A 143116-nucleotide genomic window follows, 5' to 3' on the forward strand; every position below is an offset into this window, starting at 1 on the left:
CAAACAGCCCAGAGTTTATTCCAGGACAACCTTATAAGCAAAGGCAGAAAATTGCACAGCACAGTCAGTCAGTACCTAAGCACAAGGCCATTCTTGTCCTTGAGTGAGCAGCCCCCTCTCTAGCAGGCGCTTGCGTCTCAGAAGCAGCCTTACCTTATATCCTGATGTTCCTGAGGTTTGGTGTCAGCCGTATTCTTTGTAGTAGATAGGATATTCTTTTCTCATGGGCAAAATGTTCCTTACCATGGCTAAATCAGAAGACTCTCACAGCCCTCAAGAATATTGGAAAAAGCAGAGCAGGCAAGCTTGAACTCAAATGCCTCATAAGTCAGAATCGACTGCAGATGGAAACTGAGTCATATGTGAACTACCACAAACACCTAGTGCTGCTTCTCTGTCTCCAACAGCTGTTTCCTGATGTTATCTCCCAGCATTCCTGTTCTGTGCTTTGCCACTTTCTGCCTGAACCCACTGTAGCATAATTGACAACCTGGGGCCTTCCTCATTCCTGCTGATGGTGTTTTATTTCTTCATGACTTTGAAACAAATTCCTGTACTATTGTTTTGTTTTCCTGGCTTATCACAGTATCTGAATTAATCTGCTTTATTATCTTTCTTAGTGACTGCTCATGAACAAACACTTGAGTCTGCAGAAGTCATTTCCCAGTGTTGAGTTCAACCGTGTGGATGCCAAAAGTCAATTTCTTCTGTTCTTTCTCCTATTTTACAGGTCCAGCTTAATTTTGAACTATAGTTTGAAAGGACATAATCTTAGGCTTTGGATTTGCCATGCACCCCCATGATAATTATATATTCAGATCTCTTTTTCCAGTATTAATGTTCCTTACTTAGACACTGGCCCTGCATGATTTGATGGAAAGTCCTTACCTTGATTATTTCCAGTCAGGATGGGGAAGACTCTGGAAGCTCCACGTGCCGCATTCCTGAGCATAGATAGATTACACAATAGGGGAAAGCCGAAATGTGTCAAGATAAATCTTTGTGTCCTGAAACTTAAGTTATGGCCAAGTAGGATTATGCAAGATCAAAAAGGGGATTTCTCCACTAGCTAAGTGACAGTATATATAGATAGCCCCAGTCACATCTCCTCAACGAGTAACACAAGCCGCTCACCCAAGGTCTCAGCAGGAACTGAGCCCCAGGTGAGTTGTCAGAACTTTCCAGCATTTGCTCTTTGCAGACTCTGTTCTTCTGTTTCCCGCCAGTATTCACTGGCTGTGTTTTCTTGCTCTGTTTCTCTCCTGAATGTACTAGATGCATTAGCATTCACAGGAGGCAGGACTGTTGGCATGGGGATTTGTTGTCTGCTTCTGTGTGAATTCAGGCAAGGGCAGAATCAGCCTTCTCTAGATAGAGTGCAGAGACTGTGATGGCAATAAAGCCACCACACGCCTCTCCAGAAGCTTCCTATACAGTTGGGTTTTGGTTGGCAAGATCAGACTGCAAAGTGCTTTATACTAGTGGTCCATTTGCAAGCTCTCAGGCACGGGGAGTTGAATGAAACACGTGGAAATGGGAAGCTAGAAGGTCCCTGGAATCCACTTCCATCATCTCTCTACATGTGTGTGGATTTCTGTATAAAATCCAGTGGGATTTGGTGCTGGCATACAAGGACAGCTCATAGAAGCATCCTCCACCCCATGAAATGGAGTGTTCATCCTGTGTTTCCCTGACCCTACAGCAGGATGAAGCCTTCCATTGCCATCATTTTGTGTCTCTTGGTCCTGGGAGTTGACAGCCAAAGGTGGATCGAGTTCATCAAAGAAGCTGGTCTAGGTAAGAACAAAGGATGGGGGCAGGAGGTTGTATTTCTGGATTCCAAGTATTTACCAGAGCAGGGACCACACAACTCAGGGCAAACGTTTTTGTGAAGTATGCTGGATAGGGGAACATTGTCGCTCTTGCTATGTCGTTCTGAACTTTTATGGTCAGTGTTGACCTCTTCTGTGAGGATCCCAAGCCTGAGAGCACACAATGTGAGTAGAGCAGCTTTTTCACAGGAATAGAGGAGCAATCTGTACTTGAAAGATGCAGACTCGCCAACAGGTTAGGGGATCTGCTGCCCCCTTGTGGAAGGTGATGAACAGCTCACTTCTGTGTCTGGGGCCTGTGAAATCAAGGACATTCCAGAGAGTGTGTTCCACAGTGAAATTCACAGACAGTAAATTTAACCAGTCTTCGAGAGTAAGGGAGCACTCAGTATGTCTCTAGAGACACATGAGCTTAGTCAATGTGCACATGGTTGCAGATAGTACCTTCCACACAATTCTCATCCTATCTTAGACATAGAGCCAAGAGCAAGGATGTAGAACTCCTGGAAATTCAACATTGCATGTTCTCATGTATTTCGACATCATGGCTTACTTATTTATTCTAGATCTTCCCACCACCATGTATGTAGTCCTTCAACATACAGGCGAAAATACAGCCGAATTTTCTAAGTTCCCTGTAAGAAATTTTGACACCGCCATGAGAAATGTAGTTAGTATACATGCTTTGATGTGTTTTCTTCAGTGACCATGGTAAAAATGCATTCTCTGTCTCCTCTTACTGTCCTGGGAGCTTCCACCTGGAATATTGGCTTCACTAGTTAGCTCTCTCAAGTGACAGTGCCGCCTCTCTTTGTGCAGAGTATACACAGTTCATAGAAGACACCGCCTAGGATTCCACAACTTTCTTTAATCCAACTTGGTCTAATCCAAGGAAAAGGTCTCCCCCTTAGGGTCTCTAGGGAAGCCCTCTTTTGGGACATGAACTCACCCCCATGGACCATTTCAAAGTATTATGCTTTCAGGGTGAAAATGTGAAAATCCACAGAAAGTTTGCATTCCTCCAACACTGCAGTGAAACCCCAGGTTTGCTTTTAAAGTTTCCTGCCTCTGTAGGACTTCGGTCTTGTTGAGAGCATATTGGGACAATCTAAAAGCCAACTTACAAAACCAGACAAATACTTCTCTGCTCAGAGAACTTCAAGGCCCAATGAAAAGGAGCTGCAGACACCCAGGTTTCTAAAACTATCAGAAAATGCCCATTCTGCTTCATGGCACTTACCATTCCTGCCTGTGACCGCTCCTTCCTGCTGTCTGTACTGCTGGGTCTGGTTGCTCTAGAAATCCAGAAGTGGAGGGAAAGGATAGAGAGTTGTGATAAATAAAACCCACAACAAAAAAGTGAAGAGCAAGATGAGGTCTCAATCCATCTTGTTGCAGGTTGTGGAAAGGAGAAACAGGCTGAGGACCTTGCACAGGAGAGTGATATTAGTTTCCCTGTGCCTACATTTTAACTCTTCCAGTATTTACTGGGTCATTCCTTGGTAGGAGTGGAGGATGGCCCTTGTTGGTGGGGCTCTCTGTTCCTCCAATTTACCTCTTGTCTCTGTTCCTTGGATTTCAGCATAGCCAAGAAATACTTTCAGGGCCTCCTAAACTGCTATTATTTTGGAATGGAGAACTATGGATTGGAAAGCCTGGAGTCCACCCAGAAAGCCAAGGAATGGGGCCAAAGTTGCAAAACCCATAATCACTTCAGACCTCAGGCTTTGCCTGAGAAGTTCTCTACCGGTTACTCAGGCTGTACTGAGGGGACTAGGCTGTGAGCCACATCCCTCTCCACTTGCTTGGATGTTATGGACTCGGTGTCCACAGGACAGCTTCTAGGGTGGGCCAGCCCAAAGCCCAGCATGTGGGTCTGGATGGAAGCCGAGCTGGTCAGTCTGGGCCACTGAGAACACTCTCTCAGGAGAGGGGCAGAGCCAGCTCTTCTAAGCCCATACCATCTGGACCAGTTCTCCCATACCTGTAGTAAGAGGTGAGACCGTCTCTCCAGAGTGCCAGGACCAGCTCTCCCAAGTAGGGGGAGAGTTGCAGCACCAGCTCTCACAGGAACATCTTCTAACAACTCTCAGGAGTAACCTGGAGAGACCAGCTACGTTTGGACAGTGTTCTTCTCTGCCATGGTCTCAGGCTGCTCTGACCACAGGCACAAGCCATGAGTTCTTTTCATCCCTTTCATCCTCTCTAAGACATAGGCAGAGTCTTTAGTTCATGTTCCTGTTGTCTTTCCCACCCAGGCGCTAAGGACATGTACCAAGCCTACACTGACATGAAGGAGGCCAACTGGATAGGTGCAGACAAATACTTCCATGCTAGAGGGAACTATGATGCTGCCCGAAGGGGTCCCGGGGGAGTCTGGGCTGCTGAAGTCCTCAGGTAAACACAGACTGTTGGGATGCTGGGTCTGAGTAGGAGGGATTGACTATGCTGGGAGACCAGGGGCAGATGAGTCCCGGAGAGGGTCATGCCAATCTGTGTCCTTGCCCACTTGTTCATGCAGTTACTTCCTCCATTCATGCTCAGTGTAGATCCTGGGCTGTGGACAGAGCCAGCGCTCTTCTCGAGATGGGTAGGTCTGCTTCCAAATGCAGACAGGGAGTGATTCTCAGTCCTGTCTATCTGGTGATGGTCATTCAGTACAGACTGGACCTGGCAGGGTTTGTGTTTCAGGCCATCCTTCCCTGCCCCTCCTGGATTCCCTAAGGCCATTCCATGCTAATGGGAGAACTGGGAAGGTGTACTGTGGCTCTGGTGATTGATGATGAATTTCTTCCATGTCTGTTTCTCCTAGTGATCTAAGAGAGAACATTCAGAGTCTCATAGGCCGTGGACATGAGGATTCCATGGCTGACCAGGAAGCCAACAGATGGGGCCGCAGTGGCAATGATCCCAATCGCTACAGACCCAAAGGCCTGCCAGAAAAATACTGAGCATCCTCCCTTCAGCCTCAGGGGGCTGTGCTATGGGCTCTGGGGACAGGACGTGGAGTTCTTTGCTTTTGTGCACACTGTGGGCATGGAGAACATACAGTGCATGTGCAATAAATTCATAAGATGAAATTTCCTGTCATTGTGTTTTCAGCGGTAGATCTGTTTGATTTAGAGGGTCAATGATAAACACAGTCTGGAATAGAGTATGGCTTAGGTCTTGTCTTCTCACAGGTCACATAGATAGATAGATAGCTCTGATGACTTCCCCACTCCCCATTCGGGATCACGTGATGCTTCAAGTCCTGAAGGTACAGAGATAGTGTTTTCAGACCTTTTCATATCCTGACCCCACCTCTGTAACTACTGTGTTCCAGCACTTTCTCTTCCCTCACTGCATTTCTCTGATATTTCTCTGCCCCTGTAGACAGGGATACACCCCTGTTAAGGTTGCAGGGGTGAATTCTGCCCCAGCCACTGCTACCTTGATCCTTTGTCCTCACAAGAAAACTTTAGAATCCAATTATTGACCAACTTCTATCCACTATATTAGAATAATAGCTCACTGTCTCTAATATGCAGATTTTCTGTCTCTGTCTGTCTGTGTGTATGTGTGTGTGTGTGTGTGTATGTGAGTGTGAGTGTGTGTATTCCTGCCTGTGCAGAAGCATGCGTTTGTGTGTTTTGTGTTTGTTTTAGAGGTCAGAGAATAGCCTCTTCATTTGCTCTTTCAGGGGCTGTCTGCCTTGTTTATTATTCATGGTTTCATTTTTATTGAGCTACACATTTTTCTGTCTTCCCCTTCCTTCCTCTCCCCTCACCTTCAATCTTCTCCCATGGTCCTCATGCTCCCAATTTACTTAGAAGTTTTGTTTTTTTTTTTTTACTTCCCATGTATATTAGATCCATGTATGTCTCTCTTAGTGTCCTCATTATTGTCAGGTTCTCTGAGATTGTGAATTGTAGACTGATTTTCTTTGCTTTATGTCTAAAAGCCACTTATGAGTGAGTACATATTATATTTGTTTTTCTTGGTCTGGGTTACCTCACTCAATAAGATGTTTTCTAGATCCATCCAACTGCCTGCCAATTTCAAGATGTCATTATTTTTTTCTGCTGCGTAGTACTCTGTTGTTTAAATGTACCACAATTTTTATTCATTTTTCAGTTGAGGGGCATTTAGGTTGTTTCCAGGTTCTGTCTATAAGAAACAGTGCTGACATGAACATAGTTGAGCACATGTCCTTGTCGCATGATAGAGCATCCTTTGAGTATATACCCAAAAGTTGTATTATTGGAAGCAAACACTATACCCCTGACCATGTCTGTGGCAGAATACCCACATTTGCATGCTGGATGTCATCTTTGAAAAAAAATTCTTACTTGTAAACACTTATTATAAGGGATAATTCAAATAATATGTGAAATCCAAATCTATCTCTGCTAGCCAACATTTCCCTTTTTTCATACCTTGACACCTCCACACTTCCTCCAAATGACTTCGAAGAGCAGACTGAGCCCTGTTTGTGAAAACCAACAAGGCATCCCCATGCTTTCAACTTACAGTCTATTGCATCTTTGGGAGAGAATGTCATTCTGACTTCTGGGTATCAACCATCCCATGGAGCCCCCAAATGATGAAGAAGGGAGTTTGTGACCTCAGTCCAGAGTTCTAAATATTTATTTCTTTAGCCCCTCACTTGGATTGGCTTTCAGTGCACAGCCTTCTAATGGTGACCAGAATCAGCCTCTCGGGATCCTCTCCTTGGTAACATCATCTTACTAGTCCCTCCTTCCCCTTCTATCCCTGTCAGCATCACTGACAATCCTTGGTGTGCTGCTTCCCCAGTGCTATGTGCAGAGCACAGTTCAGGACTCCTTCCAAAGCTCTCTGTGTTGGCCCAACAACACTGGCTACTGCTGTGGACTGGTTCCCTGAAAAGATTTCACCGTAGTTCTGAATCCAGCACGTTTACCCATGCCTAAGTACTCTTAGGCATCTTGACATCTTCCAAAATAATTCCTTTTATATCAAATACAACTGTCCTGTGTGTCATTCATTTTCTCCACTTTTCTGTCTTAGTGGGTGTCTGCTTCCAAGACAAATGCAGGGAAAGTTTCCTAGAATGAGCTTAGCTTCTGCACTGCAAATTGAAAGCAAAAATCCCAGAGTTAGCACATCCTGTCTTGTCTATATGCACCTTCTGATCACTCCTAATGCACCATCTCCGCACCTTTCCAAGTTGGCCTTTATTCCACCAATTTCAGAGCATTTTCCACAGTATGTACAAATCATTGAGTCCTCACCCATCCCTTCAGAACACTTCTTTTTGTTTATTATTTCCACCAATAATGACAGACTTTACTTTAAACAAATACTTTAAACAAATTGATGATGGAGGAGGAGGAGGAGGATGAAGGGAAAGAAAGAAAATGAAGTGTGATTCTAATTAGTCTTAACCAATAAAAACCTCAAGTCAGATATTAGTGTGGAAGCTGAAAGACCAGAGAAGCAGAGCAGCAGCCACCAGAAACGTCTTTCTGCTACTAAATCTCAGACCAAATGGGGGTCCTGTCTCCATAAATCCTCAGACTGAATGGGTAGGGGTCCTGTCTCTATGAATCCTCAGACTGAATGGGTGGGGGTCCTGTCTCTATGAATCCTCAGACTGAATGGGTGGGGGTCCTGTCTCTATGAATCTTCAGACTGAATGGGCTTTAGATCATGTTTCCACATTCCTAGTTCTGGGATTACAGATGTGTGCCTCCCAAGTACTAGGATCAAAGGCATGAGATCCCACGTGCTGGGATCAATGGTGTGCAGCACCACCACCCAGCTGTTTCTCTTTAAGACCGGTTCAAATTAATATGCCCCAGAGTGGCCTTGAACTCTTGATTCTTGTACTTCCTCCTCCCAAGTGCTGGGTTTAAAAGTATATAGCACCACTGCTTAGCCTCTATGGTTAACTAGCGCCTAGCTCTGCCCTCTGATCTCCAGGCAAGCTTTAATTGTCACAGCCAAAAAAAAATATAAGGAAGAGAGAAGGAAGGAAGGAAGGAAGGAAGGAAGGAAGAAGGGGGGAAGGAAGGAAGAAGGGGAGGGAGGGAGATAGAGAGGGAAGAAATAAAGAAGGCAGGAAGGACTACAGAAATGACTGCAGCAGCATTCTGAACAAATGTACACCCATAAATCATAAATCCGGTCATCAAACATCCAAAACTTCAAGGCCTCCCCAAGTCTCCAGAATGTACTTTGATTGAACTAAGTTTCAGGGTGTTTCAATGTGAGGGAACCGGTGTCCACAAATGGATCATATTCTGAAGGTGTGTGTGTGTAGATTGAGCGCAGTTTGTGTGTGGGAATGTTTGTGAGTGGGATTAGCCTTTCAATTCATGGACTCAGCAAATTAGATTGCCCTCTTCTGTGACTCGTCATCAACTAAGCCAATGAGAACCTGAGCCCATCAGCTACCAACATCTCCATCAGGGAGAGAGAGAGGGAAAGAGAGGGAGAGAGAGAGAGAGAGAATTTGCAGCTAATTTCTTGGCTTCAATTTATGTGCCTCATGATTTAGACAAATATAGAAACTTGCCTGTTTTGTGTTGAGAAAGAGTTTCTCTGTGTAGCCCTGGATATCCTGCTACTCACTCACTGTACTGACCAGACCGGCCTTGCAATCTGTGATGCACCTGCCTCAGCCTCAGGAATGTTGGAATTAAAGCATATACCATCATGCCCGCCTGCTTGTTGCCTTTTTACTATTGTTTTGAGACTGGTTCTCATTATATTGCCAAGGCTGACTCAGAACTCATGTACCTCCAATCTCAGCCTCCTAAATGTTGGGTTAGCACTCTGACTTGGTTGCTACTTGTCATTTTAATCATACATTGCATGAGGAAATATGTAGAGCCTTCAGTTAGGTCCTTCCATGTGTGCAGCTGGTAATGTGTACAGCTGTGCTAAAGCCGTGTGGGCTGGGACTTTTTGTTTTTTACAGTAAAAATAGCGTGGTTTTTCATAATTAATCATTTCATGTATTAGAAGCGAAAAACCAAGTATCCCCAAACCAATATCCATTCATACTCAAACAGCTTGTCAGACTCAAACAGCTTGTCAGAGATTAACCTTGTAGGCAAGCAAGGTATTCTTCTCAGTCAGGTCTTTATTGACAGGCTGTATTTTACAAAGAAAGGACCAATCACTTTGTTGCTTATTTTGAAAGGTAATGTTTTAAAGACTCTTAAAGAAATCACAGATCTAAACTTTTTGTAAAAAAAAATTTTTTAAGCTATCCTTTTCATTTTACGTATGAGATCCATCCCCCACTCCCTCCCCTTCTCCTGCTCCTTCCACCCCCTACCTTCCATCCCAGCCACCAACCACTCCTCAGTGAGAGTAAGACTTCCCATTGGGAGTCAACAAAGTCTAGCACATTGCATTGAGACAGAAACAAGGCCCTCCCCCTATGTCTAGGCTGAGCAAGGTATCTCTCCGGAGAGAATTGTTTCTAAAAAGACAGAACAAATGGTAGAAATAAATCCTGGTCTCACTGTCAGTGTCCCCACAGTCTTCCCTGGGCTGGTGAGTTTTATATTTCAAATTTACATGATCTAGAATTACCTGAGATGGGAGTCTCAATTGAAGATTGCTATATCGGATTGGTTTGTGGGCTTGTCTGTTTGTGGGGGGTTGTCTTGATTGCTGAGTGAGGTGGGAACACTGGCCATTTCATGTGCTGGGTCCTAACTGTGTAAGAATGAAGAAAGCTAACCGAAAGCCACAGCAAGCAGACAGCACGGGTGCATTCATTTCTCTCTGCCCTTGACCAGACATGGTGTGGTGAGCTGTCTGCCTGCTATTGCTGCAACTCCCTGCAGTCATGGACTGCAACCTAGGTTGTGAGCCAGATAAACCCGCTCCTCCTCTGCGTCTCTCTGCATCAGGGTGTTTGTCACAGTCACAGAAATGAAACTAGAGGCTGAGTGGGCATTGTATCAAGTAACGGATTCCTTGTAAGCAACTACAGTGACCAAGACCTTGACCTTTAGGAGTCTGGCCTTTCAGAACTGTGCCCATGTCTTAGTAGGGTTTCTATTGGTGTGAGAAAACATGACCCAAAACAAATTGGGGAAGAAAGGGTTCGTTTCAGTGTGTCATCCAGGGTAGTTGGAGCAAGGAGGTAGGAATTACGAAAACGAAGTCAAAAGAAAAACATTTTGGGGTAATTCAGAATAACGCTATTTTGAACACAGCAGCGCTTGACTCAATACGCTAGCTTTTCTTCCTTTGTGCTGCTGGATACTGAGTTCAGGGCCTCATACAAGCTAGACTAGCACTCTACCACTGAACTGTTGTCCCAGCCTGGGGCTGTTTATTTACAGGAGTGATTGAGCTAGAAGAATTCTGCCAAGCTTGATGTAACAGGGCTCTTCTCATCAATATTAGAGCCAGGAGAAAGAGCAGCTGCTCCATCGCCGCTTAGTCCTAGCAGCCCTACGTCCTCTGGATCTTCAGCTGGAGAAGGGACATAGCTGGCACTCTTTCCAGGGAATGTTGTTCTTGTTGTGCTCCTGAGAACAACTTCATATAAAGCTGGTAAGTTCTAATTGGGAACAATTATGTTTCTAGCAGTTTTCCCCTGGAAATAGGGTCCAACAAAGCCCATGCTGACTTGGAACCAGTTTCATAGCTGTGGATGGACTTAGGCATCTGAGCCTTCTGCCTCCACCTCCCAAGTGCTGGGAATAAAGGCCTTTGCTGCTGGAATTGCTTTGTGTGGTGAGGCTGGGGATGAAAGCCTGGGCCTCAGACATCCTAGGAACACAGGCTATGGACTGACATCTGTGTGGACTGCATTTCTGTATCACTGAGGTCTAAGTGGAAGAGGAACTCTGGAAAGGCTTGTTGATCAGCTTCAGTCAGTGTCACTAAGTTCAAGAGGACTGCTAGCCAACAATTCCCTGAAAATCTTGTTTATTCAATCAATGATCTGGAAGAGAGTTCTAAAGCCCATTATTCTCATCCTTGCAGCAAACGATTCAGAGACGAAAGATAAAAATGCAGGTTAAATTGTCTTACTGCTAAAAGTGCCGATCTGTCTTTCTTTGTTTGAGACAAGGTCTCACTGTGTAGCTCCAGCTGCCCTAGAACTTGCCTTGAGGACCAGGCTGGCCTTAGAGTCAGAGATTAACCTGCCTCTGCCTTGAGAGTTCTAGGACTACAGGTGTGTGCCACCATCAGCCTGTGCGACTGTTCTCATAGCTCTGCAGCACCATGAGGCTTGCCCCAATCCTTGTCTTCTGCTCTTTGTTCATGGGAGTCAGTGGTGATGGCTGGTATTCGTTCTTCAAGGAGGCCGTACAAGGTGAGAAGGGAGAGGTGATGGGCACAGCTAACTGTTCCAGGACGCACGCTGAGCAGAGGCCACATTGCTGTCCAGAGCAGGTACGCATTTAAAACCTAGAGCGGAGTCAGGAAGGACTGTGGCTTTATGTGGCTTCTTGACTCTACACTGGTCACTTGGCACCTCCTGAGGGATCCTCAGACAGGGCCACAAGGTCCATTCTGTATTGCTGATACTGATCCAGAGGAGTCGGAACTTCCAGAGAGTGTCTTCCACAGAGCAAATTTACAGTCCACAAATTTGCCAGTCTTGGAGTGTAAGTGAGCACTCAGTATTTCCTAGAGACACATGAACTAAGTGAATGTGCACATACCTGCAGATAGTTATTTCTACACAATTCCCCTCCTATTCTAGACAACAACCAAGAACAAGGATGTCGGAGTCCTGGAAACTCAGCATTGCAAGTCTATGTGTATTTCAATACCACTGTTTACTTATGTATTTACACTGGTCACCGCACCGTGTGTTCTCCTCAAACTGTGAGACAAAATACAGCCCACTTCCCTAAGTTGTTTGTCAGGGATTTCATCACCACCATGAGAAAAGTAGTTAATACACACTATTGGTTGTGTTTTTCTTAGTGGCCATGGTTAAAATGCGTTCCCCATCACTTCTCATGCACAATTTTGTTCCTGGATCGTATGCCTGGGATGTCAATGCCACCTCTCAGTTCTCTTACGTGACAGCTCCACCCCTACATTGTGTAGTGTGCACACAGATCTATATGACACCCAGCCAGGACTCATCATCTCTCAATCAGTCCAACCCAAAATCATCCTTGGAGAAGTGCCCTGCTTATGAACACCACGGAAGACATCCCAAGAGACATACACTCACCTCCATGGATATTTCAAAGGATTAAACTGTCAAGGGCTAAAATGTGGAAATCCACAGAAAGTTTGCATTCCTTCACTTCTCCAATGACCCCAGGCTGACCTTTGTAACTTTTCTTCCTTCATAGGTACTTGGGACTTGTGGAGAGCCTATCGGGACAATCTAGAAGCCAATTACCCAAACTCAGATAGATACTTTTCTGCTCGGGGAAATTTTGAGGCTCAACAGAGGGGAGCTGGAGGCATCTGGGCTGCTAAAATAGTCAGGTAATGGTCCTGCTGCTTCAGGCCTCTCACTGCTCCTACCTGTGGCCTCTCCCACTGTCTGTGCTTGCAGGGTCTGGGTGGTCTGGAGAGCAAGAAAAGGAGGGAAAGGCTGGGGAGTGAGGGTGGATAACACCCACAACGAAACAGTGAACACCAAGATGCGGTCTCAAATCCATCTTGTCACGGGGTGTGAAAAGGACAAGCAAGCTGAGGCCCTTCCCGAAGGGACTGATATTTCCTCTTTCCTGTGGCTAAGTTTTTGCTCCTCCAGTGTTTTCTGGGTCATTCCTTGATAGGTGAGGAGGAGGGGCCTTTGAGGTGGGGCTGTCTCACTCTGGCATTCATATCCTGTCTCCCTTCCTTGGATTTCAGCACCAGCAAGAAATACTTTCAAGGCCTCCTAAACCGTTATTATTTTGGAATGAGAAACTTTGGACTGGAAAGCCTGGAGTCTACCAAAAAAGCTGAGGAATGGGGCCGAAGTGGCAAGAACCCTAATTACTTCAGACCCAATGGTCTCCCTGAGAAGTTCTGAGCCTCCTACACAGGCTGCTCTGAGGGGAGTAGGCCATAAGACGTATTCCCCTCCCCATGACAGTATGTCCTTGTTCTCAGTGCCCACAGGAACCGCAGAGAATCTAGAAATAGCCAACAAATACTTTGTGGATGGAATTTGTTGGTGGAAATTGGGAACTCTCAGAAATATTTTCTGCGAAGAATTGCTGTGTATCCTCACATAGAGGATGAGTAGAGGAAGAGCTGTGACCACTGGGCACCAACCTAAAGCCAGGCAGGCCCCTCACACAACCCCACCCAATCTGCTCCAGCCAGTAACACCATTAGCTTCCCCTGTCAAGCAGATTTTTGCTAGCAAAGCATTGACAACCTTGTCAGGCTCCTCGGCAAGCAGAGTTTGCTCTTGGTGTGCTCAAGTCTGCTGACCATCAGTTTCCTCCTTGATATAGATCTGATGTGTGTCCCAACCCCCAACATCTTCTGGTCATACCCGGGCCTCTCTGTTTTTGTCATCGTTGTTCCCAGGTTCTTCTGTGTAGTGATGCCACTCTGCCTCACCAGTCACGTCCTATGCACGGTCTGACTCCAGACCTTGTCATCTGTGGCCTCTTCTCATATAGAGAACACTGCTTCGAGAAAGCCTCATCCTACCCTAGGAATCCTATCCTAGACACTGCACTGGGGACCACAGGTAGATCCCAGTTCAGGAGTGCCTGCATAGCACTCATGAATCCCTAGAGGTTTCTCTAGAGCTGTATAAACCTGGTGATGGTGCACACTTAGATTCCTGGCACTGGGGTGGGTAGAGGCTGACAGACCAGACGCTCAAGGCCAGCCCTGGTTGTGTTGTAAATTGAGGCTAGCCTGTGTCACAGGGAAGGTTATCAGAAACATGTAGAGGTGGCACACTGTATTTCTTTAAAGTGTAAAAAATCAAAGCCTGAAAGATGCACACTTATGTGCACTGCCAAGAAAACATGGTTCCAGTTAAACTAAGATAATGGGCTCTTATCATTCAGATCCTTTATATTATACTCAATAAATATATCTTATTAATATAATGGCTCTGTCTTAGTTGTTTTTTAGTATGTTCAAGAAGAAAGTGTGTGTGCGTGCGTGTGTGCGTCTATGTGTGTGTGTGTGTGTGTGTGAGTGTGTAAAAGCATGTCTGACAAAGCTAGAGGAGCAGACCAAAATGTATTCTCTTTTTCCTCACTGTTTATTATTTCCTTGAAAATTTCCAATAATTTACTTTATCCAATCATTCCATCCTAACTGACCTTTTCTCAATTGACACAAGCTAGAATTACCTGGGAAGTGGGGCCTCAATTGAGAATTGAGTTTCTCTCTCTCTTTTACTTTTTCTTTCTTTCAAAGCAAATTCTCACTATGTAACCCTGGTTGGCTTAGGACTGACTGTATCGATTAGGTTGTCTCCAAACTCACAAATATTTTCCTAAATGCTGAGATTAAAGTGTAGGTCACTTTGCCTTGCGTTGTAGGGCATTCTCTTGATTAATGGTTGGTGTCAGAGGTCATAGGCCCCTGGGACAGTGTTGTCCTTTGGCAGGCAATACTGGGTTAAATAAGAAAGTGGGGCTGAGCAGGGCAGTGGTGCTGCATGCATTTAATTCCAGCCCCCAGGAGGCAGCAGCAGGTGGATCTCTGTGTTCAAGGCCAGAATGGTCTACAGAGTGAGTTCTAGGACAGCCAGGTATCCACGGAGAAACCCTATCTTGAAAACAAAAGCAAAAAACAAAGACAGACAGAGAGAAAGTGGGCTGAACAAACCATGGAGAATAATCTGGTAAGCAGCATTCCTCCGTGCCTCTGATGCCAAGTTACCACTTCGAGTTCTTGCCTTAGTTTCCCCCGGAGGAAAAACTGTATGTAACCTACAAGCCATGTAAACTCTCTCCACCACAAGCTTCTTTTGGTCATTGTCTTAGTTACTTTTCTATTGCTGTGATGAAACACCATGACCAAGACAAATTATAGAAGAAAGCATTTAATTGAGAGCTCACTTACAGTTCAGAGTGTGAGTCTGTCACAGTGTGGAACATGGCACAGGCTGACCATCCCGGTGCTGGAGAAGTAGCCTAGAGCTTACATATTGAGAGAGAGAGAGAGAGAGAGAGAGAGAGAGAGAGAGAGAGCGAGAGCACAGAATGCACTCGCTGGGAATGGTGTGTGGGCTTTTGAATCTCAAAACCCATCCAACAGTGACACACCTCCTAACACGTTCCAAACAATTCTACCAACTGTGGAGCAAGCATGCAAATGTGTGACCTTATGGAACCAATTTTGTTCAGGCCACGCCAGTCATGGTGTTTATTACAGGGACAGCAAACACAATAATTCTCTTCCCCCAACTCCTCCCAGGTCCACCCTGCCTTCTCTATCAACCCACCTTTGTGTTCTCTTGGATTATTTTAATCCACCAAGCCTAATTTGTTCTGCTCATATACCCTTGGTTGTGTGGCCTTTCACCACAGCATGGCTGACTTAGTAGGGCCTGAACCCTTAAAGAAAAGCCACTCTTCCTCTCCCAGCGGCTATCAATTGCCATTAACTCCTCCACTATGGGTGACTTTGTGTCTGTCTCCCCTCTCCACGTAGAGATTTTGTCTGGTCTGAGCGCGTGCCAATACTGTGCCAATAATGCTGTCATTATTGCTACTCTGTGAGGCCATACATGCAAGCAGGGGCTGTGTCTGGAAAAGAGCTTCCTTTCAGTCAGGCACCATGTCTGGATCTTGCAGTCTTTATGTCTCCTCTTTTGCAATGGTCTCTGAGCCTTGGGAGAAGAGGGTGTGATACAGATGTACTAAGTGCAGAGGAACGTAGTCTGAAAAGCGTCATGTGCTACCGAAACAGAGCCAGTTTAGAATGCTGGCTCAGGAGGCTTCACCACCACGTGCCTTTGTTTTACCAAAACTAGTTTGACTGTGAAGGTAAAATTCTCTTCTCTGTTCCTAACACTGGGTCACAGTGGCTATGGAAAGTCCCTGCAGTCCTGTTTAAGCTCCAGTGTCAGGTCTGCTGTAAGGTGCCCCTCCCACCATAGGAGCTAGTTGGCTGTTGGGACACTTGGGGAAGTGAGGGCTCTGGGCTTCCCATGCAAAGGACTTGGAGGTATCTTGCCACCAGGCCTCCCAGTCTTAACTAAGGGACAGGAGTGTCATAGGAAGGGAGTTTTGCCAGGGCCTCAGTGGAGTCTGGGGCACTCCTATTCAGGCTGACCTGGGAGTCTCTGCAGAAATGGTGTGCATGGCTGCTCTTGGCAGGAATTTCACCTTCCCACCGGTGCCCTCAGCGATGGAGGTTATTCCTGGAAAGAGGAGCAGCTGCATCTGCTCCCGGGGTAAGGTGTTGATCATCACCTCACCAATATCTTCACTCGAAACTTAGTGGTCTTTCCAACCAGGGTGAACAAGTGGCAGAGGTGAACAGAATATCACCCTATCTGCCTGGCACACTGCCGATACTCTTCAAATTCTGATGATATGGACGGTTCCATCCTTCCTAAATACCAAGATGAGGAGCAAGCACCAGGGTGTCAGGGACTGTCCACAGAACCCCTTCACCACACTCCTGTGTGTCAGGCAGGGCATGGAGTCTGCTAGCAGGCTGCTATGCGACCTCTATGCAACCTCCTGAGGGCTGAGGAGGTCTGTTTGTCCTTCTTTTCTGGGCACTTGAATGCACACGAAGAGATCTAGCTCCACAACTACCTTTTTCCTCACAGAAGGACAACTCTGCTCCTGTCAGCTACTGAAAGTCCCTGCAGTCCCTGTTAACTCAAATGGCAGGTCGGCTCTAAGGCGCCCCTCAAGCATTGTGTTCTAGCCGTCCCCTCCACTCCCTCGGTCCTTTCCATATGCACGAAGCAGGAGTGAGAGGTAAGGAGAGGTCGGGACTGAGAGCCTGTGCTCCTGCCTCCTCACAGACCTTGGGGCTCTGGGGCTGGCTCAACTTCTTTTTTTAATTCTCCAGGATTCAAAGCAAGCAGAGCCTCTTTGTCCTCTCAGCTGTAGGAAACAAGGAAAAAGGGCTCGTCAGCAGAAATACAAACTTGGCTGCTAAAGAAAACATTGCATAATTCTTAAATTTCCCAGGTTCACATTTTGAAATTTCTAGCTAGGAAGAATTCAGGCTCACACTCAGAGGACATTTTGTGCACATCTAGACACAAGTTCATTATCTGTGGAGTCCTTCCAAACTTGCAGGCAATAACTCAATGCTGTGGAGTACTCTACGGGAAATTCAGGTTGGGCCCATTTACAGTAAGTTGGTGCTGGGTCTGATGTGGGCTGTTCCTGCATGTGCTGGAGTGATGCAATGCACTGTGCCTCAGTCTGTGTTTATTCCAAAACGGCATGCTTCTCTCAAACATTTGCAGTCCTTTAAAATTCCCTCCAGTTTCACCTTTAAGTAAATAAGCTTGCAGAATGCACTCATCTCTCTCTTTATTTATTCACCACCTGCTAAAGGAACTGAGAGAGGTGTCTGGATGATAGCAATACAAGGCAGACAGCGGCCTTCTCCTGAGATTCCATCCCATGGAGACACATCATAAACGAACAAAGGGCAACATTGTGTGATAATAAAATGAACAATAAAGAAAAACATCCCTGGACATACCTATCACACCCCATCCCACAACACTCAGGCATCTCTTGGAATAGAAACCGAAAGAAAGGGGGAAGTGAAGGTGGTGGGTGACTTGTAGGACGGAGTGATTTCCACACATGACAGGGCAGATGCACAGGAGAACCCACGGCCATCGTGACAGCGTGAACAAGACCTGTGCAAGCTCAAAGCAGACAAAATCCCAGCACGGAGGGGGCTAGGTGGGCACGAAATCCATCCCTAGCTCAGAACCCATTGGCATTTGATTGCTGCTAGGAGAGGAAGGGTCAGTTTTTTAATGTTATGACCCCTGTTGACCAAGCTCTAGGGAGACCCCATCCCCAAGAGTAGTTGTCTCATAAGAACTGGACTTGATGAAGAGGAAAAGGAAGAGATCTTTAAGTCAGGTGGGTAGGGAGGTGAGAGTGGAGTTGTGGATGGAGAGTGAATGCGATAAGAACACACTGGATAAAATTCTCAGAGAGTTAGTTAAACTGTTAATAAAGAACAAGTTCATGTGAAGAGCTCTTCTTACTGTCTGGGAAAGAACTCACTTGTCTTCTAATCTATCAGGAAGAGGCTGGGAACTAGAGAGATGGTTCAGCAGTTAAGAGCAATGGCTGCTTTTCCAAAGGACCTGGGTTCAGTTCCCAGCTCTCACATGTTGGCTCTCAACCATCCATAACTGCAGTTCCAGGGAACTGATACCCTCTTCTGACCTCCATGGGCACAAGACATGCACGTGGTGCATGAACATACATCCAGCCAAAAAAAAAAAATTAACAGATACAATAAGACCAAATTAAAAGAGGAGGAGGAGGAGGAGGAAGAGGAGGGTGGATTAGAAGGGTGGACATGTGGGAAGTTTGAGTCTAGAATGGCTGAGGAGGTCAGCATATAATCACTGGGAACAAATGTCTACCCAAAAGGCAGCAGAACAGAAAAGGGATTGGTTTTCCTTGAAGTCCTCTGTGGTGCACTTTCCCAAGCAGGGCCACCACCAGGGATTGTGGGAGATTGCAAGTGCTGGTTACTGCCTACTGCTAGAGCAATGTGAGTCAAGCCAGCCTCACCCAGGCCACCAAAGAATCCCTTTCCCAAGGTCATAAGCCATGTAAGGAGTAGCCAAATGTGACTTGGCAGTGCCTTGGCTAAAGACCAAGAGGTGAAATCATTTGCCAGCTTTCCCCCTTATAGCTCTCATGTCATGGTGTCCAAAATAACTAACACAAAAAAAACAAACCTTTGAGAGGCATCCTAATTAGATCCTCTAATCTAGGATAAAGATTCTCAAACATGGTGCCCAGCGTTGACTGATCCTGTACCACTTTACCAAAGTCCTCCTCACCCGCCATGCTGCCCTGTGGTTTGCAGTCCAACAAAAAGCTCTCACTTCCATTCTCCACGCCTGTTATTCCTCTTCCTGGCCAGGATTCACCATGGTTTGCCTACATCATCTTGAAATATTCACATCTCTCTTCTTGTAACAAACAATACCAGGCCAAAAAAAAAACAAACAAACAAACAAAAACAAACACCCAACCCTGAACTATTTCTTTCTGGGTGAACACTGTCCCCAGGCTTCTAGTCCAGAGTCCCTGAGAACAGAGAAACAAATGTGATGCCCTCATCATATCGACTGTGTTGTAGCTGTATCCTTCATTCTCCAAGGAAGCGAACACATTTAACTTTTTTTCTTTTGAATAAAGGGTAGTGGATACAAAATGAACTGTGGCCCCCAATGGACTTTTTTCATAAGATAAATTCACAAAGAAAAACCTGTAGGAGCCCTCTGCTATAAAGTCAGCTAGGGTCCTGGATTGGGGGGACGCTAAGGCTAAGGAAATATTGATGAAAGGAACTGAGACAGAAACACAGGATAGAATTGGGAGGTCTGTTAAGTCATGCCAAAACAGCCAAACAGCCCAGAGTTTATTTCAGAACTAACTTACATGCAAAGGCAGAAACTTATTGCGCAGCACAGACAGTCAGTCAGTATCTAAGCATGAGACCATTCTTGTCCTTGAGTGAGCAGCCTCCTCTCTAGCATGCACTTGCTGTTCAGAAGCAGCCTTACTTTCTATACTGATGGTCCTGAGGTTTGGCATCAGCCATATTCTTTCCAGTAGATAGAATGTTCTTTTCTCATGGACAAAATGCTCTTTCCCATGGGCTAAATCAGAAGTCTCTCATAACCTTCAAGATTATTGGAAAAAGCAGAGCAGGCAAGCTTGAACTCAAATGCCTCATAAGTCAGAATCGACTGCAGATGGAAACTGAGTCATATGTGAACTACCACAAACACCTAGTGCTGCTTCTCTGTCTCCAACAGCTGTTTCCTGATGTTATCTCCCAGCATTCCTCTTCTGTGCTTGGCCACTTTCTGCCTGAACCCACTGTAGCATAATTAACAACTGTGGGCCTTGCTCATGCCTGCTGATGGTGTCTTACTTCTTCATGACTTTGAAGCAAATTCCTGAACTATTGTTCTGTGTTCCTGGCTTATCACAGTATTGTAGAAGGAGCAACGGTGGGCTGTGCTCCCGCCGCCCGGCTAGCTTTACCTGAAATAATTACATGGAAACTGTATTCATTTAAACACTGCCTGGCCCATTAGTTATAACCTCTTATTGGCTAGCTCTTACATATTGATTCAGTCCATTTCTATTAATGCATATTGCCACTTGACTGTGGCTTACCGGGACGAGTCTAAACGGAGTCCATCTCTATGAGGAGAGCTATGGCGTCTGCCTCATAGCCTTCTTCCGAGCATTCTGTTCTGTCTACTCCACCCACCTATGTTCTGACTTATCAGGCCAAGCAGTTTCGTTATTAATTAACCAATGAAAGCAACACATAGAAGCAAGACCCACCTACATCACAGTATCTGAATTTTATCTGCTTTATTTTCTATCTTAGCAATTGCTCATGAATAAACACGAGTCTGGAGAAGTCCTTTCCCAGTGTTGAGTTCACCCATGTGGATGCCAAAAGTCAATTTCTGCTGTCCTCTCTCCTATATCCTCAGCCCAGTTTAATTCTGGAAAACGCTTTGAAAGGACATAATCTCAGACTTTGGATTTGCCATGTACCCCCATGATTATTACATATTCAGATTTCTTTTTCTAGTATTATTGTTCCTTCCTTAGACATTGGCCCTGCATGATTTAATGGAAAGTCCTTACCTTGATTATTTCCAGTAAGGATGGGGAAGACTCTGGAAGCTCCACATGCCACATTCCTAAGCATAGGTAGATTGAACAATCTGGGGAAATCACAACTGAGTCAAAAGAAATCATTTTATTCTGAAGGATAAGTTATGGCCAAGTGGGATTATGCAAGACCAAACAGGATGTCCTCACTAGTCAGGGGACAATATATATAGATAGCCCCAGCCACATCCCCAGCCGTTCACCTGAGGTCTGAGCAGGAACTGACAGCCTCAGGTGAGTTGTCCGAACTTTCCAGCATTTGCTCTTTGCGGACTCTGTTCCTCTGTTCCCCGCCAGCATTCACTGGCTGTGTTTTCTTGCTCTGTCTCTCTCCTGAATGTACTAGATGCATTAGCATTCACAGGAGGCAGGACTGTTGGCATGGGGATTTGTTGTCTGTTTCTGTGTGAATTCAGATGAGGGCAGAGTCAGCCTTCTCTAGATAGAATGCAGAGACTGTGATGGCAATAAAGCCACCACACGCCTTTCCAGAAACTTCCTATACAGTTGGGTTTTGGTTGGCAAGATCAGAATGCCAAATGCTTTATACTAGTGGTCCATTTGAAAACTGTCAGACATGGGGAGTCGAATAAAACACATGGAAATTGGAAGCTAGAAAATCCCTGGAATCCACCTCCATCGTCTCTCTACATGTGTGTGGATTTCTGTATAAAATCCAGTGGGATTTGGTGCTGGCATACAAGGACAGCTCATAGAAGCATCCTCCACCCCATGAAAGGAGTGTTCATCCTGTGTTTCCCTGACCCTACAGCAGGATGAAGCCTTCCATTGCCATCATTTTGTGTCTCTTGGTCCTGGGAGTTGACAGCCAAAGGTGGATCGAGTTCATCAAAGAAGCTGGTCTAGGTAAGAACAAAGGATGGGGGCAGGAGGTTGTATTTGTGGATTCCAAGTATTTACCAGAGTAGGGACCACACACTTCAGGGCAAACGCTTTTGTGAAATATCCTGGATAGGGGAACATTGTCGCTCTTGCTATGTAGTTCTGAACTTTTATGGTCAGTGTTGACCTCTTCTGTGAGGATCCCAAGCCTGAGAGCACACAATGTGAGTAGAGCAGCTTTTTCACAGGAATAGAGGAGCAATCTGTAATTGAAAGATGCAGATTCGCCAACAGGAGAGGGGATCTGCTGCCCCCTTGTGGAAGGTGATGAACGGCTCACTTCTGTGTCTGGTGTCCTTGAAATGTAGAGAGTCCCAGGTGCACAGTGTTCCAGGGGAGGAAGAGGAGAACCAGTGCAGTCCTCAAACACAGTGACAGCAGCGAAGGCTAACTGAGCTCTTCACACCATGAAAAGGCGTTGTCCAAGAAGCATTATTTGTATAAATAGAGTAATTTTTTAAATTAACCTGGTGGTGTAAGAGCCCCATCTATCTGAGACCAAAAGCAGACATAAACTATCTAACAAAAACCCAAAGAAGAACAGATGTTATCCCAGGTTGGCCAGCTTCTCAGAGTCCACTACACAGCTGCCAGAACAGAGCGAGGACTTCATGAGCACACACTCACTCTACCTGAGAGCGGCAGGTCATGGCTTGGGGAAGGCAGCTGTCTTTAAGTAAGCTTCAGATCCTCTGCCACCGGCAGAAGACCATGACTTACTTACCTGGAATACAGGTCTGTTGGGGATGAGACACGGGCAGGGAACTATCACCAAGGGAAAGACATCCCACCAGCCGCAACAGAATAAAAGTTAAATCAGCCTAGATATTGGCCTTGCCCTCTTTCCTTAACTCGTTACTTCTGAAGGTATTTCCCATTTGATGTCAGCTGGGTCTGATTCCTTCACTGCACAGCTCACCACTGCTGTCCTTTCTTTAGACCTTTTGCTCTTTGTGGCACCTCCCTGGGGGACAGAGAAGTGAGATGAAGATAACAAATGGAGAATCTTCCACGAACATCCCACGTGCATTTTCTCGGTTTCCTGCATAGCCATCAAGGTGGCGAACACTCTTCCCTGTTCTTGTAGAGGATACAGAAGATTTAAACCTGGGTTCCTTTGCCACCTAGAGTTTCTGGTCATCCAGCTTGTTTCAGTCTGTCAGAGAACACCCTGCTGCCTCCTGCTGATGGGGTGCTGGGAACTGCCCAGGCTGCAGTAGACCCTGGACATCCGTGGACTCACGGCAGAGCTGCACTCACTCTGCCTGGAGAGCAGGTTCTCCCGTTGCCTGTGCTGGGAGAGAGCTGCGGCTGCAGTGGTGACTGTAGCATTTGGGAGGCTGAGGCAGAAGAATTGTGGGTTTCAGGTCATCCAGGGTTATATAGAGATGCATGCTGTCTCTTAAGGAAGAGAGCATAAAGAAAGGAAAGGAATGGAGAAAGGAGAGAGGGGAGATAAGGAAGGAAAGAGGCCTCAGGAGCTCACAAAATATATAGAAGTTTCCGGGGATCATTTTGGAGAGGGCTTCACTATTGTCTGATGAAACACCTCCTACAGATCAGCTCTCCCTTGAGCAGCCAAAGACCAATAACAGCAGAGCTAAGACAGGAATCCCTCAAACTAAAACTCGCTCCAAATATGCTTCTTCACAGACATGGGGAAGTAAGAACTATTCATGCCAAGCCATAGTTCTCTGGGCTTGTGAAAGGCTGAAGTCATTGGGATGAGTTGGACAGAAGTTTTCACCCTGCTTTGCCTAAAGGTAATCTTCCTTGCCATTCTCTTCCCTCTCCAGGAACTAGAGACATGTGGTGTGCTTACTCTGACATGAGAGAGGCCAACTGGAAAGACACGGACAAATACTTCCATGCTAGAAGGAACTATGATGCTGTCCATAGGGGACTAGGAGGAGCCTGGGCTGCTAAAGTGGCCAGGTAACAGAGGTCTCCATGAGTGTAGCTTGACGGCTTTGGACATTCAGGAGGGGCTCTCCTCTGCATCCTGTGCATACTGCCTGCTAGCCTTCCTCTTTTCTCTGTATAGTACTGGGAACGGTTGGCAGTGATACATGAACCCCACCCTCTCTCCCTTGGTGCTGCTCATCCAGCATGAGGGTGGAATCCTGGGCTGAGTAGGTGCTTACTCAGGCAGGATCAGTACCAGCCTTTTCTTCCCTGGTGTTCCTGGGCTCCGAGCACAGCCATCTCTTGAAGGGAGTCCAGAGTGTGGAGCTGTTGTCCTCAGCTTGGTTATGGATCTTCTTCTTGTCTGTCTTGACTGCAGTGATGCCAGAGAGGGTGTTCAGAGGTTCATGGGACAGGGCAGCAGAGTCAAGAACTGACCAGTTTGCCAAGAGATGGGGCTGGAGTGGTAGAGACCCCCCCCCCCCACTACTTCCGACCTGCTAGTCTGCCTAGTAAATACTGAGTTTTCTCTTGATGTTCCCAGCCGTGCAGCCCCCAAGGAAAGAGGCACTTACTGAATTGAATTAGTTCCTAAAGTCTGGATCTCTAAGCACCCTCAAATTGTTAAATAAATACTTGTGAAATGCAACTTGTCACTGTCATTTTGAAATCGTACAAGATTGTGGGACATGGGAATGACCAAGAAACACCACAGCAGCCCCGCTCTCCCGTCCTCGGGAGCATCCACCCTCTGAAGTTGTAGCAGTCGCCGGCCAGGCTGCTCCATGGGCGGTCGGTGGGCGTGCGGGGGAGATCGAGTGCTACAATGCAAGGATCAGGGCGCGAGTGGCCGCTCTGGCCATGATGGGTCGGCGTTGGCAGGAGAGGCGAGGCGAGCTCTCGACCTAGGCTCGCGAGGCCCCGCGATGGGAGCGCCCTAGGAGGAGGATCCCAACTCTGAGGATAGCAGGGCAGCGACCAAGGTGGCGACTCCGGGGCTCTGTGCTCAGGGGACGCGAGGCGTGCTCAGGGGACCACAGCCGCACTCGCTCGCCCCAGCCTTCCAAACATCGGGCTCGTCTCCGACTGACCGACCACCCTAGCGGCCCCAGCCTCCCCTCTGCCAGCCCCGGGAGGCGGGGGACGCAGCTGTGAGATGCCGTGGGGGCGAGCAGCTCGCGAAGCGCGGGGTCGGCGCGACCGGGGCACGAAGCGCGGGGGTGCAAGCTCGCCGCGCCGGTCCCTCGCCGACATCCCTGGCCAACCGTGGCGGGTGACGCCGGGGTTGTAGAGATGTCGCTGCGGTCGCCACCTCGGCCTCGGAGAAACTGAATGACTTCTCCTGGGGACTTGGTGCGCTCAAGCGCAAGGCGCAGAGGCAGAAGCGCTAGCAGGGCTCCTCGCAGTTCCCAGTTAGGGTAGCCAGGCGGAGCCGCGCCCCTGCCCCATCTCAAAGATGCCACCCCAAAAGAACAAGAGATTTTCTGTCAGAAGCTACAGCTGTGCGGTGCCGTGTACTGTTTGTTTTCAGTGACTGTTTCAGACTTGAAGAGCAAAGAAATTAAAAGAGCAACACTGAATCGACTGGCTAAGTGTGTTTCAACTAATAGTGGTGTGATTGTTGAATCAGCGTATTCTGCTATAGTAAAGATGATCAATGCTAACATCTTCCCTACGCTTCCATCAAGTGATAATCCAGATGTGGATTCAGAAGACAACGAGTCCATACTTGAGGCCTCTGGGCCTCACATACAGTTGGTGCATGACTTCTTCTTGAGATTCTCGGAGAGTCCTGATTTCCAGCCCAGCATTGCAAATCGATACATTCACCAGAAGTTTGTACAACAGCTCCTGAAGCTTTTTGATAGTGAAGACCCGAGAGAACACGACTTCCTGAAGACGGTTCTATATCAGATTTATGGGAAGTTTCTTGGGCTGAGAGTGTTCTTCAGAAAGCAGATTAACAACATTTTTCTCAGGTTAATATATGGAACAGAACGTTTCAACGGTGTGGCTGAACTCCTTGAGATCTTAGGAAGTATCATCAGTGTCTGGGCATCGCCACTGAAAGCAGAACGTAAGCAATTTCTAATGAAGGTCCTTATTCCTATGCACACTGCTTTGTTTCGTGCTCAGCTGGCACACTATGTCCTACAGTTCCTGGAGAAAGACACAGCGTGACAGAGCCTGTTCCCAAAGGACTGCTGAGATTTTGGCCAAAACATGCAGTCAGAAAGAGGTGATGTTTTTAGAAGAAATTGAAGAAATCTTAGACGTCATTGAGCCAACACAATTCAAAAAACTTGAAGAGCCCTTTTAAAGTAGATGTCCAAGTGTGTCTCCGGTTCTCATTTTCAGGTTGCAGAAAGAGCACTGTACTTCTGGGATAATGAATGTATTCTTCTGATTGAAGAGAATACTGATAAAATTCTGCAGATGATGTTTGCCAGTTTGTATAAAATTTCCAAAGAACACTGGAATCAGACCGTTGTAGCCCTGTGTACAACGTGCTGAAACCCTGATGGGGACGAACGACAAGCTTTTTGATGATCTTACTGTTCCTACAAAGCTGCGAGACAGAGAGAAAAAATGAAAGAATTGGAACGTGAAGAATTATGGGAAAAATCAGAAGAGCTGAAGCTAAAGATAACTCTCGAGAAACAGGACAGCGCATACCACCTTCACGGCATTCTTGGCTGCAATATGGGTGCCAAGTAAGATCAGCTCCACCTCTGCTGAGTGGGCAGTTTTGTACACTCTTTCGGGATGTATAAAAACTTCAAAGCAAACCTCATCAGTATAATATAATTAGGAGGCCAGTTTTTCCTGGGAAGCATAAGCGAAAGAAGTATGGGCTAAACATAGCCCTGGCTGACCACGGCCACAGTGTGTGGTCACCTTTGTCTGACCATCGACTGCATCACTTTATCATCCATGTTACATGTGAGGTGACCGTGGGAGTGGCAAGGATCATGACTGCGTCACTCTATCATCCGTGTTACATGTGAGGTGACTGTGGGAGTGGCAAGGATCACGACTGTGTCACTTTATCATGCGTGTTACATGTGAGGTGACCGTGGCAGGGGCAAGGATCACGACTTGAACTCTTGATCATGCTGCACACAGACCAAGTCGTCTTCTGTGCTTTCACATGGCTGCAGACCTTGGTTACATCTGAGGAAAAAACTTTTGTAAGATAAACTGAGGTGCTGTCCTCCCTTCCTTCTCCTAGAGAGATGGTGGGATAAAAGCCCAAGCTCCTTAAAGATACTACCAAGTTCTGGGGTTTGCAACACCTACGTTTCCAGGATTTTGAAGAACAAAGTATTAAAGCTGGGGGAAAGTAAACAAAAATTCTGCCCCCAAATAACCCTGTCAGTAGCAGCACTCCAGAGTGTAGCATCGTGGGTGGGCCCTAGGCTCACCTCTCCTTCATTCCTCTCCTCTCCAAGGCTGGGGGCAGTGCTGTGGACAATGGTCTTGTACCCTGTAAAGATTCGTCAATTGTATTGGTTTAATAAGATGCTGATTGGCCAACAGCCAGGCAGAAGGTAGAGGTGGGGTGACCAGAACAGTAGAATTCTGGGAAAAGGAAAGACTCAGTCTGCAGTCATCACCCAGACACAGAGAAAGCAAGATGAAAATGCGTTGCTGATAAAAGGTACCAAGCCACGTGGCTAACACAGACAAGAATAATGGGCTAATATATGGTGTAAGAGTAAGTTAATAAGAAACCTCGAGCCAATAGGCCAACCACTTTATAAATAATGTAGACTTCTGTGTGTTTCTTTGCAACTGAACAGCTGAGGGACTGGGTAGGACAGAAACCTCTGTCAACAAGGCAGGGCCTTCCCAGTCCTCGACTGCCTGACCCCAGGCCTGCCTGTAGGTGGAGGCTCTGAGTCCCACGATGTGATGCAGACAGTCAGCTGTCACTGCCCGACTTGATTCAGAGGAAATGCATTGACTATGTAGAGGCCCTGTTCGTTCTTACCTGGTCAGGTATTTCTCACTTGTCATCAGTTCCATTCCAACATCTTGCCTCGCTGTTGTACGGAAAACTGTTTTATAATGAAAGACCTTCACTGGGGACTGAGCAGCACGTAATAAAGTCTGTATTTGTAAGAAAAAAATAAAAAAGAAGCACCACACCATTATTTTTTAAAGAAGAGACATGAAAAGATAGGCATTGGAATATTACTGTCTATGCCTATACATGGACCAGAACATGTATATGTGTCCCATCAAACACCCATTTTCTCTGGGATAGGAAAGCTTTGACACCTTCCTCCCTACAACTGAAAGAAATGTCCAAAAAGCAGAAGTACAGGGATCTGTGATGAACTGACTCCAGCAGTGACCAGTTCCAGGCTCGAAGCATAGTCTGGGCTTCTCCCTTTACACAATCCCTGAAGATTCTTGGATTTTGGAAATTGGGGTTCAGATATCATAGGTCATTTCTTTACCAAACCATGCCCTTCCTGGGTCATGCTGGCTCAGGCAGTCCCTTTGTGACTGGGCAGCTATGTCCTCTGTCATTAGCTGCCTCTTCAACTTCGAGTCTCTTGTTGGTCCCTTCCTTGCTTCAGCAGCCTTGCCCCAGGAGTTCTTACAAAACTTACCTTCTCCTTCCTTGAGGTATAAACTATTTTTATTATACATGCATACATATATAATACATAAATACATACATACGTACCTAGACAAACATACAGACACACACACATACAAACAGACACACACACGCACACACGCACACGCACACACATACACACAGGCTGAAGCTGTTCTTTTGTTCCCACCTGTTCCAACCCAAAAAAATCACACAGAAACTATATTATTATAAACAGTATTCTATTTAACCAGTAGCTTAAGCATATTTCTGGCTTACACTTATACCTTAAAATAAGGTATTTCTATTAATCTGTGTATTGCCAAGTGGCTGTACTTTACTTACCTGGTGAAGTTCTGTCCAGCATCTGTCTCTGGTGGGGCTACATGGCTTCTCACTGACTCTGCCTTCTTTCTCCCAGCATTCAGTTTAGTTTTCCCGCTTAGCTCTATTCTGCTAAGCCACTGGCCAAATAGACAGAAGAACTTCCCCCGCAACCCCTCTCCGCAAACACTTGTTTTCTGAGGCCAGGCCACAGGAATTAACATAGCCAGAAAAAGACAGAGAGGCCCCAGCAGAAGGAACCAGTTTCACCTTGTCCAGCAGTCATTTGAAGGCGGCAGAAGAGACAGTTTCCTGATCTGCCATGGTCTGCAGTGCCCGTGTGCAGATAGATGCAGGAGGCATCCACAGCTTTGATGAGCACCTCATGCAAAGCACGGATGGTGGCCCCACCAGGAGAGCAGTCCTGATCCTTGAGCTGCCAATGATGTTGAGTCAAGTAGCATCTTTGCTGCAGCCAGGAGGGCCTGGGCCCCCTCCAGATTGCCAGACACATTGAAAGCCCCACAGATTCGCTACCTCTGAGCCCTGTGAGAACTGAGCCCCGTGACAACATGGATCCCATCTTCTTCCACTTCTGCAGGAAACGAGCCACTCTGTGAGCCTGACACCCCCCACCTGAGCATGAGTGCATGTACCATATACAGTAACCCCGTCTCGCACCATGGCTGGGGGGCTGGTCATACAGTGGATGACCTTGGAAGCTGTCAGCTTCTTTTCAATGGAGTAGATGATGGCCCTGCCACAGAGGACACCGCAGTGTGCCTGACCTCAGTGTTAGGACCAGGATGAAGAGATGGTGTGTGGCTTCACTGCCAAGAAGAGCACATTACTGTGCAGCACTGTCTCTTTGTTGTGGGAGTCAAGTTAACCCCCATCCTCCAAAGGGCAGAGACTGTGACTTGGTCCACACCTGGGGAGCTGGCTATTATCTTGTGAGCAGCCAGAACTCCTGCTGCTGTGAAGCCCTCTGCGTTGTTCTTTTTCTATTTCTATTTTCTAGCTTTGTTAGGTAGTCCAGGTTAGGTCTGAACTCATTATTATTATTATTATTATTGTTGTTATTACTATTACTGAGCTCTACGCTTTTCTCTGCTTCCCTCCCTACTTCTTCCCTCCCCTTCAACCTCCCAAAGACCCCATGCTGTCAATTTACTCAGGAGATCTTGTCTTTTTCTACTTCCCATGTAGATTACATCCATGTCTGTCTCTCTTGGGGTCCTCGTTGCTGTCTAGGTTCTCTGGGATTGTGATTTGTGGGCTGGTTTTCTTTGAACTCTTTACCTTCCACTCCAGCTTCTCAAGTGCTGGGATTACGGGTGAATCCCAACATGCCAGATTCCATTTTTTAAGATAGTGACGATATGTTGCCCGGACAGACTTTAACTTTCAGGCTCCCCTCCATCCCTTGTCACCCCCCTCATGAACACGTCACCAGGCTTAGTGCTTGAGGTTTCTACCCTGGAACTTTCTATCTCAAAACACACCGAATATCCCCGTAGAAGGCCCTTGCCCACAGCCAGGTCAGCCTAAGTGTTAGCCTGGAAGGGGAGCATCACTTACAGCTGGGGACCTTTATGCATCCTCAGGCACCCGGCCCAAAACAGGTGGATTCTCAGACCTCCACACTCCGGCTTCCTCTGGAGCTGAGGCTTGTGTTGCCTTCACTCTCTCTGGTTCCAAGGTCAGCTGGCTTAGCAATGGCCCCTTTCCTGTGTCCTTTCTGTGAGGATCAGTTAGTCCCAGACATCCTGTGCCTCCTTCCAGTCACTTAGTCCTCTCCCAATGATCCCACTGGGCAGTTGGGGAAAGGACTTCTCAGGTATCTGACTGGACTCCAGCCTGTTCCTGACCTGGCTCACCAAACACTGGTGCTACTTGTCCTTGCCTTTCAGTTGAGTAAAATAACTTCCCCGCCCCCAAAATATTCCAAAGCTATTTCTCCTTGCTCTTTCCTCTCCCCCTGCTCTAGGTCAGGAGAGAATCCCATCTGCAGCAAATCTTCTGTCCCCATAGCACTCTGTCCAGGCCGTCTTCAAATCTGTTTTCCTCTGTCAGAGTTTGTGCTGAGTGTGTCTGACCTCCTGCTCTAACACTAGGTGGCAGCTGAATGACGTGACTGGCTGCTCCTGTTCCCGTCTAGGTGAGCACTGTTCTCAGTTCTTTATTTTCCTATTCCATAGGATTCTTACACTTTAATTACCCCCCCCCATCGGCAACTTTGGGCGTAAACAGCTTAAATCAAATCCAAGCCCACAGCTAGTTTGAAGCTGGACACAGCATTCTTAATGATTTGCTAGAACTAGCAATTGCATTGAAGTTGACATTTTAGAAACCACTTTCACAGGCTGGGAGTGTATCTCAGCAGTTGGAACATTGCCAACCATGTCCTAGGTTCAATTTCTAGCACCTTGGATAAAAATAACAAGTAATGCACACAGGCAAACACAGATGCACACACACACACACACACACACACGCACACTTGCATATAATTAGTTGAGTTAATCATTCCTCTAATAGGTGTACTCCATCTATCATCCCAACTAGTCTTCTGAGGGAACTTGATAAAGTCCATGACAAAATTCTGTGGTGTTTGTGGATGAGAACAACACAGGGCCGAAGAAGAGGCCAGAGCCAAGCTGGAGCAGATCACATCACTGTGTCAGGGGAGTGTAGAAATAGCAGGGAAAGAGGGCGGTTGTTGGCATATGAAAAATTCATGCACATGTACACTCATTTTTACATGTGCGTGCGCGCGCGCACACACACACACACACACACACACACACACACACACAAACACATGAAGTAGGGGAGGGTATCAGTTAAAATAACTGTTAGGCCCAGAGAACACAGAACCATCTTATGAAATTTTCATAGGTACAGCTTTTTCTCCCTTTCCCCCATCTCACTTCTGCCCCTTCTCCTTCCAGGATGGGTCAGAAAGTGCAGCTGGCTGTCTGTGTGAGGAAGAACTAGAAATGGAAACAAATCACTGTCCCCACCTACAGAGCCAATCCAAAATGAACTAAATTAGGAATGGGGAGAGAAAATGCAGTGTAAGTGAACAGGAAATCCCAATCACATGATCCTGTGGAACAGCCATCATGGTTAATTAAACTAAGTCTTCAGGGTTATGGTTTAAACTCATGCGAGATAGTTGACTTCCTATGAGTAACTGGAGAAGCAAGAATTGACCTACATTTTCATCCAAGGTCAACAGAAAAGGGTATTGGGGAAAAGAAAAGAGATAAAATAGCTACTTTCTGGTTATAGAAAGTAATTCTGTGAGAGAAAGACAAGAAAGTTTGGTTGGATGATGACAAAACAGAAGACACCATAAATAAGAGTCACATTAATCCCATTTCCTGCCACTGAGATTCTAAGAGAAAAGAAAATTCACAAAGCATGTATTGAAACATCAGTGTAGTAGTATGACCCACAGAGAAAAGAATTAAAAAAAAATGAAACCTACCTTGAATTTTCTGGCATGGTGGCACTGCCTATAGTTCTAGCTGCTGGAGGTGGTGGCGAGGATGGTGAGCACCAGGCTAGTCTAGACTATAGAACTTGGCCCTATTCAAAGCAAGAAGCAAACAAAAGTAAAAACCCACAAGTGGATGCTAAAATTTAAGATGATGTAATGTATAAACTACTAATGAATGGTTGATATACCTCAGCATGGTGGTTGTTAAATAGATCCCTCCTCCTATCTGGTTTTTGTGTGTGTGTACAGTTGTGTATAATATGTGTGTTTGCTCTGTGTGTGTGTGTGGTTTGATGTGTGTACAGTGTATGTGTGTGTGGTGTATGTGTGGTATGTGTGCTGTATGTGTGTGTGTAGTGTATGTGTGTTTATGTTGCATGTGTGCTATATGTGTGTGTGTGTAGTTATGTGTGTGGCACATGTGTGTTTGTGGTGTATATGTGTGTGGGATGTATGTGTATGTGTGATGTATGTTGTGTGATGTGTGTGTAGTGTGATGTGTGTGTAGTGTGATGTGTGTATGGTGGTGTATGTGTGTGTGTGGTGTATGTGTGTGTGATGTATTGTGATATGTGTATGTGTGTGTGATGTATGTGTGGTGTGCATGTGGTGTATGAGTGTGTGTGATGTATGTATGTAGTGTGTGATGTGTGTGTGTGTGATGTATGTGTGAGGTGTGTATGTAGCAAGACAGAAGCTCTAAGAAACACCAGCATTCTGTGTGCCACAGAAATGGAAGTTTCATGAAATGATGCTAAGATTTGGTCTGTAGAATGGCCTCTGGTGTATTTCATTTTGGCCTAGTCTTGTCTGCATCTTTAACAATGTGCAAGCAGGACGCACTTCACACCTTCCAAACAGGTTGCCAGTCTTGAAATGAAGTAGCTTTGGTCATCCTGTCCTGCAAGGTAATTGTGCGCAGGTGAAGTCTCTCTTCAGTGTGGAATTCTCCCTTCTCCACTGTCCTCTTCATACCCGGAGTGGTCAGACTTCAACCGTGTGGATTCATAGCAGTAACTTATACTAATAAATTTACATTTCCATGGGATTTTCTTATCTTTGTAAATAGTGACTGAACCTAGGGCCTCGGGCATTGTTGGCAGACATGTGTTCCTCCACTGAGCTCCATCCTCAGACCTCCATGCATGTTAAATAAATCAGACTTGGAGATCCTATTAATAGTCCCTTCAGCTTTGCTTCCTGTTTTGTGAACAGCTATTTCTATGTTCTGTTTTCTTAATGAGTTGTCTCTTTCTTATTGGTTTATTTGTTATTTATAAGATTTATTATTTTTGATAGAGAGCCTACATTTTTATAGATTAATTTTTTTCACAATTTGAAGACATAAAGATCATCATTAGACAGGGTCTTGTTGTGAAGCATAGACTGCCTTAAATTTCCTTAGCCTTGCAGGTGCTAAGGTCACGGGTGTGAACTACCATGCCCAGCTGAGGCTTTTACATCTCATCTGTCTTATGTAGAACAATAGTGAGAAGTGTAGCAATGAATTTTTATGTATTTTACCGGTATGTGTGTCTGTGCATGTCTGGTGCCCAAAGAGGGCAGAAGAAGATGTTGGATCCCCTGGAACTAGAGTTACAGAGGGTTGTGAGCTGTCATGTGTGTGCTGGGAAATAGAACCAGATCCTCTGTGAGACCAGGGAGTGCTGTTAACCACTGAGTCATCTCTGCAGTCTGAGAAATGTGGCTGTTTCTCACACTAGGCGTTGTGCGTTTTAAGAAAACCCTCCCTTCTCTGAGGTCATAAAATGTCCTTTACACTCTCTTCCATGTCTAAAACCTTTAAATGTTTATATATATATATATATATACATATATATGTGTGTGTGTATATATATATAGCATGTTTTAAGTCCCACATCTAAGCATCTCCATCCTCCTCCTCCTCTTCCTCTCCAGCTGAGAATATTCTCTCTCTTTATCTCTCTCTCTCTCTCTCTCTCTCTCTCTCTCTCTCTCCAAATATCAAATATAAATTTCAAGCCTACAGTGTAAACGGGCTTCTGAAGGTGGTAGAATGCCAAGCTTGGCATCTCCAGGCACTAATGGCATCAGAAAGGATTACCTCAAGCTTAGTGTGTTCCAAAAATGCTTTTATTTCTTAAATGAAGTGTGTCTTTGTGAGAAGATGAGCTTCCCATCTCTCCATCCTCCATTTGATCAAAGCAGAAAAAAGAACCTGTCTCAGTGATTCTCATGCACAGCAAGGTGAGTAGAACAAGGCTGTGACTTCTCAGACCTGGTGATGTCACAGGAGCAGCGGAGTCTAATGCTCACCAGGGAGTTGCTGTGAGCCTTTTATTTATTTTTATTTATTTTTTAAAAAGAAAACAAGCTATCTTTTTTCATTATACATACCAATCCAAGTTCAAACTCCCTCCCCTTCTCCCATTCCCTCCACATACCCTCCCAATGTACTCCTATCCAATACTTAGAGAGGGGAAGGCACATTGCTTTGGGAAAGGTTCAAGGCCCTTCCTACTATATCTAGGCTGAACAAGATATCAGTCAAAGAGAATAGGTTTCCAAAAAGCCAACACATGCAGTAGAGATAAATTCTGGTGCCACCGCCAGTGGCTTCTCCAAGTCTGCCCCAGCCATGCAACTGTCAACCACATTCAGAGGGACCAGTTTGGTCCTATGCCTGTTTCATCCCAGTCTGTCTGGAGTTGGTGAGCTCCCATTAGCTCAGGTAGACTGTTTCAGTGGGTGTACCCATCATGGTCTTGAGCTCTTAGCTCATATTCTCACTCCTCCCACTCTTCAATTCGGCTTTGAGAACTCAGTCCAGTGTTCCAATGTCGGTCTCTGCCTCTGTTTCCATCAGTTGCTGGATGGAGGTTCTATGGTGATATTTAAGATATTCATCAGTCTGACTACAGGACAAGTCAAGATCGGGCCCTCTCTCTTCTAATGCTTAGGTGGGTCATCCTTGTGGATTCCTGGGAATTTTTCTAGAGCCATGTTTTTTGCTAACCCCATAATGGTTCCCTCAATCAAGGTATTTCTTTTCTTGCTCTCATATCTGTCCTAGCTCTATCTCAACTATCCCATTCCCTCAAGTTCTACCCAACCCTCCACTTCTCTCCTCCTCTTCCCCTTCTCCCCTTCCTTCTATTCCCCCACCCCAAGCTCCCGAATTTTGTCAGGCGATCTTGTCTGTTTCCAATTTCCAGGTGGGTCTATACATGTTTTTCTTTGGGTTCACCTTATTACTTAGCTTCTCTAGGATCATGAACTATAGGGTCAATGTCTTTTGTTTATGGCTAGTATCCACTTATGAGTGAGTACATACCATATTCATTCTTTGTGTCTGGGTTACCTCACTCAGGATACTGTTTTCTAATTCCATCCATTTGCATACAAAATTCAAGATGTCATTTTTTCTTACCTCTGATTAGCACTCTAATGTGTAAATGTGCCACACTTTCTTTATCCATTCTTCTGTTGAGGGGCATCTAGGTTGTTTCCAGGTTCTGGCTATTACAAATAATGCTGCTATAAACACAGTTGAACAAACGCCTTTGTAGTATGATTGAGCATCTTTTGGGTATAACCCCAAGAATGGTATTGCTAGATCCTGAGGTAGTTTGATTCCCAATTTTCTGAGAAACTGCCATACTGATTTCCAAAGTGGTTGTACAAGTTTGCATTCCCACCACATCCTCTCCAGCATAGGCTATCATTGGTGCTTTTGATCTTAGCCATTCTGACAGGTGTAAGATGGTATCTCAGTTTTTTGACTTGCATTTTCCTGATGGCTAAGAATGTTGAACATTTCCTTAAGTATTTTTTGGCCATTTGAGATTGTTCTGCCGAAAATTCTGTTTAGTTCTGTACCCCATTTTTCAATTGGATTATTTAAAATTTTAATGTCTAATTTCTTGAGTTCTTTATATATTTTGGAGATCAGTGTTTTGTCTGATGCGGAGTTGAAGATCTTTTTCCATTCAATAGGCTGCATTTTTGTCTTATTGGCTGTGTCCTTTGCTTTACAGAAACTTCTGAGTTTCAGAAGGTCCCATTTATTTATTGTTGCTCTCAGTGTCTGTGCTACTGGGGTTATATTTAGGAAGGGGTCTCCTGTGCCCACGCATTGAAGACCACTTCCCACTTTCTCTTCTATCAGGTTCAGTGTGGTCAGATTTATATCGAGGTCTTTAATCCATCTGGACTTTTGTGCTTGGGGATAGATATGAATCTGTTTTCATTCTTCTATATGTTGACATCCAGTTATGCCAGCACCATTTGTATAAGATACTTCCTTTTTCCCATTGTATAATTTTAGTTTCTTTGTCAAAAATCAGGTGTTCATAGGTGTGTGGATTAAATTCCAGGTCTTTGACTTGATTCCATTGGTCAACCTCTCTGTTTTTATGCCAATACTAAGCTGTTATCATTGCTGTAGCTCTGTAATAGAGCTTGATGTCAGGGATTGTGATGCCTCCAGAAGTTCCTTTATTGTACAGGATTACTTCGGCTCTCCTGGGTTTTTTGTTTTTCCTTATGAAGTTGAGTATTGTTCTTTCGAGGTCTGTGAAGAATTTTGCTGCAATTTTGATGGGGATTGCATTGAATCTATAGATTGCTTTTGGTACAATTGCAATTTCACTATGTTGATCCTACCTATCCAAGAGCATTTACTGGTGTCTTCTCCAGTTTTTTTCTTGAAAGACTTAAAGTTTTTGTGGAATAGAACTTTCACTTCTTTGGTTGGTGTTTCCCCAAGATATTTTATGTTATTTGTGGCTATTGTGAAAGGTGATGTTTCTCTGATTTTCCTCTCAGCTTCTTTATCATTTGTATATAGGAGGGCTACTGATTTTTTTGACTTGATCTTGTATTTTGCCACATCACTGAAGGTATTTATCAGCTGTAGGAATTCTCCGGTAGAGTTTTTGGGGTCACTTACATGTACTATATAATCGTCGGCAAATAACAAAAATTTGACTTCTTCCTTTCCAATTTGAATCCCCTTTATCTCCTTTTGTTGTCTTATTTCTATAGCCAAAACTTCAAGCACTATGTTGAAGAGATATGGACAAAGTGGAAAGAATTGTCTTGTTCCTGATTTTAGTGGAATCACTTTGAGTTTCTCTCCATTTAATTTGATGTTAGCTGTCGGCTTGCTGTATATTGTTTTTATTATATTTAGGTATGTTCCTTGTATCCCTGATTTCTCTTTATCATGAAGGAGTCTTGGATTTTGTCGAATGCTTTTTTTGCATCTAATGAAATGATCATATGGTTAATTTATTTCAGTTTATTATATGATGAATTACATTGATAGATGTTCATATGTTGAAGTAGCCCTGTATCTCTGGGATGAAGCCGACTTGATCATAGTGGATGATTTTTTTTATGTGTTTTTGGATTTGGTTTGCTAGTATATTGTTGAATATTTTTGCATCCATGTTCATGAGTGAGATTGGTCTGTAATTCTCTTTCTTGTTTTAATCTTTGTGTGGTTTTTGTATCAGGGTAACTGTAGCTTCATAAAAAGAGTTTGGCAATGTTCCTTCTGTTTCTATTATGTGGAACACTTTGAGGATTATAGGTATTAGCTCTTCTTGGAAGTTCTGGTATTATTCTGCACGAAAATCATATGGCCCTGGGTTTTTTTGTTGTTGTTGTTGTTCAGAGGTTTTTATGACAGTTTCTATTTCCTTGAAGTTTATAGGTTTATTTAAATTTCTCATCTGGTCTTGATTTAATCTTGGTATATGATATCTATCTAGAAAATTATCCTTTTCCTTTACATTTTCCAATATTATAGAGTACAGGTTTTTGTAGTATGATGTAATGATTCTCTGAATTTCCTCATTGCCTGTTGTTATGTCTCCCTTGTTGATTTGGAAGTTCTCTTTCTCTGCCTTTTAATTAGTTTGGATAAGGGTTTGTCTATCTCGTTGATTTTCTCAAAGAACCAGTTCTTTGTTTCATTGATTTTTTTTGTATTGTTTTCTTTGTTTCTATTTTGTTGATTTCAGTCCTCAGTTTGACTATTTCCTCTCTTCTACTCCTCCTGTGTGAGTATGTTTCTTTCTTTTTTTTTTTTTTAGAGTTTTCAGGTGTGCTTTTATGTAACTAGTATGTGTGAGATTTTCCATTTTCTTTATGTGGGCACTTGGTGCTATGAACTTTCCTCTTAGCACTGCTTTCATAGAGTCCCAGAGGTTTGGATACATTGTACCTTCATTTTTGTTGAATTTTAGGAATCTTTAATTTCTTTATTTCTTCCTTGACCCAGGGGTGATTCAGTAGTTCACTGTTCAACTTCCATGAGTTTGTAGGCTTTCTGAGAGTAGTATTGTTGTTAAATTCTAACTTTACTCTATGGTGATCCAATAAGAAACAGGGGGTTACCCCAATTTTTTGTGTATCTGTGGAGGTTTGCTTTGTTACTGAGTATGTGATCAATTTTAGAGAAGGTTCCATGAGGTGCTGAGAAGAAGGTATATTCTTTTGTGTTTGGGTAGAATGTTCTATAGATGTCTGTTAAGTCCATTTGATTCATGACATCTGTTAGTTCTCTTATCTGTTAAGTTTCTGTCTGGTTGACCTACCCATTGGTGAGAGTGGAGTGTTGAAGTCTCCTACTATTAGTGTGTGGGGCTTGATGTGCAATTTAAGTTTTAGTAATGTTTCTTTTACATATGTGGGTGCTCTTGTATTAGGGGCATAGATGTTCAGGATTGAGAATACATCTTGATGGATTTTTTCTGTGATGAGTATGAGGTGTCCTTCTCCATCTCTTCTGACTGATTTTAGTTTGAAATCTATTTTGTTAGATATTAGGATAGCTATGCCTACTTGTTTCTTAGGTCCATTTGATTGGAAAACCTTTTTCCAACCCTTTACTCTGAGGTCGTGTCTGTCTTTGAAGTTGAGGTTTTTTTTTTAAACAACAGAATTCTGGATCCTGTTTTCCTATCCATTCTCTTAGCCTGTGTCTTTTTATAGGTGAATTGAGTCCATTGATAGTAAGAAATATTAGTGAGCAGTGGTTGTTAATTCCTGTTATTTTTTGGTAGTAGTTTTTGTGTGCTAGTGGGGGTTATCAGATGTCTGTGTTTTCGTGAGTATAGTTACCTTCCTTGGGTTGAAGTTTTCCTTCTAGCACTTTCTAAAAGGCTGGGTTTGTGGGTACATATTGTTTAAATCTGGTTTTGTCATAGAATACCTTGTTTTCTTCATCTATGTTGATTGAAGCTTTGCTGGGTATATTAGTCTGGGCTTGCATCTGTGGTCTCTTAGTGTCTGCAGCACATCTGCCCAGGACCTTCTGGCTTTCATGTTTTGGAAAACAGGAGTCAGGTGTAATTCTGATAGTTCTACCTTTATATGTTATTTGACTTTTTTCCTTTGCAGCTCTTAATATTCTTTCTTTATTCTGTATGTTTTGCGTTTTGATTACTATATGGTGGGGGGACAGGTTTGTTGTTTTTTTGTTTTTTTTTTTGATCCAGTCTATTTGGTGTTCTGTAAGCTTCTTGTACCTTCATAGGGATATCCTTTAAGTTGGGAAAGTCTTCTTCTATGATTTTGTTTCATATATTTTCTTGCCTGTGAGATGGAGTTCTTCTCCTTCTTCTACCCCTATTATTCTTGGGTTTGTTCTTTCATGGTGTCCCAGATTTCCTGAATGTTTTGTGTTAAAAATTTGTTGGATTTAATGTTTTCTTTAACCAATGAGTCTATATCCTCAATAGTATTTTCAGAGACTGAGATTCTTTATTCTATCTCTTGTATCCTGTCGTATACTTGTCTCTATAGTTCCTGTTTGTTTACCCAGATTTTCTATATCCAGAATTCCTTCAGTTTGTGTTTTTTTATTGCCTTATTTCAGTCTTCAAGTCTTAAACTGTTTGCTTCACCTCTTTGATTGTTTTTTCTTGGGTTTCTTTGAGGGATTTATTAATTTCTTCCAATTTTTGTTTGTCTTTTCCTCCATTTCTTTAAGGGAGTTTTTCACTTATTTAAAGGTCTCCATCATTTTCACCAAGTTTTGTTTAAAGTTGTTTTCTTCTGCGTCTTCTGGGTATGGATGATCAAGTCTTCCTGTTGTGTGACCACTGGATTCTGGTGTCACCATGTTGCTTTTTAGGTGGTTGGATGAATTCTTTGCATTGGTGCCTATTCATCTTTTCCTTCAAATGAGGCTAGCAGTGTCTTTCTGCCTTGGTCCAATCCTTGCAGTGGTTGTCTGAGTGTTTGGGAGATTTTTGTTGTTGTTGTTCTGCTCTGCACTGTTAATGTCTGAGTCTCAAGAAGCCTTTGGGGTCTCTCTAAGCTGCTCTTTTGTTCTTCTCACCTGGCTGGCTCCCTTGGTCCTCTCTAGGGCCCCTCAGTACTGTAGCAAGCTGTTGGTCCTCCTCAGTACTGTAGCAAGTTGTTGGTCCCCCTCAGTACTGTAGCAAGCTCTTAAGTTCCCTCAGTAGTATAGCAAGCTACGTTTCAGAGTTCCACTAGTTCCACCAGAATCATAGTCAAGTTTGTGGGCAGGATGGGGCTAGTAGCTCGAAGGGTCAGGTGGATGGGTTTGGGTTTTGGGGAAGCCTGCCTGAAGGAAGGTCTCCTGCGGGCTGGCTAGAAAAGCTAAGGGAGTTGGGGGAGGGAACCAGGGTTTTGTTCCACTGAGGGGGTCCTAGAGAATGGGGTGTCCTGCCATGTGGCTGTTCACTCACCTCTTAAGTCCCCTCAGTATTGGAGCAAGCTGTGTTTCAGAGTTCCACTGAGGATGTAGGAGGATCGGTGAGAGCCTTTTAAACTACTGATCTCACTGCTTGCTTAGTGTGCTGGGACCAGTCTACCTCAGACTACAGATGTCAGCCACACATTCCTCCAGCCTTCCCCTCTCTCCCTCCCTTCCTTCTCCATATGCTTCCTTGCTTTTTTCTCTTTCTTTCTTCCTTCCTTCCTTCCTTCCTTCCTTCCTTCCTTCCTTCCTTTCTTTCTTTCTTTCTTTCTTTCTTTCTTTCTTTCTATCTTTCTGAGTTAAGGTCTTAAGTGGGTGTGACCTCAAATACCTGATCCTTCTACCTCTGAACCTCACAATTTTAGAGATTACAGATGTGCACAAACACTGCACACTTTTCTGTATTCTTTCTTTAGGGAGGGAATTCACAAGAGACTTATTTGGCTTATTTTTCTTAACAGAATGAAAGAAAGTTAAGGTAGCATTAAGCACGTGCTTTCCCAAATGTTTGCTAGTGCAAGGCCTTGTGCATTTCTTGCTATTCACATCATCATGTTTACAAGTACTAGTGAGGGCCCATGGCTGTATACGATAGAAGGAGAAAACTGGCAGGTTTTTCTGGCTTATGAGAGCTAGTTACTTAGCTGAATTAGTCCTGAAGACACTCTTGGGAGAAGGGAGGACTATCAAAAGTTTCAGTTAATACCACTCACAGTACAGGGAACCTCAAATGTGTTGCTCAATGTGTTGGTACAAATTTTTCATAGCAGACAGTTTTGTTTGGCAGCAAGCCCAGCCTACTACTTGGATGTTTTATTCACATTTATACAGGAATGCCATTAGTCTGATTTTCTGGTCCCTTCGCCTGATGCTGCACTTCAGCTTGTCCCAGAGTGATCACAGGTGCTGCCAACTCCAAGCCTCCAGAATATAATCCAGCATTTTCAGGTATCACTATTTTTTTGTTCACTGGAGACATAGCTCAGTAGTAGAATGCCTGACAAAGTTTAAATTCTAGGACAGCAAAAAAATTGTTGTGGTGGTTCATATTGTCAGGAGGTAAAATCAGGAGGATCAGAAGCTCAAGATCATTCTCAGCTACATAATGAATCTAAGGCCAGGCCAAGCTAGGTGAGACCCCACCCCAGCACAAACCAAAATCCCACACAAATGCAAGATTGAAAGAGATCATTTTTATACAGATCCAAGACTATGAGTGCTATTTGTGGGTGTAGAATATTAATCACAAAATGGCTAGGAAGCCTGGCTCATTCCAGTACTGCTGCAGATGGCAGTGAGTAGAGACTGCTCTCCTGCTGTCCTGCCTTTGCTCTGGAACTGCCAGTGCAGGGTTCAGTTTTTCAATTTGTAAATAAAGTCAGAATGATCAGATACGTGTCATGCAGCAAACCAAGAGGAATGGACTCTAGACACTGGTATCTCCACCCCATGAATTCTCTCTCATTTTTCCCACTAAGCACTAAGTCAAAGCCGACGCTTGTGTTTTTTTGGGAAGTGTCATCAGAGTAAGCATTAGGGAGAAATAAAGAGCTTTGGTAATCAGAGGACAGAAGCATCCTCTTGGGCGTTGTATTCCAGCCTGAAGGTTATGTTCCTTACTTCACAGCAGCTCTTGGACTTCACGTGATGGCATCATAGACATCTTCAGCCTGGGCTCTGGTTTGTATTTGCTTCCACTTTAAGCCAATTAAACATCCAATCTTCAGACTTTCTATTCTTTGCAGTAATTATCAAGTTTTATAATGCCTGTGTTGTTCAAGATATTTCCTGAAGTGATCCAGTACAGATATGGAAAACTGAAATCGCCTGAATCAACTGCCAAATGAGACTAAAGAAAATTGTGCAATCATCAAAAAACATATTAAATTATTGATTGTAACTATTCAAGCTGTGCAAATAAACTAAGTGCTAAACCTATTGCTAATGGGAGCCAAATTATGGCCCTGCCAAAGGTTTGAAGATGGAGATTTTCAGCTGTTGTCCAAAGGAGCACAGCGGTGAGAATTTATGGTGCGTGTGACATGAGATTTGAGACAGTCATCCTAAGCTATTGGAACTGTCATAACCTGGGACTTTGCCCCCAAACTCAATTCCAGCACCAGTGAGTGTTTATAGCTGAATATGAGACAACAATAACAAGATTCTCATGATGGCTTGTGCCTTTTTGACAACATCTGTGGTGATGTTTTTGAAGTTGTGGGCAGCAATGGGACTTTTGATGTTTAGTGAATATAATGAATCTAGGTGGCAGTCACCTCCCAGAGCTGCAGTGAAAAACTGTCTGCTTGACATTCTAAATTAGGTTGCCTCCTGAAATAAGTTAAAACAGGGTGCTAGTATCCTGCTGTTGAAAAAGACTATCACATATTTATTTTATCCCTTAATTATATGTATGTATCTGTTCGTGTGTATGGGCATTAGCATGCGAGTGCAGGTGTCCAGAGAAGCCAGAGGAGGCAGAAGATCTCCTGCAGCTACAATCACAAGCAGCTGTGAGCCTACCGAGGTGGGTGCTGGCAACCAAACTTGGGTCATCTGAAGAGCAGCATTTGCTCTTAAACACTGAACCATCTTTCCAGAATCTTTTAACCTTCTTGGATAAATTTTCCAGTGTGTGAAACGGTTCTCTACTGATTCCACTGTGGTAGTTTGAATGAGAATGGCCACATAGGCTCATAGAAACTGACAATATTTTGCAGGGACTGACCTCATTGGAGTAACTCCAGCTTTTGTGGCCAGGTTGAGAGGTCTCAGAAGCTCAAGCCAGACCTAACGTACTGCTGCCTGTGGATCCAGAGGTAGAGCTCTCAGCCACCTCTCCAGCACCATGGCCACGTGCCTGCCGCCGTGCTTCCTACCACGAAGATCATGGACTAAACCTCTAAACTGTAAGGCAACCCCAATTAAATGTTTTCCTTTGTAGGAGTTTCCAGGGTCATGGTATCTCTCACAGCAATAAAACCCTAACCAAAAATCACATACAGAAACTCGGTGTCAGGAAAAGCAAAATTTTCCTTGTGACCCTTTTCTCTTGCATATCCCCTCCCCAAAGAGGAAGTGTTGGGCTCCAAGTGGGAGATGTTGTTTACTAGATATAAACTGAGTTTTGACATTCTCTGAGTTCATCAGCAAGACTGGTTCGCCCATCGTGTTTGCCATAGAGCTAACACCAGGGAAGCCTCCAGAGAAAAGTACTTTTCCCAGGACTCTTCCCTGGTTTGTCAGGGCCTGGTACCCTAGACAGGTAAGTCGCTTCCTTTTTAGCCACAAAATCTATGTGCCTTATTGCAGCAGTCTCATTGATTGACATTGGATATGACATCACACCTGCCAGGGACGATGTGTGATATTTATATACACAAAAGTAATGTTTCCTTTCTGAAAATTGAAATTCTTTATATTTGTTTGTTTGTTCAGTGTGTAATGCAGCAGAGATTTCCAGATTTAACTGTTAGTGGCCTAGTGTTTTGGTGCCAAGGACGAGAAAGTGAATATAATTCTATCCTTTCCTTGTGTCTCTGAATCCAAAAGGCTATATATGAGGGTGTATGTCTAGTCTTATTGCATCCGATTATACCCTGTTTAGTTGATATCACTGGTAGGCCTGTGCTTTTCTGAAGGGAAAAGGAAGGACAATGGAAGTGTGGGATGGGGCGGGGTGGCTGGGGAGAGGAAGGTAGAGGAGCCTGTGGTCAGTATGTATTGAATTAGAGAAGAATAAAGAAAAAGAAAAAAGAGGCATCCTAAAGCCAATTGTCTGTAAGGAATGACCATCCTTTTCCTTCACTGTACCCCCTACCTTTTGTAAGCAACAACACTGCCCATCTGTTCTCTCCCTGTTATCACATGAACTGCCCTGACTCCTGCAAGCACGCCTCTGCCCTCTCCACAATCACTGTGCTATATACGTCCTTAAACTCAAACACATCAGTGTGTGTGTGTAGGAAAATTAATTTAATTTATGTATTTATTTTTCAGTTAGTATAATAAAAGTAATTTCAACTCACTAGCCACTCATGTTGGGCTATGTACAACTAAAACCCAAATAACATCAGCAGCAATGAAAGAGCTGACCAATATCCAACTCAGATGGACAAGTTACCAGAGCTCAGCTTCGCCGCTAAACTCAGTTTGCCCGGAACTGTCTCAGGTTTGCAGTAGCATTTGAAGTTCTAAAACGGTTTTACATCTGAGCACCCCCACTCCTGGGACCAGCTGGGACAGCTCATTGTCCTTTATGAGTAATTTGAAAATCTGTAATGAGTGAATTAGCCTTTGACCCCAAGAACTCAGGGGAATATGAACAAGGAGATGTAGAAAGCTTCCAGCAGACATATTCATTAAAAATTAAGTAAGTATTTGAGAAAATAAAATAAATTTTAAAAATTAAGCAAAGAGGAACTGGAGAGATGGTTCATCTTTTAAGAGAACTCACTGCTTCATCAGAGGTCCAGAGTTCAGATCTTTGCCCCTACTTTGGTCAGTTCACCAACACCTGTAATTCCAGCTTCAAGGGAGCTGAGACCCCTTTTATAAAATAAATTTTTAAAAATTAAGAAATAACTTCAGGAAGAAATGAAGCTGGAGTTTACAGGGACACATGATTATAATAGAAGATGTCAAGGAGAAGAGAATGAAAATTGATATAGTTTGAAAGGTAGACTACATTTACATATACATATACATCAATAACAGATATATTTGCCATCTCTGGTGTTGCATGTTTATAATCCCTGCACTCAAGAGGCTGAGACATGAAGATCAGAAGTCCAAGATCACGTTGGACAACATGAGATCCTGTCTCCAAAATAGTAATAATAATAATAACAACAACAACAACAAAAAGACAAGTTCATTCTGCATTAACTGGGAAATATAGGGATTATATAATGTATCTGACTTTATAAAACAGCTTGCTTTACGGTTTGACACATTATAAATAACTCATCACAGTTCTCTGGGTGGCAAGCACCTCAGTGGAGACAACACATGCACAGCGGGCTGTGCCATGCACCTCAGTGGAGACAACACATGCACAGCTGGATGTGCCATGCACCGCAGTGGAGACAACACATGCACAGCGGGCTGTGCCATGCACCTCAGTGGACACAACACATGCACAGCTGGATGTGCCATGCACCTCAGTGGAGACAACACATGCACAGCTGGATGTGCCGTGCACCTCAAGGGTTGAAGGCCCTGATCTTTCTGACTCAGCCCTTTCCTTATTTGTAGAGGGTGTGGGGCCTTGTGCTCTCGGATTAGCACCAGGGAAAACAGGAAAGTTAAAAACACAGGGTTGTCTCCTCAACGGAGGACATATATACCTGTTTTCCACCCAGAAAGCTGGGGATGTATTACTCAATAGCCTGGTGTCCTGTGCTATCTGTAGGACAGGCCACCGCCAAGTCCCCCAAACTATTACATTTAGCCTAGATTCTCTCTTCCTAGGCCTTTATCCTGAGCATCGCATCTTAGTCAATAAAATCTATCCTTATGGGAGCACTGTGCTTTACAACAACCTAGGTAGCCCCTGTGCTGTCTGTAGGGCCAGGCCACTCCTGATTCCCACAGGCCATTGTGTTTCTTTCCGTCATTCTCCCTAGACCCTGACCTTGAACACTGGTTCCGTGTCAACAAGACCCAAGTTTATGGAAGAGGCCGTATGTGCTGTGAAAAGAGTTTCAGTGGAAACATGTCTTAAGCTTTGTTGTCTACACCAGGTTGAGTTGATTGTCATAAGAAAGTTTTTTCCCAAAATTGTGCTGTGTTTAAATATGCCGAAAGTAAACTGCCAGCGTCAGACTCTGGAAGTTTGAACCCAAACCAGCTACTGAGTCATGCTGAACTGGATTTCTTTCTTTCCTGATGCAGATCTTTACTCTCCCAGCCCTGATATTCATGGAGATGCCCATAATTCTTAAGCTCTGTTCTTGAATTCAAAGATAATTCCAGGGGCTGGAGTGATGGCTCAGCAGTTAAGAGCACTGACTGCTCTTCCAGAGGAGCTGGGTTCAATTTCCAGCATCCACATGGCAGTTCACAACTGTCTGAAAATGCAGTTCCATGAGATCTGACACCTTCACACCAATGCACATAAAATAAAAGTTAAATAAATAAGTGAATAAAAAACAAAGATAATTCCAGATCCCGTCTCAGTGCTTGAAGAACATACACTGCATGCATGCATTTGTTAATTTGGCATGGATATTGCAGCACATTTTTTTAATGTGTGTGTATGTGGTATGTTTGTGTAGTGTGTATATTCATGAATGTATATATGATATGTGTGTGTGAAGTATGTATGTGTAGTGTGATGCTGGGTGTGTGTGGTATGATGTGTGTATATACTCACGGATGAGCGCTCATGTGTGTGAGCTCAGGTACACACATTTCCAAGTGTGAATATGGAATCAGAGGACAACCTTGGATTTTTTTCTCACCTTCTACCTTGCTTAAGACAGGGTCTTTTGTTCACCACTGTGTAAGCCAGGCTAACTGGTCTGATGGCCTCTGAGAATTCTCTCTCCACATCTCCCACCTCACCATAGAAACTCTGGGACTACGTAGGTGTGCCGAGGCCCAGAGCTCAGGTCCTCACACTAGCACGGTAAATGCCTTACTGACTGAGCTCGATTTTTAATCAGTATGCCTGTGTGTGAGTACGTGCAGTGACTACAGTGCCTTCAGAGGAGTTGGGTTCCCTGCAGCTGGAGTCACAGGCTGTTGTGAGTCCCCTGATTTGAATCCTGGAATCCAAGTCTGGTCCCCTGGAAGAGCAGTTTGCTCTTAACTCCAGAGCCATCTGTCCAACCCCAGTGCACTAAAACTGTGTTTATCAATGCTTTGTCTAAAGCTTTTACAAGCTGGGCTGTGGTGGCACCTGGGAGGCAGAGGCTTTCTGTGAGTTCTAGGCCAGCCTGGTCCTCAGAGGCTCCAGGACAGCCAGGGCAGTTACACAGAGAAACCCTGTCTTGAAAACTAAAAAATAAACAATCAGGCTTATTCCTCTTTCGGCCATGCTTGCCGGCAGACTCGCCGCCATGGGCCGTGTGATCCCAGGACAGAGGAAAGGCGCCGGTTCTGTGTTCCGCACACACGTGAAACACCGTAAGGGCGCCGCGCGCCTGTGAGCTGTGGACTTCCCCGAGAGGCACGGTTATATTAAGGGCATTGTAAAAGATATCATTCATGACCCCGGTCGCGGTGCTCCCCTCGCCAAAGTGGTTTTTCGTGATCCCTACCGGTTTACGAAGCAGACGGAGCTGTTCGTCGCCGCAGAGAGAATCCACACCGGGCAGTTTGTGTACTGCGGCAAGAAGGCCCAGCTGAATATCGGCAATGTTTTGCCCGTGGGCACCATGCCTGAAGGTACTATCGTATGTTGTCTGGAGGAGAAGCCTGGGGACAGGGGCAAGCTGGCACGAGCCTCCGGAACTACGCCACACTCATCTCCCACAATCCGGAGACCAAGAAAATGCGAGTGAAGCTGCCTTCAGGGTCCAAGAAGGTCATTTCCTCGGCCAACAGACCTGTCGCTGGTGTTGTGGCTGGTGGGGGCAGAATTGACAAGCCTATCTTAAAGGCTGGCCGTGCCTACCACAAGTACAAGGCCAAGAGGAACTGCTGGCCACGTGTGCGTGGTGTGGTCATGAATCCTGTAGAGCATCCCTTTGGAGGTGGTAACCATCAGCACATTGGCAAACCGTCCACCATCCGAAGTGATGCCCCCGCCGGACGCAAAGTGGGTCTCATTGCTGCCGGCCGGACTGGGCAACTACGTGGAATCAAAACGGTACAGGAGAAAGAGAACTAGATCTCAGGAGCTAATAAAGTACATCCTTTGGCTAAAATAAAATAAATTAAAATAAACAAAAAAAATAAACAATCAACAACAACAAAAACTTTTTATGTACTTGATATTCTTTCTTTCAGATAGGATACGATGAATGCAAAGTTTATGAACATTTTTTAAAGCCTGAATTTTCTTCCGGGTAAGAGATGTAAACTTTCATAACCAATAAAGAAATGCAATGCGGTGGCTGTGTTTGGAGGGAGGTCACTACCTTTGGTGAAAAACAAGGATCAGGATGCTATTCAGCCAGAGTTAACAATGTTCCCTTCTGGATGAGAGACAAAGCCTCTCACATGAACGCAACCTGAAAAATATATCTAGGATAACAAGGTCGAGACATGCTACAGTCAGGCTCATACGTGTGCTTATCTGCAATGCTCTGTCTTCTGACTCATCTCAGGGAAAAAGTCTGTGCTCTGGGTCGCAGTCTCGTCTCTGTCTCAACAATGCACCATCACCTTACACAGCGTTGCAATACAGCAATCAGATGACATTGCCTGTAGCCTGCATGTTCGTCTCCTGGCAGCCCAGACACAAATAATCACACAAAACTATGTTTATTACAACACTACTTTGGCCAATGGCTCAGGCATATTTTTACCTACATCTTGTATCTTCAATTAACCCATTTCTATTAACTTGTGTATCATGTGGCTGTGGCCTACGGGTAAGATTCTGAAATCCTTATCCTTTAAGAGCTACATGGTGTCTCTCTGACTCCATTTATTCTCTCTCATCCTCTCCCTTCTGATTTCCCACCTAGCTTGACTCTGCTAAGCCATTGGCCCAAACAACTTTATTCATCAGCCAATAAAAGCAACACATATGCAGGAGGACATCCCACATCAATTATTTTGTGTTTTGGTTTGGTTTGATTTGAGGCAGCTTCTCACTGCATAACCCTGGCTGGTTTGGAATTTTCTGTGTGGACCACGATGTTCTCAAACTCAGAGATTTGCCTACTTTTGCCTCCCAAGTTCTGGGTTTTAAAACATGTGCCACTCACATCCTGCTTGGTGATTTTGTTTTGTTCTGAGACAGTCAGTCTTATGTAGCACAGGATATCTATCTGAGACTGACTTAGAACTCTTGATTCTCCTGCTTCTCACTATGAAGTGCTATGACTGTTTCTGCCCTGCCTGCCTCATATTCTAAGAGCTATAGAACCTCAGGGAATGATAAGTGTTCCTGATTGAAATTTTAATTTCAGAAGTTTCATATATCTAATTAAAAAAATTTATGTATGTATCATATTAGACTCTTAACATTTCTCATGCAGTTCGCATGATAACCCATGTAGTAGATACTAGTACCGCTCATGTACAGGTGAGTCTACCGAAGTGTAGCAGAACTACAGTGAGGAGGAGCACAGACAAGGAGGAACTACAGTGAGGAGCACAGACAAGGCGGAACAACAATGAGGAGGATCACAGACAAGGTGGAACTCCAGTGAGGAGGAGCACAAACAAGGCGGAATTACAGTGAGGAGAAGCACAGACAAGGTGGAACTACAGTGAGGAGGAGCACAGACAAGGCAGAACTACAGTGAGGAGGAGCACAGACAAGGCAGAACTACAGTGAGGAGCACAGACGAGGTTGAACTACAGTGAGGAGGAGCACAGACAAGGCAGAACTACAGTGAGGAGGAGCACAAACAAGGCAGAACTACAGTGAGGAGGAGCACAGACAAGGCGGAACTACAGTGAGGAGGAGCACAGACAAGGCAGAACTACAGTGAGGAGGAGCACAGACAAGGTGGAACTACAGTGAGGAGGAGCACAGACAAGGCAGAACTACAGTGAGGAGGAGCACAGACAAGGCAGAACTACAGTGAGGAGGAGCACAGACAAGGTGGAACTACAGTGAGGAGGAGCACAGACAAGGCGGAACTACAGTGAGGAGGAGCACAGACAAGGCAGAACTACAGTGAGGAGCACAGACAAGGCGGAACTACAGTGAGGAGGAGCACAGACAAGGTGGAACTACAGTGAGGAGCACAGACAAGGCGGAACTACAGTGAGGAGGAGCACAGACAAGGCAGAACTACAGTGAGGAGCACAGACAAGGCGGAACTACAGTGAGGAGGAGCACAGACAAGGCAGAACTACAGTGAGGAGCACAGACAAGGCGGAACTACAGTGAGGAGGAGCACAGACAAGGTGGAACTACAGTGAGGAGCACAGACAAGGTGGAACTACAGTGAGGAGGAGCACAGACAAGGCAGAACTACAGTGAGGAGGAGCACAAACAAGGCAGAACTACAGTGAGGAGGAGCACAGACAAGGCAGAACTACAGTGAGGAGCACAGACGAGGTTGAACTACAGTGAGGAGGAGCACAGACAAGGCAGAACTACAGTGAGGAGGAGCACAAACAAGGCAGAACTACAGTGAGGAGGAGCACAGACAAGGCGGAACTACAGTGAGGAGGAGCACAGACAAGGCAGAACTACAGTGAGGAGGAGCACAGACAAGGCAGAACTACAGTGAGGAGGAGCACAAACAAGGCAGAACTACAGTGAGGAGGAGCACAGACAAGGCAGAACTACAGTGAGGAGGAGCACAGACAAGGCAGAACTACAGTGAGGAGGAGCACAGACAAGGTGGAACTACAGTGAGGAGGAGCACAGACAAGGCGGAACTACAGTGAGGAGGAGCACAGACAAGGCAGAACTACAGTGAGGAGCACAGACAAGGCGGAACTACAGTGAGGAGGAGCACAGACAAGGTGGAACTACAGTGAGGAGCACAGACAAGGTGGAACTACAGTGAGGAGGAGCACAGACAAGGCAGAACTACAGTGAGGAGGAGCACAAACAAGGCAGAACTACAGTGAGGAGGAGCACAGACAAGGCAGAACTACAGTGAGGAGCACAGACAAGGTTGAACTACAGTGAGGAGGAGCACAGACAAGGCAGAACTACAGTGAGGAGGAGCACAGACAAGGCAGAACTACAGTGAGGAGGAGCACAAACAAGGCAGAACTACAGTGAGGAGGAGCACAGACAAGGCAGAACTACAGTGAGGAGGAGCACAGACAAGGCAGAACTACAGTGAGGAGGAGCACAGACAAGGTGGAACTACAGTGAGGAGGAGCACAGACAAGGCGGAACTACAGTGAGGAGGAGCACAGACAAGGCAGAACTACAGTGAGGAGCACAGACAAGGCGGAACTACAGTGAGGAGGAGCACAGACAAGGTGGAACTACAGTGAGGAGCACAGACAAGGCGGAACTACAGTGAGGAGGAGCACAGACAAGGCAGAACTACAGTGAGGAGCACAGACAAGGCGGAACTACAGTGAGGAGGAGCACAGACAAGGCAGAACTACAGTGAGGAGCACAGACAAGGCGGAACTACAGTGAGGAGGAGCACAGACAAGGTGGAACTACAGTGAGGAGCACAGACAAGGTGGAACTACAGTGAGGAGGAGCACAGACAAGGCGGAACTACAGTGAGAAGAACAGACAAGGCGGAACTACAGTGAGAAGCACAGACAAGGCGGAACTACAGTGAGAAGCACGCACAGGGTGTGAGGAAGGAGAAGTCTGCCCCATCATAAATTGAGCAGGGAGACACAGAGAAGCTGCATCATGGATGAAGATTAAGGGGATGATGCCGCCATGCTGTCTCCTAAGGAACCTTTTGAAGTGACTAAGGCCTTTTTACATTGTAGAGAGCTTCTTTTCTAAAATCATACGCTGTCAGAATATTGACTTGCGATTGAATCAAAGGAAACATGTGTGTATTGTGGTGGTGCCCACAGTCACTCAAGGTCATTCTCGCTTAGATTCTGAGCCTGAGACAAACCTGGGCTTTATGAGATACTGTCTCAAAACAGACAGTCAGACAAACAAGTTAGTCAGTCAACCAGCCAACCACAACCAACCAGCCAAACAAACAAACAGAGGAAGCAGCCTGCTTCCCAGGAAGCCCTGCATCGCTGCCTGGGTTTCAGTTCCAGAGTTCCAGATCATTTCTGGACATGGTGCCCTATGTTCACCTCATGTTTGCAGTATCTGAGGAACTTATTCTCTCAGTCTGCTGCTCACCCCAGCCTCCTTTAGGGTATGTACGTTGTAGACAGAAGTCTCTGTCCAGCCCCACCCCACAGCCATTCAGTTCCAAATAAACACACAGAGGCTTATGTTAATTATAAACTGTTTGGCCTGTTAGCTCGGGCTTCTTATTAGCTAGCTTTTACAACTAAAATTTACCTGTGGCTCGGTACTTTTTCTCAGTAAGGCATTCTCATGTTTCCTCTGCATCTGGCTGACAACTGATTCTCTGCCTTTCCTCTTCCCAGAATTCTACTTGTCTGGTTGTCCCAACTATTTTTCCTGCCTGACTACTGGACAATCAGTGTTTTATTGTGACAATATGAGTGACAAGCTTTACAGTGTACAACTGTGTACAAGAGCGTTGCCCCGCAGCACTAAGTAGCCCTCTTTTATTTTGACTCCTTCAGAAAGATGCTTCCCTCAGTGACACCGAATTCTACCACTCCCCCAAATGCTTCACTCCAGGACTCCTGATTTGCCAAGTTTCCCTCATTGTGAGATGCCAGTTATCCTAACTTTGTCACCTCTAAACTTGTCCCTGGTGCCCTGAGGTGGGCTGGGTAGGAGAGATTTGGATGCAGTTTTGGCACAGCAGAAGCTGGTGTTTAAATTCCAGGGTGAGCCGCCCATGGCTTCATATGTGGCACGTATTGTCAACGCTCCTCAGCCAGAGGCCACTGACTGTATCCCCAGCAAGAGGACATACACGACAGGGTAGCTCAGAAACAATTCTTTCTGGTGGTTGTTGTTGTTGTTTTTGTCTGTCTGTCTGTCTGTTTGTTTATGACACAGTGTCTTGTTGCCCAGCCTGGCTTGAGCTCAGCCTAGAGCTGAGGATGACTTGGCCAGGCCCAAAGGGCCAGGCCCATTTCTACAAATCCCAACAGGTGAAAAGAACAAATGGCTACCTCTGGTACCTATTAGGTTACCAAAATGCATGCTGGCCTCCAGGCTTCCTCAGTATGGCAAGTACCTGTCACACATCTCAAAGTCCGTGCTGTTGGAGAGCAGAAGTGTAGTCAACTACCAACAGTTAGGATTTATGCTGATTTAGTAAATGTGTGGCTGTAGATTATTGTCTAGGTTCAATGAATTTACTAACAGGTTCTAAAATAAATATCTATCTTAAAATGCACAGTGAGATGTAATTTTCATCCCTCATCAGGGAAGATTTTCTTTGCAGCAGATGAAGACCACTACAGAAAACTATAGCTTATCAAAATACAGATAATGAGAGATCATGGGTTCCCACTTGCAACTGATTCATCCACAACAGAACTCTTGTACCTAAAGCTCTTAGATCCCTGTGGAAGATGGGGTGGGAAGAATGTTAGAACCAGAGTAATAGGAAGTGTGCTGTGAGATTGTGCTGCTGTGGCATGCTCATCAGAAAAACAGCTTAGACATGGGTTTAGCCAATGGAAAGTCTTTATTAGACCTCTGAAGATCTCAGTAGGAGCCCCAGAAACTGTTGTGGGATGTCTACCAGAAAGCACAGCTTGGACATGGAGTTAAGCCAGCGAAAGATCTTTATTAGCTGCTCAGTGAGTGCACTGGATGCTTGGGATCTCACTGTAGCCCTGAGCTTTTTCAGGGTGAGGTTTCTTTGGAGTTGAGACTTCTGCTTGCTTGGTTTAGAAAAACAAGTTATGGGACCAGCTGGGCAGGCAGTGTACACCTGTAATTCCAGAACTTGGGGGCCAGAGCGTGCATGGTTTGTGCAACCTGGAGAGCAATCCCAGGGCTTTGTGTACACTAGGAAATAGTCCACCAATTGTACCACTCTTCAGTCCCCGGATTTTATCATAGTGAGAGTGATAGGTGTTCTCTGAGGAGACAGCTCACTACATATACCATTTATTCCTAACTATAGTTTTTAACTTTATGGATGCAGATTCAGGGGTTATGATCAAGGCATGTGTAGCTGATCATTGTAATTTCTCCCTTCGGTATCTTCTTGGCATAAAACAAAAATTATGACTGCAACACACAAAATCTATTAAATAACATATCCTTTTTGGATGAAATATATTTTAATAACTACAATCAAATGGACCTAAAAAATAAGCTGGTGTAGCTATCCTAATATCTAACAAAAATAGACTTCAAACTAAAATCAAAAGAGACAAAGTAACATTTTATATTAGTCACAGGAAAAATCCATCAAGAAGAAATCTCAGTACTGAACATCTATGCCCCAAACAGAAGGGCATCCCCATATGTTAAAAAAAAATTGTTAAAGCTTAAATCACACATTAAACCACACACACTAATAGTGGGAGACTTCAACACCCACTGTCACCACTGGGCAGGTCCATCAGACAGAAAATTAACAGAGAAATAAAAGAACCTACAAATGTTATGAATCAAATGGATTTAACAGACATCTATAGAACATTCCATCCAAACATACAAGAATAGCATTTGTTATTGCATGACTGGAATTTATTCTAAACTGCTGTAGTCCGTGTAATCTGTAGAATACGTATGTGGTTTGAATGTGAAATGCTCTGCCGCAGACATGCTCATATGTTTGGACACTTGATCCCCAGCTGGTGGCGCTGGTTCAGTCGATTGAGGAAATGTTAGAGGGCAGAGCCTGATTGGAGAAGGTGGGTCACTGGGGATGGGCCTTGAGGTTTTACAGCCTCGCCACTCTCCCTGGCGGTGGATGCCATGTGACCATCCACCACCTGCTCCTGTCAGCCACCTTAAGCTCCGGCTGCCATGCCTCCTTCACCATGATGGGTTGGATCCCTTCTAAAACTGAGAATCTTCCCCCAATCCACTCCTCCTCCCTTCCTGTTTAGGAAAGGGCAGGTCTTCCATGAGTATCAACAAAACATGGCAGATCTAGTTGCAGTAAGACTTAGCACCTCTCCATGTATTAAGGCTGGACAAGGTGACCCAGCTGAGGAGTAGGGTCTCAAAAGCCAGGGAAAGAGTGGATACAGCCCCTGCTCCTGCTGAGGAGTCCCACAAGATGACAAAGCTACACAACTGCAATGTGTTTATGCAGGTTTCTAAGGTCAGTGTCTTGCAGGCTCCCTGGTTGTCTGTCCAGTCTCTGTGAGCCCCCTTGTCCCCTCTGGTTCCTATAGTCCGTTCTCCTCCTCTTCTTCAGGATTCTCAGAATTCTGCCTAATGTTTGGCTGTAGGCCTCTATCTGTTTCCATCAATTACTGATGATGCTGCTCTGATGACAATTGTGCTAGGCACCAATCTGATCAGAGGAGATGGCCAGTTCAGGCTATGTGTCTGCTATTGCTAGGAGTCTAAGATGGGGTCTTCCTTGTTGATTCCTGGGAGGTTCCCTTGGGCCAGGTTTTTGCCTAACCCCAAAATGCCTCCCTTTCCAGGAGTCTTTTTCAGTACTTCCCTTTATTCCCCCACCCCAACATGATTGCTCATGTTCCCATCCCACCCTCAGTCCGCTCATGAAATCTCTTCTATTTCCCTTACCCAGGGAGAACTGGGGGTGTCTCTGGGCCTGCGGATTGTAGCATAGTTCTCCTTTATTTCACAGCTACTATCCACTCATGAGTAAGTACATACCATGTTCATCTTTCTCTATCTGGGTTATGTCCTCCAGGATTTTCTTTAGTTCTGTCCATTTGCCTTTAAATGGTGTCCCCTTTTTAACTACTGAATAATATTCCATTGTGTAAATATACCACATTTTCTTTATCCATTCCTCAGTTGAGGGACATCTAGGTTGTTTCCAGGTTCTGGTTATTATGAATGAAGCTTCTGTGAACAAAGTTGAGCAAGTGTCCTTGTGGTATGATTGAGCATCCTTTGGGTATATGCCTAAGAGTGATAGAGCTGGGTCTTGTGTATATTGATTTCCATTTTTTCGGGAAACTGCCATACTGACTACCAAAGTGACTGTGCATGCATACATTCCCACCAGCAATGGAGGAGTGTTTGGTCCCCTTGCTCCACATCCTCTCCAGTATGAGCTCTCACTTGTGTTTTTGACCTGAGTCTATTTGACAGATGTAAGATGGAATCTCAGAGTCATTTTGATTTGCATTTCTCTGATGGCTAAGGATATTGATCATCCCCTTAAGTGCTTCTCAGCTATTTAATAGTCTTCTACTGAGGATTCTCTGTTTAGATCTGAACCCCATTTTTAATCCGATTATTTGGTTTGTTGACATCTGGTTTCTCATGTTCTTTATATATATATATAATTTTGGAAATCAGCCCTTTGTCGGGTGTGGAGTTGGTGAAGATCTTTTCCCATTCTGTAGGCTGCTCTTTTGTCCTAGTGATGGCGTCCTTTGCCTTACAGGAACTTTTCAGTTTAATGTGGTTCCATTGATTGCCAGCTTTACTGCCTGTGCTGTTGGTGTCCTGTTTAGGGAGTTTTCTCCTGTGCCAAGGCACTTGAGATTCTCTCCCTCCCTCTCTCCCATCAGCCCCAGTGTATCTGGATTCATGGTGAGGTCTTTGATCCACCTGGACTTGAGTTTTGTGCAGGGTGATAGATACCGATCGACTTGAATTTTTCTACATGTGGACATCCAGTTGGAGCAGTGCCATTTGTTGAAGATGCTTTCCTTTTTTTCCAATGTATACTTCAGCCTTCTTTGTAAAAATCAAGTGTCCAGGGGTGTGTGGATTTACATCTGAGGCTTTAATTTAATTCCATTGATCCACGTCTCTTATTTTATGCCAATACCATGTGGTTTTTATTGCTATAGCTCTGTAGCAGACCTTGAAATCTGGAGTGGCGATTCCTCTTGGAGTTCTTTTATGGTACAGGATTGTTGTAGCCATCCTGAGATTTTAAACACCAGCTTTAAGTGCAGTTTCTGCTGCACTGCTTCCAACCAAAGCTGTCAAACCTCAGAGGCAACACTGCTTATCTTCACATGAGTCTGATCACTGCAGCTGAGACGCTGCTCTCCAGCTGCCGCTGCCAGGGAGTCCATCAGTCCGGCCTAGGGACAGATGACAAGGCTTTCCAGCACATATTGTTATTGTCAGTTTTTGCCTTTTGGGGAGAGCAGGTTTGGTAAGATTGCTAATAGGGAGTAGGACCACTGTTCTTAGGATGTTAAGAACCCTTTTCCAGTGGGTAGAATGATTTTTAAAGTGAGGGCCTCTTGAAATTATGTCCACTGTAAATAGAGCTAGACATTATTTATTGCTATGACTATTTATCTCATACATACCTATATAAGAGCAAAAGTGGGAGAGTTAAAAGTTCCATTTTCTTTCTAAAAGAGGAAAAAGCAGATCTGAAATTCATTTTTTCAAAACACTATGAAAAGAAAAAACAGCACCTGATAAATTTTTTGATTCATCCATATATTCAACAAATATCTATTGATTTGGATCTGTGTGATAAAGCAAATATGGTCTATACCCTCATGAACCTTGTGTGCTACTGAGAGAGAGAAAATAAATTAAGAATCGGGCATGGTAGCAAATACCTTGAATCCCAGCACCCAGGAGTTAGAGGCATGTGGATTTCTGTAAATCTGATGCCAGACTGGCCTACACAGCCAGGTCCAGGACAGCGAGGTAGTCATGAGTGAATATGTGGTCAAGGAGGCAGGGAAATTGGGTTGGGTGGCTGGCAGGAGCTTTCTGAGGTAAGCACATTTGAACTATCTGGTCACTCTTCTGAAATGGGTCCAGCTGGGCAAAGGTAGAAAGTTTTCTAAGAACAGGTAAACCAACACGACTAAAGTGTAGTGACTCAGAGAGGGTAGAAAGAAGTTGGACACAACAAAAGTTACATGCAGGGCTTTGACAGACACCGTGATCTAGATGAGAAGTTCCTATTTTCAAGGGGTGAGTACTGTCTCTTTTTTATTTTATCTTTGTACTCATTCATTTAATAAACATGGGGTCAGGAGCAGGAGGACACCTGAAGCGAACATCCTTGGTAACATGTCTAGAGGTTCAACTTTGATTCAACCAAACCCCAAGAGAGTTCAGGGGGAACGCCAACCCTCACTCACACCTGGGCTCCATTTCAGCACCATCTCAGACTGTGTGACCAAGTGGGAAGAGCACAGGTCTTGGAGACAAGGCTCCCTCCTCATCTCTACAGCTGTGATACCTTGGCTTGTCTCTCCCCCACATGAAGAATCTTCCAATTTTGCCAGTGGCTGGGTGGCTTGGCCTCAGGTCTCAAGCTGTTTGGAGTGGGATTCCAGGTGAGTGACTGACCCGTGAGGTGATTCCTAAACTCCACCAGAGGTGGGAAGAGCAACACAGGAACTAGGGGATGGCCCAGAGGAGGAGCCTGTCCACGGTGTTCACAGTTGGTAAGTGGGATTGAGTTAAGTCTGTAGTAACAGTGCTGAATTCTGATGCTATTTTTTGTTTTATTTTGTCTGTTTTTGAGACAGAGTCTCACTATGTAGCTCTGACTGTCCTGGAACTTGCTCTGTAGACCGGGCTGGCCTTGAACTCACAGAGATCTGCCTGCCTCTGCTTTGAATGCTGTGATTAAAGGTGTGCACCACCAGTGCCTGGTGACTATTAAAAATGTATAGTTTTAAAAAGAAAAACTATACATTTACCAGGAAGCCTTTTCATTTGATTAGTGAGTTAAATAACACAGTTTTAAATCATATACCTAACAACCATCTGAACACTAAGTGTGCACAGACATATACCACGAGGTAGTTTAAATCACCACTGAAAGCTAGTACTTCCTCTGCCTCACCGAGTAGTTGTCACTGGTGCGTGATGACAGTTTAAAGTTGGTATCTGAATAAAAACAACTCAGGAAATTTCTCAGCAGAACTGAACCATTATGGGCAATGGTATGAAAACTAGGCTATGGCTGCTTTAAATGAGCAGCTCCAGTTTTGTGTCCTGAAATGCTAGAGGGCTTGTCTAGACAACTCCCTAAGTCATCTCAATAGGTGTTTCTTTATTTTTATTTTCTTGGATTTTCACAATTCACTCTGTAGACCAGGCCGGCCTCGAACTCAAGAGATCTGTCTTCCAAGTGCTGAGTTTAGAGGCGTGCACCACCATGCCCAGCAGCTCTGCTGTCTGATTTACTTTACACTGGACTTCTGTGGTAGAACAATTAGAATCTATGTACACATTTGAAACATCAGTCCTTACTAAGGTCTCCATCGTTCATCTGTGGGAAGTGCCTGACCTCATAGGACCTGCACTTCACATCCCACAGAGCAAGAAAGCGCAGCCAGTTCACACGACACGGGAAAAGCAACATCTATTGTTCTTAGAGTCTGACTCTTCTCGCGGCAAAGAAAGTCTCTTCATAGTGCTGCTCTGCTGACGGGAATGGCTGTTAGGCCAGGGCCGGGAAGTCCTCAGGGTCATCCGGGTTGGGAGCGACATCTTGGGTCACCACTTCTGCTCTGGGGCCATAGTTCTCTGTTCTTCTGATCCTTCCTCGGCCTCCTCGGGCACTGCCTCTGGCTCCCCGTCCAGGGCGAGGGAGGTTACCAAAGTTAATCTCCAGCTGGGATGTGATATCATTGGCAGCTTTCCGAAAGACATGGGACTCATCCTCATAGTTGTCCTTCACCATCTCGTCTCTGTATCTGGACTTGTGAATCACCACTGCCTTGGAAGGAACTGTGGACTCTGGCTTCCGGATATTGAACTCAGGCTTCGGTCTGGTTTGCTCTTGAAGGTTTTTCCACTCATCTAAGGTCATCTCTTGGACTTGATTTTCCTCTTCTATCTCCAACTCAGGAACTTTGGCTGGAGACTCCTCATCCAGGGTGCCTTGGGACTCCTCCATCATTAAGATCTCTTCCATGGGTGCAGGTGGCTCAGTGTCACTAGTGTCTTTACCTGATCCCCAGGAGCGCACACCGCAGACACCCATGCTGTCCTCCATTCTGTTTGCTGCTTTATCATTGCTGCTGTATCTCTCAAAGTCTCATTTCCCTCTTTGGTCAAAGGAGTCAAAAGCTCTGTTCCCGGGTCCACCTCGGCCTCTGCTCCTCAGGCCTCCTCTGGGGCCTCCACGTCCTCTCAGTGGCCTGTCTCGATCAAACCTGTCAACTGGTTTTTCATCTGTAAACTTCTCCGATGCCAAGTCTGCCTTTCTCTCAGTGTCATAGAGTCGATATTCCCTGTAGGACCTTCGCTCTGCTCTATCAAGCGCGTCTGTCCCCCGGTTGTCATTCCATCCTTGCTGCTCCCCTCTTCTGGGAGTCCGCTTCTGGCCTGGCGGCTGTGGTCCCCCAGGGTTGTCCGGCTGCTGTGCGCTCGATGCCACGAGGCTCTTGCGCTCCTTCTGCGACTCCCTGCGGCCGGCCGCGCCGGGTCTGTGTCCTGAGGCCACAGCCGGGCTCCGGCCGCCGCGGTGCCCGACCCCGCTGGCCGCCTCCGCCGCCTCGTCGCGCCGCTTGCGCTGCAGCTGCTGCTGGCGCCGGTGCTTGGCCTCGCGTAGGATGTCGAACGGGTCCGACTCGTCGTCCAGCAGAAGCCGTTGGCCACGACGCAGCCGAACGTCTCCTGCATCGTGGCGCCCGCAGCGGCCACCGGGCTCCCCAGGGCCCCCTTCATGCCGCCACCGCTGCGGGCGCCGCGGGCAGCCTAGGCCAGCGAGGCTCAGGGAAGCCGCGGACGAGGACCCATGCTGCCGCCGCCGCGCTCCCGGCCCGCGGTCGGCTCCCAGTACTGTCTCTTAAAAGACTGGAGAAGGGATTTAGTGGAACCGTGCAGGGGACAGGAGACAGAGACAAATGCTCAGAGGGACAGAGACAAATGCACAGAGAGACAGAGACAAATACATAGAGAGACAGAGACAAATGCTCAGAGAGACAGAGAAAAATACATAGAGAGACAGAGACAGAAAGACAGAGAGACAGAGGGAGCTGGAGACAGAGGGATTGACTCTGGAGGTAGAAGTTTCAGAAGCTGCTGATAGATTAGATTTGTGGGATGACAGAGGAGCAGCGCTGGCTGGCAGGGTTTCCATTGAGCAATTGAGTGCATACTATCTACTGAGATAAGAACAGAGGGATGCAGAGAAAACTGCTGGAAAGTAGATGCTGAATCAGAGTTAGGGGTATAGAGATCTGCCAGATTGCAATTTTTGGAATAAGGAAATAGAAGAAGTCGAATTCTGAGTCAGAAGTTGGCAGGCAGGGAAATAAAACCTGTCCCGTCTCCGCCAGCTGTCAGAGAGTCCTGGCAGATGGGATGCTCCAGCTCCCGGCTTGTCACTACTCACTGTCTTGATAATATAACCACAGCTCCTAAAGACTGCGATTCTGACCCTCAGGCTGAGGTGCATTGTGAAGCCAATAATGGCAGAAGGCTGTGAACTAAGCACATGTCTCCCAGCTGGGCTCCTGAAGCACACTTCCCCAGTCCCTAAGAGAAACTTTTCCGTGGCTTGTATATTAGACTCGTGCCATTGGGACCCAAGTGTCAGGGAGGCTGATTTTGGCTCCTGGCTCAGTTTCAGGGACCTCAGTTCCCCATGGTTGCAGGACACGACAGAGCTGAACAGCCCATATCATGGTGTCCCGGAAACAGGAAAAGGAAATCAAAGGAGACAGAAAGAACATCCAATCAAAAGTGACTTTATGAAGAAGAGTCTCAGAGACTTGGAGTTGAAAGAAAAACTGACATAAAATGAGAGTCAAGGTCAGGCAGTGGTGGTACACGCCTTTAATCCCAACAGTCAGCAGGCAGAGGCAAGCAGATCTCTGTGAGTTCAAGGTCAGCCTGGTCTACAAGAGCTAGTTCCAGGATATCTGGGGCTGTTATACAGAGAAAGCCTGTATCAAAAAAAAGTGAGAGTAAAAGAGGGGTGTGTGCACAGAGAAAGGAAACTGACCTAGAGCAACAATGACAGGTTCCTGAGGAGGAGAATCAGGACGAGGTAGATAATAAAGAAGTCAGGAAAATTTGGAACCATAAGGTCTTACACAAGCTCATGGTTCAGGGAAGTTTGGGCAGTCGGGAAGAGAGGCCTTGCTTGCCCTGCTGTGGCTGTGGGCATGTGAGCTGTGGATGGGCAGGGCTGGGGAGGGCCTCAGAGCTGCAGCCCCAGGCATTGGGTGTTTTCCACCACCTCTCCACAGTAGCTCAAGGCCTCTGATCCTTTCCACCGCTGGTCCTGCTGCAGCCCAATGCACTGGGTCATTTCCACCACCCCTCCCACATCGGGGCACCTGTATTTTCTTTGGGATCAATAGCACCAGCAGGTGCAGGACCAAGATCCATATGAGATCCATGGGTGAGGGGGATGCCCACTGGCAAGGACCCATCTGGACCCATCAATTCCAGGCTGATGCTCAGCATCTCCGGTGCCTCAGAGAAAAACGTAGGCCCGGACCACAGCTCTTCCCCAGCATATGTAAAACCAGCATCGCCTGCCCCTGAGGAGAAGAAGTTCATGCCAGCCATAGTACCGTTTGCCCCAAAGTGACAAGTTAGGCACAAGAGGAGTACTTTAGGGGTTAGGGAAAGAAAATGATGTTCCTTTCTGGTTGCTTGATGCGTAGGACAGGCTGGACTTGAACACACAGAGACCCACAAGCCTCTGCCTCCCATGTGCTGTGATTAATGTCGTGTGCCACCACCTCCTGGCTTTGTATAGTCTTTCATATACTTTTTTGTTTGCTTGTTTGCTTGCTTGCTTGTTTGTTTAAGAAAGGACAGACTCAGACCTCATGTGTATTCCAGGCTGGCCTGGATCTTACCTCAGTCCTTCTGTCTCAGCCTTCTGCGTGCTGGGATTACAGATGTGTACCATTTAGCCTGGCTATTTGCCAAGTTGGCTGTGTTCGGACTAAATACAAAGTGAAATGAAATCACCAGAAGGCAATTAGGAGACTTTTCAAATTAGTGGTTATTAATATTGGGCATTGATCCCAGTGCCTTTGTTTTAGGTAGGTTTTGTGTGTCTTTGCAGGCAGGTGAGAGAACAGTATACATTAAAATTATTGTCTACCTTCTAAGGACCCTGTAGTGGATGGTGTCTCCAGAATATTCCTTTTGAGTATTTGGAAGCTGGAAGGATCAAATATCAGTTTTTAAAAAGGTATTGAAGGGCCAAGTTTTAAAGGTACTTGCTGCCAATCCCGATGACCTGAGTTCAGTCCAGGACCCACGTCAAGGTGAAAGAGGACTAACTGCCCTGAGCTGTTCTCTGTCTTCTGCTCAAATGGTGTAGAGCTCATGCTCATTCACATGACGTAAGTAAGTAAAACTAAGAAACAAAGTCTTAAGATAACAATATGTGGGCAGCTCAGCGGCTCAGCAGTTGGAAACGCTTGCTGCTTTCCTGAGCACTGTGTCCCCAGCTCACAGTTGTTACTCAGTTCCACGAGATCTGGCACCCTCGTCAGATCTCTCCACATAAGTGCCATACACACAAACTCTCATAGACGTATAAACAAAAATACAAATTTATTAGATGTGTTAAAAATAATGTACTTACTTAATTTTTTTGAGAGTTTTACATAGCCCAGGCTGTCCTGGAACTCACTATGTAGTGTAGGTTGGGCGTAAAGTTCAGGCAATCCCGTTGATTCACCCTTCTGAATTCTGGGATTACAGGTAGGAGCCACCATGTCCATCTTAAGTCAGTTTTATAGTTAGGAAAATCAAGACTCAAAATATCAGGTCGTGAACTAAGGATGTGATGTAGTAGTTGACTCTCGCTTAGCATACATTCAGTTCCCAGCACAAAAAAAAAAAAATGAAGAAAAGGAACAGAACTTGTTACTCTTGCAGAGGACTTGGGTTCAGTTCCCAGAATCCATATCAGGCTGTTCTCAACTTTCTGTAACTTCCATTCCAGAGGCTCTGACACCCTGATCTGGCTCCCACAGTCACCTTCATGCGTACTGCACACATGCAGAGAAGTAGGCACATAAACATACAAGAATAACACATCTGTGAGAAACTGGGGTCAAGTTAATTACAAATATTCTTAGGTGTGTGGAGGTCCAAGAACAGCTTCCAGAGTTACTTCTCTCCTTCTACCCTGATTGGCATCACCTTTGTCCACTAAACCATCTCACCATCTCTAAGTTATTTGTGTTAAGGTAATAGTAAGTATGAAGAAAAATTTAAGTTAAGAATTATGTATGTATGTATGAATGTATGTATTATGTATTATATATATATTTTGAGGAGACAGTCTCATTTTGGCCAGGATGACTTCAGACATGCTATATAGCCAAAGATGGCCTTGACCCTTCTGCTCCCTCCTCTCAGGCTGGATCACAGGTCTGCACTGCCACACCTGGCTCCCAGCTAAGAATTTAACAGAACAATTACTGTTGGGGCTGGAGAGTTGGCTCAGAGGTTGAGTACTCTTTGTTCTCATAGGGAACCTGGTTTGGTTTGCAATACCTTCATGGTGGCTCACACATACCTATAACTCCAGTTATGACCTCCAGAGGCACCAGACATGCAGGTGGCGGTGCACATGCATAATTACACAAGACACTTTCGAATACACGTAAAAGTAAGTAAAGGGGAAGAGAGGGGAGAAGAGGAGGGGTGGGGAGAGCTTGGGGGAGTGGGATGGTTGAAATGGAGGAAGAATAGCTATGGGACCAGGGAAGGAGATATCTTAATTGAAGGAGCCATTTTGGGGTTGGCAAGAAGTTTGGCTCTGGAGGGGTTCCTGGGAGTCCACGGGGATGACCCCAGCTAGGACCCTGGGCAGTGGAGGAGAGGGTGCCTGAACTGGCCTTGTCCAGTAGCCAGACTGATGACTATCTTGAATATCATCATAGAACCTTCGTCCAGCGATGGATGGAGATAGAGACAGAGACTCACATCGGAGTACTGGACTGAGCTCCCAAGGTTCAGTTGAAGAGCAGAAGGAGGGAGAATATGAGCAAGGAAGTCAGGACTGCGAGGGGTTGGTCCACCCACTAAGACAGTGTGCCTGATCTAATGGGAGCTCACCAACTCCAGCTGGACTGGGATTGAACGAGCATGGAATCAAACTGGTCCCTCTGAATGTGGCTGACAGTTGGGGCAGACTGAGGGGCCAATGATAATGTCACTGGGATTTGTCTCTACTGCATGTACTGGCTTTTTGAGATCCTATTCTCTTTGGATGCATGTCTTCCTAAGCCTGGATGTCTTGGACTTTCCACAGGGCAAGGTACCTTGCTCACTCTTAGGACTGGAGGAGGGTTGGGGGAGGGGGTGAGGAGAGCGGGTGGGAAGTGAGAGGAGGGAATGAAGTGAAAATTTTGATTGATATTATTTATAAAGTAATAAAAAATTAAAAAAATGTTGCCCGCTCTAGTGGTGCACACCTTTAATCCCAGCACTCGGGAGGCAGAGGCAGGTGGATCTCTGTGAGTTCAAGGCAAGCCTGGTCTACAAAGCAAGGACTGCCCCAGCTGTTACACAGAGAAACTGTCTCAAATAACAAACAAACAAAGGGGGCAGCAGGGTTGCAGGGGAGAAGAAGTTACCTTGTGTCTTAAAGTATCTTTGCCCAGAGAAACAAATGCTTTCCCTGAGTCCTGCCCAGCACAGTGTATCTTGGGCATTGTGAGCAGAAGCTGTTTGCTTTGGCTTTGACTGTTTGTTTATTTCACAGTATCCTGGCAAATTATGAATCTGATACTTTTTGTTCACACTGACTTTATATTATGTATATAAACACACACCTTTTTGTGCATTGTTCCCACTAAATAGTTATAAATTATAATTTATAATTCATTGTTATACTTAATCTTTCTCTCTCTCTCTCTCTCTCTCTCTCTCTCTCTCTCTCTCTCTCTCTCCCCATTTATAGCCCAAGAATGAGTTTTTCAAGGAAAAAATTGGGCCAGGAGCCAAGACCTGTTCTTCACAAATTTAATATTGTGTAGGTCATTCTGTCTCTTGGGATCTCAGTGGCCTTGTCTGTAGAAAAAAAGAGAGAGAGATAAAACCCTCAGCTGTCTGTAGTGCTCAGTGAAGAATCGTCTGTTGTGACAAACAAAAGCTGTCACCACCCACAGTAACAAAGCACAGGGGCGAAAGTAGACCATAAAGCAGACACTAGAGCGACTTAAATGCTCAAAATTTGTTTTCTCATTTCAAATAATACTCTTTCCAGCAGGGGTGTGCAAAGACAGTTTCCTTCTGCAGCCCAGGCTGGTCTAATACCTCACTTCTGGGTCCAGGCTGGCCTCGAGTATTGTTGCATTTTTTTTTCCGTTGCTCTTTACTCTTTGGGGGCCCCCACCAGCTCCCACATAAATACACAGAGATTTAGTCTTTCTTATGAATGTCTGGCCTTAGCTTGGCTTGTTTCTAGTCAGCTTTTTTTTAAAAAACTTAAATCATCCTGTCTACATTTTGCCTCTGGGCTTTTACCTTTCTTTCTTTCTATATATCTTTTTTTTTCCTTCTTATTCCATGACTGGCTGGGTGGCTGGGAGGCTGGGTGGCTGGTCACTGGCATCTCCTCTCCTCCTTTTCTTGCTGTTTCTTTCTCTCTCTCTCTCTCTCTCTCTCTCTCTCTCTCTCTGTCTCTGTCTTCTCCTGTTTATTCTCTCTGCCTATCAACCCTGCCTATCCCTCTCCTGCCTAGCTATTGGCCATTCAAACTCCTTATTAGACCAACCAGGTGTTTTAGACAGGAAAAGTAACACAGCCTCACAGAATTAAATAAATGCAACATAAAGGAATGCAACACATCTTCACATCATTAAATAAATGTTCCACAGCATAAATGACTATAGCCTATCTTCAACTGATATTCCACAACACTTGACCTGACAGCAATTTTCCTGCCAACACCTCATGTGTGATGAGATTATAACCATGCATCATCATACCTAGCTTAAAGTCATTCTTTTAAAGAAAAAATATTCATTTTTATTTTTAGTTGGTGTGTGTGTATGTGTGAACTTGGATGTCCACAGAGGCCAGAGGAATCTGATCCCCATGTGAACCACCCAACATCGATGTTGGGAATGGAACTTGGGTCAAGAACGGTTGTGTGCTCTTAAGCACCGAGCCATCTTTCCAGGCCTTAAATAATTCTGTTCCTTAGATTTAAATTTTGTTTTATCTTACGTGTGTGGGTGTTTCGCCTGCATTCATGTCTGTGTACCGTGTGTGTGTGAGGCCAGAAGAGAGCATCTGTTCCTCTGGAACTGAGCAGTTATGAGTTCCATGTGGGACTGAACTTGGGCTCCCTGAAAGAGCAGTGTTCTTAGGGGAACAACTCTCTGGCACCTAAATAATTCTTAAAGTCACAGTTTAGAATGGACAGAGTGACTCTGTAAAGTTGCCTGAGGCCCCACCACTGGTTCTTGGTCTGTTGCCCATACAGTATGACTCTAGTTCTAAAAATCCAAGATTGCTGGCAGCTCCCCACTGTCACAGCAAGGCTCCAGACTGCGAAGCCAAGATAGAAAAGAATTTGTTCTGTCTCTCTGGAGACTCCCTGAACCAGTCTGCAAGGAAGCAGGCCACCCTGGCTAAAATGGTTTGTGCTACTGAGAAGGAAGCAGAAATCGCACAGTGGAGCTTCCCCCTCTCATGTCTGAGCTTGGGTCCTGACAGTGATTTAAACGGCCTCAGGGACGGGAGAAGACCCCCCATCTGACTGCCTGGAGAAAGACCTAGTTTGTCTGCTTGTTGTGGGCTGTTCACCAGAGAAGACTGCTCACACATGAGCTTAAGGCAATGGGAAGTGTTATTATCTGGCCAGCGACTACAGGATCCCACCATAGACCCCTGCCTTTCTCGGGATGAGCTTTTAAATACAAAAATGCATGTTCTGAGTTGACATACTTCAGTTAACAAGAATAGTTATCCCGAAACGGAACTACAGAAGTCAAAAAGCAAGGTTAGTACATTTAGAGACTTCCACAGAGTTATGGATTTGATGGATTGGGTCTTTGTTTTAGTTTTGGCAGGTGGTGCTGTCTACATGGTAAGTTTTACAGTTTTACATGCCACTTCCATCATGGAGTCAATTGTGCTAAGGTCTTGTGGCCTAGGTCTGTACCCTGTTACATGCTTAGTTCCATTTCTGATATTTTCTTGATTTTTTTTCCTCTTCTTCTAATTCCTTGTTTTTGTTTTGGGGACAGGATATTGCTATGCAGTCTGAATTTCAGGCTGATCTGGAACTCGCAACACAGCCCAGGTTGCTGAACTAAGAGAGCCTCCCGCCTGTGAAGTCGTGACCCCAGGCCTGTGCTCTAGTGCTTGTCTTGGTACAGAGCCCCTCTCTCTTGTTTAGATGTTTGTTTGGCTTTTTAAATACAACCTCCCGTAAAAGTTCAGTGGATACTTGCTGTGCAACTGACAGTTGCATAGAGGTGAGTGGACATTTGTCAGGCTTCAAGCAGGTATATAAGTAATACTCTAGGGTGGGAGAGACATTTTCTGAAGGGTGTCACCTAACTAGTCATCAAAGGTAGCTGTGTTGACAAGGATGACCCCTCTTGTTGTCTCATTGGATTCAGGATGGTCACACAAGATCACAAGATATCTGTTTGCCTGTTCTGCTAGTTGGAAGAAGTGGTGTGTTTGTTTCAAGTCACTTGGCGTATCTTGACTGTCATAACGTTTTCTCTTACTACTGGCCCTTGCATAACTTATTCAAGCATTCCATTTCAGAGGTGGTGTTGGGAGTGGAAACCAGGGTCCCACACCTGCTCCTCAACTGAATTCCCTGTTCAGAGCTGCATATACCCCAGCCTCTTTCCAGATTTTCCTCATCCATGTTTACAAACACACCGCATTTTGTCATTCAGATGACAGGTATGACAGGACACAGCTGTAACCCTAGCACTTGGGAGGTGGGTAGAAGCTGGAGGACCAGGAGTTAGAGGCCAGCCTGGGATACAAGGTTCTGTTGTCGTCATTTGGCTCAGAAAAGGGAACTGAAGTTATCAGCTTTAAGAAAGAAAACAACAATACAGGAAATGAAATGTCGAGTGGGGAGGAATCTGGAGCCACTCGGTTTAGTGTTTATAGAGAGGGACAGAGAGGTTAAAAGTTTATTTCTGTAAAGTGTGCTTGCATTTCCACACGCTCTTGTACTTTTCTCCTTAATACCCGGCCATGGCCAGGCATGGTGGCTCAGCTTCTTTCCTTCTCTTGTTTGTGTGTGGGAAAGTGGGGGTACATGGGAGGTTGTTTTTATGAAGATCAGATAGGCCTTGAACTTGTGTAGCTGAAGATGACCTTGAACTTCTGATCCTTCAACTGCTGGGATTACAGACGGGAACCACCCTGCTCATTTTTGTGCAGTCCTGGGCCCCTAGCAGGTTAAGTAAGTGTGCTTCCAACTGCGCCATCTTCCTGGCCTCCCAGTCAGTTTTAAAAGACCAGAGCCCTTGGCTGCTCTTCGATTGGATGTGGATTCGAGTCCTGCCACCAACATGTAACTGTAGTCCTAGGGAATCCTGACTCTCTCTTCTGGCCTCCATGTGCACAGTATACACACAGTGCATAGACATACACACAGGCAAAACACCCACATAACATAAAAATAAATAAATAACATTTATTTTTATTAACATAAAATGGTTGTTATGTGTATGAGACTTCAAGTGACTTTCCCTTCCAAACTGCTTACTGAGCACCCTGGCTCCCTCACTATTTTAGAGGCCTTTGCATTGGGGAAGCATCCATCCCTCTCACCTTTGCTTTCTAACATAATATCTGATGTGGACACTGAATGCATAACATTTGTGTGAAGGAAACATACTTCAGCCTTAAAATAAGAGGAGCAAAAGTGAGAATAAAAAGAGGAAAAAACTTTTAAAGAAAAACTAGAGAAGGAAGGAAAAGGTTCACACAGGCAGGATGGGGGCAGGAGGATGACTCAATGGGTAAGAAGGCTGTCTGTGCAAGCATGGGATCTGCGTTCAAATCCTCAGAACTCAGGGAAGAAGCTGGCCATGATCTGTTGTGTAGCTGCAACCCCAGGCCTCCACCCTGCCTGCAAACTCACACCACTACACGATAATCCCCTCTCTCTCATGCACACACACTCACACACATGCATACACACACGCTCACCCACACATGTACACTCGCACACACACATATTCACACACATATACATACACTCTCTCACACATGTGCACGGGCTCACACACACATTCACACACTATCATACACACGCACACACTCACACACTTTCTCACAAACACATACACACACACATTCACATACTGCATTACACATGCACACACACACACACTGTCACAAACACACACAGTCACACACATGCACACACACTCACATTCACACATAGGCACACACACACACACACACACCATTTGCACTCCTAACTGGACTCCTATTTGAGTGATCCCACAGCTGAGAAATCTGGCTCTGTGTGAGACTCACAGCTTTGACTTGTTTTCTCAGGATTCGGGACTTGGGGGCTCGTCTTGGACTTAATGGATACATGGGGAGAGCTCTGACACCTCCTGGACCCGGGCTTCTCGTGTTGTGCTATCATCAGGCTGGGAATTTAGCTCATTTCCTCAGTGATGACCTGGCGTACACCAAGACCCGGCTCAATTGCTGGCTCTTTATAAAATGCTGTGGGGGTACACACATGCCTGTAATCCTAACTTAACCCAGGACATGGAAGCAAGAAGATCAGGCATTTAAGGCAAGTTCAGGGCAATCATACTGGACTTGGTGGCCCTACATGTGATCTCAGCATTGTGGAGGCAGGAGTGCCAGCCTGGGATGTTTCGGATTTCATGTTATTCTGCCCGTAGAGCGTCAGCCTGTAATGTTCAGTTCCGTCTGCTGTTCAGCAGTTGGTGTACTGTCACCTTTGAAGGTCTATATTGTTCTTAGAATGTTAGAGAAAGAGGGCCACTCCCACTGACCTGATTAGGGAAGGAGGCTGGCCAGAAGGATTCCCGGTTGCCTCTCCTTCCTCAGCTCTCCTGTGCAATAGTCACAGCTTTCCAGCCGATGGAAGTCTGCAGCTGGATCTGTCACTTTTGACATTATGTTGGTGTTTAAAGAGTCTTTCTGCCGTTACTCCTACCTAATGTGTTTGAAGCATTTCTTCTCCAATGGTAACTGTCATGGTTTGAAATAAAATTGGTTCCCTTAGGGAGTTGCACTATTAGGAGGTGTGGCCTTGCCAAAGCAAATGTGTCACTGTGGAAGTGGGCTTTGAGGTCTCCTATGCTCAAGCTACACTCAGCATGGCACACAGTTGCTTCTGCTGCCTGCAGATCAAGATGAAGCACTCTCTGCTACCTCTCCAGCACCACGTCTGCCTGCATCGTGCCTGCCTGCACCGTGTCTGCCTGCACCATGTCTGCCTGCGCCGTGCCTGCCTGCACCATGTCTGCCTGCACCATGCCTGACTGCACGCCGCCATGTCCCACCGTAGTGATAATGGACTAAACTTCTGAATTGTAAGCCAGTACCAATTACATGTTTTCTTTTATAAGAGTTGCCATGGTCGTGGTGTCTTTTCATAGCAGTAGAAACCCTAAGACAATTAATTAATGATCAGCGTTTATTGAGTCCTTATTAAAGACCTAAGCAACATTTCAATTAATTGCACATTATATCTAGAATGAGAATGGAAGATTAGAAGCTAGTAAAGAGGGAAAGTATGGGCCTCCTCAATCCGCAGTCCTGCAATCAGTCATGGATCAGGTAATGCAGTTTATTGAGCCAAGTCGGCAGTTTGTAAAGAACTCAATTCAGCTGGTTAAAAGATGCACCAAGCCCGACAGAAAAGAATTCCAGAAGATTGCCATGGCCACAGCCATAGTATTTGCTATCATGGGATTCATTGGCTTCTTTGTGAAATTGATCCATATCCCTATTAATAACATTATTGTGGGTGGCTGATGGTTTTCTTTTTTTGGGGGAACTAGGAGCAAATGAGGGTGTGAGAAACTTATGAAGTAAAAAGTTGCCTGTATACTTTGTGTTTTTCTTTCCTTTTCCCCTCCCCAAGAGGTTTTGTATTTCTAAAATAAAATAATTTCAAAATAAACATTTTTCCCATGATTGAAAAAAAAAGAGGGAAAGTATGTTTAGAATGTCTTTTTCTAAACAGTGTCTCACAATGTAGTCCTGGCTGTCCTGGAACTCCCTATAGACCAGGTGGCCTCAAACTCACAGAGTTCCACCTGCCTCTGCCTCTCGAGTGCTGGGATTAAGGGTGCACCTCCATGTCTGGCTAGAAGAGTTTTCAGTGATCAATAAAAATGTAAGAAAAAAGAGAATTGTTGAGATGGCGCAGTAGACAACGGCTCGCACCAAGCCTGACGACCTGAGCTCTGTCCATCAACCCAGGGACGGAAAGAGGGAACTGACTTCTGCAGGCTTCCTCTGATCTCCACACGAAATAAGAAAGGAGAAGCAGTGAACATCAAAAGGACATGGACAGTACATAGCAGAAAAAGGAAAATTCCCAAACCTTCAGACAGCCACTGCAAGGATTGAACCAAGGTAATCAAATGTTGGTCCCACGTGAAAGAAGAGATGGAAAGGTACCAATACAAGAATTCATCCAACCACCTAAAAACCAACATGGTAACACTAGAACCCAGTGGTCACACAACAGGAAGACTTGATCGTGAAAAAGAAAAGAAGAAGAAGAGGAGGAGAAGAAGGAGGAGGAAAAGGAGGAAGAGAAGGAAGAGGAGGAGAAGGAGGAGGAGGAGGAGGGAGAGGGGTTGGGAGGGGTGGAGAAGGAGAAAACAAAGATAATAAAAAGAAAAAAGACAACCACTTTAAGTGCAACTTTATGAAAATAATGGAGACCTTTAAGGAGAAAATGAAAAACTCTGTCCTGCAGAATGTCTAGCAGACTCTTTCATAAAGCAAGAACCCCAAAGTATGGTCTCACTTTAAACAAGTTCAGCAGTCATTTCTCTGTGGGTCCTGCATGTCCAGTTCATTAAGCAGTCCTGGCAAGAGCAGTTTATTTCCTAAATGGCTAATGGTCTCCATAAGAAGCCTCTTCCATGCCTATCTTCCTCTTGAAGTAGAGGGCAGTTGCCAGGAGCATATGTGTCCCACTCTTATGGTAAGTACTAAATACTTTTTTATTTGATATTTATTGAGCTCTACATTTTTCTCTGTTCCCCTCCCTGCCTCTCCTCTCTCCCCTTCAGCCATCCCCCAAGATCCCTATGCTCCCAATTTACTCAGGAGATCTTGTCCTTTTCTCCTTTCTACTTCCCATGTAGATTAGATCTATGTAAGTCTCTCTTAGGGTCCGCATTGTTGTCTCAGTTCTCTAGATTGTTGTTTGTAGGCTGGCTTTCTTTGCTTTATATTTTAAAAAAAAACAACTATGAGTGAGTACATGTGATAATTGTCTTTCTGTGTCTGGGTTACCTCACTCAAAATAATGTTTTCTAGCTCCATCCACTTTCTTGTAAAATTCAAGATGTCGTTATCTTTTTCTGCTGGGTAGTATGCCATTGTGTAAATGTAGCACGTTTTCCTTACCCATTCTTCAGTCGAGGGGCATTTAGGTGTTTCCAGGTTCTGGCTATGACAAACGAAGCTGCTATGAACATAGTTGAGCACATGTCCTCATGGCACAATTGAGCATCCTTTCTATTACTGGATCTTGAGGAAGGTTGTTTCCCAATATTCAGAGAAATCGCCTACTGACATCCAAAGGGATTGTACCAGCTTGCATTCCCACCAGCAATGTAGAAGTGTTCCATTTTCCCCACAACCTCTCCGGCATAAGTTGTCATCAGGGTTTTTGACCTTGGCCATTCTTATAGGTGTAAGATGGAATCTCAGAGTTGTTTTGATTTGCATTTCTCTGATGACTAAGGACATTGAACATTTCCTTAAGTATCTTTCAGCCATTTTAGATTCCTCTGTTGAGAGTTCTCTGTTTAGGATTGTACTTCATATTTTTATTAGATTATGTGTTCTTTTGGTGTCCAATTTCTTGAGTTCTTTGTATATTTTGGAGATCAGACCTCTGTCTGATGTGGGGTTAGTAAAGATCTTTTGCCATTCTATAGGCAACAAGGCTCACATTATGTCTGCTGTCAAAGACGTAAAGAAGGAGGTCATGAACACTGAACCTGACAGACAGAGAAAGTGGGAAGTAGCCTTCAATGCATGGGCACAGGAGACCTCGTCATAAGTATAGACACATAGGTTGACCTTCAGCACACAGAGGTTTAATAAGAATACACGATTTCCCCATGTACCTAGGAAGAACTTCAGTGAAAATATACTTAGAGTAGATGCTAATAGTCAAATATGAAGGATTTCTGCCTGAGAAGTGAGAGTGGCCCACATGAGTGGCCAGACCCATATTCCAGTGAAATCCCAAGTACCTGCCAGATGGTCAGTTTTGGGACCTTGGACACACAAGACACAAAGAAAGACATAGTATGGGAAACCTTTATAGTCCAGTGAGGACAGTCAATATTGTCAAACCTGAGGTTAAAAAAAAAATCAACAAGTTAAACCTGAAAGAGTCTCAGCACTGATCTGCGTATAAATTGCACAAATTTCCTAGCAGGGCCTGGATCCCAGCTTGCAGGGAGCAGAACAGCAATGGGAATGAGTGGAAAGGGGGGATAGAAGAAGTTGTCCTGCTCACTGCAGCCTCAGCAGGACTAACAGTAGTCCAGCCACCCTCTGTAAAGCAAAGGACACAATCAAAAAGCAAAGGACACAATCAAGACAAAAAGGCAACCTACTGAATGGGGGATGATCTTCACAATTCCACATCAGACAAAGGCCTGATCTCCAAAATATATAAAGACCTGAAGAAACTAGACATTACAATTCTAAATAACCCAATTAAAAATGTGGTACTGAACTGAACAGAGAATTCTCAACAGAAGAAGTTCAAATGGTCAAAAGATACTTAAGGTCATGTTCAACTTTTTTAGCGATCAGGGAAATGCAAATCAAAACAATTTTGAGATACCATCTTACACCTGTCAGAATGGCTAAACTCAAAAACACCAATGATAGGATATGCTGGAAAGGATGCAGAGTAAGGGGAACACTCATCCATTGCTAGTGGGAATGCAAACTTATACAACCACTTTGGAAATCAGTGTGGTGGTGTCTCGGAAAATTGGGAATCAACCTACCTCAGGATCCACTCTTGGGAATATACCCAAGAGATGCCCAATCATACTAATGAAAATGAAATTAATACATTCATTCATTCATACAAGTGAAAAGCATTTGTTCAACTATGTTCATAGCAGCATTATTTGTAATAGCCATAACCTAAAAACAACCTAGCTGCCCCTCCATGGAAGAATAGATAAAGAATGTGTAGCACATCTACTCATTAGAGTACTACTCAGCGGTAAAAAGCAATGACATCTTGAATTTTGCATGCAAATGGATGGAAGCAGAAAACACTATCCTGAGTGAGATAACTCAGACCCACAAATATGAATATGGTATGTACTCACTCATTAGTGGATTGATTCTAGCCATAAACAAAGGGCATTGAGGCTATAGCTTGTGATCCTAGAGAAGCTAAATAATAAGGTGAACCCAAAGGAAAACATATATAAATCCTCCTGGAAATTGGAAGCAAACAAGATTGCCAGGCAAAAGTTGGGAGCATGGGGGTAGAGGTGGGTTGTGGGGGAAGGGGAGAGTGGGAGAGAGAAGGGAGAAGGGAAGGATTGGGTAGAGCTTGGGGATGGTTGAGATGGAGGAAGGTCAGATATGGGAGCAGGGAAGAAGACATCTACATTAAGTGAGCCATTTTAGGGTTGGAAAGAGACTTGGCTCTAGAGGGGATCCCAGGTGTTCACAGGGATGTCCCCAGATAGGTACTTGGGTAGTAGAGGAAAGGGTGCCTGAACTGGCCTTGTCCCATAGGCACACTGATGACGATCTTGAATATCACCATAGAACCTTCGTCTGACGACAGATGGAGATAGAGACAGAGACCCTCATCAGAGCACTGGACTGAGCTCCCAAGGTCCAGTAGAAAAGCAGAAGGAAGAAGAAGATAAGCAAGGAAGTCAGGACCGTTAGGGGGTGGTCCATCCACTGAGACAGTGTGCCTGATCTAATGGGAGCTTACCAAATCCAGCTGAACTGGGACTGAATGAGCATGGGATCAAACTGGACCCCCTGAATGTGGCTGACAGTTGGGGCAGACTGAGAAGCCAATGATAATGGCACTGGGATATGTCTCTACTGCATGTACTTGCTTTTTGGGACCTTATTCTATTTGGAAGCATACCTTCCTTAGCCTGGATGGAGGGGCGAGGGCCTTGGATTTCCCAAAGGGCAGAGTACCCTGTCCTCTCTTAGGACTGGACATGGAGGAGCGAGGATGAGTGGGGGAGTGGGAGGGAAATGGGAGAAGGCCAGCAAGTAGAAATTTTGAATGGTATTATTTATACAGCAATAAACATTTTTTATAAAAATCACTCTCTGATCTCAGGAGAGGTTTGTGATGTTTTTTGACTTCTAGGAGAGGCAGGAATGATAATAAAATGTCTGATTTGTAAATTTTCTGTGAAAATAAAGATCATAGAAATAGGGTTCTTAGTGGTGGCATATAATAACTCAAAATACACATCTTATAAAAGGACAAAACAATAAATTACTTTAGAAAAGGTTGTCTCCAAAAAAAGAAAGAAATTCAGGAAGATATACAAATCATGTAATGATGTGAATTAATCCTTTAAAAATCCTGGAAAACACAAAGGGTGCAAGGAAATGAATAAAACTGTTCAAGACCTGATAACGAAAGTAGAATAGAGGCAGAAAATCCAAACTGAGGAAACTGTGGGAATGAAAAATGTGAGTATTTGAACAGGAACTATAAAGGCAACCCTCAGCTAAAGATACAAGAGATAAAAGAAAGAAATCTGGAATTGAAGATAGGCTAGGGAAAAATGGGTGCATCAGTCAAAGAGAATGTTAAATCTAACAATTTCCTGACACAAAACTTGCAGGAAATCTGGATATTATGAAAAGACCAAATCTTGGAATAATGGGAATAGAGGAAGTCAAAGAAACCAACCTTAAAGGACCAGAACCATCTTCAACAAATCATAGAAGAAAATAATTAGAACCTATAGAAGGAGATGACTATGAAGAACAAGGAGTAATCAGGATGCTACTATATCGGATCTGATAAGAAAGTCCCCTCAACACATCATAATCAAAACACTACACAGATCAAACAAACCAAGAATATTAAAAGCTGCAAGGAAAACGACCAGATAAGAAGTAAAAGAAGAACTATTAGAACTGCTCCCAGAAAGCCAGAGAGTCCAAGTGCGGTGTACTGAAGACCCCAGGATACCATGGATTCCAACCTATACTATTCTACCCACCAAAACTTCCAAACCATGCTTGGCAAAATAAGGTATTCCACAGCAATACTAACTTTATGCAACGTCTGAATAGAAATCTAGCCCTAAATAGGTGCTAGTAGGAAAACTCTAACCTAGTTAAATTAAAGACAACCTTGAAACCACAAAGAATAAATAATTCCAAAGTCACCAAACATCAAAGGTAGAAAAACACATAAATACACACATACACACATATGTACAATCACTATAAATATTAAAAATGAATCAATATTTATTGCTCATTGATATTTCCCAATATCAATTACCTCATTTCCTAAGTAAAAAGATATACACTAACAAAATAAATGGGAAAACTAGATCCATCTTTTGCTGCATCCAAGAAACACACGTCAACATCAAAGAGGGACATTACATCAGAGTGAAGGGTTAGGAAAAGATGGTCCAACTACATGGACCTAAGAACTAACAAAAGAATATTCGATTTTTTTGTCTGCACTTTATGGGAAATTGTCCACATTACAGACATATGAAACACAAAGCAAATCTCAACAAATACAAGAAAAATTAAATGACACCCTGAATCGTATGAGACCACCTCAAAATAAAGCTGAAAATCAACAACAAAAACAATAGAAAGCTGGCAAATTCATGAAAACTGAAAAACTTTCTACATAATAAAAAATAGTTCAATGCACAAATTTTAAAAATGAACACATTCTGGGATTGAATAAAAATTAAAGCACAACATGCCTAAATTAATGAAACACAATGAATAAAGTTCAAAGAGGAGCTTCATAGCAATAAGGGTCTTGATTTTAAAAAAGGAATTGGAATGATATACTATAACTCAAATTACACCTGACAAGTCTAGAACAACAAGAAGAAATCACAGCAAGAAGGAATAGACAGAAGTGATCAACTCAAGGTTTTATTCAATGAAATGGAAAACCATTAAAAATGGAACAATGAGTCAGTTCTTTGAGAAAATCAGTTAGATTAATAAACCCTTAGCCAATTTCACTATAAGACACAGAGTGAAGATCATAATTAGAGATGAAAGGGGCCACAAAAAGCAGACACTGAGAAAATCCAGAGAATATTAAGAACCTATTTTAAAATGTATCTCCTGTACTGCATCAAGTTGGAAAAACTAAAAAAAAAAAGAATAGTTTTCTCAATAGATATGACTTGCCAAAGTTAAATCAAGATCAGAGAAGCAGTTTTAAAAGATATATATCCCCAAGGGAAATTGAAGCAACCATTAAACATCTCCCAACCCCAAAGAGTCCTGGACCAGATGGTTTTAGCAAAGAAGTCTACTAGACTTTCAAACAAGAGTTAATAACAAAACTTCTCAAATTACTCCACAGAATAGAAACAGGAAGAACATTGCCTAATTCATGCTATGAGGCTACAGTTACCCTGATACCTGAACCAAACAGAGAGACCCAACAAGGAATATTATATATTGTAAGCAGAGACTGCCCTTTCATTCCAGCCATCCAGACCCAAATAATCACACCGAAACTATACTAATTACAACATGGTTTGGCCAATAGTTTAGGCATATTTCTATCTAGCTCTTGCATGTTAAATTAACCATTTCTATTAATCTGTACATCACCATGAAGTTGTATCCTACCGGTAAGTTTCCGGCATCTTCCTCCTTCAGCAGCTACATCGTGTCTTCTTGACTCTGCCTACTCTCTCTATATATAGCTCTGTTCGGATTTCCTGCCTGGCTTTATTCTGCTCTGCCATAGGTAAAGATAGCTTCTTTACTAACCAACAGTAATAAAACATATTCACAGCATACAGAAGAGAATCCCACATCAACATATCAATTTCCCATTTTAACATAAATATAAAAATACATGACAAAATCCTTGCACACTAAAATGAACACATAAAAAAGATAATCCCACATAATCTAGTAGGGTTCATCCCACAGATGCAGTCACAGCTCAGTATATGAAAATTTAGAAATGTAATCTGCTACATAAGCAAACTAAAATCAAAAGGTCTCATGGTCATCTTTAATAATCTAATGATGCAGAATAGGCCTTTGGCAAAACCCAACAACCCTTCATGAGAAAAGTCGTGGAGAAATTAAAAATAAAATACTATACACCTTCACATGATAAAGGCCTATAAACGTGCACATATACCACACATGTTCACAAACACAAACATTTTTAAATTATAAAAACATATCTTTTAAATAAACACAATTTGGAGACTTAGTTCAGTTGTGGATTCATACCTGGCAAGCATGAGGCCTCAATCTGATCCTCAACAACGTAAAAGTACGCATACATAGGAATGTGTGAAATGGAAATGGAATGTACACTCCTTTCTTTCAAAGTGCTGAGACCAAAGGAGTTCCATCTTTAAAGAACCTTATGAAGATGGCATCTCAATCCGCAGCTTCTTCCAACATTAGCCACACTCAGAAATCACCAGCCTTCCTCACACAAGAGACCCTCACACTAAGGGTCCCTTCGGTGCCCCACGCCCGTCGTGGCTCGAGGATCACTCTCTACTACCTACCCCTACCCCTGCGATTTGGATGCGGAAGAGCGAAGAGACTCACTGCTTTCTTGGCGATGACGGTTTTGTCTTGGCAGTGCCAGCACAGTACATCTTCCAGTGCCCAGATGCCAGGCTTCCAGAGTGGAGGGGCTGGCCGCGGGTAGGGGCGGGACCTAGCGGGGAGGCGTGGCTTAAGCGCACACGATTGGAGCAAACCGCACAGATGGGCGGGGAGGGGCAGGACGGACGCGGGCGGGCGTGGGGCGGGGCTGCGCGGACTCCACCTCGCGCACCGTCGTTCGCCACGCCCCTCCTGGGCCGCTCCCACTCCCGCCTCAACTTGGCTATTCCGCGCGTGTCCCTCGAGTGTCCCCGGTGTTAACCGAAACCGCTTGGCCAAGCCGGGCGCCGAACGAGAGCGCGTGCGGAGGAGGCCTGCGCTGCCCCGTCCGCCGTGGCACCGCGTGGGTGGACTTTGCGTGGGGCGCAGTCGCGGACTCAGGCTCCTCTTCTGCCCAGCGGGGCTGAGGTCGTAGACTCCAGGGCCGCGGCCGGCCTGTCGCATTAGCCACCCGCTTGTCGCCTCCATCCACGGCGGTGTCCAGCTGTCTCTGCGGAACCGGGGCCGGCGCGTCTTCAGTCCTCCGCGGGATGCAGGCGGCCTGCGTTGCGCTGGAGCCGGCGCCTGGGACCGGGGGCTACCGGCCGAGCAGTCAACGATGGAAACACAGCCACGTGCTGTGTGTGGTCCAGCCCTAAACTCCGGAGGAATGTGCACTCGAGGATGGAGTCCTACCGGCCTGACAGGGACCTTAGCCGCGAGGACGTGGGCTGCAACCTGTGGCACATCAGCGATCTGGAAAACTTCAATGGTGAGCTGCACCTCCTCTCCCTCCCCTCCCCAGCACGACTTGGATGGAGCCTTGCAGGTCCCATGCCCAGGGTGGTTGCAGAGCTGAAGTAAAAGGTTCACCTCACAATGCTGTTTTTTTGTTTTTGTTTTTGTTTTCCCAAAAAAACAAAACCAAAAAAAAAAAACTATTACCAGGTATTGGATGACCTGATTTGTGTATTTGAAAAAAGTTAAAGGAGTCATTACTACACCTAGCCATGTTTTATCTTACTGATTTTTTCAATAACCTTCTCAGTGCTGTTTTATCATCAAACTTTATAAGTAGTTTGTGCGTTGGGCATAAAATATACTTCATGTGTTTCCTAACTCAAAATATTAGGAGGCGGAAATATATCCTAATGCCTTGATTTTTTGTTGTTGTTGTTGTCTTCTTTGGTTTGGTTTTTGTTGTTTTCTACTCAGATCATCACACAGTTTAGTTAAACTCACTTAAAGTGTATTTATGAGAACGAGTAGACTGTCTTTGGAATGGAGCGTGACTTGTAATGTGAAAAGTTACCTTTAAATGCTAAGGAAAGGATTTTGTCAGCATTTCATTTTAGGACAGCAGCTTTATTCAATAAGGATACTCACAGTTTATAGTAAATTCTGGTACTACATGATTTTTCTAGTGCTATTTAGGATTTATTTTTATTTATGTGTTTGTGTATCTGTGAATGTGTTACTTGTGGCATCAGTTGAGATCAGAGGGAGGTGTTGTATCTCCTTGATCTGGAATTCCGGGTGGTTGTGAAGCACCGTGGATGCTGGCAACCTCTCTCAGGTTTTCTGGAAGAACAGGATACATTCATTCTGAATCAGGGAGTCATCTGTCCAGCCGCTTGGTGTTAACTTTCTGTGTCCATTAGCTTGACCCTCTCTTTAGATGACTTTGAACTGTAGCCATGCATTTATACATTTTGAAACGCGCAGAAGAATATTTAAGTCAGAAGTCCTCCTGAACACTGTAATAAAGCTGTATTTTAAAAGGAGTGAAGAGATGAATGGGTTCATTATAGAAGACTGGTACCAGTCCTGTCCACGACTGGCAAGCAAAAGCACATGGGATACTTTAAAAGTTCATTTTATTATTATAAAAGTTTACGTCTGGCAGGTATGCGGTGGACTTTGAGTTTATCCCTCCATCCCTCCCTACTCTCACCTTTCTCATGCCTCCCCTTTCCCATCACTGTCCTTTCTTCCCAAACAGTTTTGCTTTTACATGCATACCATTCCACATAGAGCATTTGATGTACCTATTAAGTCTGGGGCCCAAGAGTGAGAGAAAACATGGGGATTTGCCCTTCTGAGATTGACTTAATTTACTTAATATAACTATCTCCAGTTGTCCCCATTTTACTTAGGATGATGTAATTTCACCTTCATGGCAGAAATGAATCCATTGTATATAAATCACATCTTCTCTTTCCACTCCTGAGTTGGTGGGCAGTGGTGCAATAAACATTGAGGTTCAAGTTTTTCTGTGGTTTGTTTTAATTTTTGGACAAATACCCAGGAGTGCTATGACTGAGCCATAACCTAGATTTATTTCTAGCTTTTTCAGGGACCTCCATATTAACACATTCTGGACTTGTTTACATGGTCACCAGCAGTGTACAAGGGTGTCCCTTTTATCTTCATTCTCACCGGCATTTGTCATTATTTGTTTTCTTAATAAAGGCCATTCTGAATGAAGTGAGATAAAAATCTCATTGTTGTTTTTAATTCATGTTTATAATGGCTAGTGATGTTAAATGTTCTTTTATATATTTTGAAATTTTCTTTGCCTTGAGACAAGGTGTCACTATGTGGAACTTGATATATATATACCAGGCTGGCCTTGCTCTCAGAGATCCACCTGCTTCTGCTCCAAAGGTTGAGATTAATTGTGCTCTAACATTCTTGGGTTTCATGTGTTGCCAGTTTGTACTTCATCTTTTTTTTTTTCAACTTGGAGAGCATAAAATCCATCCACTTTAACAGTGTGCAGTTCTTTGGTTTTAGTGCATAGTTACAAAGTTAGTCCCAGGCAAGACCAGCACTTTCTTTTCTTTTCTTTTCTTTTCTTTTCTTTTCTTTTCTTTTCTTTTCTTTTCTTTAACTTTCCTCGAGTTCTTTTTTTTAAAAGTTTATTAAAATATAAAAGTTTCCATTTTCGCCCCTCAGCCCAACACCCTCCCACTCCCCCCACTCCCTCTCCATCCCTAAGAGCAGTCAGGGTTTCCTGCCCTGTGGGTAGTTCAAGTTCCTTCCCGCAGCACATAGAAAGTGCAGAGTCCTAGTACAGCTTCTTATACTGTGTCCATTTCACAAATTGAAGTTATTCAAATATAATTCAATATAAGCTTTATATCACATTGTACCGTGTGTATATGTTTATATATATTACTAAATATATAATTATGTATAAGAATATGTAGATTTTTACTAAAGAATCTGAACTTGAAGATGGCTGTACAAGTTTGCGTTCCTACCAACAATGGATGAGAGTTCCTTTTCCTCCACATCCTCTCCAGCATAAGTTGTCATCGGTGTTTTTTATCTTAGTCATTCTGACAGATATAAGATGGTATCTCAGAGTTGTTTTCATTTTGTTTCCCTGATGGCTAAGGATGTTGAACATTTCTTTAAGTATCTTTTGACAATTTGAGATTCTTCTATTGACAATTCTCCATTTAGTTCTGTACCCCATTTCTTATTGGGTTATTTAGAATTTTGATGTCTAATTTCTTGAGTTCTTTATATATTTTGGAAGTCACTCCTTTGTCTGGTGCAGGGTTGTGGTGTGGGAGTACCTCTGGGTGCTGTGATTACCATTAATGAATAAAGAACCTGCTTTGGACCTATAGCAAGGCAGAACTTATGTAGGCAGGAAAAGCTAGGCTGAATGCTGGGAGAAAGAAGGGCTGAGTCAGGGAGAAGCCATGGAGCCACTGCCAGAGTCAGACATGCAGAAACTTGCCATTAAGGCACTGCCACATGGTGATATATAGAATAATAGAGATGAGTTAGTTTAGGATATAAGTTTAGCCAGACATATGCTTATTGGCCAAACAGTATTGCAAATAATATGGTTTTCTGAGTGGTTATATCATGGCTGGGCAGCTGAGACAAACAAGTGATTTTTTCTTCAACAAATTGACACCCATGTGACCAACTAAAATCCACGTAAAACCTGAGAAATCTTGAAAAGGAATTCTAAACACAAAAATACAGACTTTGACACAGCTTCTTGCTGTTTCCTGGCAGTGTGCTGCAGCTCCCTTAAGAGAGATTTTCCTGATTCAGCCACAACCATTTTAAAATATCGACTTTCTGGACTATGCTTCCAGTGCAACCACTGCCTCTTTTGGGAAACGGAGCATTTGGATGGGGTGTGTGAGCAGTTGCTGTGGCTTGCTTGGTGGCATCGTGGACTGGCTGTGTGCCTGGAAGTGGTGAACACAGCTAGAAGTACTAGCTGCTCCACCATGCTGGACAGGACAGGGCAAGCAGGAGGTAATTGTGTTGCTTGGTTTTAGACTTGGCAGGCAAGTAGGAAGTACCGTGTATAGCCTAGTAATAATGCAGCTTAAGTTTTAAGAAGTGCTTAGCATTTAAAAAGCACTTTGGACAGTAAATAATTACAGATATACAATAAAGACAAATCCAGATGGAAAAGTACTCTAAATGAATCACAGTGTTGGATAAATCCACGTAGTCCTGGGAGAGAGAATAAAAAGAGTATAGAGAGTCTTAAAAGGACATTAATGGTTTTTAAAAAAGGTAAAGTCTTTAAAGAGACAACATACATTGATTAAAAGGAGCAAAAAAGTTAAACCACATAAAGCTGTATTATACACAGAAAGTCTGAATTATGTATATTATTGTGCTTTCTTTGAATTCTTTGACTGTGAATGAGCTACGTACAGAAAGACATTTCGTTGTTTGGACTGCAAAGCTAAACCAACATGTATTTTGTGAAGGTATCATGACTTCCAAATTTGGGTCTAAGGATATGTTGCTTTGGAAAAGAAGTTCTTCTCTTGTTTCCACAGAGGATGAGAACCTATGGATTGCTTCCAGACTGGTGTGGTTTGGTGGGACAAAACCCTCTGAGTGTTGTCGTGAACACCCCCAAAAATTACTATGCTCAACAATCATCAGGAAGCAATATGGAGAAAACTATGCCCATATTCCCAAATATTGTCTATAAATGTTTCTTTATATTTAAAAGGGGATATGCTATGGGTATAAATAATTTGCCTTGGTATGGATCGTGGTTTATTTAAGGTCTATTTTGTTATATGTATATGTATTTCTGCTCTTGATTAAGGTATTGTGTTTGTATAGCTCATTTAAAATGTAATGTATGATTAAGAAATATAATTTAATGGATACTGATCTATCATAGTGAAGCTTCTAGTCATGTTAGTTAGATTTTCTGGATGTACAGAGATGTATTTCAGATAGATAGGTATTCTTTAAACCTTTCAAAGAATACAGGATATGTCATTTAAAATGTCTTAAATGTTAGAGAGACCACTGATGGTCTGGACGTGAACCTGGGCCCTTCCAGGGAGTAGACCTAAGCCAGGACCCTGGTGGGTTTTGGCATGAGTTCAGGACCTCTCAGGAACTAGGCCTGAGTCATGACCTCTGCCAGTCTGGGCATGAGTGAACCTGGGAACTCCGAGGGAATAGGCAGGAACACACATTTCTGTGGGATCTGACATGAGTCTGGTTCCTCAGAGGCAATAGGCCTGTGCCAGGACCTCTGTGGGTCCCAGAATTGGTCCGGGACATCAAAGTGAATAGGCAGGAACCTGGAAGCTCTGTGTGTCTGAGCATGAGTCTGGGACCTCTGAGGGAGTAAGCAGGCTCTCTGTGGGTCCAGGTACACCTGAGCCTGGGACCTGTGAGGCAGTAGACTGGAGCCATAAACCTTTCCAGGTCCAACTCCAACCCAGGGAATTCTGCAGGAGGTAATCCAGACCAGGATTTATAGATATAGGTCTAAGCTGGTAAAAATAGGCCACATTTGCCCTGAGACAAGGAACTCCACCTTGGGCAACAAATTCCTCAGAAGTGGCTCTGAATGAGCTACCTGGGACAGAAAGGGCCTGAGGAAGCAGAAGCCAGGAACAAATCTAGTTCTGAAAGCCAACCCAATCCCAGGACACAGGCAGACCAAGATGAGCCAGCAACCTGACCCAGAGTCAGTGATCTGCACCAGAACCAGAGTAGGACAGAACCAGCTACCTAGGACACTGAGCAAACAAGGTCCACCTGGAGCAGAAGCCAGGAGCAAATCCACTGACAGATCAGGATTGAGCAAGTGACCATATCCAGAGTCAGCGATCTCAGTCCAACTCTAAGCCAGGGATTTCTGCTTTAGGGGATCCAGACCAGGATTTACAGAAACAGATCAAAGCCAGAAACCTAGATCAAAGTAGGCCTGATACAGCAAACTCCAAGGGAGCAGAGCAAAGCAGAGGAGCACTGAGCTATCTCCCAACCACACCTATTAGAGGAAAAGATGAGTAGAAAATGTAAGATCACATGCTACACCATGAAGAGCAACACAACACCAGTAAAATCTAAAGACCCAACAACATCAAGACTTGAAGAACCAAATGTGATGAACTAGAAGAAAATGACTTAAAAAATGACTTCAAGAGAATGTTTGAAATTCTTAAAGGTGAAATGAGAAATTCCCTTAAAGAAATGGAGGGAAAGACAAACAAAAAATGGGACGATATCAGCAAATTACGTAAAGAAAAACAAGAAAAAGAAATCAAACATATAAAAGAAACTATTCGGGACTTGAAAACTGAAATAGAAATGATAAAGAAAACACTAGCCGAAGGAATTATAGAAACAGAAATCATGAGCAAAAGATGAGGAACCACAAATGCAAGCATGAACAGCAGAATACAAGAGATGGAAGAGAGAATCTCAAGCGCTGAAGGTACAATAGCGGAAATAGACTCATCAGTTAAAGAAAACATTAAATCTAACAAAGCTTAACCACAAATATCCAGGAACTATGGGACATCATGAAAAGGCCAAATCTTAGAACAATAGGTATAGAAGAAGGAGAAGAAGTTCAACTCAAAGGCACAGAAAATTTATTTAACAAAATCATAGAAGAAAACTTACCCTACCTAAAGAAAGATATGCCTATGAAGATACAAGAAGCTTACAGAACACCAAATAGACTGGATCCAAAAAAAAAAGTCCTCTCACCACATAATAATCAAAACACTAAACATACAGAGTAAAGAAAGAATATTAAAAACTGCAACGGAAAAAGACCAAGTAACATAGGAAGGTAGTCATATCAGAATTCACCTGACTTCCCCTTGGAGACAATGAAAACCAGAAGGTCATGGTCAAACATTATGTAGACATTAAGAGACCATGGATGCCAGCCCTGACTAGAATACCCAGTAAAACTATCAATTACCATAGAAAGACAAAACAAGATATTCCATGGCAAAACTAGATTTCACCAATACCTAGCCACAAACCCAGCCTGACACAAATACTAGAAGGAAAACTCCAAGAAAAACACACACAACTGATGATTTCATAACAGCAAACCCGAATGAAGGAGAAAACACACGAATTAACATCACTAACAATGAAAACTAAATTAACAGGAGATAGCAATCACTGGTCATTAATATCCCTTAATGTAAATGAACTCAACTCACCTATAAAAAGGCACAGGCTAACAGACTTGAAACAAAAATAGAATCCATTTTTCTTCTTCTTACAACAAGCACATATCAACCTCAAGGACAGACATCGTCTCAGAGTAAAGGGTTGGGAAATAATAACCGTCAAATGGACCTAAGAAAGAAGTGGGTGCAGCTATCCTAATATCTAGCAAGATAGACTTCAAGCTAAAATTAGTCAAAAGAGACAAAGAAGCTCATTTCATATTAGTCACAGGAAAAATCCATCAAGAGGAAATTTCAATGATGAACATCTCTGCCCCAAATACAAGGGCACCCTTCTATGTTAAAGAAACACTTCTAAAGTTTAAATTATACATTAAACCCCACATACTAATAGTGGGAACTCCAACACTCCCCTCTCACTACTGGACAGGTCAATCAGGCAAAAAAAAAAAGATGAACAGAGAAATAAGAGAACTAACAGATGTTATGACTCAAATGGACTTAACAGACATCTATAGAATATTCCATCCAAACAGAAAAGAATATACCGTCTTCTCAACACTTCATGAAACCCTCTTAAAAAGTGACCACGTACTCGATGACAAAACAAATCTCAACAAAGACAAAAAATTTGAATAAACCAATGTACCTTATCTGATCACCATGGTATAAAACTAGAAGTCAACAGCAATACTATTTCCAGAAAACCCACAAACACATGGAAATTAAACAATGCTCACCTGAATCATCAATGGGTCAAGGAAGAAATGAAGGAGGAAATTAAAGACTTCCTAAAATTCAATGATAATGACCACACAACATACCCAAATTTATGGGACACAATGACAGCAGTGTTAAGAGGCAAGTTCATAGCACTAAACACCTATATAAAGAAGCTGGAAAAATCCCACTCCAGTGAATTAACAGAACATTTGAAAACTTTAGAACAAAAAGAAGCAAGCTCACATAAGAGAACTAACTAGACGGCAGGAAATAAAGTGAGAGCTGAAATCAACAAAATAAAAACAAAATCAACAATACAAAGAATCAATGAGACAAAGAGTTGGTTCTTTGAGAAAATCAATAACATAGACAAACCTAACCAAAAGGCAGAGAGAGAATATCCAAATTAACAAAATCAGAAATGAAAAGGGGGCACATAACCACAGACAAGGAGGAAATACAGAGAATCATCAGGTATATTTTGAAAACTTATACTCCACAAAATTGGAAAACTTAAAGGAAATGGTCAACTTTTTTGAGAAATAATATTTACCAAAATTAAAAACAAGAGCAGATAAACAAATTAAACAGACCTATGACTGCTGAAGGAATAGAAACAGTCATCAAAAGTCATCAAAAAAAGACCCAGGACAAGATGGTTTTAGCTCAGCATTCTACAAGACTTTCTAAGAAGAACAAATACCAATATTCCTCCAATTATTCCACACAGTAGAAACAGAAGGAACATTGCCAAATTCTTTTTATTAAGCTACAATTACCCTGATACTAAAACCACAGAAAGACATTACTAAGAAAGAGAATTACAGACCAATCTCACTCATGAACATTGATGCAAAAATGCTAAATAAAATACTGGCAAATCGAATCCAAGAACACATCAGAACCGTCATCCACCATGATCAAGTTGGCTTCATCCCACAGATGCAGGGATGGTTCAACATATGAAAATCTGTCAACATAATCCACCATATAAACAAGCTGAAAAATAAAAATCGCGTGATCATCTCACTAGATGCAGAAAAAGCTTTTGACAAAATACAACGTCCCTTCATGATAAAGGTCTTGGAGAGAGCAGGGATACAAGGAATCTACCTAAACATAATTAAAGCAGTATGCATCAAGCCAACAGCCAACGTCAAACTAAATGGAGAGAAACTCCCAGCGATTCCATTGAAATCAGGAACAAGATAAGGTTGTCCACTCTCTCCATATCTATTCAATATAGTTCTTGAGATCCTAGCTAGATTAATGAGATACCAAAGGGAGATCAGGAGATACAAATTGGAAAAGAAGTCAAACTCTCACTGTTTGATGATGATATGATAGTTTACGTAAGTGATTCCAAAACTTCTACCAAGGAACTTCTACAACTCATAAACACTTTCAGCAACATATCAGGGTACAAGATTAATTCAAAAAAATCAGTATCCCTCCTAACTCAGATGATAAAAGGACTGGGGAAATCCGAGAATCAACATTTTTCACAATAGCCACAAATAGCATAAAATATCTCGGAGTAACTGTAACCGAACAAGTGCAAGACTTGTATGACAAGAACTTAAAATCTTTGAAGAAAGTAATGAAAGAACATACCAAAAAGAGAAAAGATCTCCCATGTTCTTCAGGTAGGCAGAATTAACACAGTAAAAAGGCAATCTTACCACTAGCAATCTACAGATTCACCGCAATGCTAATCAAAATCCCATCAAAATTCTTCAAGACCTCAAAAGAACGGTATTCATATAGAAAAGCAAAAAACCCAGGATAGCCAAAACAACCCTGTACAATAAAAGAACTTCTGGAGGCATCATAATCCCTGACTTTAAACTGTGCTGCAGAGCTACAGTACTGAAAATAGCCTGGTATTGGCATAAGAACAGACAGAAGGATCCATGGAACCAAATAGAAGACCCGGATGTCAATGCACACATCTTCAAACACCTGATCATTGATAAAGAAGCAAAAAATATGAAATGGAAAAAAGAAAGCATATTCAACGAGTGGTGCTGGCATAAGAAGTGGATATCAACATGTAGTGGAATGAAAACAGACTCATATCTATCACCATGCACAAAACTCAAGTCCAAATGGATCAAAGGCTTCAACATAAAGCCAGCTACACTGAACCTCAAGAAGAGAAAGTGGGGAGTACACTTGAACGCATTGACACAAGGAAGCACTTCCTAAATATAACCCCAGAAGCACAGACACTGAGAGAAACAATTAATAAATGGTTCCTTCTGAAACTGAAAAGCTTCTGTAAAGGAAAAGAAACAGTCAACAAGACAAAACAACAGCCTATAGAAGGAAAAAAGATCTTTACTTACCCCACATCAGACAGAGGTCTGATCTCCAAAATATACAATGAACCCAAGAAATTGGACACCAAAAGATCACATAATCCAATAAAAAAAAAAATGGAGTACAGAACTAAACCGAGAACTCTCAACAGGGGAATCTAAAATGGCTGAAAGACATTTAAGGAAATGTTTAATGTCCTCAGTCATCAGAGAAATTAAAATCAAAACAACTCGGATTCTGTCTTATGCCTGTAACAACGGCCTAGATCAAAAACCCTGATGACAACTTATGCTGGAGAGGTTGTGGGGAAAAGGGAACACTTCTGCATTGCTAGTGGGAATGCAAGCTGGTACAACCCCTTTGGATGTCAGTGTGGCGATTTCTCAGAATATTGGGAAACAACCTTCCTCAAGACCCAGTAATACAACGTTTGGGTATATATCCAAAGGATGCTCAATCATGCTACAAGGAAATGTAGCATTTACAAGATGGAGTACTACGCAGCAGAAAAAAACTAATGATATTTTGAATTTTGCGGGAAAATGGATGGAACTAGAAAACATTATTTTGAGTGAGGTAATCCAGACCCAGAAAGACAATTTTCACATGTACTCACTCATATGTGGTTTTTAAACATAAAGCAAAGAAAGCCAGCCTACAAACCACAATCCCAGAGAACTTAGACAACATGTAGACACTAAGAGAGACATGCATTGTTCTAATGTACATGGGAAATAGAAAGGAGAAAAGGACAAGATCTCCTGAGTAAATTGGGAGCATAGGGACTTGGGGGATGGCTGAAGGGGGGATGGAAGAGGCATGGAGGGGAACAGAGAAAGATGTAGAGCTTAATAAATATCAATTCAAAAAAGAATTTAGTACTTAACATGACAGTGAGACACATATGCTCCTGGCAACCTCAATCTACTTCAAGAGGAAGATGGACAAGGAAGATGGGCATCGAAGAGGCTCCTTATGGAGTCTGTTAGCCATTTGGGAAAGACACTGCTCTTGCCTGGACTGATTAATGAACTGAACATGCTGGACCTGCAGAGAAATGACTGCTGAACTTGCCTAAAGGTGAGATCATCCTTCAGGGTTCCTGCTTTATGATAGAGTCTTCTAGACATTCTGCAGGACACAGAAAAAGTGACTGATAAACTGCCAGTATAGGTGGCACTGTCTTTGAAATTTCCTGCTTCATAGAAAGTCTGTCAGATACTATGGGACAGTAAGTTGAAGACTGATACCTCAATCGTACAGAACAACTTTGGGAGACTATCCAGGCAGCGAGATGTCTCTATTAATTCTAGAGTTTTGGAAGTTGCTTACAATGCACTTCCTGTTTACTTAGGTAATATATCCTTCTGGAGCCTTTGATGAAATTGAAGAATTTAGTTGTAGTCATAGTTTTTTTATTTATGATCAAAGGTAAAGTAGATATAAACATTATAAATGTAATTGTTGCTTGATGCCTGTTTTGTTATATGTAATTTTACTATGTTAAAGTTAAAACCTTCCTATTTACTTAAACAGAAAAGGGAAGGTGATGTGGGAGTCCCTTCTGTGTGCTGTGATTACCATTAATAAACAATAAAACTGTTTTGGGCATGTAGCAGGGCAGAACTTAGATAGGCAGGGAAAACTAAGCTGAATAATGAGAGAAAGAAGGGCAGAGTCAGGGAGAAAACATGGAAACACCACCAGCATCAGACTTGCTGAACTTTTGCCGGTAAAGCACTGCCATATGGTGATAGACAGAATAATAGAGATGGGTTAGTTTAGGATGTGAATTTATCCAGAAATATGCTTAAGCTATTGGACAAACAATATTGCAAATAATATTGTGCTCTGGGTGGTTGTATTGTGGCTGGACAGCCTGGACAAACAAGCAGCCTTCTTTCAATAGGGTTGGTGAAGATCTTTTCCCAATCAGTAGGCTGCCTTTTTGTCTTACTGACTGTGTCTTTTGTTTTACAGAAGCTTTTTCAGTTTCAAAGGTCCCATTTATTTATTGTTGCTCTCAGTCTCTATGCTACTGGGGTTATACTTAGGAAGGGGTCTCCTTTGACCATGCATTGAAGACTACTTCCCACTTTCTCTTCTATCAAGTTCAGTGTGGTCAGATTTATATTGTTGTTTTTAATCCATTTGGACTTGAGTTTTGTGCATGGGGGTCGATATGGATCTATTTTCACTCTTCTACACGTTGACATCCAGTTATGCCAGTACCATTTGTTGAAGATACTTTCTTTTTTTCCATTGTATAATTTTTGCTTTTTTGTGTCCTACTATTAGTGTGTGGGGTTTGATGTGTGATTTAAGTTTTAGTAATTTTTTTTTACATCTGTTGGTGCTCTTGTATTAGAGGCGTAGATATTCAGGATTGAGACTACATCTTGATGGATTGGTTCTGTTATGAGTATAAAGTGTCCTTCTCCATCTTTTCTGATTGATTTTAGTTTGAAATCTATTTTGTTAGATATTAGGATAGCTACAACAGATTTTTTCTTAAGTACATTTGAGTGGAAAACCTTTTCCCAACTCTTTACTCTGGGGTAATGTCTGTCTTTGAGGTTGAGGTGTGTTTCTTGTGTAGAACAGAAGTCTGGGTCCTGTTTTCATATCCATTCTCTTAGCCTGTGTCTTTTTATAGGTAAATTAAGGCCATTGATATTAAGTGATATTTATAACCAGTGGATGTTAATTCTGGTTAGTTTTCATCAATAGTGTTTGTGTTTCCCTTCTTTGGGTTTTTCTGGTAGGGGTTATCAGATGTCTGTGGTTTTGTGGTTATCATTACCTTCCTTTGATTGATATTTTCCTTCTAGTACTTTCTGTAGGGCTGGGTTTGCGGATATGTAGTGTTTATATTTGGTTTTCTCATGGAATATCGTGTTTTCTCCATCGAAGGTGATTGAAAGCTTTGCTGGGCTTGCATACATGGTCTCTTAGTGTCTGCAGCACATCAATCCATGACCTTCTGGCTTTCATGATTTCTATTGAGAAGTCAGGTGTAATTCTGATAGGGCTACCTTTATGTAATACTTGAGCATTTTCCTTTGCAGCTCTTAATATTCTTTACTTATTCTGCATGTTTTTTGTTTTAATTATTATATGATGAGGCCATTTTTATGCAGTCTGTTTGGTGTTCTGTAAGCTTCTTGTACCTTCATAGGGATATTCTTTAGGTTGGAAAAGTCTTCCAGTCCACTTCCCTTCCCCTTGTATTGCTCTTCTTCTTCTTTTTGTCCTCCTCTTCTTTCTCCTCCTCCTTCTCCTTCTTCTTCTTCTTCATCTACTTCTTCTTCTGGATGATCAAGTCTTCCTGTTGTGTGACCACTCGGTTCTGATGTTACCATGTTGGGTTTTAGGTTGTTGGATGAATGTTTGCATTGGCACCTTTCCATATCTTCTTTCAAATGGGGCCGACATCGTCTTTATGTCTTGGTCCAATCCTTGCACTGGCTGTCTGAATGTTTGGGTTTTTTTTTGGTTGTTCTGCTCTGTATGTTCATGTCTGTGTCTCAGGAAGCTTCTGAAGTCTCTCTAAGCCCACTTTCTTGGTCTTCTCTCCTGTTTCACTCTCTTGGTTCTCTCTCTTGGTCTCCTCAATGTTGTAGCAAGCTCTTGATACCCTCAGTATTGTAGCAAGCTTCAGTATTGTAGCAGGGTCCAGTGGTTGGGGTTGGATGTTCAAGGAGCCTATCTGCAGGAAACTCTCCTGCTGGCTGGCTAGAAGAGCCAAGGGAGTTTGGAGAGGGGCCTAGGGTTTTGTCCCAATATGGAGGTCCTAGAGAGTGGGGTGTTCTGAGATGTGGCTGTTCACTTACATCTTAGTCCCCTCAGAATTATAGCTTTTATGATTTTTTAAAAAATGCTGCAAGATCCCTAGCGGCAGTAGGCAGCAGAAGTGCTGTAGGTCCCAAATGGTGGTAGCGGGCCATGTGGCGGTAGACAGCGGACCCTGGGAACATCCAGTCCCAGGCAGAGTGGGCTGCTGGTCCCCGAGCAATGGCTGGTCCCAGGCAGGGAAACACATGGCGGGCTGGCAGGAAACAGAGACATGGATAGACAGGACATGCAGAGTGAGGTTGAATATTTATTCAGGGGATTATGGAGGAGGAAGCGAGAAGCGGGGAGAGAGAGTGTGTGTGAGAGAAGAGGAGAAAGAGACAGAGAATGGGGTAAGTGGAGAAGTGGGGAGAGAAGCAGAAGTAAAGCTGCCTCTCTGAGAGGAAGAAGGAAAAAAGAGTGAGCTCGGGCCTGAAGCTGAAGATCAGCCTGCCTCAGCATATGGGGGAGGGAGTGGGCATGGCTTGTCTCTTAAAGAGACAGAACAACCATAACAGTAGCAAGCTGTATTTCAGAGCTCTACTGAGGATGCCAAGAATTTGGTGAGTTTGGGGGCAGAGTGGGGCTAGTAGCTAGAAGGTCCGGTGGATGGGGTTGGATGCTGGGTGAGCCTACCTGCAGGAAACTCTCCTGCTCACTGGCCAACAAAAATTGAGAAAGTTGGGGAAGGGTCAATTTGTTCCAATGTCGAGCTTCTCAAGATTGGGGTGTCCTGCTGCGTGGCTGTTCACTTTGAAATTACCTGGCACAAGTGAGAAGGAAACACAGAACACGAAGCCAACCCACATAGGAGTTTATTAGAGGGGTTGTGCACAGGCCTGGGGGACATCAGTGTGCAGAGAGAGAGAGAGGAAGATGGCAACGGACTGAGCTCCCAAGGTCCAGTTGAAGGCAGGAGGAGGAAGAAGATGGGCAAGGAAGTCAGGACCACGAGGGATGGTCCATCAACTGAGGCAGTGTGCCTGTTTTAATGGGAGCTCACGAAATCCAGCTGGACCGGGTCTGAATGAGCATGGGATCAAACCAGACTCTCTGATTGTGGCTGACAATGCTGGCTGACTGAGAAGCCATTGATAAAGGCACTGGGACTTGTTTTTACGGCATGTTCTGGCTTTTTGGGGCCCTAGTCTATATGTGTGTACAGCTCCCTGGCCTGGATGTAGTGGGAAGGGCCTTGGACTTCCCACAGGGCAGGGTTCGCTGCCTCTCTCAAGCAGGGAGGGAGAGGGAAGAGGGGTTGTGGGGGAGCAGGAGGGGATTGGGAGGAGGGAAGGAAGTGTAAATATTTGAATGGAAAAATAAAAAAGAAGAAAAAGAGAAGATTCCTTATTACTTTTCTCTCCCCCATGTGCCTTATGTTGTAGAGTGTTGCATTTCAGCACAAATGTGTGGCTTTTGACACCTGTGTTGATTCAGGTGAGACATCCTAGGCACAGCAAGAGCAGAAAGTCAATGCCACAGTGTTCTAAGAAGTATTCCCTGGTGATGAGATTTGCCAAATTACAAATAGAGGCCACCCTTCCTTGCAGAATCAGCCTGCTTACAGAAAATGTAGGTAAAAAGAGTATTTACAAAGTGATTTTAAAGCTGTTTCCTATGTAAGGTAGAAATGTACAAGGTTAATCTTCATTGATATTATGTGAAATTTAGTTAATATTCTTGCTATTTGACACTTCGCTTCTGTATACAACATAAGTAATGCTCATCAATGTAACCTTTAGGTAAATAGGCAGAGGAGCTTGGTTCAAGATGTATTGGTGTATTCCACTTGTTCTTGACCCTCCTTGTCATTGCAGAACCATTTAAAAGGCTCCACATTGGGGTCAGGTGTGAAGATTGCAAGCCTTGTGTGTTAATGTGGTGAGCCGTGGGTCTCTTGAGAGACAGAGAAAGGAGGAGAGATGTGAGCTCAAGGCCAGGACTGCCCATGTGGCAACACCTGACCTGGTGTCAAATATCAAACCAGATATTAGATCCCGGCAAAATAGTTATTGAATGCAAAGGCTGCTGTTCTGGATACAGAAAACCACTTTTTAAGAATTCTTCTATGCTTTGGGCTCACAGGGAATCGATGGCACTTTGCTTGTAACAATATAAACAAGTTCTTTATGTTCCCAGAGCTTCTCATTTCATTGTTTTTCCCTGAGTGAATGACATATATCTCAGGAGTTTAATTCCTGACGTGGACCAGCTATTCAATTCATTTGCATAAAAAGTGAAAATGGCTTGGTTTTTATGTAGATGATACAAAAGCATAGTAAGTGTTTTTGAGGTGTGGGAAAATAGTTGTGTGTATATCTAAATATAAATAGGAAATTGAAAGATATGTTTATAAGTTAACTCCTGGTGTTCTGGAGTCTGACTCACTCAGGTACCTTGTATGAATCTGAAGCAAAAGGCCGTCCATGTTCTGCTGCTCCAGTGAGAATCTGAGTGTGCTTGTAGTCCTCCCTTCTGTGCTGCTTTCCTCCAGATGCAGGAGCATAGTAGGGACTGATTTAATGAGAGATGGGCTTGGGGAAATGTGTGGGTAGAGGAGGCTGTAGGATAGGATAGAGCATTATGCCCTGGATGTCAGCTGTTTTCAAGGCTCAAGATGGCTCTCCCTGTCTCCATAGAACCCACGTGTCCAACATGGTGCTGCAATGTCTGTGTTTGTGTCTCCTTGGAAGAAGAGAGATCTAGGTGTGGAGACAAGAGTGTTGACATCCAATACCTACACAGAAAATCTGTTTCACTGCATAAATGCTACAGTGTTCAGTATCTAATCCAGCCAAAGTTTCCCATTAAATAGTTCCTAAACTTTACATTTATAATTTGTAAAATGAAATAAAACCTCACCGTTTCACTATCCTTCTTGTACTAACTCTCATTTTTTTTGTTCTCTCTCCCTCAAATGTTTTTTTCTTACTGATACATATTTTTGGGGAAATGCATGAATGTATGACTCCAATAGGCTGTGCCTGTTCAGTGAAGCTTGCATGTATAGTTGTCAGGTCTGAATACTAGGTACTAGATGACCGGGTAGAGGACTCATGTCTAGGGACAGCTAATTCTTCCTTATCAGCAACCCTCAGTTGCCTACAGCTGTTTGTGTTGGGTTGAGTCCCCATGAGGTTTCTCCCACCCACAAAAGCCTGTCCAGTGGGATGGTCCTTCTTTCTGTCTCATTTTGGCTCCCACATTTTGTGGTTTCATGGGTGTGGATTCTATGTCATTTCTAGGAGTCAGCCTCACTGTGTCTATCACAATCAATATGGAACACACCAGCAAATCTGCAACCTGTGCTTACAAAGGTCATGAGGGGCAAGTCCAGAGATGCAACAGGTCAGCCTCTGGCATCTTTAATTGACGGAGCAGAGCACCTTTTACTGTTCCTCTGACTTGAACTGTACCTGACTGTGTTGGGGCACCATGCAGAGGATGTCAGTGGGAGTCCATTCATCCTCACGTGGAGTCTCACTGCAAGACAGTTTCCAGATGCTGGTGTCCTGTGATCCACACTGAACCTTCAGTTACTCCTCTGCCTCCCAGACCTTCCTCAGCAACTAATCAGATTTTGCCACCAGATGTGGTTGGGAGCTGCTCCTCCAAATTAGGAATTTTATCCCAGTGGTTTTACAGCTAGGTGAGGAATCTTGCCTACTTGGCCCCTTTCACACAATTTTTGTTTTTTAAGTGACTCCTGCAAATGGAAAATTTAAAAACCATGGATGGAAGTTCATCTATCTTGAGGAAAAGGAAAGGGCCAAATAGACATTTCAAGATCTACCATGATAGCATTGATAACATATTTATTCAGAACTATGTACAAAACAGTAGGAAAGACACTTGCAGTAAGACTGATGACTGCAAGGCTTTAGACGTATGAGAGATCCATAGTCATCAGGTTATAATTCTGTCTTCTTCTAGGTAGGCTCCTGTGGACAAACACGGGAATGCATGTCTGGTCTTTGAGCGTGCCACCAAGCATGCCTCCAGAGGAGGAACTACGGCATTTTCCATTTACATTTTTACTGAAGCTAAGTCCTGGGTCATGATCCAGTCCATCGTGAAAATCCAATGGCTTTCTTAATGTTTCTAATCAGGGCAGGCTGAGGGCCAAAGTCAGCAATGAGAAGGTAGGGAACCTGATATATGAGGAAATGAAGATTTGGATCACAGTCTGGAAGTCTGTGATGCTGATGTCATCTACCACAAAACCAACTCTGGTCATTGTGGTGGTTCCATTTTTCTCTGAGGCTGTGGTGTTGGCCAACACAAACACAATCACTTGTCCTGGAGCTGTTGGAGACAGGGGGGCATATAATGGCTCATGGGTGCGGCCCGCACACTCATCTTGCCAAATCTGCCCGATCGTTTCTCTGGTGTCTCCCATACATGATGAAGGTGATGTTTCGTAGTCCTAGGTCCACCATGTTGAGCATACTCCTGGATTTGATGGAGAGACTTCAAATTTGACACAGGTTTCTTGGTGAAAGTGAGCCACAGCCCACAGTGCTATCAATTTGTGATCTGTCATCCACTCAGGAAGCCTTCTTTCTGCATTTAATGTGTTTGGTGAACAGAGTCTAGCCTTGGGTAAAAACCAGTTAAAGGCAGTATAGGGCCATGTGCCATGTAATAACTCGATATTAAGTTATGACCATGTTTTTGATCATTAGGAGAGTGGGTCCTTCTCACATTCAAGGTCATGGTTTGTAGTCCTGGCTCCCTTACTGTCAGCAAAGTATTTGGTCTTGTAAAGAGAGGGTGTGACCCACACACCCTAAAATTTAATCTTGACCTGATTTACAAGTAATCAGGAAGCTTGCAGGACCCCTTGATGTCAGTTTATGGCTTTTGTCCTTTTCTCATTATTTAGACAACCAACTCATGGTGTTTAGACATTACTGTAGTATTACATGTCCTAGGTCAGACCCAAGGTCAAGCTGTTGTTCTTGACCTGGACACAGAGGATTTCCTGGGTGTGGCCCGCCCACCCATCACTCCAACCTGTGTTTCTGTCATTTCACCTTCATGTGTGGTGCAGATGATTTCAAAGCCATGAGGTTGCCTTGACACATGTATGAGAATTTTGCCTGTGTTGGTACAATCATGAATAGAACCCACAAGCCAGAATAGAACCAAAAGAAGCTTTAAGATGAACTTCTTCTGGATCAGAGTTCATGGCTTATGATCTGATGTCAGTCACTGGTGAAGATTCCAGTTGTCTTGGTGAACATGGCATGGCCTGGGTCACAAATGAGGCTATGGTGTGTCCAACAAACTAAATTGACATGAAGATAATGCTTGGCTTCCGTCCTGGTCATGGTTATTGGGTTTCATTTCCTTTGATCATTGAGATGAGGTTTGGTCCCCTTAAGGCCTGGCTCCTCTGTGGTGGGATTTTGTCCTGGAATGCACAGAGCAAGGGTGCGGCCCATACAGCCTTGAAGATGATCGCGCGGAATACTTGCGGTTCAGGAGTGGACAGATTTCCTTTGAGGTCTGTTCACGGCCTTGCTCCTAGATTAGTAATTATGTCACCAAGTTCTGAATCTTGAAAGATATAACGTGACCAGGAGTCAGTTACTCAGAACAAGACCAAATTTGCATTAGTCGACAATTCTTAGAAAGCAGGCTGTTGCGTGAATTACATTTGAGAACTGTTCATTCCTAAAGAAATCAGTTTAAGAACTCTTTAATTCAAGGTGAGATTACATCTCCGACAGCTAGAGGGCACAGTACGACACTTTTTTATGCTATGTCTATATTGATATATGATTTCAATATAGGCCTTGGCACATCACAGCAGTGGTTCATACTTGCTGACATGTTAAGGATGTGGTCAGCATTGAATAAAGCATGTATGTGTGTGATCCACACACCTAATTTTGAGGATGTCAGTTTCCACGAGTGCTCAGAAAGAGAGTAGTGTAGTCAAGGCCATGATTCTGGATGGACAAGCTGGGATGTCTCTGCATTGGTGTCTCAGCTGGTTATAAAAGAGCTGAAAATGAGGCCTAGGACCAGTGAGGCTCGTGGTACATGGTCTAAACACAACGTTGATTCTCTTTAGTTTTGGCCTTGTCACTCTTCTTTATGTCCAGGGCTTATTGGGAGAGAATGAATCTGGGCCAGTTGTCCCAGGGCTGTGTTTGATCTAGGCCCAAGATACTTCTGGTTGTGACACACCATGGGCACAGTCCTGTGTGTTTGATTCTTTTGGCCTTTGCACGTTTTGTATTTTCCCAAATGTCTTGATGCTCTGGGCCCATTATTGTTGAGGGTCAGTTATAACCCCAAGCACACGTCTCTTCTTCTTCTGGCTTAGGACTCTTCACATTCATGGAGAGGCCCTAACCCTCATCTCATCTTGCTTTGGGCCCTGGAATCTGCAGCATAAGATAAAGATCTATGGCTTTTGAGATGGGCCCAGTCCGAAACCGTTTCTTTACTGTGCACGGGCTGCTTCAGGGTAATGGTAAGGCCCAGGCCTACAACTTTTGTCATTGAACTAATTGTATTTCAGGGTAGGGGTTCGGCCCAGGCCCACAACATTTCTTCACTGGGCTTTGGTCCCTTAAGGGTACGGGTTAGGCACAGGCCAACAACTTTTCTTCACTGGGCCCCGGCCACTTCAGGGTACGGGTTAGTCCCAGGCCCAAAAATTTTCTTCACTTGGCCCAGGCCTCTTCACGATATGGGATAGGACCAGGCCCACAACATTTCTTCACTGGGCTCGGGCCTCTTCAGAGTACAGGTTAGGCCCATGCCCAAAACGTTTCTTTACTGCTCCTTAGCCTCTTCAGGGTAAGGTTTAGGCCCAGACCAACAACTTTTCTTCACTGGGCCCGGGCCTCATAAAGGTACAGGTTAGGCCCAGGCTCACAACTTTTCAATACTGGACTGGGCCTCTTCAGGGTATGGTTTAGGCCCAGGCCACAACTTTTCTTCACTGGGCCTGCGCCACATCAGGGTACGGGTTAGGCGCAGGCCCACAAGTTTTTTTCACTGGCCCAGGCCTCTTCTGGATACTAGTTAGGCCCAGGATACAACTTTCCTTCACTGGGCCCAGGCTTCTTCAGGATATAGGTTTGGCCCAGCCCACAACTTTTCTTCATTTAGCCCAGGCCTCTTCAGGGTAGGGGTGAGGCCCAAGGCCACAACTTGTCTTACCTGGCCCAAGCCTCTTCGGGATACTAGTGAGGCCCAGGCCCACGACTTTTCGTCACTGAACCTGGACTTCTTCAGGGTAAGGGTTAAGCCCAGACCAACAGCTTTTATTCACTGGGCCCGGGCCTCTTCACCATATGGGCTAGGCCCAGGCCCACAACTTTTCTTCACTGGGCTCGGGCCTCTTCAGGGTACAGGTTAGACCCAGGCCCACAACTTTTCTTCTCTGGGCCCGGGCCTCTTCAGGGTACAGGTTAGACCCAGGCCCACAACTTTTCTTCTCTGGGCCCGGGCCTCTTCAGAGTATGGGTTAGGCTCAGGACACAACTTTTCTTCTCTGGGCCCGGGCCTCTTCAGGGTACGGGTTAGGCCCAGGCCACAAGTTTTCTTCACTGGGCGCGGGCCTCTTCAGGGTACAGGTTAGGCCCAGGCCCACAACTTTTCTTCACTGAGCCCGGGCTTCTGCAGGGTCCGGGTTAGGCCCACAGCCAAAACGTTGCTTTACTGCTCCTGAGCCTCTTCAGGGTAAGGTTTAGGCCCAGACCAACAACTTTCCTTCTCTGGGCCCGGGACTCATAAAGGCAAAGGTTAGGCCCAGGCCCACAACTTTTCAATACTGGAACTGGGCTTCTTCAGGATTTGGGTTAGGCCCAGGCCACAACATTTCATCACTGGGACCGGGCCTCTTCAGGGTACGGGTTAGGCCCAGGCCATATCTTTTCTTCACTTAGCCCAGGCCTCTTCTGGGTAGGGGTGATGCCCAAGCCCACAACTTATCTTACCTGGCCCAGGCCTCTTCTAGGTAGGGGTGATGTCCAAGCCCACAACTTATCTTACCTGTCCCAGGCCTATTGAGGATACTAGTTAGGCCCAGGCCACAACTTTTCTTCTCTGGGCCCGGGCCTCTTCAGGGTATGGGTTAGGCTCAGGCCACAACTTTTCTTCTCTGGGACCGCGCCTCTTCAGGGTACGGGTTAGGCCCAGGCCCAAAACTTTTCTTCTCTGGGCCCGGGCCTCTTCAGGGTACGGGTTAGGCCCAGGCCCAAAACTTTTCTTCCCTGGGCCCAGGCCTTTTCAAGGTATGGGTTAGGACAATGCCACAACTTTTCTTCACTGGGCCCAGGCCTCTTCGGGATATGGGTTAGGCCCAGGCCCACAACTTTTCTTCACTAGCCCAGGCCTCTTCAGGATACTAGTTAGGCCCAGGCCACTAGTTTCCTTCACTGGGCCCAGGCGTCTTCAGGATATGTGTTAGGCCCAGGCCAAAACTTTTCTTCACTGGGCCCAGGCCTCTTCAGGATATGGGTTAGGCCCAGGCCACAACTTTTCTTCTCTGGGCCCGGGCCTCTTCAGGGTACGGGTTAGGCCCAGGCCCAAAACTTTTCTTCCCTGGGCCCGGGCCTCTTAAGGGTACGGGTTAGGCCCAGGCCCACAAGTGTTCTTTTCTGTGCCTGGGCCTCTTCTGGATACTAGTTAGGGCCAGGTCCACAACTTTTATCCCTTGGGCCAAGGACTTTTCAGGGTATGGGTTAGGCCAATGCCACAACTTTACTTTTCTGGGCCCAGGCCTCTTCAGGGTACGGGTTAGGCCCAGGCAAAAAAACTTTTCTTCACTGGGCCCGGGCCTCTTCAGGGTATGGGTTAGACCCACGCCACAACTTTTCTTCTCTGGGCCCGAGCCTCTTCAGGGTACGGGTTAGGCCCAGGCCCAAAACTTTTCTTCACTGGGCCCGGGCCTCTTCAGGGTATGGTTTAGGCCCATGCCCAAACTGCTATTTTCTGTGCCTGGGCCTCTTCAGGATACTAGTTAGGCCCGGGCCCACAACTTTTTTCTTCTGGGCCCAGGCCTTTTCAGGGTATGGGTTAGGGCCAGGCCCACAACTTTTCTTCACTGGCCCAGGCCTCTTCAGGATACTAGTTAGGCCCAGGTCACTAGTTTCCTTCACTGGGCCCAGACTTATTCAGGATATGGGTTAGGCCCAGGACCACAACTTTTTTCACTGGCCCAGGCCTCTTCAGGATATTAGTTAGGCCCAGGCCACAACTTTTCTTCACTGGGCCCAGGCCTCTTCAGGGTATGGGTTAGGCCCAGGCCACAACTTTTCTTCTCTGGGCCCAGGTCTCTTCAGGATATGGGTTAGGCCCAGGCCCAGAACTTTTCTTCCCTGTGCCCGGGCCTCTTCAGGGTACGGGTTAGGCCCAGGCCCATAACTGTTCTTTTCTGTGCCTGGGCCTCTTCAGGATACTAGTTAGGCCCAGACCCACAGCTTTTATCCTCTGGGCCCAGGCCTTTTCTGGGTATGGGTTAGGCCCAGGCTACAACTTTTCTTCTCTGGGCCCGGCCCTCTTCAGGGTACGAGTTAGGCCCAGGCCCAAAACATTTCTTCCCTGGGCGCGGGCCTCTTCAGGGTATGGGGTAGGCCCAGGCCACAACTTTACTTCTGTTGTCCCGGGCCTCTTCAGGGTATTGGTTAAGCCCAGGCAACAACTTTTCTTCTCTGGGCCCGGGCCTCTTCAGGGTATGGTTTAGGCCCAGGCCCAAACTGTTCTTTCTGTGCCTGGGCCTCTTCAGGATACTAGTTAGGCCCAGGCCCACAACTTTTATCTTCTGGGCCCAGGCCTTTTCAGCGTATGGGTTAGGCCAATGCCACAACTTTTCTTCACTGGGCCCAAGCCTCTTCAGGATATGGTTTAGGCCCAGGCCCACAAATTTTCTACACTGGCCCAGGCCTCTTCAGGATACTAGTTAGGCCCAGGCCACTAGTTTCCTTCACTGGGCCCAGGCTTCTTCAAGATATGTGTTAGTCCCAGGCCCACAACTTTTCTTCACTGGCCCAGGCCTCTTCAGGATACTAGTTAGGCCCAGGCCACAAATTTTCTTCTCTGGAGCCGGGCCTCTTCAGGGTATGGGTTAGTCCCAGGCCACAACTTTTCTTCTCTGGAGCCGGGCCTCTTCAGGGTATGGGTTAGGCCCAGGCCACAGCTTTTCTTCTCTCGGCCCGGGCCTCTTCAGGGTACTGGTTAGGCCCAGGCCCAAAACTTTTCTTCACTTGGGCCCGGGTCTCTTCAGGGTATGGTTTAGGCCCAGGCCCACAACTGTTCTTTTCTGTGCCTGGGCCTCTTCAGGATACGAGTTAGGCCCAGGCCCACAACTTTTTTCCTCTGGGCCCAGGCGTTTTCAGGGTATGGCTTAGGCCCAGGCCAAAACTTTTCTTCTCTGGGCATGGGCCTCTTCAGGATATGAGTTAGGCCCAGGCCACATCTTTCCTTCTCTGGGCCCGTCCCTCTTCAGGGTACGGGTTAGGCCAGGGCCAAAACTTTTCTTCCCTGGGCCCGGGCCTCTTCAAGGTACTGATTATGCCCAGGCCCACAAGTGTTCTTTTCTGTGCCTGGGCCTCTTCAGGATACTAGTTAGGCCCAGGCTCACAACTTTTATCCTTTGGGCCCAGGCCTTTTCAGGATATGGGTTAAGCAACTTTTCTTCACTGGCCCAGGCCTCGTCAGGATATATGTTAGGACCAGGCCCACAACTTTTCTTCTCTGGCCCAGGCCTCTTAAGGATACTAGTTAGGCCCAGGCCACAACTTTTCTTCTCTGGGGCCGGGCCTCTTTAGGGTAATGGTTAGGCACAGGCCACAACTTTTATTCACTGGGCCCAGGTTTCTTCGGGTTATGGGTTAGGCCCAGGTCCACAACTTTTCTTCACTAGCCCAGGCCTCATCAGGATACTAGTTATGCCCAGGCCACTAGTTTCCTTCACTGGGCCCAGGCTTCTTCAGGATATGTGTTAGGCCCAGGCCAGAACTTTTCTTCACTGGGCCCAGGCCTCTTCAAGGTATGGGTTAGGCCCAGGCCCAGAACTTTTCTTCACTGGCCCATGCCTCTTCAGGATACTAGTTAGGCCCAGGCCACTAGTTTCCTTCACTGGGCCCAGGCTTATTCAGGATATGGGTTACGCCCAGGACCACAACTTTTTTCACTGGCCCAGGCCTCTTCAGGATATTAGTTAGGCCCAGGCCACAACTTTTCTTCTCTGGGGCCGGGCCTCTTCAGGGTATGGGTTAGGCCCAGGCCACAACTTTTCTTCACTGGGCCCAGGTCTCTTCAGGATATGGGTTAGGCCCAGGCCCAGAACTTTTCTTCTCTGTGCCCGGGCCTCTTCCGTGTATGGGATAGGCCCAGGCCACAAATTTACTTCTCTAGGGCCGGGCCTCTTCAGGGTATGGGTTAGGCACAGGCCACAACTTTCCTTCTGTGGGCCCGTCCCTCTTTAGGGTACGGGTTAGGCCAGGGCAAAAACTTTTCTTCCCTGGGCCCGGGGCCTCTTCAGGGTACTGGTTATGCCCAGGCCCACAAGTGTTCTTTTCTTTGCCTGGGCCTCTTCAGGATACTAGTTAGGCCCAGGCCCACAACTTTTATCCTTTGGGCCCAGGCCTTTTCAGGATATGGGTTAAGCCCAAGCCCACAACTTTTCTTCACTGGCCCAGGCCTCTTCAGGATATATGTTAGGACCAGGCCCACAACTTTTCTTCTCTGGCCCAGGCCTCTTCAGGATACTAGTAAGGCCTAGGCCACAGCTTTTCTTCTCTGGGGCCGGGCCTCTTTAGGGTATGGGTTATGCCAAGGCCAGAACTTTTCTTCTCTGGGCCCAGGTCTCTTCAGGATATGGGTTAGGCCCAGGTCCATAACTTTTCTTCTCTGTGCCCGGGCCTCTTCAGGGTATGGGGTAGGCCCAGGCCACAACTTTACTTCTCTTTGCCGGGGCCTCTTCAGGGTATGGGTTAGGCCCAGGCCACAACTTTTCTTCTCTGGGCCCGGGCCTCTTCAGTGTACGGGTTAGGCCCAGGCCCACAAATGTTCTTTTCTGTGCCTGGGCCGCTTCAGGATACTAGTTATTCCCAGGCACACAACTTTTATACTCTGGGCCCAGGCCTTTTCAGGGTATGGGTTAGGCCAATGCCACAAATTTTCTTCACTGGGCCCAGGCCTCTTCGGGATATCGGTTAGGCCCAGGCCCACAACTTTTCTTCACTGGCCCAGGCCTCTTCAGGACATGGGTTAGGACCAGGCCCACAACTTTTTTTCACTGGCCCAGGCCTCTTCAGGATACTAGTTTGGCCCAGGCCACTAGTTTCCTTCACTGGGCCCAGGCTTATTCAGGATATGGGTTAGGCCCAGGCCCACAACTTTTCTTCACTGGCCCAGGCCTCTTCAGGATACTAGTTAGGCCCAGGCCAAAACTTTTATTCTCTGGGGCTGGGCCTCTTCAGGGTATGGGTTAGGCCCAGGCCCAGAACTTTTCTTCTCTGTGCTCGGGCCTCTTCAGGGTATGGGGTAGGGCCAGGCCACAAATTTACTTCTCTTGGGCCGGACCTCTTCAGGATACTAGTTAGGCCCAGGCCAAAACTTTTCATCTCTGGGCCCAGGTCTCTTCAGGATATGGGTTAGGCCCAGGCCCAAAACTTTTCTTCTCTAGGCCCGGGCCTCTTTAGGGTATGTCTAAGGCCCAGGCCACAACTTTTCTTCACTGGGCCCAGGCCTGTTCGGGATATGGGTTAGGCCCAGGCCTACCACTGTTCTTTTCTATGCCTGGGCCTCTTCAGGAATCTAGTTAGGCCCAGGCCCACAGCTTTTATCCTCTGGGCCCAGGCCTTTTCTGGGTATGGGTTTGGCCAATGCCACAACTTTTCTTCACTGGGCCCAGGCCTCTACAGGATATGGGTTAGGCCCAGGCCACAACTTTTCTTCTCTGGGCCAGGGCCTCTTCAGGGAATGGGTTAGGCCCCGGCTACAACTTTGCTTCTCTGGGCCCAGGCCTCTTCAAGGTATGGGATAGGCCCAGGCCACAACTTTACTTCTGTTGTCCCGGGCCTCTTCAGGGTATTGGTTAAGCCCAGGCAACAACTGTTCTTTCTGTGCCTGGGCCTCTTCGGGATACTAGTTAGGTCCAGGCCCACAACATTTATCTTCTGGGCCCAGGCCTTTTCAAGGTATGGGTTAGGCCAATGCCACAACTTTTCTTCACTGGGCCCAAGCCTCTTCAGGATATGGTTTAGGCCCAGGCCCACAAATTTTCTTCACTGGCCCAGGCCTCTTCAGGATATGGGTTAGGCCCAGGCCCACAAATTTTCTTCACTGGCCCAGGCCTCCTCAGGATACTAGTTAGGCCCAGGCCACTAGTTTCCTTCACTGGGCCCAGGCTTCTTCAAGATATGTGTTAGTCCCAGGCCCACAACTTTTCTTCACTGGCCCAGGCCTCTTCAGGATACTAGTTAGGCCCAGGCCACAACTTTTCTTCTCTGGACCGGGGCCTCTTCATGGTATGGGTTAGGCCCAAGCCACAACTTTTCTTCTCTCTGCCCAGGCCTCTTCAGGGTACGGGTTAGGCCCAGGCCCAAAACTTTTCTTCCCTGGGCCCAGGCCTCTTCAGGGTACAGGTTAGGCACAGGCCCACAACTGTTCTCTTCTGTGCCTGGGCCTCTTCAGGATACTAGTTAGGCCCAGGCCCACTACTTTTATCCTCTGGGCCCAGGCCTTTTCAGGGTATGTGTTAGGCCAATGCCACAACTTTTCTTCACTGGCCCCAGGCCTTTTCAAGATATGGGTTAGGCCCAGGCCCACAACTTTTCTTCACTATCCCAGGCCTCTTCAGGATATGGGTTAGGACCAGGCCCACAACTTTTCTTCACTGGCCCAGGCCGCTTCAGGATACTAGTTAGGCCCAGGCCCCTAGTTTCCTTCACTGGGCCCAGGCTTCTTCAGGATATGTGTTAGGCCCAGGCCCACAACTTTTCTTCACTGGCCCAGGCCTCTTCAGGATACTAGTTAGGCCCAGGCTACAACTTTTCTTCTCTGGACCCGGGCCACTTCAGGGTATGGGTTAGGCCCAGGCCACAACTTTTATTCTCTGGGCCCGGGCCTCTTCAGGATATGGGTTAGGCCCAGGCCACAACTTTTCTTCTCTGGGCCTGGGCCTCTTCAGGGTACGGGTTAGGCCCAGGCCCAAAACTTTGCTTCCCTGGGCTCGGGCCTCTTGAGGGTACGCGTTATGCCCTGGCCCCTAACTGTTCTTTTCTGTGCCTGGGCCTCTTCAAGATACTATTTAGCCCCAGGCCCACAACTTTTATCCTCTGGGCCCAGGCCTTTTCAGGGTATGTGTTAGGCCAATGCCACAACTTTTATTCACTGGGCCCAGGTTTCTTCGGGATATGGGTTAGGCCCAGGTCCACAACTTTTCTTCACTAGCCCAGGCCTCATCAGGATACTAGTTATGCCCAGGCCACTAGTTTCCTTCACTGGGCCCAGGCTTCTTCAGGATAGTTTTTAGGCCCAGGCCAAAACTTTTCTTCACTGGGCCCAGGCCTCTTCAAGGTATGGGTTAGGCCCGGGCCCAGAACTTTTCTTCACTGGCCCATGCCTCTTCAGGATACTAGTTAGGCCCAGGCCACTAGTTTCCTTCACTGGGCCCAGGCTTATTCAGGATATGGGTTACGCCCAGGACCACAACTTTTTCACTGGCCCAGGCCTCTTCAGGATATTAGTTAGGCCCAGGCCACAACTTTTCTTCTCTGGGCCCGGGCCTCTTCAGGGTATGGGTTAGGCCCAGGCCACAACTTTTCATCTCTGGGCCCGGGCCTCTTTAGGGTATGGGTTAGGCCACGGCCACAACTTTTCTTCACTGGGCCCAGGTCTCTTCAGGATATGGGTTAGGCCCAGGCCCAGAACTTTTCTTCTCTGTGCCCGGGCCTCTTCACAATCTGGGTTAGACCCAGGCCCACAACTTTTCATCAATGGCCTCGGGCCTCTTCAGGGTACAGGTTAGGCCCAGACCCACTACTTTTCACTACTGGAATTGGGCCTCTTCAGGGTACGGGTTAGGCCCAGTCCTACAAATTTTCTTCACTGGGCCCGGGCCTCTTCAAGGTACGGGTTAGGCCCACGCCCAAAATGTTGCTTTATTGCTCCTGAGCCTCTTCAGGGTAAGGTTTAGGCCCAGACCAACAACTTTTCATCTCTGGGCCAGGGCCTCATAAAGGCAAAGGTTAGGCCCAGTCCTACAACTTTTCAATACTGGAACTGGTCCTCTTCAGGGTACAGGTTAGGCCCAGGCCTCAACTTTTCTTCACTGGGCCCGGGCCTCTTCAGGGAACCGGTTAGGCCCAGGCCCACAACTTTTCAATACTGGAACTGGGCCTCTTTGGGTACGGTTTCGGCCCAGGCCACAACTTTTTTTCACTGGGCCCGGGCCACTTCAGGGTACGGGTTAGGCCCAATCCACATCTTTTCTTCACTGGGCCCGGGCCTCTTTAGGATACTGGTTAGGCCCTGGCCACAACTTTTCTTCACTGGGCCCGGGCCTCTTCAGGGTACAGGTTTGGCCCAGGCCACAACTTTTCTTCTCTGTGCCCAGGCCTCTTCAGGGTATGGGTTCGGCCCAGGCCACAACTTTTCTTCTCTGGGCCCGGGCCTCTTCAGGGTATGGGTTAGGCCCAGGCCCACAACTTTTCTTTTCTGTGCCCGGGCCTCTTCAGGATATGGGTTAGGCCCAGGCCAAAACTTTTCTTCACTTGGCCCGGGCCACTTCAGGATACGGGTTAGGCCCAGGCCTACTCCTTTTCTCTTTTGGCCCAGTCCATTTCAGGGGAAGGTTTAAGCCTAGGCCCATATCTTTTCTTCCTTGGGCCTAAGCCTCTTCAGGAGAAGTGTTAATCCCAGTTCTCTTTCTTTTCTTCATTGGGCCCAGGCCCACCACTTTTATCATTTTGCCCAGGCCACTTCACGGTAAGGGTTAGGCCCAGTCCCACATCTTTTCTTCATGGGCCCAGGCTTCTTCAGGGGATGTGTTAGGCCCAGGCCTATTTCTTTTCTTCATGAGGCCCAGACCTCTTCAGGCGAAATTTAGACCCAGGCCACCATGTCTTCACCTTTGTTCCCAGGCCTCTTTATGGTGTTAAGCCCAGGCCCACATCTTACCTTCTTTGGGCCTTGGACGCCTGAGGCTAAGCAATTGATCCCGAAAAGACATGTGTTGTAAAAGATGAATATTTTACATTAGTCTTTATATCAGGTTACCTTTCCTGAAATAGAGAAAGAGAAACATCAAAACAATAGGCATATGAATAGTTATTGAGGAGAATAACTGTTCATTCCTGGTATATCCTTGACCCATGCTCATGGAAACATGCACAAACACAGACATCTATTCCCCACCATCCAGATGATACAATTATACATGATATGAATAGAAAGATGAAATATGTAGTGAGGAGAGACAGGTAATACATTACTGTTGTACATGTGTGTTTTTTGGCCTTGTACTTACGTAAGCACAAAGGCTCCATTTCTGACCATGTCTTGGGGACAAGCTGACATCCAGTCCTCCTCCTCAAGTTGACTTCACACCTGGCAGGAGCAAGTTTAATGGCCATGAGTCAAACTCATCCAGAATGTGCAATGTATAATATTTAGTCAATCATTTTTCATTCTAAGGTTGTCAGCAAATCTGTATAGTCCTCTGAATTGGACTGTGCCATCTGATAGATCCTGGACACCAAGCTGACTGTTAAATTTGCCCTGTAACCTGTTCCCTCACCACCACTTAACAAAGCTTGAGGTAGGATTGCCTAGGAAACGGGATATCATGAAGTTTCCAGACATGACCCTGTCATTGTAGTCGATGACTTCTGAGAACGTCAGTCCCTGAAGAACAGAATAACAGCAGAGCTTCCTCCTGTTGGAGTTTAGAACCAGAAGTTCTGAGAAAGGTAGTGGCTGCCTCTATTGATTTCACCTTTTCTCAAAAAGTCCAGGTGTAGATTTGTAGAAATAAAGAACTAACATAGCAGCCACACACATGAACATGTATGTAGAGATTCATGCACAGGTAAGAGATATAGTTACGCACGTTTCTTTAATAAAAGTACAAGTGTAAAAAGTCGATATTGAGAGTGTGATATAACTACATATGGCCCAGTAGTGAAGGCCTAGGACCTGAATAAAGATGGTTGTTTTCAGGCAAGTTCACATCTGGAGAAGCCTAAGAGAATCCCAGTGAAGCTCTTCCTGTCCTCCTTGTGCTGCACGTGCCCCCCCCCCCCCGAGGGATTGTCACAGTTGTTGCTGTACGCTGTTGATCATTAACCTTCTGTACGCTCTACCCTTGAGTCTTAGACCAGATCATCTCTAGACCTTTTCTTTCTGCTGTGTATACGTTTCTGTCCTGGATATTTTGTGTGGCATGTTACTCTGCCAACAGGCTTCTGTTCACTGCTCTTTTGGCTTCTTACCAGGATTCCTATGTGTTAGATCAGGATACCTAGAACTGCATTGATCCCTGTCTCCATCATTCAGGTCTTTGATCCTACACCTACTTGCATGCTTGTAATACCTGAAGCCACATGCCCTCATGTATATATACACATATGAACACACACATATCCAGATCATTCATGGTATAACAGCATTTAAATATAAATGTCCATAGTGGGCAGTGGGGTTAGGAAGATGGCTTTAGTTCTGCTTCTTATTCTGTCCCTACCTTCAATCATAGTGGACACAATCCCTAGTTAGAAATGAGAAGATTAATGATGGGAAGACACAAAGTCCCTTGAGTACAGTAGGGGTCTGTGAAGCATTTCCCACCTGCCCTGGACCCTATGGGCTGCCGTAGCTGACAGTTGCCAGGACTTAGAGCACAACCATAGGCTTCATCCTGCATCAGTCAGTTATTCAGTTTGGGTGATGTCATCTCTTGACGTCATTCTCTGGTGAGTTGTGGGTGTCATCTCCATGAATCCTTGTTTGGCAAGTGCCTCAGCTTCTCTCACAATAGATAAATCATTTCTACTGCTATGGAACAGGTCCTGTTAAAATTCACCAGGGCCGAGCGGTGGTGGCACATACCTTTAATCCCAGCACCCAGATAGGTGGATCTCTGTGCATTTGAGGCCAGCCTGGTCTGCAAGAGCTATTTCCAGGACAGTTTTCAAAGCTACTCAGAGAAACCCTGAATTGAAAAAACGAACCCTCAAAACCACATTGTGCCTCATATCCTTTTTCATCCTCCACTTCCCGGTATAACACAGTGACATCTAATTAAGCCATATTCGCAGATGTCCTGCATGTGTGTCTCCCTCCACATGCCTCAAATCTCACAGAATACCTGCAATTTCTTCTGGAATCCAGTCCACCCTTGTCGACACAGGGTTCCCTCCAATTAACTCCACAGCCTTTTCCTTGTAGTTTTTATGAGGTATCAGAGGCCTGACCACACCTCTGTTCAGCTTCTTCCTCCCTGAGCGTAGCATGAGAAACAACCATTCTTTCCCACATTGTGCTTAGCACACTGTCCCAGCAGAGTAGAACGCTGTCCATGTGGTAAGGTTATCGTTATTAACAAAGTATGACTATAAAATCACCCTGACTCTTACAACAATGTGTATATTGGTAGGAAAGATATGGGACAGCATTCAATGTCCTCTCTAAGTTATTTCGTACCTAGGATATAAACCTGCAGACATGAGCGCACATGAAAGTGAAAACCATGTCTAGAAGGAGAGAATCCGAGGGTTGAGTCTGCCATGATGTTTCTTATGACAGTGACAATAATGTTTGTTCAAAGATTGTATCAGCTGTGAGTACAAATGAAGACATTGGTACGACAGACGTCCTTAGTGAAGCTGACATCAGTATCCTAGATGCTTTTTCCCCCTGTCTGGACAAGCTCTGAGTGAAGGTCTAATGTGGGCATGTGAACAGCAATGTTCATCCTTCCTTACCTAGGCTGCAAGCTGGAGTCCTGATCCAGAGATGCCTGCACAGCTCCCTGTCTCTGGTGAGAGGAGGGTTTCTCTCCCTGTGGTCTTTGGGGGCTAGGCTCACTGCTATGAGACTTCTCATCCCTACTCTTTCTTCCGAAAAAAGAGGCTTAGAATGAACTATCCTCGGGCAGGATCATTTCCAGTCCCTCACTCTGTTTAGTCTCCATATTTAAGGTTCCGATGAAGAAGTGCCTCACACTGAGTGAGTCACTCATGTGCTGAATTTCAGGTAGTGTCCCTCCCAGAAAACAGCCCAAACTTACCCAGACATTTGGACTGACTTCGAATCCCAACCCTCCTTGGTGGGCTCTGTGTTGTCTTCAGGCAAAGAAGACTGCTGTTCCTAGGGCAGGGCTTTACCTGTGACATCACAGAAGGCTCACCTCACTGCATTCTGGAAATCTCAAAGGGCATCATGGCCTCAGTTACTTCCCAGCTTGGTTCCTCCTTACTCCTTTCCAAACTGTGCCAAGCATCCTTGGCAACACTTAAATTAGGGGTACTAGATGGAAGTGTTTCCCAGAGACACCTCCATGGGAATCACCTACATACATGGTCTGTCAGCCCTCCGTCTTTTTGAGGTTTCTGCTTGAGAGGAGATGCACGGTTGACAGTGCTGCTTCCTCTTCTCAGATATCTGAGCCCACACTCTTCCTCCTCATCTCAGATTCTCCATAGACAGCCTGGTTTATTGCTGGCACTCTCCTGCAAGGCACATTCCTCTGTCACTTGTATCTGGCTTTAAAAATAACCATACCTTGTTTTCTACCTTACTTGTCTGCACTAATAATCTTTTAGCATGTAGTGCCCTGTGACTTATTAGCTGAGTCTTTGCCTCAGCGGCCCTTAGTTTTATAAGGAACTTACAAAATAAATAACTCCATGGTGGATAAATACAGAGCATGACTGAATCACAATAGAGGACCCTGCAGGCAGAGTGCAGTGCGAGGTGCAGAGAATCCTGGAGGCACATGCTTTAACTTGTCCCATGCTAAGTGCACCTTGCACATGATAATGTGATTGTAAATGATCATACTGTCCAGATAAGTTTCAAGCCACTTTCCCCATTCACGTGTGTGGTGTGCAGTGTTGGGAACTGTTTCTGTCAGCCCTTTTCTGACTAGGGACTCTTCGTCATGTCCATTCTTCTCCCGTGCTGGAGCTGCGGTCCCTCAACCACCATGTTCCCAGTGTTCTCATGAAGAGATGGGGCATGGGAAACATGACTGATACCCAGTGTTGGAGATTGCTGGGCACTCCTGACAATGGAGCCACTGTACATTTTCTACAGGGATTCAGAATGTTGTAAAGTTCAGCAGATGATCATGAAAAGCTTTAAATGTTTGGCTGAATTTGCTTGGCTCTGTCCCTGCCAACATTGTCCAGCTTCTTCCATGAGGATGTTTTATGTTAGTCTGGGGTTTTTTTGCATTCATTTAGCTCCTCGTGTTACGTGACTCATGATCATGAGGAGTTCTGTGTGTCATTTGGAGATCGTGGGAAGCCAGAGCGCCTGATGGAAGGATAGGCCTTTACAGCAGTGAATGATTGCTGGGTCCTTAGTCTTGTCATATTGCTCCCTCCTGCACAGACTGTTGTGGCTGAAGCTGGACATCAGAGATAGAACATAGATTCTATGTGGAAATATTTGGGCACAGAGTGTGATTTGGATTAAATGACCCCATAGTGACTTTTGTGTATTCTCCCTTTAGCCTATTCTCTCTCATGATCTGTCTCTCTATGTCTTTGACAGTAGAAATAGTGTGAGCCCTGTTGCACTATGGTTTCTGGTGGGGATTCAGACCTCCCACTACCATTTCCAGTCTATAAAGAACCCAGATTTTACCCTGCACATCTGCATTAGAACTGACACGTGATGCAGCAGTTATCACTGTGATGATCAAGATTAAGAGGGATGTTACTAGAAAGCACAATTTTAGCTATAAATTCCTGCTATTCATGAAGAGAGCATGTTCCGTATTTGCTGAAATCCAGCACTGTGTCTCATTTTGAAATGAGAGGTTGAGATGGCTGAGGAGTTTCCCAGTGTGTTGCTGTTCCATGTCTTTCCTATTCACCAGCGGACAGACGTGTGGTGATTCCCATTCCTTGGTTATTATGAATGGCACAGCGTTGGGAACGTGAAACAGTTTTGAGCTTCTGGTTCTGTGTCTCTTGAATCTTTACCCAGGAGTGTGATTGTTGGATCTCATGCTGGCTATCTCTTTGTTCCGTAAAGGACTTTCATGTTTTTTCCAAACTATCTGTATATTCATGTGTGTGAGTGTCTTACTATTTAATATTAAAAATTAATTTAACTAAAAAAGTACTGTAAATCTGATCATCAGCCAGTAATTGTAGAGTTTGCTGGCACTATGGGTGAACCTACTACTGTTATAATAAATGGACAGAGTCCCAAGCTGCCAGCAAGTTGTTATGTTTACTCTCATGTAATAGTTCAGATCTCCAGTCTCATCAGGCTTTTGTGGAGTGTAGCGTGGTTAACAGAGAAACTCACAATTGTTCACAATACAGAAAGTAAATGACAGTGGAATGCTCAGCCACAAATGAAAGATCTCTACTATACTCCCTCCCCATGATCAGGGACACCACGGAAGAACAGAGTATTCTAAAAAGCTTACTAGAAGTTTCATAACTGACAAAGCGGCAAGCTTATCTTGCTTTTCCAGTTCAAACTCAAATCAAGGTGGTCCACAGTGTTCTAAATCTCTCTTGTGAAACTGCTACTAGATAGTGACATTAAGCATAGCAAATATCTGATTTCTATATATTCTATGAATTTAGCTATTGTCAAAACTAAGGCACACTTACTTATTTGAACACAAGTTTCCTTTTTCTTAAAGTTTATAAAAAGCAAAATAAAGATTCTCAAGCCCACAGCTCTTATCTTTCATACATTTAGAATTAGCATTTATTAAAATCCATCTTGAAAGCCTAGGAATGCCAGGCATGTATGTCACATCTCAGTGCAATGTGCCATGGTCTGCATGACGATGTTCTACCTTGTGTACGAAAACAGCTTTTAAGTGTTAGCAGTCATTGTTGTACATTATGAATTGTCAGTGACAGTCCAATCTGAGGTGAGCTAAAATGTGAGAAAAAGAGAATCTTAAATTGAGCACCATGCCATATGAAGTCCATTAATAAAGGTAATTTTCTTAACAGAGCAGATCCTGTCTCAATTTAAATAAAAACAAACAAACAGCGTTTAGTCTCTCTGAAGTTTATAAATAACCTTGGAAATCTTTGCAAAGTAGATAATTGATTGTCATTTACTTGAAATGTTTATGACACTATAATATTAATCATTTAAATGTCTACCATGTTAAACTGGTGTGCAAAAGTCCATCCAGTGGTTGCAGATTCTCACTGATATATCATAATACACTAGGAGGGGAGTTGTCGTTTTGTTCCCCATTTAAAGGATGAGGAAATCACTGATCTCATGGACTAAGGGATAGCTGGTGATATTGCAGCTTAGAGCAGGATGCGGGGTCAGTAAGAGTTCAACCCAAATTTCATGTTCTCTCTGTTGATAAAGGCTGCTCTGGGCCAGAGACTTGGCTCTAGTTAGAAGTAGGTGAGCGACCTAACCTGTGACACCCATGGGTTTTCTTCCCATGGCCACAAAAGTTTTAGAAAGAGTGTTTTCTAATACAGTGAATAATAAGAGCAAATGAACATAATGTTTGGAAGACAGTTAAATATCGATTGTTGTGGGGAGTCAGAGGAATTGCATGTTGTGTAATTAATGCTAACATAGTAGCCTATACTTTCAAGAAAAATGCCTCTTGTTCCCACAGATCAGCCCTGCACTCCGCATGCTTCTACGGACACCTTGAGCTAGTTTGGTTCTTTGTGATGTCTGGCTGTGATATTAATGCCACTAACAAGAACATGACTCCTTTAATAAAGGTAGTTCATGTATATAAAATAAATCACATGTATCATAGTGAAAGCTATGAAATGCCTATATTGAATTCTTTGAAATGACACTGTTTCTTCTTTTTACAATATGCACAGGCTGTACAGGAAATGGAAAGAGACGTCATCATCTTCTTGCTGCAGGAGTGTGCTGATCCAAACTGGAAAGACAACAATGGGAAAACAGCTCTCCACCATGCTGGTCTTAGTGATGTCCCTGAGATAGCAGCTGCCCTCCTGGAACCTGGGATGACATTGAAGAGACTTCAAAGGTAAAGTTTATATAAATTAAATTCCAAAGTACTTGGCAACTATGTTCTTTCACAAGTTCATGTATAGGGCCACGATTTCCTGTGCTCAGGAGCTCACGTATTCCCAGACTGACATTTAGAAGTCATTTGATTGATACTTATTTAAATATCGATATATTGTTGTAGTTTTTTACTCTTAGTTTTCTGATGTGAGCCTAGGTTTTAAGGACTGAGACATCCATCTCTCCAGCCCTCTTGTAGTTTTAATACAAGAAGTAAGTGAAATTTGCACAGCCCATATACTCTTGGGTATTTGACCATCCACTGGAGTTTAGTCAGCCTACTAGGGGCCACACCCTTAAATAAAACTGAATCTCCCTCTCCCACAGCTATCAGTTACCAGTAGCTTTACAGCCAGAGGTAGGACTTCATCTTAACTTCATGTCTCCACACTGAGAGTTTGGCTGGATTGAGTTTGCATGGCTCAGTCTTGTGAGTGCTATCACAATGGCTGTGAGTTCACATGTACATCTAACCTGTTGTGTCCCGAAGACACTGTTTCCTTATGGTCAGTCCACTTTTTCCAGCACTTAGTCTTTGTCCCTGATACTTGGTGAGAATTAGGTGGAGTTCTATCAGTGAGAATAGAAAGTTGGGCCAGTAGAGAAGGTTGGTGGGTCAGGAAAGGAGTAGAGACAGAATGGTGGATGTCGTCAACATAATTATATGGTTCCTTCAAAAACTGGTTTTAAGATACAATAGAAAATGATGTTGGTTCTTTGAAAGAAATAAGCATTTAGAGAATACAGCTTTTTGTTTTTAGTCATAGCAAATATTAATGAAAACACTTAAGGTGTTAAAAGTATGTCTTCTTCTTTTCTCCTTTTTTAATTGATTTTAATTGAGCTCTACATTTTTCTCTGCTCCCCTCTCTCCTTCCCATTCAACCCTCTCCTGAAGTCTTTTTATACATTTTATACTTCCCATGTAGATTAAATCTATGTATGTTTCTCTTAGGGACCTCATTGTTTTCTAGGTTCTCTGGGATTGAGATTTGTGGGCTGGTTTTCTTTTCTTTATGTTTAAGAACAACCTATGAGTAAGTACATGTGATAATTGTCCTTCTGAGTTTGGGTTACCTCACTCAAAATGATGTTTTCTAGCTCCATCCATTTGCCTGCAAAATTGAAGATGTCATTATTTTTTTCTGCTGTGTAGTTCTCCATTGTGTAAATGTACTACCTTTTCCATGTCCATTCTTTGGTCGAGGGGCATTTAGGTTGTTTCTGGCTATGACAAACAATGCTGCTATGAACATAGTTGAGCACATGTCCCTGTGGCATGATTGAGCATCCTCTGGATATATACCCAAAAGTGGTATTACTTGGTCTTGAGAAAGGTCATTTCCTAATTTCTGAGAATTCGCTGCACTGACATCCAAAGGGGCTGTACCAGCTTGCATTCCCACCAGCAATGCAGGAGTGTTCCCTTTACCCCACAACCTCTCCAGCATAAGTTGTCATCAGTGTTTTTGATCTTGGCCATTCTTTCAGGTGTAAGATGGAATCTCAGAGTTGTTTTGAATTGCATTTCTCTGATGGCTAAGGATGTTGAGCATTTCCTTATGTGTCTTTCAGCATTTTAGATTCCTGTACTGAGAGTTCTCTGTTTAGGTCTGTACTGTATTTTTTTTATTGGATTGTTTGTTCTTTTGAATACCAGTTTCTTGAGTTCTTTGTATATTTTGGAGATCAGCCGTCTGTTTGATGTGGGGTTGTTGAAAATCTTTTCTTCATGGTGAAGATCATGTCTTGTTGACTATGTCCTTTGCTTTACAGAAACTTTTCAGTTTCAGGATGTCTCATTTATTAATTGTTTCTCTCAGTGTTTGTGCTACTGGGGTTATATCTGGGAAGTGGTCTCCTGTGACCATGCCTTAGCTTCTAAGTGGTTTGGAACTCTCCAGACTTCCAGATCTTTTTTGGCATTCTTTCTTGACAGTGAATCCTGTAGATGGTAGTTTTTCTCCTGCCTGGTCATGTAGCCATTCAGAATCAATGAAACATTGATTCTGAATGTTTCATTGGCATATATTAATTATAAACACTTTGGCCTATTAGCTCAGGCATATTACTATCTAGCTCTTACAACCTAAATTAACCCATAACTCTTTTCTATGTTTAGCCACACAACCTGGTACCTTTTCTCAGTGGGGCATTCTTATTTGCTTCCTCTGCATCTGGCTGGTGTGACTGCGTCTCTGCCTTTTTTTTTTCCCCAGAATTCTGTTAGTCTCATTGCCCAATCTATATGTCCAGCCTTGGTGCTGGTCAAGGAGCATTTTCTTAAACCAATATGAAGTGACAGATATTTACAGTGTTCAAATCATTATCCCACAGCAGTTCCCTTTTTTTCTTTTCAAAGCAGGACACTGAATCTAATCCCTTTTGTTTAGCTTTTTTTCTTGACCATTATCCATCAGAACTTTTAACCAACACACTAAACAAAGACAAATATTCATAATTCATTTTTTGGGAATATGAGTGTTTTATTCTTAAATTTTCCTTCATGGTCTCTGAGGGAGTTGAAGACAAAATAATTGTAGTTATAGTTTTCCTTGTTTACCTGATACAGAAAGCAAGTTATGATAGAAAGTAAATTAGGTTCAGGACATTGGACTCACCAAGATACGATAGGTATGGAGTATCTTCTCTGAGTTTGTCAAATGCAAATGGACTAGACATTTTTGATTTATTTATTTCCTGTATATCTTATATACAGTCATTGTACTTATTGTATATAATTTTTCTTAATTAGTTATAGCCTTCCATTTTATTTTTGACAAAAGGGGAAAATATAGTGATATGTCATTTGTATAAGTAAAGCTTGCCTGAGGATCAGAAAGGAAAACAAGTCCTCTGGTGAGCCTTACAGATGAGGCAGTGGTGACACACACCTTTAATCCCAGTAGCCACACTAGTTTGCCATAGAACCTGAGTGGTAGAGGTACATGCCTTTATTCACAGCCCTAGAGAGGAATATAAGATGGGAGGAGACAGCTCTCAGACACAGTAACATCTGAGGATTGCTGGAGGCAGAATCATCATTTTCAGAATGAGGTAGAGGTAATAGCTAGTGACTGGCTGTCTTGCTTTCTGACTTTCAGGTTGAACCCCAATATCTGTCTCTGGGTTTTTATTAATCATGCTACGGAGCTCCTTGGATCAGTCTGCCTCTTCCTTCTCAGTTCTGGGTTTCCTGTCTTTCACCTACATATATGATTTTTTTCACCTGGGTCCTGGGGATTGAACTCAGTTTCTAATGCTTGCATTCCAAGCCCCTTACCAGCTGTGCTACCTCCCTGGTCATTGTGTCCTTTTTATTTTATTTCAGGGTCTTTGGTATTCAAACCAAGATCTTGCTTGAACACTCTCAAACATATTTAATAATACTTTTCTCAGGAAGAAACAGTCTGCCTTTATGTCTTCTCTGTTAGCAAAGGTCAGAACTGTCTGCCTGCTGGGATAATCTCTTTAATATTATTCCTTTCTTGATGAGAATAGCATTTTAATTCCTGAACTCAGTAGATTGTCCTCTTCTGTGACTGGGCATCAACTAAGCCAATGAGAGCCTGAATCCATCAGCTATCTAGGTCTCCAGCAGAGAGGGAGAGAGAAGGGGGAAGGGAGGAAGGCAGGGAGAGAGAGAGAGAGAGAGAGAGAGAGAGAGAGAGAGAGAGAGAGAGAGAGATCTACTCTTATCTCTGAAAAGTAATTTCATGGCTTGAACTGATTCTTGTACTATATGATATAGACAAATGGTGATATTTGCCTGTTTTGTTTTATTTTCTTTTGAGATATAGTTTCTATGTGTAGCTCTCGCAATTCTGGAACTTCTTCTAGAGACAAGGATGGCCTGGAACTCAGATATCTACTTGGCACTGTCTCCTGACTGCTGGCATTGAAGGTGTGAGTCACCACACCTGATTGCTTTTTGCTTTCTAATATTTGTTTTGAGACAGGTCCTCACTATGTAGCCCAAACTAGCCTTGAACTCATGAACCTCCTTCCTAGATGTTGGCTTATTCTCTTAAATGTGGGCTTGGATTAATGTACCACCTGAGTTGACTACTACTTATCATTTTATTTTTTATTGCTTTATGAATAATGCCATTCAAAATTTCCACTTCCTCTCCTCCTCCCACTCCAACTCATGCTCTGCCCTCCCCCTTCATTTCTAAGTCCAAGGCCCACACCCTCCATCCAGGCCTAGAAAGGTGTGCATCCATACAGACTAGGATCCCAAAAAGCCAGTACATGCAGTAGAGACAAATCCCAGTGACATTATCATTGGCTTCTCAGTCAGCCTCCCTTGTCGGCCACATTCAGATGGTCCTGTTTGATCACATGCTCGTTCAGCCCCAGTCCAGCTGGCTTTGGTGAGCTCCCATTAGATTAGGCACATTGCCTCAGTGTGTGGACCAACCTGCCATGGTCCTGACATTCTTGCTCATCTTCTCCTTCCTTCTGCTCTTCAACTGGACCTTGTGCACTCAGTCCAGTGCTCCGATGTGGGTCTCTGTCTCTATCTCCATCTATTGCTGAATGAAGGTTCACTCCAGATGGATTTCCTCAGTACAGGAGCAGGGCCTTTTTCTGGGCCAAGGACCTCACAGCTACTTGTCATTTTAATCATACATTGTAGGAGGAAATATTTAAACATTGAAGTATGTCATTCCTTGTATTCAACTGGCAAATATTTATACAGATTTAATGTGAACTGAGTGGGTTTGTTAGTTTACATGTCAGTTTGTCATAATCCACTCTGAATGTGAGTGGTTTCCTTTCCTGTGCTGAACCCTAACTGTGTAAGAAAAACTCTAACAAAGAGCAGCCACAAGCAGGCTTGGGTTTCTATTGGTGGGACAAAACACCATAGCCAAAAATAAGTGGGGGAAGAAAGGGTTCATTTCAGCTTAGAGTTTGCAGTGTGTCATCCTGGGAAATTAGAGCAGGGAGGTAGAAAAACTTGCCAAAACACAAGCATTTTGGGTAATTTAGAAAAAGAACTATTATGGCAAAGGAGGCACTTTACTCAATATGCTGGCTCTCTCTTGCCTTTCTCCCCTCTCCCTTCCTTCTTTCCTTTTCTTCCTTCTTTCTTTTTCTTCCTCCCTCCCTCCCTCCCTCCCTCCCTCCCTTCCTTCCTTCCTTTCTGATGGTGGATATTGTACTCAGGGTCTCACACATGCTAGACAAGCACTCAAGTATGGAACTACAGTTCCAGCCTGTGACTGTTTATTTACAGAAATGATTGAGCAAGAAGGATTCTTCTAAGGCTTGTTGGAGCTCAAAGACACTCTTCCCAATAATGTAAAAGAGAGACCAACTGCTCCATGGCAGAAAGGTCCTGTCGCCCTACAGTTAGTACTCAGGCATCTGTTCTGGCCTGTCCTTGGGGTCCTGACAGGATCTGTCCTCAGCTGCAGCCACTAAAGCACCTGCTGTGCACATTCACTGTGTTCCCTCTTAAAGGGCCCTGCCCACCTCCCATCCTCTTTCTCTCTCTTTGCCTTTCTGCTTGTCTCTCTGTTTCTCCTACCTCTATTTCTGCCTCTTTATTCACCTCTGCCACCTCTGTCCCTAGAGGTCAATTGCCCCTCCCCTCTCCTCTCCTCCCTTATAAGCTCCCTTTCCATTAATCAAAACCCCCTCTAAGTGAATTCTATCAAATGATGTCTCTCACTTGCATTCTGATTTAAAAAAAAAATCATGAAACTTGTTCTCAACCTGGGAAAGGCTCACCTGGCACCTCCTCTTCCCTAATTGCTTGCCATGGAATGTGTCACCACAATGAAAATTTATTAAATCACACTCCTGTTTATGTTTTCTTGGGGCTGTGGTGAAAGTGCTTTCTCTGTCTCCACTCATTGCACAAACTGTCCTTGGATCAGACACAGGGATGCCACTGTCCCCTGTTAGCCCTCTTACTTGAGCATCCCAGCTCTGCTTTGTGCAGAGCACACACAGATGCATATAAGACACAGCCCAGGACTCAGGACCTGACAATAAGCCCAGTCCAGTCTATTCCATGGGACAGTGCCCTCCCCAGGGACATACATGCACCTCCATGGACATTTCAAAGGATTATGCTGCCAAGGGGTGAAATGTGGAAATCTGCAGGAAGTTTGCATCCCTCCATTTCTCCAATGACCCCAGGATCACTTTATAGCTTCCCTGCCTTTGTAGGGACTTGTGGATTGTGAAGAGCCTGTTGAGACCATCGAGAAGCCAATTATCAAAACTCATAGATACTTCTCTGCACAGGGGAACTTTGAGGACCCATGAAGGGGAGCTGGGGGCATCTGAGATGCTACAATAATCAGGTAATGGTCCTGCTCCTTCATGCCTGTCACTATTCCTACCTTTGGCCTCTCCTATTGGGTCTCGGTGGTCTGGAGAGCCAGAAAGGGAGGGAAAGGATGGAAAGTAAAGATGCATCCCCAACAAAGAAAATGTGAAAACCAATATTGTGTCTCAAATCCATCTTCACACAGGGACCCTGTTGGAGTAAGAGGGCCTTCTGTCTATAACTTTCATTGGTCAAATAAAGAAACTGCCTTGGCCTTTTGATAGGTCAGCAGCTTAGATAAGCAGAGTAGACCGAGCAGAATGCTGGGAGAAAGAAAGCAGAGTCAGGCAGACACCATGGCTCTCCTGTCCCAGATGGACATAGGTTAGACTCACCCTGGTAAGCCACAGTCACGTGGTGATACAGATTATTATAAATGGGTTAATTAAGATGTGAGTGTTAGCCAAGAAGAGACTAGAGCTAATGAGCCAGGCAGTGTTTAAATGAATACAGTTTCTGTATAATTATTTCAGGTAAAGCTAGCCGGCCAGGAGCCGGGCGGGACTAAAAGCAGCCTGCTGCTCCTTTTACAACACCCTGTATCTCCATAAAACACACACACACACACACACACACACACACACACACACACACACAGCCCTGTTATATGGATACATATGAAAGGAGAAGCAAGGTGAGGCCATGGCCCAAGGGATTGATATTTTCTCTTTCCTCCAGTGTTGTCTGGGTCATTGCTGATTAGGAGAAGAGGGGAGAGCTTGAGGAGAGACCTTGTAGGCCGGGCTGTCTCACTCAAGGATTCCTGCCATGTCAGAGTTCCTTGGATGTCAACACCAGCAGGAAATGTTTTCAGGGCCTAAACTGCTATTATTTTGGAATGAGGTACCATGGATTGGAAAGCCTGGAGGCTAGCCACAAAGCCAATCAATGGGGCCAAAGTGACAAAAATCCTAATCACTCGGGACCCCAGGCTCTGCTTGAGAAGCTCTGAGCCTGCTACACTAGCTGCATTAGGGAACTAGGCTGTGAGCTACATTCCCCTCCCTGTGATAGGATGTCCTTGGGCTCAGTGTCCACAAACCACAGAGAAGCTAGAGATGGCCAACAAATACTCTGCTGATTGAACTTGTGGAAGGAAATAGAGAATTCTCAGAAATACTTTCTGGGAGGAATTGCTGTGTATCACATAGAGGATGAGTAGAGGAGGATCTGTGACCACGGGGCTCTAGCTAAAACCACGAAGGACCCTTACACAACCTCACCAAATCTGCTCTAGCTTTTCCCACACCAGCTTCCTCTTTCAAGAAGGCCTGTGATAGCCAAGCATTGCCAAACTTGCCAGGCTCCTCAGAAGTAGAGTTTTCTCTGAGGCGAACCTTGCTGTGCTGACCATCAGTTTCCTCCTTGATATAGATCTGATGTGTGTCCCAACCCCCAACATCTTCTGGTCATTCCCGGGCCTCTCTGTTTTTGTCATCGTTGTTCCCAGGCTCTTCTGTGTAGTGATGCCACTCTGCCTCATCAGTCACGTCCTATGCACAGTCTGACTCCAGACCTTGTCATCTGTGGCCTCTTCTCATATAGAGAACACTGCTTTAAGAAAGCCTCATCCTACCCATAGGAATCCTAACCTAGACACTGCACTGGGGACCACAGGTAGATGCCAGTTCAGGAGTGCCTGCATAGTGGTCATGAATCCCTAGAGGTTTCCCTAGAGCTGTATAAACCTGGTGATGGTGCACACTTAGATTCCTGGCACATGGGTGGGTAGAGGCTGACAGACCAGACTCTCAAGGCCAGCCCTGGTTGTATTGTAAGTTGAGGCTAGCCTGGGATACATGATATCCTGTGTCACAATAAGGCATGTGCTCCTGCGTGCGTGCCGCACACACACACACACACACACTGTTTTCTCACAGGGAAGGTTATCAGAAACATACCATGTAGAGGTGGCACACTGTATTTCTTTAAAGTGTGGAAAATCAAAGCCTGAAAGATGCACACTTATGTGCACTGCCAAGAAAACATGGTTCCAGTTAAACTAAGATAATGGCTCTTATCATTCAGATCCTTTATATTATACTCAATAAATATATCTTATTAATATAATGGGTCTGTCTTAGTTGTTTTTGAGTATGTTCAAGAAGAAAGTGTGTGTGCGTGCATGCGTGTGTGTGTGTGTGAGTGTGTGAAAGCATGTCTGATAAAGCTAGAGGAGCAGACTGAAATGTATTCTCTTTCCCCTCACTGTTTATTATTTCCTTGAGAATTTCCAATAATTTACATTATCCTATCATTTCATCCTAACTGACCTTTTCTCAATTGACACAAGCTAGAATTACCTGGGAAGTGGGGCCTCAATTGAGAATTGAGTTTCTCTCTCTCTTTTACTTTTTCTTTCTTTCAAAGCAAATTCTCACTATGTAACCCTGGTTGGTTTAGGACTGACTGTATCGATTAGGTTGTCTCCAAACTCACAAATATTTTCCTAAATGCTGGGATTAAAGTGTGGGTCACTTTGCCTTGCATTGTAGGGCATTCTCTTGATTAATGGTTGGTGTCAGAGGTCATAGGCCCCTGGGACAGTGTTGTCCTTTGGCAGGTGATACTGGGTTATATAAGAAAGTGGGGCTGAGCAGGGCAGTGGTGCTGCATGCATTTAATCCCAGCCCCCAGGAGTCAGCAGCAGGTGGATCTCTGTGTTCAAGGCCAGAATGGTCTACAGAGTGAGTTCTAGGACAGCCAGGTCTCCATGGAGAAACCCTATCTTGAAAACAAAAGCAAAAAACAAAGACAGACAGAAAAAAGTGGGCTGAACAAGCCATGGAGAATAATCTGGTAAGCAGCATTCCTCCGTGCCTCTGATGCCAAGTTACCACCTCGAGTTCTTGCCTTAGTTTCCCCGGAGGAAAAACTGTATGTAACCTACAAGCCATGTAAACTCTCTCCACCACAAGCTTCTTTTGGTCATTGTCTTAGTTACTTTTCTATTGCTGTGACGAAACACCATGACCAAGACAAATTATAGAAGAAAGCATTTAATTGAGAGCTCACTTACAGTTCAGAGTGTGAGTCTGTCACAGTGTGGAGCATGGCGCAGGCTGACCATGACGGTGCTGGAGAAGTAGCCTAGAGCATACATGTTGAGAGAGAGAGAGAGAGAGAGAGAGAGAGAGAGAGCACAGAGTGCACTCACTGGGAATGGTGTGTGGGCTTTTGAATCTCAAAACCCATCCAACAGTGACACACCTCCTAACACGTTCCAAACAATTCTACCAACTGTGGAGCAAGCATGCAAATGTGTGACCTTATGGAACCAATTTTGTTCAGGCCACGCCAGTCATGGTGTTTATTACAGGGACAGCAAACACAATAATTCTCTTCCCCCAACTCCTCCCAGGTCAACCCTGCCTTCTCTATCAACCCACCTTTGTGTTCTCTTGGATTATTTTAACCCACCAAGCCTAATTTGTTCTGCTCATATACCCTTGGGTGTGTGGCCTTTCACCACAGCATGGCTGACTTAGTAGGGCCTGAACCCTTAAAGAAAAGCCACTCTTCCTCTCCCAGCGGCTATCAATTGTCTGGAGATGTTGTCTGGTCTGAGCGCGTGCCGATACTGAGCATGCTGTTAATATTGCTACTCTGTGAGGCCATATGTGCAAGCAGGGGCTGTGTCTGGAAAAGAGCTTCCTTGCAGTCAGGCACCATGTCTGGATCTTGCAGTCTTTCTGTTTCCTCTTTTGCAATGGTCTCTGAACCTTGGGAGAAGAGGGTGTGATACAGATGCACCAAGTGCAGAGGAACGTAGTCTGAAAAACGTCATGTGCTACCGAAACAGAGCCAGTTTAGAGTGCTGGCTCAGGAGGCTTCACCACCACGTGCCTTTGTTTTCCCGACACTAGTTTGGCTGCGAAGGTAAAATTCTCTTCTCTGTTCCTAACACTGGGTCACGGTGGCTATGGAAATTCCTGCAGTCCTGTTTCAGCTCCAGTGTCAGGTCTGCTGTAAGGTGCCCCTCCCACCATAGGAGCTAGTTGGCTGTTGGGACACTTGGGGAAGTGAGGGCTCTGGGCTTCCCATGCAAGGGACTTAGAGGTGTCTTGCCACCAGGCCTCCCAGTCTTAACTAAGGGACAGGAGTGTCATAGGAAGGGAGTTTTGCCAGGGCCTCAGTGGAGTCTGGGGCACTCCTATTCAGGCTGACCTGGGAGTCTCTGCAGAAATGGTGTGCATGACTGCTCTTGGCAGGAATTTCACCTTCCCACCGGTGCCCTCAGCGATGGAGGTTATTCCTGGAAAGAGGAGCAGCTGCATCTGCTCCCGGGGTAAGGTGTTGATCCCCTCACCTCGCCAATGTCTTCACTCAAAACTTAGTGGTCTTTCCAACCAGGGTGAACAAGTGGCAGAGGTGAACAGAATATCACCCTATCTGCCTGGCACACTGCCGATACCCTTCAAATTCTGATGATATGGACGGTTCCATCCTTCCTAAATACCAAGATGAGGAGCAAGCACCAGGGTGTCAGGGACTGTCCACAGAACCCCTTCACCACACTCCTGTGTGTCAGGCAGGGCATGGAGTCTGCTAGCAGGCTGCTATGCGACCTCTATGCAGCCTCCTGAGGGCTGAGGAGATCTGTTTGTCCTTTTCTGGGCACTTGAATGCACACGAAGAGATCTAGCTCCACAACTACCTTTTTCCTCACAGAAGGACAACTCTGCTCCTGTCAGCTACTGAAAGTCCCTGCAGTCCCTGTTAACTCAAATGGCAGGTCGGCTCTCAGGCGCCCCTCAAGCATTGTGTTCTAGCAGTCCCCTCCACTCCCTCGGTCCTTTCCATGTGCACGAAGCAGGAGTGAGAGGTAAGGAGAGGTTGGGACTGAGAGCCTGTGCTCCTGCCTCCTCACAGACCTTAGGGCTCTGGGGCTGGCTCAACTTCTTGCATTAATTCTCCAGGATTCAAAACAAGCAGAGCCTCTTTGTCCTCTCAGCTGTAGGAAACAAGGAAAAAGGGCTCATCAGCAGAAATACAAACTTGGCTGCTAAAGAAAACATTGCATAATTCTTAAATTTCCCAGGTTCCACATTTTGAAATTTCTAGTTAAGAAGAATTCAGGCTCACACTCAGAGGACATTTTGTCCTACATCTAGACACAAGTTCATTATCTGTGGACTCCTTCCAAACTTGCAGGCAATAACTCATTGTTGGGCTCATTTACAGTAAGTTGGTGCTGGGTCTGATGTGGGCTGTTCCTGCATGTGCTGGAGTGATGCAATGCACTGTGCCTCAGTCTGTGTTTATTCCAAAATGGCATGCTTCTCTCAAACATTTGCAGTCCTTTAAAATTCCCTCCAGTTTCACCTTTAAGTAAATAAGCTTGCAGAATGCACTCATCTCTCTCTTTATTTATTCACCACCTGCTAAAGGAACTGAGAGAGGTGTCTGGATGATAGCAATACAAGGCAGACAGCGGCCTTCTCCTGAGATCCCATCCCATGGAGACACATTATAAATGAACAAAGGGTAACTTTGTGTGATTATAAAATGAACAATAAAGAAAAGTGTAGGTGGACATACCTATCACACTCCATCCCCCAACACTCAAGCATCTCTTAGAATAGAAGCCGAAAGAAAGGGGGAAGTGAAGGTGGTGGGTGACTTGCAGGACGGAGTGGTTTCCACACATGACAGGGCAGCTACACAGGAGAACCCACAGCCATCGTGACAGCATGAACAAGACCTGTGCAAGCTCAGAGCAGACAAAATCCCAGCACGGAGGGGTCTAAGTGGGCACGAAATCCATCCCTAGCTCAGAACCCGTTGGCATTTGATTGCTGCTAGGAGAGGAAGGGTCAGTTTTTTAATGCTATGACCCCTGTTGACCAAGCTCTAGGGAGACCCCATCCCCAAGAGTAGTTGTCTCATAAGAACTGGACTTGATGAAGAGGAAAAGGAAGAGATCTTTAAGTCAGGTGGGTAGGGAGGTGAGAGTGGAGTTGTGGATGGAGAGTGAATGTGATAAGAACACACTGGATAAAATCCTCAGAGAGTTAGTTAAACTGTTAATAAAGAACAAGTTCGTGCGAAGAGCTCTTCTTACTGTCTGGGAAATAACTCACTTGTCTTCTAATCTATCAAGAAGAGGCTGGGAACTAGAGAGATGGTTCAGCAGTTAAGAGCGATGGCTGCTTTTCCAAAGGACCTGGGTTCAGTTCCCAGCTCTCACATGTTGGCTCTCAACCATTCATAACTGCAGTTCCAGGGAACTGATACCAGCTTCTGACCTCCATGGGCACAAGACATGCATGTGGTGCATGAACATACATCCAGCCCCCCAAAAAAGATACAATAAAACCAAATTAAAAGAGAAGGAGGAGGGTGGATTGGAAGAGTAGACATGTGGGAAGTTCGAGTCTAGAATGGCTGAGGAGGTCAGCACATAATCACTGGCAACAAATGTCTACCCAAATGGCAGCAGAACAGAAAAAGGGTTGGTTTCTTATGAAGTCCTCTGTGGTGCACTTCCCCAAGCAGGGCCACCACCAGGGATTGTGGGATTGTAAGTGCTGGTTACTGCCTATTGCCTACTGCTAAAGCAATGTGAGTCAAGCCAGCCCCATCCAGGCCACCAAAGAATCCCTTTCCCAAGGAACATAAGCCATGTAAGGAGTAGCCAAATGTGACTTGGCAGTGCCTTGGCTAAAGACCAAGAAGTGAAATCATTTGCCAGCTTTTCCCCTTATAGCTCTCATGTCATGGTGTCCAAAATAACTAACACAAAGGCCAAACCTTTGGGAGGCATCACTCCCAGATCCTCTAATCTAGGATAAAGATTCTCAAACATGGTGCCCAGCGTTGACTGACTCGCTTCACCCTGCACCGCTTTACCAAAGTCCTCCTCACCCGCCATACTGCCCTGTGGTTTGCAGTCCAACAAAAAGCTCTTCACTTCCGTTCTCCACGCCTGTTCCTTCTTCCTGGCCAAGATTCACCATCTTCTAGCTTACACGGTTTGTCTACAACATCTTGAAATATTCACATCCCTTTTCTAGAAACAATACCAGGCAAAAAATAAAAATAAAAAAAAAAACCCTGAGCTATTTCTTCCTGGGCGAACACTGTCCCCAGGCTGCTAGACCAGTCCCTGAGAACAGAGAAACAAATGTGATGCCCTCATCATCTACCTTTTTTTCTTTTGAACAAAGGGGTGCAGATACGAAATGAACTGTGGTCCCCCAATGACCTAACTGGACTTTCCTCATAAGATAAATTCACAAAGAAAAACCTGTAGAATCCACTGCTACAAAGTCAGGTAGGGTCCTGGATTGGGGGGACTCTAAGGCTAAGGAAATATCAGAAGAAAGGAACTGAAACAGAAACATGGGACAGAATTGGAAGGTCTAGTTGGTCAGGCCAAAACAGTCAAACAGCCCAGAGTTTATTCCAGGACAACCTTATAAGCAAAGGCAGAAATTATGCAGTATAGATGGTCAGTCGGTATCTAAGCATGAGACCATTCTTGTCCTTGAATGAGCAGCCTCCTCTCTAACGTGCTTGCTGCTCTGAAGCAGCCTTACCTTCTGTCCTGATGTTCCTGAGGTTTGGCATCAGCCATATTCTTTCCAGTAGATAGAATGTTCTTTTCTCATGGGCAAAATGTTCTTTCCCATGGGCTAAATCAGAAGACTCTCACAGCCCTCAAGATTATTGGAAAAAGCAGAGCAGGCAAGCTTGAACTCAAATGCCTCATAAGTCAGAATCGACTGCCAGATGGAAACTGGGTCATATGTGAACTACCACAAACACCTAGTGCTGCTTCTCTGTCTCCAACAACTGTTTCCTGATGTTATCTCCCAGCATTCCTGTTCTGTGCTTTGCCACTTTCTGCCTGAACCCACTGTAGCATAATTGACAACCTGTGGGCCTTGCTCATGCCTGCTGATGGTGTCTTATTTCTTCATGACTTTGAAGCAAATTCCTGTACTATTGTTTTGTGTTCCTGTCTTATCACAGTATCAGAATTTAATCAGCTTTATCCCAAGTGTACAGTGTTCCAGGGGAGGAAGAGGAGAACCAGTAGAGTCCTCAAACACAGTGATAGCAACAAAGGCTAATTGAGAACTTCACACTGTGAAAAGGCGTTGTCCAAGAAGCATTATTTGTTAAAATAGAGTAATTTTTAAATTAACCTGGTGGTGTAAGAGCCCCATCTATCTGAGGCCAAAAGCAGACTATAGGCCCCTGTCTTCCCTTGCTCCCTGGGATGCAAATCAAGGACTGTTTTGGCTAACCAGCTAAGCTTCCTGCTAAATTCTGTGCTCTGCTCTGCTAGCCTGGTGAATTAGCCATAGGGCCTTGTATTACTTTGGAATGGTAGTTTCCCAACCTGCCTGGGAGAGCTCAGGGCGCCAAGGTCCCTCTCATCTGTCTGCCAGTGCCCCGCACCTCTTGCCCACCTGCCTGCAGAGAAGTTCTCACATGGCACCAGTTCCCCCAACCCCCTCTGGCTTGGAGGGGTTTCTGTTACTGAGGGGAAAGGTATATTAACTCTGGATAAAGCTAAATAAATTGACATTCACCTCTTGGCGAATGACCCGGACTCTCTGTGTGTGTGTCTTGTGTTTAACCCCTAGGCCCTTGTCCAAGCTCGTGGTGGTGCGGAGCCGCAGTCCATACCAGGAGGGTGGTGATGCAGACCTCGGATGATTCAACAGCAGACATAAACTATCTAACAAAAACCCAAAGAAGAACAGATGTTATCCCAGGTTGGCCAGCTTCTCAGAGTCCACTACACAGCTGCCAGAACAGAGCGAGGACTTCATGAGCACACACTCACTCTACCTGAGAGCGGCAGGTCATGGGTTGGGGAAGGCAGCTGTCTTTAAGGAAGCTTCAGATCCTCTGCCACCGGCAGAAGACCATGACTTACTTACCTGGAATACAGGTCTGTTGGGGCCAAGACACGGGCAGGGAACTGTCACCAAGGGAAAGACATCCCACCAGCCGCAGCAGAATAAAAGTTAAATCAGCCTAGATATTGGCCTTGCCCTTTTTCCTTAACTCGTTACTTCTGAAGGTATTTCCCATTTGATGTCAGCTGGGTCTGATTCCTTCACTGCACCGCTCACCACTGCTGTCCTTGCTTTAGACCTTTTGCTCTTTGTGGCACCTCCCTGGGGGGCAGAGAAGTGAGATGAAGATAACAGATGGAGAATCTTCCACGAACATCCCACGTGCATTTTCTCGGTTTCCTGCATAGCCACCAAGATGGTGAACACTCTTCCCTGTTCTTGTAGAGGATGCAGAAGATTTAAACCTAGGTTCCTTTGCCACCTAGAGTTTCTGGTCATCCAGCTTGTTTCAGTCTGTCGGAGAACGCCCTGCTGTCTCCTGCTGATGGGGTGCTGGGAACTGCCCAGGCTGCAGTGGACCCTGGGCATCCGTGGCCTCACGGCAGAGCTGCACTCACTCTGCCTGGAGAGCAGGTTCTCCCGTTGCCTGTGCTGGGAGAGAGCTGTGGCTGCAGTGGTGACTGTAGCATTTGGGAGGCTGAGGCAGACAATTGTGGGTTTCAGGTCATCCAGGGTCGTAGAGATGCATGCTGTCTCTCAAGGAAGAGAACATAAGAGAAAGGAAAGTAATGAAGGAAGGAGAGAGGGGAGATGAGGAAGGGAAGAGGCCTCAGGTGCTCACAAAATATATAGAAGTTTCCCTGGATCATTTCAGAGAGGGCTTCATTATCGTCTGATGAAACACCTCCTAGAGATCATCTCTCCCCTATATGCTTTCTTGAGCAGCCAAAGACCAATAACAGCAGAGCTAAGACAGGAATCCCTCAGAATAAAACTCACTCCAAATATGCCTCTTCACAGACATGGAGAAGTAAGAACTATTCATGCCAAGCCATAGTTCTCTGGCTTGTGAAAGACTGAAGTCATTGGGATGAGTTGGAAAGAAGTTTTCACCCTGCTTTGCCTAAACACAATCTTCCTTACCATTCTCCTCCCTCTCCAGGAACTAGAGACATGTGGTGTGCTTACTCTGACATGAGAGAGGCCAACTGGAAAGACACGGACAAATACTTCCATGCTAGAAGGAACTATGATGCTGCCCAAAGGGGACCAGGAGGAGCCTGGGCTGCTAAAGTGGCCAGGTAACAGAGGTCTCCATGAGTGTAGCTTGACTGCTTTGGACATTCAGGAGGGGCTCTCCTCTGCATCCTGTGCACACTGCCTGCTAGCCTTCCTCTTTTCTCTGTATAGTACTGGGAACGGTTGGCAGTGATACATGAACCCCACCCTCTCTCCCTTGGTGCTGCTCATCCAGCATGAGTGTGGAATCCTGGGCTGAGTAGGTGCTTACTCAGGCAGGATCAGTACCAGCCTTTTCTTCCCTGGTGCTCCTGGGCTCCTAGCACAGCCATCTCTTGAAGGGAGTCCAGAGTGTGGAGCCATTGTCCTCAGGTTGGTTATGGATCTTCTTGTCTGTCTTGACTGCAGTGATGCCAGAGAGGGTGTTCAGAGGTTCATAGGACAGGGCAGCAGAGTCAAGAACTGACCAGTTTGCCAAGAGATGGGGCTGGAGTGGTAGAGACACCCCCCCCACTACTTCCGACCTGCGGGCCTGCCTAGTAAATACTGAGTTTTCTCTTGATGTTCCCAGCCGTGCAGCCCCCCAAGGAAAGAGGCACTTACTGAATTGAATTAGTTCCTAAAGTCTGGATCTCTAAGCACCCTCAAATTGTTGAATAAATACTTGTGAAATGCAACTTGTCACTGTCATTTTGAAATCGCACAAGATTGTGGGACATGGGAATGACCAAGAAACACCACACCAGCCCCGCTCTCCCGTCGTCGGGAGCATCCACCCTCTGAAGTTGTAGCAGTTGCCGGCCAGGCTGCTCCATGGGCGGTCGTTGGGCACGCGGGGGAGAGCTAGTGCGACTCTGCAAGGATCAGGGCGCCAGTGGCCGCTCCGGCCCTGAGGGGTCAGTGTTGGCATGAGAGGCGAGCTCTTGACCACGGCTCACGAGGCCCCGCGATGGGAGCGCTCTAGGAGGAGGATCCCAACTCTGAAGACAGCAGGGCAGCGACCAAGGTGGCAACTCCGGGGCTCTGAGCTCAGGGGACGCGAGGCGCTCTCAGGGGACCGCAGCCGCACTCGCTCGCCCCAGCCGTCCAAACTTCGGGCTCCTCTCCAACCGACCGAGCGGCCCCAACCTCCCCTCCGCCAGCCCCGGGAGGCGGGTGACGGGGCCGTGAGATGCTGTGGGGGCGAGCAGCTCGCGGAGCGCGGGGTCGGCGCGACCGGGGCACGAAGCGCGGGGGTCCAGGCTCGGCGCGCCGGTCCCTCGCTGACCTCCCTGGCCAGCCGTGGCGGGAGGCGCCGGGCGGCGCTGGGGTCGCAGAGACATAGGCACCTTGGACTCGGAGAAACAGAATGACTTCTCCCGGGAAACTGGTGCGCGAGAGCGCAAGGCACAGAGGCAGAAGCACTTGCAGGGCTCGTCGCAGTTCCCAGTTAGGGTAGCCAGGCAGAGCTGCGCCCCTGCCCCATCTCAAAGATGCCACCTCAAAAGAACAAGAGATTTTCTGTCAGAAGCTACAGTGGTGCGGTGCCTATACTGTTTGTTTTCAGTGACTGTTTCAGACTTGAAGAGCAAAGAAATTAAAAGAGCAACACTGAATCGACTGGTTGAGTGTGTTTCAACTAATAGTGGTGTAATTGTTGAATCAGCGTATTCTGCTATAGTAAAGATGATCAATGCTAACATCACCTAAGTAGTCATCAAAGGTAGCTGTGTTGATCAGGGTGACCCCTCTTGGTGTCTCTTTGGATTCAGGATAGTCACTCAAGATGTCTGTTTGGCTGCTCTGCTAGTTGGAAGAAGTGGTGTGTTTGTTTCAAGTCACTTAGCGTATCTTAACTGTCATAACATTTTCTCTTACTACTGGCCCTTGCGTAACTTATTCAAGCATTCCATTTCAGAGGAGGTGTTGGGAGTGGAAACCAGGGTCCCACACCTGCTCCTCAACTGAATTCCCTGTTCAGAATTGCATATACCCCAGCCTCTTTCCAGATTTTCCTCATCCATGTTTACAAACACACCGCATTTTGTCATTCAGATGACAGGTATGACAGGACACAGCTGTAATCCTAGCACTTGGGAGGTGGGTAGAAGCTGGAGGAGCAGGAGCTAGAGGCTAGCCTGGGATACAAGGTTCTGTTGTCGTCATTTGGCTCAGAAAAGGGAATTGAAGTTATCAGCTTTAAGAAAGAAAACAGCAATACAGGAAATGAAATGTCGAGTGGGGAGGAATCTGGAGCCACTCGGTTTAGTGTTTATAGGGAGGGACAGAGAGAGGTTAACAGTTTATTTTCTATAACGTGTGCTTGCATTTCCACACGCTCTTGTACTTTTCTTCCTAATACCCGGCCATGGCCAGGCATGGTGGCTCAGCTTCTTTCCTTCTCTTGTTTGTGTGTGGGAAAGTGGGGGTGCATGGGGGGTTGTTTTTATGAAGATCAGATAGGCCTTGAACTTGTGTAGCTGAAGATGACCTTGAACTTCTGATCCTTCAACTGCTGGGATTACAGACGGGAACCACCCTGCTCATTTTTGTGCAGTCCTGGGCCCCTAGCAGGTTAAGCAAGCATGCTTCCAACTGCGCCATCTTCCTGGCCTCCCAGTCAGTTTTAAAAGACCAGAGCCCTTGGCTGCTCTTCGAGTGGATGTGGATTCGAGTCCTGCCACCAACATGTAACTGTAGTCCTAGGGAATCCTGACTCTCTCTTCTGGCCTCCACGTGCACAGTATACACACAGTGCATAGACATACACACAGGCAAAACACCCACATAACATAAAAATAAATAAATAACATTTATTTTTTATTGATATAAAATGGCTGTTATGTGTATGATACTTCAAGTAACTTTCCCTTCCAAACTGCTTACTGAGCACCCTGGCTCCCTCACTATTTTAGAGGCCTTTGCATTGGGAAAGCATCCATCCCTCTCACCTTTGCTTTCTAACATAATATCTGATGTGGACACTGAATGTATAACATTTGTGTGAAGGAAACATACTTCAGCCTTAAAATAAGAGGAGCAAAAGTGAGAATAAAAAGAGGAAAAAACTTTTAAAGAAAAACTAGAGAAGGAAGAAAAAGGTTCACACAGGCAGGATGGGGGCAGGAGGATGACTCAATGGGTAAGAAGGCTGTCTGTGCAAGCATGGGATCTGCGTTCAAATCCTCAGAACTCAGGGAAGAAGCTGGCCATGATCTGTTGTGTAGCTGCAACCCCAGGCCTCCACCCTGCCTGCAAACTCACACCACTACACGATAATCCCGTCCCTCTCATGCACACACACTCACACACATGCATACACACAAGCTCACCCATACATGTACACTCGCACATACACATATTCACACACATATACATACACTCTCTCACACATGTGCACAGGCTCACACACACTATCATACACATGCACACACTCACACACTTTCTCACAAACACATACACACACATTCACATACTGCATTACACATGCACACACACACTGTCACAAACACGCACAGTCACACACATGCACACACACACACACACACGCACACACCGTTTGTACTCCTAACTGGAGTCCTATTTGAGTGATCCCACAGCTGAGAAATCTGGCTCTGTGTGAGACTCACAGCTTTGGCTTGTTTTCTCAGGATCCGGGACTTGGGGGCTTGTCTTGGACTTAATGGATACATGGGGAGAGCTCTGATGCCTCCTGGACCCGGGCTTCTCGTGTTGTATTATTATCACGCTGGGAATTTAGCTCATTTCCTCAGTGACTACCTGGCGTACACCAAGACCCGGCTCAATCGCTGGCTCTTTATAAAATGCTGTGGGGGTACACACATGCCTGTAATCCTAACTTAACCCAGGACATGGAAGCAAGAAGATCAGGCATTTAAGGCAAGTTCAGGGCAATCATACTGAACTTGGTGGCCCTACATGTGATCTCAGCATTGTGGAGGCAGGAGTGCCAGCCTGGGATGTTACGGATTTCATGTTATTCTGCCCGTAGAGCGTCAGCCTGTAACGTTCAGTTCTGTCTGCTGTTCAGCAGTTGGTGTACTGTCACCTTTGAAGGTCTATATTGTTCTTAGAATAAAGAGAAAGAGGGCCACTCCCACTGACCTGATTAGGGAAGGAGGCTGGGCCAGAAGGACTCTCTGTTACTTCTCCTTCCTCAGCTCTCCTGTGCAATAGTCACAGCTTTCCAGCCGATGGAAGTCTGCAACTGGATCTGTCACTTTTGACATTATGTTGGTGTTTAAAGAGTTTTTCTGCCGTTACTCCTACCTAATGTGTTTGAAGCATTTCTTCTCCAATGGTAACTGTCATGGTTTGAAATAAAATGGTTCACTTAGGGAGTTGCACTATTAGGAGTTGTGGCCTTGCCAAAGCAAATGTGTCACTGTGGAAGTGGGCTTTGAGGTCTCCCATGCTCAAGCTACACTCAGCGTGGCACACAGTTGCTTCTGCTGCCTGCAGAGCAAGATGAAGCACTCTCTGCTACCTCTCCAGCACCACGTCTGCCTGCACCGTGTCTGCCTGTGCCGTGCCTGCCTGTACCATGTCTGCCTGCGCCGTGCCTGCCTGCACCATGTCTGCCTGCGCCGTGCCTGCCTGCACCATGTCTGCCTGCGCCGTGCCTGCCTGCACCATGTCTGCCTGCACCGTGTCTGCCTGCACCGTGTCTGCCTGCACCGGGCCTGCCTGCACCATGTCTGCCTGCACTGTGCCTGCCTGCACGCCGCCATGTCCCACCGTAGTGATAATGGACTAAACTTCTGAATTGTAAGCCAGCACCAATTATATGTTTTCTTTTATAAGAGTTGCCATGGTCGTGGTGTCTCTTCACAGCAGTAGAAACCCAAAGACAATTAATAAATGGTCAACGTTTATTGAGTCCCTTATTAAAGACCTAAGCAATATTTAAATTAATTGTACATTAATTTAATCTAGAATGAGAATGGAAGATTAGCAGCTAGTAAAGAGGGAAAGTATGTTTAGAATTTCTTTTTCTAGACAGCATCTTGCAATGTAGTCCTGGCTGTCCTGGAACTCCCTATAGACCAGGTGGCCTCAAACTCATATATTTCTACCTGCCTCTGCCTCCCGAGTGCTGGGATTAAGGGTGCATCTCCATGCCTGGCTAGAAGAGTTTTCAGTGATCAATAAAAATGTAAGAAAAAAGAGAATTGTTGAGTTGGCACAGCAGACAACGGCTCGCACCAAGCCTGACGACCTGAGTTCTGTCCATCGACCCAGGGACGGAAGGAGGGAACTGACTTCTGCAGGCTTCCTCTGATCTCCGCACGAAATAAGAAAGGAGAAGCAGTGAACATTAAAAGGCAAGTTAAGTGGAGGTCCTAAGAAGATCGTGGAGCTTATGCTTAGGATTCTTGTGTTTCACTGATAGGACACATAAACTACCCCCAATGAAAACTGGGGAGACCAGCCGGGCGGTGGTGATACTTTTAATCCTAGCACTTGGGAGGCAAAGGCAGGTGCATCTTGGTGAGTTTGAGGCCAGCCTGGTCTACAGTGTGAGTTCTGAGACAACTAGGGCTACACAAAGAAATTGTGTCTTGAAAAAAACAAGCCTAAACAAAACAAACCAATAAACAAAAACGCCAAAAGAAGCAAAACACTCACCCTGCCATAAACTGGGAAATCATGGCATGCTGTGCCATGCACAGTTTCATTTTGCTCACTGGAAGAGCTTTACAAGATTAGTTTAGACATCAGATCCCCTAGGAATTGGAGTTATAAATGGTTGTGAGCCTGCAGCACTATCTCCAGCTCTCTTCTGTGTTTTCTTGTTAGGTCCTGTTGCCTGGGAGTGTCTCCTAACCCTGTGACCTGGATTTCAAAAGCTCTGGTGCTGGGGCTTTCCTGAGCTTACCGGAAGCTAGGGGAGGGAATTCAGATTCGTGGTTTTTCCTCAAACTCTTTAAATGGTTTGTTAACTAAAAGCACTGGCAATGGCCAGCTGTGGTGGAACACTGCCAATCTGTGTTCTTGTCTTGTTCCTCAACTGTGCAAGCATCATATCGAAATACTTCAGGAGCTGAGCTAACACACTCGGCTAGTTAGGCCAGGCTCATCGATGTTCTAACCAGATTGAAGCATGCTTTCTCAGCTGTGCCGTTGCCCACCTCAACAGGAGCATGCAGGAATGTCTTTGGGAAGGGGCCTTGCAGTTTAAAATATCATGTATCCGCCACTTTGGCCGGCTGTGTTTCTGATAGGCCTTCAGTGGAGCGCTCTGAAAACCCACACGTGGACTGGAGATGCCATTTAGTTGGTAGTGTGCCTACTTGGAAACAGGAAGCGCTGGGTTCATCCCAACATGTGGACCCACTGAATTCAGTGTTCTTACAGAGAGTCTTACACTGTGGACATTTTCCCAGTGGTCACTGAAACAGCTTGGATGGGCTGATGAAATGAACACTCTAATAAACAAGACTGCAGGAACCAAAGGAAGTGGGCTGGGAAGTGGTTTAGTCTACAGAGTGCTTGCCTAGCTTGCACAAAGCCTTGGGGATAATCCCCACCACTGCATAAGCTGAGCATGACAGTGTACATCCCTAATCTCAGCACCCCAGGAGGTGGAGCCAGGAGAGCCAGAAGTTCAAAGCATCCTTGGTTGTCACTTGGCTATCGAGGCCAGCTTATCTATAAATCAATCAATCAATAAACATTTCAAAAAATAAAACACAATTCTATGTATGCTAATGCATACCTATAATCACAACATTCAGGAGGCCGCTGTGAGTTTGATGCCAGCCTGGGCTATGTAACCTCTAATGCCAGTTTCTTTCTCATGTTTGGTGTTAGGTATCATTTTGAGCCACATGAGAGAGCACCAGAAGTGTGTCAGTGTTTCCCATTGACTGAAATCAGCTTTGCAGCTCCGCTCCCCTCCGTTCACCCTACGGTGCCGAGATCAAGTCCCTCACCTGACAGCGCTAGACAAGTGCAGAGATAAGCTCTTAGCCTCTGGTTCATTCCCGTAGCCACTCTTTCCTTGGTGCACGTTGCTGGAAGTTGTGAAACATCTGCTTAGTTACTGACAGCTGCTGTTTGCCTCAAGGATGGGCACATCTGTCATGTCAGCCCAGTACTTGGGAAAACACTTTGGACATGTAGTCAGTTTCTGCTGCCTTTAACTGTGCTCTGTGGCTGCTCATAGGGAATCCTGTTGTCTCAGAACCAAGAGTAAGGTGGCTTTGGGCAGCAGAGTCCAGTCTAGTAAAGCAGTTAGTGCTCACAAATGGGAAGGTCAGGTTGTTCCTCAAACATCGGTGTTGGCCTCACCCAGGCCAGTTGCTTTATTTCTCTGTCTACGGAAGGACACCGGAATACATTTACAAACATATTTTCCCTTGTGAGTCTGGAAACTTGAGTTGAGGGCTCCATGCAGGCTAGGACAAAGACCACCTTGTGCTGCATTCCTGACGTTTGTGTGCTTGTAGCCCAGGAGGGAATCAAACTCTGCAATCCCACTTCAGGCTTCCAAGTGCTAGGGTTGCATGTGTGTACCACTACGTCTGACTCAGTTTAGCCCTTTTGAAGATCAAATGGCCAACGAGACACAAAATGATGCAGAAAGTCTAGGCCATGGCAGTAAGAAACACCACAATAGAGTTTACGGAGTGAGGGTAGTAAAGCCCATGCTATCGCTGCCAACTGGCCAACCATTTCCCCCCAACTAACTGAAAGACAATCCCCCATTTTTATATGAAGATTAAGGGTCATGTATTCAGGTGGTTAACTACAGAATCAGTAATCTGAGTAAATTTAAACAGGTAGTCAATCTGTGCTGTCCTTGCGGCTGACTGTTGTGTCTGATCACTGACATCATGTTCAACTTGCACAGTAAGCCCTAATAAACCAGAGGTTTAATTAAAGACACTTAAAAGTTGTTTAACTTATTAATCTCGTAACTGGTTTGAGCACAAGCAATTTTATTAGTATTGCTGAGTAGGAACCCAGAAAGACCCCTACTTCACCCACTAATTTGCTAGTGGGATTTATGAACTTAAAGAACTTAAAGAGTTCAGTAAAGTCAAACTGATGTGATTGTCCGGCAGGCCTGTGAAAGACAGAAGGACCAAGAGTTCAAGGTCATCCTCACAGAAAGTTCAAGGCCAGCGTGGGCTACAAGACACCTTGTCTCAATAAAGAAAGAACAGCGGAGTCTGGGGAGAATCATGTTAAAAACGTTCAGAATCTGGCTTGTGTTGGCACAGCCGCAGCTATGACTAAAACAACTGCCTACAGACCTCCGAGGCAGTGGGACGGTAACTTAGCTGGTAAAGCTCTTGCTGTTCAAGAATGAGGTCCTGAGTTTGAACCCCAAAACCTATGTAAAAAGCCAGGCATGGTGGCAAATACTCGTAATCCCAGTGCAGGAGCTGTGAAGACGAGAGGATCCCTAGCCAGCCAGTTTAGTCTGCCCAGCAAGCTCCAGGCCCCAGTGGGAGACCCTGCCTTAGAAAGCAAGGCGGTGGACCACTCCTGAAGCCTCCGGCCACCATGCATGTATGCAGGAATACATCCATGCATGTGCACCCCCATTCACACACACAAAACACGGAAAAAGAAAAAAAGTAATACATATCTAAATTTTATTCTTCCTTCCTGTTAGGTGTGAACTCATTCTCTATTTCATTTGGATCAGCACTCTGCTCCCTACACTATTTCTGG

General features: G+C 45.0%; 3 protein-coding genes, 1 long non-coding RNA gene and 5 pseudogenes across 8 annotated transcripts; 6 read left to right on the plus strand and 3 right to left on the minus strand.

Annotated features, from left to right (window-relative positions):
* The first annotated feature begins 1005 nt into the window (after window positions 1-1005).
* LOC148118208 (serum amyloid A-5 protein-like) lies at window positions 1006-4912 on the plus strand. 2 transcript variants are annotated; one of them, XM_087901575.1, is made up of 4 exons: window positions 1006-1163; window positions 1703-1797; window positions 4091-4229; window positions 4645-4912. In XM_087901575.1, exons 2-4 carry the CDS (start codon window positions 1707-1709, stop codon window positions 4781-4783), a joined length of 369 nt encoding a protein of 122 aa, XP_087757701.1. In that variant the 5' UTR covers window positions 1006-1163; window positions 1703-1706; the 3' UTR covers window positions 4784-4912. The 2 variants fall into 2 exon arrangements, with proteins under 2 accessions (XP_087757701.1, XP_087757702.1); XM_087901576.1 differs by having other exon boundaries at window positions 1062-1163; window positions 1706-1797.
* Window positions 4913-10216: 5304 nt separating this feature from the next.
* On the plus strand, window positions 10217-13861 carry LOC146889987 (serum amyloid A-4 protein). 4 transcript variants are annotated; one of them, XM_087901574.1, is made up of 4 exons: window positions 10217-10376; window positions 11043-11145; window positions 12146-12284; window positions 12657-13861. In XM_087901574.1, the coding sequence occupies exons 2-4, from the start codon at window positions 11055-11057 to the stop codon at window positions 12817-12819; spliced, it is 393 nt and encodes a 130-aa protein (XP_087757700.1). In that variant the 5' UTR covers window positions 10217-10376; window positions 11043-11054; the 3' UTR covers window positions 12820-13861. The 4 variants fall into 4 exon arrangements, with proteins under 4 accessions (XP_087757700.1, XP_087757698.1, XP_087757699.1 ...); XM_087901572.1 differs by having other exon boundaries at window positions 10220-10376; window positions 10991-11145; XM_087901573.1 differs by having other exon boundaries at window positions 10221-10376; window positions 10997-11145.
* A 931-nt stretch (window positions 13862-14792) lies between these two features.
* Window positions 14793-23524, minus strand: LOC148118209 (uncharacterized). Its single transcript, XR_015736325.1, has 2 exons — window positions 20618-23524; window positions 14793-16831 (listed from the first exon to the last, which is right to left on the minus strand). It is a non-coding gene; the product is annotated as an uncharacterized LOC148118209 (long non-coding RNA).
* Window positions 23525-24927: 1403 nt separating this feature from the next.
* LOC148118210 (serine/threonine-protein phosphatase 2A 56 kDa regulatory subunit alpha isoform pseudogene) lies at window positions 24928-25842 on the plus strand (annotated as a pseudogene).
* Window positions 25843-26260: 418 nt separating this feature from the next.
* On the minus strand, window positions 26261-32869 carry LOC148118211 (pyrroline-5-carboxylate reductase 1, mitochondrial pseudogene; annotated as a pseudogene).
* Window positions 32870-47658: 14789 nt separating this feature from the next.
* On the plus strand, window positions 47659-48465 carry LOC146896192 (large ribosomal subunit protein uL2 pseudogene; annotated as a pseudogene).
* An 11288-nt stretch (window positions 48466-59753) lies between these two features.
* LOC146896193 (intracellular hyaluronan-binding protein 4 pseudogene) lies at window positions 59754-61073 on the minus strand (annotated as a pseudogene).
* An 8730-nt stretch (window positions 61074-69803) lies between these two features.
* On the plus strand, window positions 69804-73059 carry LOC148118212 (protein transport protein Sec61 subunit gamma pseudogene; annotated as a pseudogene).
* Window positions 73060-80406: 7347 nt separating this feature from the next.
* On the plus strand, window positions 80407-133375 carry LOC148118213 (uncharacterized). Its single transcript, XM_087901363.1, has 6 exons — window positions 80407-80492; window positions 80574-80796; window positions 80869-81204; window positions 117814-117986; window positions 124214-124350; window positions 132974-133375. The coding sequence occupies exons 1-5, from the start codon at window positions 80407-80409 to the stop codon at window positions 124344-124346; spliced, it is 951 nt and encodes a 316-aa protein (XP_087757489.1). The 3' UTR covers window positions 124347-124350; window positions 132974-133375.
* The last annotated feature ends 9741 nt before the right edge of the window (window positions 133376-143116 follow it).

This window comes from Myodes glareolus, chromosome 24, assembly GCF_982192425.1.
Source record: "Myodes glareolus chromosome 24, mMyoGla1.1, whole genome shotgun sequence".
In the NCBI taxonomy this organism is placed as follows: domain Eukaryota; kingdom Metazoa; phylum Chordata; class Mammalia; order Rodentia; family Cricetidae; genus Myodes; species Myodes glareolus.

Coding starts and splice junctions, on each gene's coding strand:
- LOC148118208 (XM_087901575.1), top strand. CDS start 1,707: ATGAAGCCTTCCATTGCCATCATTTTGTGTCTCTTGGTCCTGGGAGTT. Junction 1,798..4,090: donor CATCAAAGAAGCTGGTCTAG/GTAAGAACAAAG, acceptor TTTCCCACCCAG/GCGCTAAGGACATGTACCAA. Junction 4,230..4,644: donor TGGGCTGCTGAAGTCCTCAG/GTAAACACAGAC, acceptor TGTTTCTCCTAG/TGATCTAAGAGAGAACATTC.
- LOC146889987 (XM_087901574.1), top strand. CDS start 11,055: ATGAGGCTTGCCCCAATCCTTGTCTTCTGCTCTTTGTTCATGGGAGTC. Junction 11,146..12,145: donor CTTCAAGGAGGCCGTACAAG/GTGAGAAGGGAG, acceptor CTTCCTTCATAG/GTACTTGGGACTTGTGGAGA. Junction 12,285..12,656: donor TGGGCTGCTAAAATAGTCAG/GTAATGGTCCTG, acceptor CTTGGATTTCAG/CACCAGCAAGAAATACTTTC.
- LOC148118213 (XM_087901363.1), top strand. CDS start 80,407: ATGACGGTTTTGTCTTGGCAGTGCCAGCACAGTACATCTTCCAGTGCC. Junction 80,797..80,868: donor CCCGTCCGCCGTGGCACCGC/GTGGGTGGACTT, acceptor CTGAGGTCGTAG/ACTCCAGGGCCGCGGCCGGC. Junction 117,987..124,213: donor ACATTGAAGAGACTTCAAAG/GTAAAGTTTATA, acceptor CTGCCTTTGTAG/GGACTTGTGGATTGTGAAGA.